Source organism: Hyla sarda, chromosome 2 (assembly GCF_029499605.1).
Source record: "Hyla sarda isolate aHylSar1 chromosome 2, aHylSar1.hap1, whole genome shotgun sequence".
Classification (NCBI taxonomy): domain Eukaryota; kingdom Metazoa; phylum Chordata; class Amphibia; order Anura; family Hylidae; genus Hyla; species Hyla sarda.
Genome location: NC_079190.1, coordinates 111,153,652 through 111,292,651, shown reverse-complemented (window position 1 = coordinate 111,292,651; position 139,000 = coordinate 111,153,652). Strand labels below are relative to the sequence as shown.

The window sequence follows — 139,000 nt, the reverse complement described above, 5'->3', positions numbered from 1 at the left end:
CATAAGTACCATAGCGAGAAGGGGTCTGTTTGAGGATGCTTAACAGATGCTGAATAGGGTTTAGGTCTGGAGACATGTCCATAACCTTTACTCATAAGTTATTTGGAAAGGCAGTGGTCATCTTGGATCCAGCTGCATCCACCATCCACAGCCCCGGCTTCTCTGCGTGAGCCCCGGACTTAACTGCTAAAGGCCGGACGCCTGCCGTGCCAGTTTGGGACCCACGGACTGCCGCAGTGCCACTCACCCCCCACCCAGACGGGCACCCGCTACAACCCAGGACGCGGCCACTGACAGCGCAGGACTAAGCCGTGACAGCCGCACTAGCCCCGAACACAAGGGTATCCTGCGGGTGGTGAGTGGTGCTGTGCACCGATAATCATTACAGCGCTCTTCTAATACAGCGCGATATACTAAGACTTATTCATACAAGTTAAAGAACTGTTTTTGCAAGAACTGTTTCTGCAAATAACCTGGAACTAAATGCAATAAGTGCACCTATATCACCTACGGACAATTACAATTCATATATATACGAACTATATCACTAACGGATTAAGTGCAACAAGCATATTTTAGATTTCTTTATATTGTCTTATTTTAATGATACAATTTTACTGCCACAATTTCAAAGTGTTTTATATTGCCGCTCACCTTATGCAAGGGCCCTGCTGAGGTGAAGGCAGATTACATATAATAAACATTATATACTTATATCATCATCTCCTAACCTTTTTCTCTATTTTTCATTATTCTATAATCTACACTTTTAGTACTTTAGAGGACTCGTAATTACATATCTACAATACTACATAGCTTTAGGCCTTTTAGGGTGAAGGTAACACCGTTAACATCGAGTACTATATCTTATATCCTAGGTGAGCTACACAATTTTTTTTTACTTTCTATGCATCTTGGAGGTGTGTTTGTGGTCCTTATGTTGAAATACTGACCTGTGGCCCAGTCTCTGAAGGGAAGGGCTCATGGTCTGCTTCCGTATGTCACAGTACATGTTGGCATTCATGGTTCCCTCAATGCAGGCCCAGACTATGACACTCCCACTACCATGCTTGACTGTAGACAAGACACACGTCTTTGTACTCCTCAACTAGTTGTTGCCACCATCTGAACCAAATAAGTTTATCTTGGTCTAATTGGACAACAGACTTGGTTCTAGTAATCCATATCCTTTGTATGCTTGTCTTTAGAAAACTGGGCTTTGTTATGCATAATCTGTAGAAGAGGCTTCCTTCTGGGATGACATGCAGTCATGCAGCCCAATTTGATTCAGTGTACAGTGGGGATCAAAAGTTTGGGCACCCCAGGTAAAAATGTGTATTAATGTACATAAAGAAGCAAAGGAAAGATGGAAAATTCACCAAAAAGGTATTAAATTACAGATTAGACATTCTTATAATATGTCAACAAAAGTTAGATTTTATTTCCATCATTTACACTTTCAAAATAACAGAAAACAAAAAAATGGCGTCTGCAAAAGTTTGGGCACCCTGCAGAATCTATAGCATGCACTGCCCCCTTTGCAAAGCTGAGACCTGCCAGTGTAATGGATTGTTCTCAATCATCATCTGGGAAGACCAGGTGATGTCAATCTCAAAGGTTTTAAGTGCCCAAACTCCTCTGACCTTGCCCCAACAATCAGCACCATGGGTTCTTCTAAGCAGTTGTCTAGAAATCTGAAACTGAAAATAGCTGACGCTCACAAAGCTGGAGAAGCCTATAAGAAGATAGCAAAATGTTTTCACATGTCAATATCCTCTGTTCGGAATGTAATTAAGAAATGGCAGTCATCAGGAACAGTGGAAGTTAAAGTAAGATCTGGAAGACCAAAAAAATATCAGACAGAACAGCTCGCAGGATTGTCAGAAAAACAATTCAAAACCCACGTTTGACTGCACATTCCCTCCAGAAAGATTTGGCAGACACTGGAGTTGTGGTACACTATTCCACTATAAAGAGATACTTGTACAAATATGGTCTTCATGGAAGAGTCATCAGAAGAAAACCTCTTCTACGTCATCACCACAAAAATCAGCGTTTGAACTTTGCAAATAAACATATAAACAGGCTTTTGGAAACAAGTTCTGTGGACCGATGAGGTTAAAATTGAACTTTTTGGCCGGAATGAGCAAAGGAACGTTTGGAGAAGAAGGGGAACAGAATTTAAAGAAAAGAACCTCTGTCCAACTGTTAAGCATGGGGGTGGATAAATCATGCTTTGGGGTTGTATTGCAGCAAGTGGCACAGGGAACATCTCACGAGTAGAAGGAAAAATTGAGTCAATAAAATGTCAGCAAATTTTGGATGCTAACTTGATGCCATCTATGAAAAAGCTGAAGTTAAAGAGAGGATGGCTTCTACAAATGGATAATGATCCTAAACACACCTCGAAATCCACGGGGGATTACATCAATAGTAAACTGAAGGTTTTGCCATGGCCTTCACAATCTCCTGGCCTCAACATAACTGAAAATTTATGGAGAGACCTTAAAGGGGTAGTCCAGTGGTGAAAAACTTATCCCCTATCCTAAGGATAGGGGATAAGTTTGAGATCGCGGGGGGTCCGACTGCTGGGGCCCCCTGCAATCTCTCTGTACGGGGGCCAGGCTCTCCGGCCAGATAGCGTGTGTTTTAGGCTCTGCCATAGAGTTGTATTGAGGGGGCGTGTCGGCCGCCGCTTCCTGCAGAGGTCGACACGCCCCCTTCCCGCGGGCTGTCGGGGCTCCGTACATGAAATCGCAGGGGGCCCCAGCGGTCGGACCCCTGCAATCTCAAACTTATCCCCTATCCTTAGGATAGGGGATAAGTTGTTCACCACTAGGTTCACCATTGGACTACTCCTTTAAAAGAGCAGTGCGTGACAGATAGCCCAGAAATCTCAAAGAACTGGAAGACTTTTGTAAGGAAGAATGGGCAAAGATACCTTAAACAAGAATTGAAAGACTCTTGGCTGGCTACAAAAAGCATTTACAAGCTGTGATACTTGCCAAAGGGGGCAGTACAAGATATTAACTCTGCAGGGTGCCAAAACTTTTACAGACGCAATTTTTTTCAGTTATTTTGAAAGTGTAAATGATGGAAATAAAATCTAACTTTTGTTGACATATTATAAGAAAGTCTAATCTGTAATTTGATGCCTTTTGGAGATTTTTCCTTGGCTTCTTTATGCACATCAATTCAAATTTTTACCTGGGGTGCCCAAACTTTTGATTCCCACTGTATGGTCTGAGCACTGACATGTTGACCTGTTCAACCTCTGCAGCAAGGCTGGCAGCCCTCATATCTCTATGCCTCAAAGACAATCTTTCTCTTGGACACTGATCACGTGCACTCAACTTCTTTGGTCGACCATGGCAAGGCCTTTTCTGAGTGAAACTACTGTATAGTTTTGTCATGAGGTGCCATGTTGAACTTCCAGTTACCAGTATTTAAGAGTGTAAGAGATTTAAGGTACCTGCTTCCCATTCACACCTACGACCTTGTAACACAAATGAGTCACATGGCACCGGGGAGGGGGCTATTTAGGCCCAATTTCCACTTAGGGTGTCATAACTTTTGTTGCCAAGGTTTAGACATTAATGGCTGTGTTATTTTAAAGGGACATGACATTTAACACTATAATACAGACTGTGCCCTTTTTGTAGCAGCGTCATTTCTTTAGTGTTGTCACATAAAAAGATATAATAAAATATTTACAAATATGGAAGGGTTTACTTCTAGATGTACAGTCATGGCCGTAAATGTTGGCACCCCTGACATTTTTCAAGAAAAAGTATTTCTCACAGAAAAGGATTGCAGTAACACATGTTTTGCAATACACGTTTATTCCCTTTGTGCGTTTTGGAACTAAACTGAAAAAGGGAGGAAAAAAAGCAAATTGGACATAATGTCACACCAAACTTAACAAATGGGCTGGGCAAAATTATTGGCACCCTTAACTTAATATTTGTTTGCACACCCTTTGGAAAAAATAACTGAAATCAGTGGTTTCCAATAACCATTGTGATAAAGGTGGCAAGGAAAGGGTGTATTTCCTTTGCTTACCCTGGATATCCTCTCACCTGCTTCTTAAGTAATGAGGCAGCAGGGAAAGGAGGTGTATATAAGATGGAGACTGTGCTCTCCCTGGGAAACAGCATGTCGCTGTAGGGGGAGACACTCGGACCCTGTTGAGGAAGCACACAGCTGGAATCTGTGAGTGGTCCAAGAAGTGGTGTGAACTGTAACAGGTTGCAGGAGTCACATGTTTAACTGGCTGAGGGTAGCTCACCAGTTGATAGACAGGGCATGCTGATATGTGTAGTCAGTGACCAGACGGTCAAGGATTATATTTTGTTCCTGCGTTGTTTGTTTTTCCCCTGCAACCTGTCTAAATAAAGCTGGCAAGGTGCCAGGCTTGCGTGAATAACCGTTGTCTGCGGGTTTATTGAGTGGAAACGTGTCCCGTGACAGTGTCCAGGACGATCCCGGAGCTATCCCCAAGGAGGAATCCTTACACCATCAATAAGCTTCTTACAATTCTCAGACTGTTGGACCACTCTTTCTTTGCAAACTGCTCCAGGTCTCTTATTGGAAGGGCACCTTTTCCCAACAGCAATTTTAAGATCTCTCCACAGGTGTTCAATGGGATTTAGAACTGGACTCATTGCTGGCCACTTCAGAACTCTCCAGCACTTTGTTGCCATCCATTTCTGGGTGCTTTTTGACATATGTTTGGGGTCATTGTCCTGCTGGAAGACCCAAGATCTCTGACACAAACCCAGCTTTCTGACACTGGGCTGTACAGTGTGATCCAAAATCCATTAGTAATCCTCTGATTTCATGATGCCTTGCACACATTCAAGGCACCAAGTGCCAGAGGCAGCAAAACAACCCCAAAACATCATTGAACCTCCACCATATTTCACTGTAGGTACTGTGTTCTTTTCTTTGTAAGCCTCATTCTGTTTTGGGGTAAACAGTAGAATGATGTGCTTTACCAAAAAGCTCTATCTTGGTCTTATCTGTCCACAAGACATTTTCCCAGAAGGATTTTGTCTTACTTCAGTTCATTTTGGCAAAATGGTAGTCTTGCTTTTTTATGTCTCTGTCAGCAGTGGGGTCCTCCTGCCATAGCGTTTCATTTCATTTAAATATCGACGGATAGTTCGTGCTGACACTGATGATCGCTGAGCCTGCAGGACAGCTTGAATATCTTTGGAACTTGTTTGAGGCTGCTTATCCACCATCCGGACTATCCTGCGTTGACAACTTTCATCAATTTTTCTCTTCTACAGTGCCATGGGTTGCAAACTTCTTGATAATGTTGCGCACTGTGGACAAAGGCAAATCTAGATCTCTGGAGATGGACTTTGTTGATATTTTTCCACAATTTTGGTTCTCAAGTCCTCACACAGTTCTCTTCTTTTTCTGTTGTCCATGCTTAGTGTCGCACACACTGACACACAATGTAAAGACTAAGTGAACTTCTCTCCCATACACACAAAGGGAATAAACATGTATAGCAAAACATGTGTCGCTGCAATCCTTTTCTGTGAGAAATATTTCATTTTCTTGAAAAATTTCAGGGGTGCCAACATTTACGGCCATCACTGTATATTTCTATATAATCTATCTGTCCAACTACACACATACAACCCTCCAGATAAAGATGCATGGTTCCAGCTACACAGGCATGAATAGAGCTTCCTCAAACTTTTCAAGATGGAGTCAATCCGTGTTTTAATTTTTCTTACTATAACTCTTATTTTTCTTATTTAAAATACACACAATGAGGGCTTGTTCTTTGCAGGATCATTATTAGTTTGCAATGCCATTCTTCACTTTACCAGTTATCTCCTTGTGTTGAAGCCATCATCGGAACACCTATGTGACCCATGAACAAAATGTGTTGGTGACCATACACATCACTATAATCAGCCAACAACCAGGTACTTGGTAAGAGTTTATTGTTACATGATTAACAAAATAAAAGGCACATAACAATAATTTGGTGTCAACAATGGTGAAAGGGAAAAGGCCTTGAACTCACCCGTTTCCAGAGTAGTTTGCTCTGCAGTTCTCTGGTAGACGGGTTGAATGGTTGAGCAACACCTGCAGCCCCTGGCTCCAGTGGACCTTGCGGCATTCTAACTGTTCAGGTCTAGAGATTAATGCAATAAATGTACCTGAGTAACTAAACAAGGACAGATCTTAGTCTTCTCAATGTAACATCTGTTGTCAATGGTAGCTCAATGCAGTTCTTGAAGTTATGGCAGTATAGCTGCAATATCAGAAATCACTGAATGCAGACATGGAAGTCAAAATCTTTTTGTATTCAGTAGCTGTTCCGCCTTTTCATGGCACACAACCAAACACTGCAACAATTCACTTTACACTTATATCCAAAGTCATCTGTTTAAAGTAAAAATTGAATCACAATAATATAAACTGTGAGCTTGGCTGGCCTGGAGGACTTCTGGGACAGGAGTATTCTATGGTAATTTACTATCCTATTTTGCATTACACAGAAATAGGCCCATGGCTCATATGTATAATCTGCAGACCATGGAAAGTTGAAATGATTATCTAGGCTTTAAAAATAATTGGTGTATCTGTAGGATTTTAGATCGGTGGAGGTCTGACTCTGCACCCCTGGCTGATCATTTGAATGGCTCTCGAGTGAGAGCTGTAGCCCATTTATTGTTTATATCTGCTCATACTTAATCACTTTTCATAGCGGTTGTACTAGGTATAATGGTTGCACTAGGTCATGCAGCTGTGCCCTGTTCAAGTAAGCCAATGTTTAAATGGGTTTTTCCAGGGAGCAGAAAGCTCCCCAGTGGCTTACTTCTGGCTTTGTCCCATCTTGGCAGTACAGCTTACTCCACATATAAAGGGGGCAGATGGAGAGGATGTCACCAATACTATGTTGCAGTCATAGCATGTGGAAAAAAAAGCACAATTACAAGTGGTGGCACTGGCACATACATTGGCATTATCCCTTCAAACTGATTGGCGAGGGCATCATGACTGACCCCCACCAAATTAATATTGATGGCCTGTATAATCCTCTTTAAATGAACACGGTCACTTTACAAAACTTTTGATATGTTGTAGAAACAGGTCAACATTTCTGATAAGTCAGGTTCTGAGTGCCTGAACCCCAATCGCTAGAACGAGCTGTGCGAAGAGCGCACTACAACTTACAATGTAACCTATTGTAATGTCTCGGTTAGCCATGCTTTTCTTCCAGCTTTATCTAGCTATTGGGTGGGGTCTTAACACCCAGACCCTGTCTGATCAAAACTTTGACATGTTTCTAGGACAAGTTTTTTTTTAGTTTTTTTTTTTTAAGCAACAGGTATACTTTGTGTTCATTTCCCAGCAGATACTGTATTCACACAATACCAAGATAAGAAAACATTCTAAACAGTATTCAGAGGTGACATTTTTGCATTGAATCAAGTTATAGAACAATTAAACTCCAGTCATGACATAATTTTACACTATAAGACACCATTCTTAACCAGATTTATATGAAAACTTAATATAAACATGCCTTATATTTTTTCAATTTCAATCTAAATTCTTCCTACAATGAGTGGTGTGTCGTCTGATGACTGTGTAAACAATGTTAATTTATTAATGGCAGAGACATGGAGAGAAGAGCCATAAGCTGCTATAGTGTAGAACCTGTCCTGATACAGTAAATACAATGCACAGATGGATAGCACATACAAGCACTGAGTGTTATGTTGACTTAAGGCTTCTTCAAAGTAATAAAATAATAAAGTCTAAAATGTTTAAAAGGGATCTTGTGGGACATTACAGATAAGCCTGTGCAATGTAGGTTCTGTTACACTTTAGTATGTGAGAGTAGGGGCCCAAAGATCCAATGGAGTAGGGGAGACCACAGCCCCAAAGTGCACTTCTATCATGTGGTTTGGTCATCAAATGCTTTGGTTTTGTTTACCACAGTGATGCTCTAGCCATAAGGATGTTATGTCCCATGGCAGCTATAGGACAATCATGAGGCCTGACCGACATAACTGCACTGCTTTCATTTCACTACACCAACAAAGAGGAGCAGGGGGGGGGGGGTCTAGTGAGGAATTGAGGGGGTAAAGTCTGAGACAGATTTGAGAGAGACTAGATGACTTTGTATTTTGCAAATATTCATGTCCCTACAAAAGACACGTTACAAATATATTAGAGTGGATCTACAATTACACTCCGGCAGCAGGATATCTGTCACAGCTTCTTAGCCCAGGACTACAACGACCAGGATACGGATGTGCCTAAAGGCCCATAGACTGGCTGCAAAGATGCCTGAGTTTTAAACAGATATTCTGCTGCCAGAGCATTATTGCAGTTCTGACAAAGTTTTTCTTTGCTTGTGTGGCAGGACACCTTTTAACATCCCGGGCAATCTTGTAGCCCGTAAATTGGTCAGAGAGTCACGTGATCCGCCAGATTCCCAGAACTCCGATGCTGGAGGCCCCCCTATGCAAGTCTATGGGGCCTCAGTATAAAACTTTCTGGGCCCAAGAATCGGTCCAAGACAGATTCCAGAAAGCCCAATTGTATCCTGCCACTCAAGCGGAGGAAGACTAGCTCTAACTTCATAAAGTCCCAGACTGTCTCGATCACAATCTATTCTATTGAACATGTTTTACCTTGCTTAGGCTGGGTTCACACCACGTTTTTGCAATACAGTTCCCGTATACGTTTTCAATTTGAAAACCGTATGCCAAAAGATGCATCCGGTTGTGTCCCTTTTGCATCCTGTACGATTTTGTCAGTTTTTTTTTCCGTACCCAAAACCGTAGCCTATAACCCCGTATTTTGGTCCGGGTGAAAAACCATATTGAAACGTATATGTTTTTTTTTTTTTTTTTAACATGGGAGATAATGGGAACCGGCTTTCAATTTTTCTTGGAATTGCAATCAAACAAGTGAAACTTTATTCATAATAGAATGAAAGTTTAAAAACATATACATTTTTTTCTTAAAAAAACGGATGCAACCAGACATCATTTTTCAAACCGTACGCGGTTTTCAACCGTATACGGATTACATTTTTTGAATTAAAATAGAGAAAACAGACATGGTCGCACATCCACAACATGCACAATGATCTAATGCTTCTCAACAACATTTATTAAACTAACAGGTTAAGTGTACTTTATGATCATGAAGTGCAAGCCCACTAGCCACGTCACGGATTAAAATTTGCACACACGTTTTGATACAGTTTAGTACTGTTTTGAGGAATCCGTTTTTTTTTTTGTTTTTTTTAAATCAAAAACCTGACACGGGAACTGTATTGCAAAAATGTGGTGTGAATCCAGCCTTAGTATGATGTGTCTAACAAGGAAATATCTGATGGGGATTTTTGTTACACAGGAAGTTTTCTGATCTATAGACCCTATGAAGTCTTGCAATTCAACCTTTCATGAAAAATATCAAATCTTATCCATGTATTATTATTAGACACCTATTTAGTATTGTAGTGTACAAATAGCTGCAGTTCTCTTTATATTACTCTATTGGAATATCCTGGAGGGACTTACAGAGAAAGCTGTTGACTTATTTCTAGGGCTTTATAGACCCATTGTGCACTGCTCAGAGATCTAAGGCTATGTTCACACCGAAGTGTGTGTGTGTGTGTGTGTGTGGGGGGGGGGGGGGGGGGGGGGGGGGGGGGGGGGGGGGGGGGGTCGGGGGGAATGTCCACACAGAAAAGGTCCTTGTGGATATTTCCCTGACAGCAGAGCCCCGGCAGAACATGCAGGTGCTAGGATCGCTTGGAAACATGCTGATAGACGGCCATGCTTTTCTGTGCGGAGTCCACAGAAAGAATGGATAGGTCTATTTTTTCTGGGGACAATGGAATTTGAATTTCCATGCCAGAAGTTTCTGGTGCGAAAATTCTGCTATGTGAACAGCGCAGCAGAATCCAAGGTACTCTGCTGCTGTTTGGAATTTCTGTGTGGAATTCTGCATGAAAATACCATCATGTAAATATAGCCTTAGGGTATGAACACATGCAGTGTAAGGGTACTTTCACATTTACGGTGTTTGCTGCAGATTTGATGCTGTATTTAATCATTTAGTTACACTCAGCATGAAATCTACAGCAAACAAACAGCGAACGTAATGTGTGAATGTACCCTAAGTGCTGCAGATTTTCTGCAACTAAACATCCACAACATTACTGCACCATTGGTTATGATGGCAGCTAGCAGCCTTCTGAAGGCCCTTGTGGCTGTCATAATAAAACTTCTATTGCATCCACAGACAGGGTATAAGAGATCATACATTTTGCAGTAAACCGCTACAAATAACTGTTGCTGTGAACTGTGTAGATCAGTGGTCTCAAACTGTGGCCCTCCAGATGTAGCAAACCTCCAATTGGCAGCATGCCCGGACAAAGGTTGATCCAGAAACACTGCGTTGGTGTTACTCTGCTCTCTGGGACCCTTTGGTACTTGCTGTCTAAGTATGTATTGGTACAACTTTGTTTACATCTTGTATCTAAACTGAACATAGCATAGTTATATGTACACGTTACATGCTATTTATATAGGTTTGAAATTTATGAGGTGTCATACCAGGGTTCAGTGTGACTTTTGGTGTTTTCTTTCCCCCCACTGTTGTGGAATACCTCCAGGTGTTTTTAAATGTAAACAATAAATATATATTTCTTGTATCTCTATTAAATTACTCCATTGTTTTTTGTAGTACTAGGCCACAGTTTGAGACCAATCCAATTATTATTATTTTTTAACTACGGTATTGACTTAAGCAGAAATTATGAAAAAAATTAAAATGTACTTCTTTTAATAAATTTGAAGCACATTCCTCCAAATTATTTATTTTTACTGACATAAAAAATGTCAGTCACAAAAATGTGACCTCAGTCTCCGTAGCAAGTCACTGAGCAGTGTCAAAGGGGTCTATGCACTGGATCGAGCCCTTTTATCAGTATCAGTGTCTGTTTGCAGCTCATGCTGTAGTCTGACTTACCAGTGTGATTTTCATACATTATCATTTTCTCCACAGTGTCCACAAATTATGGTAAAGAATAGGACTAGAGAATACAACATTGCCTGCATGTTCTTGATATACTGCATGAAAGGACACAGTGACATGTTCGCCTACTCAAATATGGACATGACAGGGCTTTCCACCATCTGCAATGGATACAAGCAGGAGTACGGTAGCTACATAACATTTGGATATTATTTTTTTACACAGAATTTGTTATGTAAACATGACATCCACAGAGCTGAGATGATCTGCAGGAACATCACAAAGGTTATACAGATTAACTAGAAATGTTTTTTTGAAATAATGGTACTCATGCAGAGTACACTCATATAGAGACTGTTTTGGCTTAGGCTCTTTTTGCAGTGTTTTTGCACTGTCTGGTGGAGGTATATGCTGGGGACTCCCTCATGTATGCCTATGATGGATACAACTTAGTGGCATCTGTCAAACATAGACCCCCAGATTAAAACAACATACCGTATATACTCGAGTATAAGCCGACCTGAATATAAGCCGAGGCCCCTAATTTCACCCCAAAAACCCAGGAAAAGTTATTGACTCGACTATAAGCATAGGGTGGGAAATACATCATCCCCCCCATGTCATCATCCAGACCCCCGTCATCATCCCCCCTTCATCATCACCACCTGTCAATCCCTTCATCAGTGGTCTTCAACCTGCGGACCTCCAGAGGTTTCAAAACTACAACTCCGGGGCATGCATGGAGTTGTAGTTTTGAAACCTCTGGAGGTCCGCAGGTTGAAGACCACTGCGGCCTGAGTCATCATCCAGCCCAACCCCCCCCCCCCCCCTTTTGTTTTGTACTCACCTCCCCTCGGCGGGAAGTTAGGGTGAGCTGGTCCGGGCCATCTATGCTGCAGGGACCATCCGGTGGGGAGGATTAGTCATTGCGGGCTGTCCATTTTCACCGGGGGGCCCTCTTCTCCGCACTTCGGGCCTGCCTCGGACTAGTGACGTTGCCTTGACTACGACGCACAGGGACGTTCATGCACAATGTCCCTGTGCGTCGTCGTCAAGGCACTATCACTAGTCCGGGGCGGACTAACCATCCCCACCGGACGGTCCTTACAGCATAGATGGCCCGGACCAGCTCACCCTAACTTCCCGCCAAGGGGAGGTGAGTACAAAACAAAGGGGGGGGGGGGGGCTGGATGAGGACTAAGGCCGCAGTGGTCTTCAACCTGCGGACCTCCAGAGGTTTCAAAACTACAAATCCCAGCATGCAAGGACAGCCGATGCATGCTGAGAGTTGTAGTTTCGCAACATCTGGAGGTCCGCAGGTTGAAGACCACTGAGAAGGGATTGACAGGCAGAAAGTTCACTCGAGTATAAGCCGAGGGGGGCGTTTTCAGCACGAAAAATCGTGCTGAAAAACTCGGCTTATACTCGAGTACATACGGTATACCTTTTCATAAGAAACTGAACACAAGCACAAGGGGGCAGAATCTGACTAGTGGGATGAAGACCAAAAATATTTTACTGTGAGTGTGGTGGATTCTTGGAACAACATCTGGCAGATAAGGTTGGTAAAATCCAAAGTAAGTGAATGTAAATGCCAAAAATAAAAAGGGGCAGACATTTTTTCTTACTGGATCCTGCTGTAAGAATTTGTACAGAGTTCTGCACTATTTCATCCATCACATAAATGAAAGCCAATTGAGGACTATGTCGGACGATCGGGATATGCTTGCCATACGTGTCTGGCAATCTCTCTCCAAACGTAAAGCAAAAATGTGGTTTAAAAAGAGCCTTAGAGGACATTAAAGTGCCATCAAAGAAATATTAAACGTCACTCTTATTCAAGTGCAAGATGCCAAGCTGAAATACAAGACATAACCAGTGGAGCATTTTTTGGGGGGAGATTAGAATCGATCACTTGTTAGGATTCTACAATACTATATAAAGATTCAAAGGCACTAAATCTTACAATAACTGGGTCAATCTGCATGTGATAGAAAATGAAATATTTACTATAAGAATACGGGTTTCATATATGAAAACTAGTGCAAACAAGGCCCGGCGGTGTTGTCCGTATCAATGTTTTCCTTTTTTAGACCTGCTTTAAAAAAATAAATTAAAGCTTAATTCTGATTGGTTGATATGTGCACTAGTATTTATACATGAGGCCTTATATATTGGAAGGCACTAAGTAAGAAAGGGGGTGGGGGGCAGAATTTATATAGTACAGGTGTTTATTCAGAAATCACTGCAAAACACTGAATATTAGGGATCAGGTAAAATAAAGATGTATTTATACGCTGCAGTCAAGACGCTTTTTCTTTTTGCTGTGAATGTTACTAAAATAAAAATGTGAAAAAGCAGAATATAACAGCACCATGTGAATACAACCTTATATTCCTGGGCCTCCATCAAATCAATTTAAGTGCACTTTACTAGTAAACAGCTGGAATCAAAACAGATGCAAAGTACAACAATAAGGGTATTCCAAAAAACCCAGCTCAGCAACATACATTTAACACAATCCCTAGACCCTATAAAATCCGACCGTGTCGATGATGAAATTATGATGAAAATATATATTTTGGTAAAAATGTAAGAGAGGAACACCCTGAAAATAGACTCAACGCTGATGCATTCCCATTTAACTGAATACAGTTTACATATGGATTACTGAAATGTATAGTAAATTGATATACAATATAAAAAGTTTCAAGATTTTGAGCAATTTAAAGTCAATTATATACAATGCACTCGGAAAGTCTTCAGACCCTTTCACCTTTTTCCCATTTTGTTATGTTGCAGCCTTGTGCTATAATAAAAGAAAAATCTATTTTTCCCTATCAATCTGCACTCGTTATCCCCTAATAAGAAAGTGAAAATAGAATTTATTTATTAAAATAAAAAAACAAATTTTGCATGAGGTCGCAACATAACAAAATGGAAAAAGCAAAAGGGTCTAAAGACTTTCCAAATGCATTGTAGGTTAGACACAATAATATTTTCTTACATTTTCTCATATAAAAAGCATTTTTTTGCTATTTAAAACCCTGAAAATTCTAACTAAATGGCTTCTTAATGGACCGTTCGCTCCTTCTGCGTCAACTCTGCATCTGTTGTAGTACAGGCAAAAGTGACATATTCCTTGTGGTACGAACGTGTAAATTATTCAGCATGGTACATTGTGTTCACATAAAAAAATGTGGTAAAACTAGGATACAACTACCAGATTATAACACAGCCTTTTATATTCGCATTTAAGTGAGGTGAGTAAAATCTGCAACCCATGACAAATCATTCTTAGACCGGAATAAAGATGGCTGAGGGGCTCCTATTGTCTTATTGGCTACATATTAAAATCCTTAAAAGGGGTACTCCACTTCCCCAGCGTCCGGATTTTTTTTCCGAATGCTAGGTGCAGGCTGCGGGGATCGAGACATCACTGCCACGCCCCCTCAATGCAAGCCTATGGGAGGCGGCATGGCAGTCACCACACCCCCTCCCATAGACTTGCATTGAGGGGGCATGGCATGACATCACAAGGGGCGTGGCCGTGACATCACGACCCCCCAGAGCCTGCATTTGGAACAAAATGTTCCAGACGCTGGGGAAGTGGAGTACCCCTTTAAGGTATCTCATAATAAAAGTTTCTGAAATACAAAAATTTCTGCACATCTTAAGAAATGCCCATCTATAAACAACAGGATTTCAGGTCCAAAATTCTGTGGCGAGTAAATTCTGCATATTCATTCATCGTGGATAAAACTCCCTTTTACTGATCGAGAGCTTCACATAACATGAAAAGGACTGCTACACTGAACTGCATCTAATTTATTATAAAGGTAAATGTTTCTTAAATGTGTCACATTCTGGACTGCGCCAATGTGAGAAGGGGAGGTCTATGATTGCTCATGTGCAGCAAAATTGGCATAATTTTAGTATTAATAAGTCTGGGTTGAAATTTTAGGCCCTAACCCTTCAGGCCAGCTGTGGCTGCTTTTGCTACTTTTTGCAAAGTATATTTTCACATGCAATGCATCTGCGACTATTTTGCTGCACTTTAGGCCAAAAACTGCCACAAATATATAGATAAAATTCCCCATTATTAAATAAACTTCCTGCTGTAGCCACTAGAGGGAGCCTAGGAGCCACTGCAGGAAGTTTATACAGTATTGTAATGATTGGCAACCTGAGCTTCTCCAGCTGCTGCAACACTGCAATAATCAGCATGCCATGATAGCCTTTAGGTGTCAGAGCATGCTGGGAGTTGTAGTTTTACAACAGTTGGCTGTAGAATAACTGCAGTTATGGAACAATATGCAGTAATTCAAAGTGGCCTCCAGTGGTAGCTATAGGTAGCCAGGAGATTATTTTATATCTGTCTCTGTAATAGATTTGGGAGCTCTGTATCAAGATGCAGCTCCAAGCACTATACAGATGTATACTCAGCATAGACTTTTAGACCTATTTATGTCCAAGGTTCACTGTATGCCACTTTATAATGAAAATATAAAGACTAATTTTCCCATACAAACACTAGAAGGCCCCTGAATGCTACCGATACTGCTTGAAAGCGAAAACAGGCCAATTCTCAGGATTAAATGGGGTTTTCAATATTAGAAAAATGCTGCACCACTCCCATCCACAGGTTCTGTCTGGTATTGCAACCCAGATCCATTAAAGTGAATGGAACTAAGCTACAGGGCTGCAGTACTACGCATGACCTATGAACAAGAGTGGTGCTGTTTTTGCAAAAAAAAAAAAAGAAAATGCGTTTTTCTGAACCTGGACAACCCCTTTAAGTTGGTTCCCAGCCATCCAAGAAACTGGGTCATGAGAAAACATTTAAGTTTAGAGTAGTAGTTCCACATCTTTAAAGGACAAGTATCATGGAAAAAAACGTATCCCCTATCCAAAGGATAGGGGATACGTTTTGGATCGAGGGGGGTCCGAGCGCTGAGGCCCCTCCGCAATCTCCTGTTTGGAGCCCCCGCACTCCTTCAGAGCGGCACATCACGACCCATGCCCGAAGCAGGGGCCGCCACGCCCCTTCTATATAGCTCTATGGAAGAGCTGAAGATTGCTTAATGGCTCTCCCATTGAGCTATATGAAGGCAGTGTGGCGGCCCCTGCTTCGGGCGGGGGTCGTGATGCGCCACTCTGAAGGAGAGCCGGGGCTCCAAACAGGAGATTGGGGGTAGGGGGGTTCCCAGCACTCAGACCCCCCGATCAAAAACTTATCCCCTAGGATTTTCCATGATACTTGTCCTTTAAGGCTCTCTGCTTTACTTACAGGGCAGCTGCCAGCTGGTGGATTCTGCTCTATGATGTCCTATTGCCAGGAGAAGGATGCTTAGTAGGAACAAGAACCTTGGGATTATACTGCAAAAATACTAACATGTTCAGTTCTGCTGAAAAATTATTTGTGAGCTCAATGCACAAATTAAACCAGCATGAGACAAAACAAGTCTCTATATCGCTAGCACCACCTTACCCTCCCTGGAGCATGAAGGATTCACTGTGTAGCTAGCTTGATGTGACTATAGAGCAGTGGTCTCCAAATTGTGGTCCTCTAGATGTTGCAAAACTACAACTCCCTGCATGCCCGGACAGCCATTGGCTGTCCGGGCATGCTGGGAGTTGTAGTTTTGCAACATCTGAATGGCCAGTGTTTGGAGACCACTGCTTTAGAGTCCTGTCACCTCGAAGCCTCACTATATTTTCATTCTGCAACCCGAATGGCTAATATTTCCCAATACATGGAATCTGCATATATGTAACAACCAACACCACCAAGCAATTTGCTGCAATGTCACGTATATGATTCAGCAATGAGCCAACACTTGAAGACTGTAAGAGACAATGTAGTGTATCCCAAGTAAGGAGAATCAATTGTGTGCCTGTTCCAGCAACATCTATATTGACATTAGCCAGGATGATCTGACATCTGCTATCACTAGGTTCACAAAGCCTGGCTGGATGAGGCTGCAGGCAGTGCGGAGTACATGTTACGCTGTAAACTTACGTGATGGATTTGTTAATATCACCTCGTGAAATCTGAAAGTAAAGGTGTAACATTCCAAAGTTTAGCAAGACATCTCTCTGAAAGGCCCATGTGACTGCATAGAACAATACCTGAAAGAGCTATACGTAAAAGCAATCAAAGTACTATATAGTCGGTGCAAAAACTTCACTTAATTCAATAATGGACAACGTAAGAGGCACGTGAAGCCAGCCCTCCAATCGACACCGAGAAGCCTCTGCTTGCCGTTTCACGGGGCAATGAGATTAGTGCCGTACCTACAGTACATGGAGAAAAGTCACTCCTATAGTATCTGACTCAGATTCTCATGGGTGATCATATTTTAAAATCCATCAACCAAGGTGCCTCCTTATTGCATGCTAAATCCCAGAGAGGTCACAAGTCACCCACATTTCAGATAGGGGCTGTTGGAAGACTGTGAAAAGGCTCTGAAGAGGCTGCATCGCTGGTTATATTTAGTGTTGAAGTACACTGCAGAGAGGCCTATCTTCAAGTTTAAGAAAGAAAACAGCAGCAGCCTGTCAAGAGGTGGGGAAGATTTGCAGATTTTTTCCATGAAGCACTACAAATGGACATGACTTTGATCACAAGGCTGTAAAGCATTCCCACTTCTTAGCTATGCAGTAACCACAAAGTGATCGTTCTTGGGGGTCTCCTCCTCGTGTTGTTGGAAGCAGCTGCTTGGACTGCTCATAAGTTTTCCCTCTGTACTGTGTCATGTGTCCATCCAGCACCAGGCTGGTCTCTAGGTTTAGAGCATGTTCCTCTGTGTTCTTCATGTGATGCAGGAGTATCGAAGGCTGGAAGGCAACTGAGCAATAAGGCCTCAACTGTAATGAATTTTAAGCAACACTGAAATGCCATGGACAGGTAAAGTATGGATGGCACTGCCTTTTCCAAATAAGTAAAAATCATAGTAGTAAAATATGGAAAGGGTTTCTCAGTAATAAATTGGTTACACAAATAGAGCAGGACAGGCAAATGCTCAGACAAGGAGCACCAGAGAAAAACCCAATCCTGCTGGCACTGAAATGGTAAACCTCAGAACTGTATTCTATATACAGCACACAGTGAGCAGTAGGGTGTGTGAACATGAACATCTGTTAGTGCTTGAAGCCCTTACACTTTGTGTGTTGAGGTTCTTGATTTGACCTGATGGAAGCTGAAGATTAGTGCTTTAGTCACTTGATGTCTGTGTACTAAATACAAGAAAAATAAAAGTCCCTAAACACCCTTTACCGAACTTTAAAAACAAATATATATACGTATATATATTTTATCCGTATCCGCCCGTTCTGTGCTGGGGCTTAGTTATTCTGCTCAGTCTTTGGGGGCTGAGACATCCCATTGGTTAGTTCTAGGTTTATTGGAGTAGATGCATCATCTGCTGGCTGCTTGAGACTGTGGTGACATGATGACATGTGACTGTAGAAGCTGACTATGGCCGTCTGTCCTTTGGCTAGCCATCTGCGTGAGCACTGAAGTGGCCATGTGTTCGGCTGGTGAGCGTAGCCCATTGGGGGAGGCAGAGGACAACGAACTGTGCTGGGAGGCTGGGACTGGAGAGCCCCTGGTATCACAGCTGTCTTTGAGGTTTTCTGCACAAGAAAAGAAAATTCAAGTCAAGTTATGATCAACAGAAAAAGATGAAAGACAACACACACATGTGATATACCACACCTGAGCTATGCCCAGCACATCCTTTCGTAATTTTATTGTTAAAAGTATTGTAAGTCCAACATGTGTTTTGCAGGCACAAAGATAAAAGGGTTTAAATTTAAAAAATGGCCAAACGTTGGTTTAAAACAAACTCTAAAAGTAAGATGTGAGAGAGTGTCTAACATCCAGACTCACTGGCCACAATTGAGGAGTGGTCTGCATGCTGCTTCTGTCTACCAGGTGAATTCTTAATGTGAAAGGAATGTCACTGTCTATCTTCAGGCTCTTGTCTTTCCTTGACACCTGGTGGACAGATATTACCTACGCTGACACATTGTCACAAGTCTAACAGACAGCTGTGTGAGCATGACATAGTGAAGCCTCTGAATATAGTGTTTTTCATGCAGAGATATTGGTGACAAGTTCCATATCGTTTTTATATACAGTGGTCCCTCAACATACGATGATAATCCGTTCCAAACGGACCATCGTTTGTTGAAACCATCGAATGTTGAGGGATCCGTGCAATGTAAAGTATCGGACAGTGGTCTACAACCTGCGGACCTCCAGATTTTGCAAAACAACAACACCCAGCATGCCCGGACAGCCAACGGTGTTGTAGTTTTGCAACATCTGGAGGTCCTCAGGTTGTAGACAACTGTTAGAGGAAGTTGTACTCGCCTGTCCCCGCCGCTCCGGACCGCCACCGCTGCCCGGGATGTCGCTGTCCATCGCTGTCGCCGAGTCCCCGACACTCAGGCAAGGCCTCTGCTTCCCCGTCATCCGCGCTCTCCATCAGCGCCATCACGTCGCTACGCACGCCGCTCCTATTGGATGACGGGACGGCGTGCGCAGCGACGTGATGATGTTGATGGAGAGCGCTGACGATGCAGGGGATCCCGAAGAGGACGCGCCAGAGCCCCGAGGACAGGTAAGTGATCGTCAGCGGACCACAAGGGGCACTGTAAATGGCTATCCGGCAGCAGCTGAAGCAGTCTGCGCTGCCGGATAGCCATTTATGCGATGGCCCCGACATACAAAAGCATGGTATGTTGATGCTGCCTTCAATATGCGATGGCCTCTGAGAGGCCATCGCATGTTGAAATTATTGTATGTCGGGGCCATCGTAGGTCGAGGGGTCACTGTACATTGTTTAAGTTTTTGTTCAACATATAACATTTCCTTTAAAGCAGCAAAAAACACGTAACAGGCCTTGAGGAAGGGTCTCCCGAAACGCGTCGGTGTATGCACAATTTTTAACCTCTTTTTTTGTATGATCATTTTATTATGGATTAAATATAGCATGATTTTTTTTTTAAATCTTTACCAAGTATGGATCAGAGTGCTGCTTTCCTCCCTTAAGAGAAGGGATCCCTTTCACATTCCTCAAACGTGCTCACACCAGCTACGCCCTTGCACCTGGCCTACTTGGACACTCGGAGCTACAACATGGAGGGCTGAGCGGAACTTTTCTCTCTTTTTTCCATATTAAATGTTTAGCAATGTTAATGGTGGATAGTAAGAAAGTTTTTTCCCTGGAGTGCTACTTAAACATCTCTGCTCATTTTAGGTTTGTGTATTGGTGTATAAAAATAGTAATGTGTGAGCTTAGTCTATAGGTGGCCATACACTTTAGAGGAAGTCTGGCAGAACCTCAGATTTAAAGGGGGTATTCTGACGCTACCCTGACGGCCATAAGCCACTGCAGAGGGGTATGTGTGCTTACGCCCCTATTCCCATTGCAAAAACATGTTAAGCAGAGTATGCAAGTGGTCAGGGGAAAACAGCTGTAGGCTGACAGCTATTAACCCATTTTCACCTTAAGGACTCCGCCCTTTTTTGCACATCTGACCACTGTCACTTTAAGCATTAATAACTCTGGGATTCTTTTACTTTTAATTCTGATTCAGAGACTGTTTTTTTGTGACATATTCTACTTTAACATAGTGGAAAATTTTCATCATCCTTTTTTGGTGAAAAATCCCAAAATTTCATGAAAATTTAGCATTATTCTAACTTAGAAACTTTCTGCTTGTAAGGAAAATGGACATTTCAAATAAATAATATATTGATTCACAAATACAATGGGGGGAGATTGATCACAACCTGTCCAGAGGAAAAGTTGCCCAGTTGCCCATAGCAACCAGATTGCTTCTTTCATTTTTAACAATGCCTCTGAAAAATGAAAGAAGTGATCTGATTGGTTGCTAGGGGCAACTGGTCAACTTTTCCTCTGGACAGGTTGTGATAAATCTCCCCCAATATGTCTACTTTATGTTTGCATCATAAAGTTGACATGTTTTTACTTTTTGAAGACATTAGAGGGCTTCAAAGTATAGCAGCAATTTTCACGAAAAATTGTTGGGGGTTGATTGTTCTGGCACTATGGGGGGCTTTTGTAAACACAATTCAATACCGGACAAATTTTCTCTACAAAAGCCCAATGAAGCTCCTTCTCTTCTGAGCACTGTAGTTCACCCACAGAGCACTTTACATCCTCAAATGGGGTAAGTTCTTAGAAGAAATGGGGCTACACAACAAAAATTTAGGGTAACACCAGCATTTTAGTGAAAAAAATGTTTTCTTCATTTTCCCATCCAACTTTAACGAAAATACGTCAAACACATGTGGGGTGATAAGGCTCACTATACCCCTTGTTACTTTCTGTGAGGGGTGCAGTTTCCAAAATAAGGTCACATGTGGGTATTTATTTTTTTGCATTCATGTCAGAACCGCTGTAAAATCAGCCACCCCTGTGCAAATCACCAATTTAGGCCTGAAATGTACATGGCGCTCTCACTTCTGAGCTATGTTGTGCGCACGCAGAGCATTTAACCCCCACATATGGGTTATTTCCGTAATTTAGGGGGGTCTTTTTTTCCTTTTACCTCTTGTGAAAATGAAAAGTATGGGGCAGCATGTTAGTGTAAACATTTTTTTTTTTTTTTACGCTAACCTGCTGGTGTAGACCCCAACTTTTCCTTTTCATACGGGGTAAACGCCCACCAAAATTTGTAATGCAATTGTTCCCGAGTACAGAAATACCCCATATGCGGCCCTAAACTGTTTCCTGGAAATACAACAGGGCTCCGAAGTGAGAGAGCGCCATGCGCATTTGAGGCCTAAATAAGGGATCTGAATAGGAGCGGACCCGGATGCAAGCGTAAGGCCCTATTCAAATGGCAGAATTTCCTCAAGCAGAATTCCTCCTCAATTGAAAGCTTAATACCCTTCTATGGGAGTCCACACTCCCATTCACACTTATGCAGAATTTCTGCTTGGATTCCGCAACAATGCAGCACAAAATCCTCAAAAGCAGAAGCATGTAATGATGCCAAAGGGCATGCTGGGAGTTGTAGTTATGCAACAGCTAGAGGCACGCAACTACAAATCCCAACATGCCGACACAGCTGTTCATGTATGCTGGAAGCTGTAGTTTGGCAAGATCTTGAGGGCCACAGTTTAGAGACCACTGCACCGTGATCTCCAAACTGTACCCCTCGTAATCTTGCAAAACTACAAATCCCAGCATGCCCAAACAGCAAATGGCTGTCTGGGCATGTTGGGGGTTGTAGTTTTGCAACATCTGGAAGACTACAGTTTAGAGACTGTACCAGGGACCTCCTGCCGTCGATCGTCCCGCTGTTAAGGACCTCAGCCACATGCAGGACAGTTCTCCAGCTCTGCCCACCCACAGTACCGAACTTGAACCCCCCGCCCCCGATCTGCTATTGGTCAGTTCCTTCTGACTGACCAATAGCAGGGATAAGAGTGCTGGCACCCCTGCCACCTCAATCCAATCCCTTCAGGGGGATCAGGGCTGTCAGAGGGGTCTGAATTAACCGGCGATTTGCGGCGATCGTTGGGGGGGGGGGGGGGGGGGGGAGTTGGGGGGGGGGGGGGGGGGGGGGAGTTGTCGTTGACACGGGATGCCTGCTGAATGATTTCAGCAGGCATCCTGTTCCGGTCCCCACCCTGCTAGCGGCAGAGACCGGAATTCCCACGGGTGTACAGGTACACCCTGGGTCCTTAAGGATCTGGGATGCAGGGTGTATGCATGCGCCATGCGTCCCCAAGAGGTTAAAAGGTGCATGTGCATGGGCATCTTAATTTTAATTCATCTGCCAACATTCTTTATTTAGATTTGAAGAGTTAACATACTTGACAACAGCCACCCAGTGCACGTTACTGTCTCCGCTCCCATCTGAATAAGATTTTTGGATTACATTGAAATAAAGATCTTCTATCAAGCTTACCTGGTGAGTGCTCCGTATTTGTTTCCCTACACATTACTGGAATCTATGTTTCATGTGTAGCACCGCCACAGCTGATGTACTACTCTCTCCATACACTATCTGTCTGAACGGCATTTTGGGACCAGTGCCAGGTACTTGTTCACTTGTATTTCTGATACTTGACAACTGCACTACTGAATGTATCAAATGTAACAGACTTTGCCCAGTGGTTTCACTTGACAAACAAATCTTTGGTATCAAAAGCTTAGTCAATGGGACAGGCCACATAAATAGCATCTAATGAATAATACCCATGAGTATTCTACAAGGTATAAGTAACTAATATCCCCCTTAGAGTTAGCACTACTTACCTAGATAGACCTGGTTTTTCTTTTGCAGGGCAGTTACAGGACAGTCTTTGTGCGCCAGCAGCAACTGCTTTAACTGTGCGACTTCATTCCTCAGAAGAGTAACCTCATTCTACAGGTTGAAATTCAAACACAAGTATTTTGAGCCAACTCTACCATATACATATGATAATTCAATTCCAACGCACGTGTAACTTACGCTAAGCTGCACATTATGAGTGGTCAGTTCCTCTGCCTTTTTCTCCAGAGATGAAACCCAAACCTTACGCTTCTGACGACAACGCGAGGCAGCAGCTCTGTTTCTCTCAAGGAATCGCTGGCGACGCTCGTCTGGATCCTCATCAGTTGCTCTCCGTCGTCTACCTCCAGTGCTTGGGGTAGGTTGAGCGGGAGATACCTAAAAATAAAATTGAAATAAACTATTTATTCTACTAATACATTTCTAAAGACGACATTAACCCCTTTAGGACTGGGCCATTTTACATTTTTTAACTTTTCCTCCTTCTAAAAATCATAACACCTACAGACCCATATGAGGGCTTGTTTTTAGCGCCACCAATTTTACTTTGTAATGACATCAATCATTTCACCACAAAATCTACGGCAAAAGAAAAAAAAATTGTGAGGTAAAATTGAAAAACAAATGCCATTTTGTAACTTTTGGGGGCTTTCAATCCCACGCAATGCATTCTTCGATAAAAATGACACCTTAACTTTATTCTGTAGGCTGTATGATTAAAATAATACCCAATTTATATAGATTTGATGTGTGTTGTCTTTTAAAATTTTTTTTTACTTTTTTTAATGAAAACTAGCATGTCTAAAATTTTCCTCTCCTTACCACTATAACTTTTTAAGTTTTTCGTATACAGGGCTATTCTTTGCGCTGTGATCTGTAGTTTTTATTGGTACCATTTTTGTTTTGATGGGACATTTTGATTATAAAGTGACTAAAATACGCAATCTGAAATTTTTTTTCTCCGTAAATGCCATTGACCGCGTGGTTAAAGTAACGTTACATTTCTATAATTTAGACATTTACGTACACAGCCATACCACATATGTTTATTTTTGTATACATACATATATATATATATTTATTTTATTTTTTTATAGGAAAAGGGGGTGATCCTAACTTTTTTTTATTAGGGAAGGGCTTAAATCACTTTTATTAACTTTTTTTTTTACAAAATTTTATAGTCCCCATAGGGGACTATAATATGCAATCATTTGATTGTATACACTGTCCAATGCAATGCCATAGCATAGCATTGATCAGTGTTATCTGTGCTCGACTGCTCCAGCCTGGCATGCCTGACTGGAGCATCGAGGCACAGATCGGATGGCGAGGAGGCAGGTAAGGGCCCTCCCAACATCCTCTCAGCTGTGGTCTTGATCAGCACCGCTGAGCAGCCGGGACGTGGTTTTTTAAAACATTTTAGACGCCGCAATCAACTTTGATCGCGGCGTCTAAGGGGGTTAATGCCGGGCATGTCCGGCATTAGTAACGGCTCCCGGCAGCAGATAGCTGAAGGTACCATCCCACTATGGCCCGCACCCAAGAGGTTAAACCAAAATGACAAATCAATGTACAGTGATCCCTCAACTTACAATGGCCTCAACATACAATAGTTTCAACATACAATGGTCTTTTCTGAACTATTGTAAGTTGAAACCAGACTCAACATACAATGTACAGACAGTCCAGATCTGTGAAACGTGTCAATGGCCGGAAGAACCGACCAATCACAATGGGCATTTTACTGGTAAAACCCCTGTATTACTGAAGTGCATGCACTGACTGGTGTCTGGTAGCACCCCCTACAGTACAGGGAGGTATGCCATGTTCTGTACACTTTACCTGTACCAGGGTTAGCTGCTCCTTTGGACACAAGGTGAGGGCAACTCCATGTTACTTTTTTAGGACACTGTGTGTACTGTACAGGACCCCAAAGAAGCTCCTGTCCTCTACATAGACCAGTGTTTCCCAAGCAGGGTGCCCCCAGCTGTTGCAGAAATACAACTCCCATCATGCCCGGACAGAATTTGGCTGTCCGGGCATGCTGGGAGTTGTAGTTTTGCAAAAGCTGGAGGCTCCCTGCTTGGGAAACACTGACATAGACAGTAATTTACAGCTCCCAGCAGATATTTCTTACTTTTATATGTAAGGATTTGCTTTATCTGTATTAGTTATCTACTTATTTTTCTTTAATCCTCATTTTTTCCTATTTTTGGATGACATTTTGGTGCCTTTAGAACCGATTACCAGGTTTCCATAGAGTTATGGTCTCAACGTACAATGGTTTCAACATACAATGGTCGTCCTGGAACCAATTAATATTGCAACTTGAGGGACCACTGTAACTATGATTTTTGTCACACTGTACTCACGGCCACAGTCTTCGGGTTTTTAAAGGGGGTTTTCCCACCAACAGCACTCCTCATACTAACCGCAGGATATATCATGAGTGAGTATCTGATCACAGAGTGCCCCACCAATCAAACAAAGATCCTGTGCCCCAAGTTTGAATGGAGCAGTGGACCAGCATGCACGCAGCTGCTAAATTTAACTCTATGGAACTCGTGGAAAAAAAGTACAGCACTCGGCTATCTCCACCTGGTTCATAAAGTTGAATGGAGTGGCAGCATGCATTCCCGCTTTCAATAACAACAGGTAGCTCCTCAGGTAGCTCCTCCGTTTAAGCTATATCCCTATTGTTTCCCCACTGTGCTAATCCAAAGAAAGGCACAAAAATCCTTATAAGGCTGATGACAATCGTCCCATACAAAGGGGAAAATTCCCTTTCGATCCATGAGTGATATTACTTCTCAGTAGCCAACAGTCATGTATTCTAGTCAGACAAGATATTTTATTGTAAAAATACAGATGTTTTCTAAAATAAACTTGTATTATTCCTGGCTGCTAACCTGAGGCTGCGCAGGTGAAGGTGCATCTGGGTGTTGAACCAATATCTGGCTCTGTTCTGGTCGTGATGCTACCATAGCCATTCCTCCATTCAGCGAGGATGGAACTTGTTGAGTAAGGGAGGCTTTAAGTCTCTAGGAACAAAAATGAAAGAAAGAAAGAAACATGAATTACAAGCAACATCAGACTATTTCACTTAATAGCTCCAGAAAACATGAGGATTTATTACATAAAAAAAAAAAAAAAAAGTATCTTCAGTCTGCAATATAGTAATTTTACTAAATAAATAAATTTACATTAAGGATTTTGCTTTTTAACCATAAAATAGACCAGCCAAGGTCCATGCCGCAGTTCGCATAACTACCTAGTAGGAGTCTCCTTTTCTGCTTCCTCAGCTATGGTCTTCAGTGCAGGAGTCAGTTCTGCATAATTCTATGGTACTGGATCTCTCATTGAAGATGCCAGCAAGAAGGCAGAGCTGTCTCCTAAAAGCCAGCTAAAAGAGGTTATCCAGCAATTATTTGTGCCCAGACTGTCTGATTTATATAAAAAAAAAAAAAAAAAAAAAAAAAGCCTCTACTTACTTTCCCTATCCTGCAGATAAGGGATAAATGTCTGATCGCTGGGGGTCCGACCACTGGGACCCCCTGCGATCTCCCGTTTGGGGCCCCGACTTAGCAATACTAGAGTGCATTTCGTACCCAGCCGGTCAGCTGGTACAATGCCCCCCCCCCCTCCCCCTTAATTAATCTCTATGAGAGAGGCAGAAAAACAGTGTTCCTGTGTCTCTGCCTTTCCCAGAGAGATGAATGAAGGGGGCCTGTTTGTAGGAGCTGACCTGCTGTGTTTGAAACGTCACACACAGCAGCTCAGCCGGACCCCGTACCAGAGATGACGGGGGGTCCCAGTGGTTGGACCCCAGCCCCCTCGATCAGACATTTACTTGGATAGGGGATAAATGTCTGATCCCAGGAGGTCTGACCAATGGGACCCCCCTCCGATCAGACATTTATACTTTATCCTGCAGATAGGGTATAAATTTGTTACCACTAGACTACGTCTTCATCAGAGTTACAGAAAGAACTAAACAACTAGCTCCCTATAAATTAAACAGTAAAATGCGCACACACAGTGCCTCCTATGGGTTTAGTCTGTAGCTGAAGGGTCCACCTCATCCAACGGAATTAATTTCCTCATGCCCTGACTTAAAATGTACTTTACACAATAAAACAAAATTGGACTACAGCACAAATAACAGAAAGTAAATACTCCGCCAAGTTACACTAGAGTAGTTTCTGGGAACTCACCAATTTAGCTTCTGTATGAGCTGAAAGACCAGAAGGAGAAATATGTCCTCCACCGCCGATAACTGGGGGCCCAGGAATCCCTGGAATATTGGGCACCATGTTCATAGGTCTTGCCAACTAAGTCAAGTAATACAAAGGCAAAAAATTGTCAGTGGTACCCAGGGTGTTTTCAATTACTATAACACAACAATCCAAATAGTTCTCCTTACCGATATAACTGATGGCATCTGTACATGAGGACCTGGAAGGAAAGGAACAGTGTGGCCATTGCCTAAGTGCATCATAAGAGAAACCGAGCTGCCTGGGGAACTGAAATGCAGAGAAAAAATTATCTAGAGGGAAAAAAGTATATCTTACTGTAAGGCTGGGTTCAGACTACGTTTCGTCCATACGGGGACCGGATCCGGCTGAGGGATGGAAAAACCAGGCGCTCCCGTATCCCAGCCGGCCCCGGCCCCCATCTCATTAATTTGAATGAGCTGACCCAAGTCAGATAGTGACTCCGGTCAGCTCATTTTTGTCCCGTATCTGGTTTTCTGGCCAGACTGAAAACCGCAGCATACCACAATTTTCAGTCTGGCCAGAAAATCGGATACCGGGCAAAAATGAGCCAACCAGAGTCACTACTTGACTCAGGTCGGCTCATCCAAATGAATGAGATGGGGTCCGGGTACGGTTGGGATATGGGAGCATCTGGTTTTTTTCATCCCCCACCCGGATCCGGTCCCCGTATAGACAAAATGTAGTGTGAACCAAGCCTCTATGAGAGGTTTGGACTATTTTCACACTTACATTGCGGAGTCCATTTATAACAACATCTACCAGGGTTCACTCACATTGTTGTTTAAGTAGGAAAAATATCACTCCTACGACACTCCTGTCATATCTAACAGAATTTGTGATCAATGCTTTGAACAAAGCATTTGATGCAAATGTGAATATACACACATATAGAAATGGAACATGCTGGCCCCCCACAAGGTTTTCATTTAGATGCTAGAAAAAGTCATCTGTCTACAAAACCATTATGGAAATACTGCCACTGAACAGTAATTCAATAGGGCATGGTGTTCAACCACAAACACTACATATAAATGACAAGGAAAGAGATTGAGGATACCACTGATGCTGATTGCAAGAACAGCCAGTTCTCACTCATAAAACCATGGCTTGATCTAGCATTAATGTCATGATAGGTCACGTGACATGACAGAATAAATAATCATATGATCATTTAAGAAACTAGAAAAGTTAATGAATATGAAGTTAGTACATACTACACAAGGTGGAATACAGAGCAAAGATCTGCAAATTAATATGAGAAAAAAATATATGACAAGGTGGACAGAGAGATTAGATAGAAGTTAGGGTATTTTATGCCAACACTAAGAACAGACCTAAAACTACTGCTTTCTTACCCTAGCTGTCTGTTGGACGGAGGGGCCTGAGTGATGACAGATGTAGGTGAAGGCAATGTAGGGTGTAAAGGATCGTATCCCATATGGAGGGGTAGTGAACCAGGCCGTACTATTGTTGGAGTGGGTGTTGAGCTGACCTGCGGCTTCGGTGGAACCTTAACCAGAGTGACAAAGTTAAACATCATCACTTAAAGTACTGAACAATATGCAAAGTAATCCTGCATAAAATGGACACAAATTACAGTCAACCTAACAAAGGTTTAATACATTTTCTTATTACAATACCTAAAAAGTGCACATACATATTATATAAAAGTTGACTGCCGGACAAGTTTGATTTGTTCCATGGGCTTGTCAACAATAACAAATGATGGTTCACAAAATACACACACAGGCCCAGATTTATCAAACTGTGTGAGAGAAAAAAATAGAGTGGCTTTCCCACAGCAGCCAATCACAGCTCAACTTTCACTTTACCAGAGCTCGTTTGCTGAGCTGTGATTGGTTGCTGTGAGAAAATAACTCTATTTTTCTCTCAGTTTGATAAATCAGGGCCACTATTGGTAGTAGAATGCCCACATGGGGTGGAAGTTGGCAGGGTAGAAATAAATGGAGGGTCTAGTAAAATCTTTTCCAAGCCATGTTACTTCTATGGCAGCTTTCAAACTATATAGTTTGAGATGTTTTTGCTGGTGTCATTACATAATTTGCTGTCCATATGACCACTTGCCAGGGAAGACGTCATCTTTTATCCAATCTCTATGGCACAGCCTATTACTTTTTCATATAGTATACTAAGAACCCTGATATCTGTCTAATTTATAATGCTGAGTTTTATTATTTTATCTTCGATATACACAGAAGTGTGTTCTACCATTGTACATTTATATATCTAGTTTGGAAAAATAACCTAATAAACCAATATCACTTAGGATAGGACAAATTACTGTTTAACTCCTACAACAACAGTTAGCAAAGCCATAACATGGCACCTGTAGAATTATATACGGCCCTATTTTATCTCCATATGACTGCAATATGGAGATTTACAGAGAAAAAATAACTAGAAAAAAATATGAATCAGATGGCATATTAGGTACCATACAGATGCACAAGGAGTGCCTACATCTTTGTATTAGGGAGCCACAAGGACTCCAAATATGTGGAAAAGGTTCTTAGTGATAACCACTACCTTTTCCTCATCGAATGAATTGGGACTGTCTGGAGGGGAGGAGTCCACTTCTACTGGTTCTTCCTCTTTTATTTTAATATCAGGTGTTGAAGGTAGAGACATATCCAGTGGCCCAGCACTCTGCAAAAGACAAGGATAGGGAATGAGTATGCTATGCTATGAGTACTATCTGTACCATCTGTAACCAGTTTTTTGTACAAAAACCTGGAAATAATATTTCTTTTTATAAAACCTTAAAGCTGAAAGCCAGAGAATTAACTCATATTAAAAATGTGCAATACATAACCCATATTTAAAGGTTTATTTTCTTGACATATCCACAGCGCATGCCATAAATGTTAGTTGTGGATCCTATCTCTAAGACCTAACATCTAGCTCCAAAAGGGGGTTTGTTAAAGAGGTATTCCTTTTTACGGCACTGTTGACAACTTCTCTAAAACAAGGAAGCGTTATAATAGGTAATTTTACGCTAACATGCATTGCACTACAATGGCTGCTCTCTCGTAAGCTTGAGAATGATTTAATTATTTACCTTTTTGTCATCTTCTTCTTCAGTGCCTTTCTTGAACTCATGCTCAAAGGAACTGGCTAACTCATTGAATAGACCAACTTCCTCACAATTCTTCAGAAACCGTGTGGGTGTGGGAGTCTGATCTAAAAACAAAAAAGGAAAGTCTTTATGAAAGACAGAGCATGTCTAAGTATATTAACAAGTACTAAACAACATCAATGACCTTTAAAACTAAATCAAGGCTCCTCATGTTTGTCTTATGCTAGAATATATTAGGAAACAGGTTTTGAATTAAGATTAAACATTAGGCTCTGTTCACACTGCTAATGAAATGCAGTTGCACAGCCTTTCTGTGTTACCCAGGGCCTAAAAGGAATACCAAGATGGCCGACTTTGGGGACTTCAATAGAAGTCTAGGTGCTATGTCATCACCCAATCGTATTGCAGGGGATCCAAACAGATGAAAGTGGAAGCTCCTTCCAAAGTGTAACTGACACACACTGTGAATGGTGTGGACCCCTCTAGGAATGTATGACAGATAGCTCAAAGAAGTTAAACTGCTCGGGAAAAAGGTTGAACTGTCCAAGATTGCTATGGACAACAAGGCCAGTTTTTCTGTAACCAATATCTGTAAGGCTAAGTTTACATTGCTGACAGGCTCGGCAATATGGAGCTTTGTCAAGAGTTCTGTCAATTTTAGAATGCACTATTCTTTTTCTCTGGTAAGCTACTGGCTCTCCGATGGACCCCATTCAAGTCAATGGAATCAGTCTGGACCCAGCGGTGACCAGGTAGAGTCTGTTGTGTCCCGACCCGCTTTTGGGGGAATTCAGTGGCAAAAAAGAGCCGTATGGACCCAGAACAGGATGAAGCACAACGCCAACGTAATCTTACACAAGACTGTGCATGGCATTACCTTGAATAATCACAGAGTCAGTCCTCGCAGGCCCAAACTTCAGAGTCATCTCATGCTTATGTTTGTGTACGGCCAAATGATCTTCATTTGTGAAACGCTATTATAAAGAAAATGCATGTTAAACAGTGGAAATCTATACATAGCATAAAATGCATAGACCTCAGTAAAACTGTGCAAAAAAATTAAATAAATACAAGAGTAGGGAGGAATGCATATAAAATGCTTTGCAATCCAAATTTCCAAAAAGTACCTTCTCTTATTTGCCTTATGACATATAAGGTCACATTTACCTTCTGTAACCAATTCTACGTTTTCAGGTGTACACACTATGCACACTACAGTCACATTTTCCTTCATAATTCCTGGACTCCTGAATAGATCGATGAATTTTACATATGACAGATGATACCTCTGCTAAGAAAAGGACTTATGGTTCTCCTGCCTCATTCTGAACTTGATCAAGTGATCAACTGAGGCTTTGTGGCTTAAAAAAACAAAACAAAAAAAAAACAACATGGTAACCGCCAACATTGTAGTACCATTCTACCGATAAGAGAGGAGAAAAGTCAGTGGTATGAATGGTGGTGAAGACAACAGTTGGCTGAAGCAGTGCAACACTGTGGCACTGGGAAGAAGTCTGTATCATGGGTTGGCACAAGAGAACAACTCTAGGAGTGGTGAGAGCACTCTGCAGACTGTATACACCTTAAAAGCTATAACTGAATAAAAGTTACATGTTATTTCATATGTTACCAGGCAAATAAGAGAAGGTACTCTTTGGAATATGCATAGCATTGTGTGATATATAAAATTCCAGTTAGGCAAATCTTTTATGTAACAAGAGATGTGATCAGTCAGCTAGACTAGTGCTGTGATGGGGAATTGTCTTTATATTTTTTAGGTATAAAAGTAGAAAATGAAAGGCCGCACTCACCGATTCTTCATATAGTGCTTTATTCCATCCTAGAACAGTGGGGGACACTGCATGCGGGTGCTGTACAGGAGTGACACGTGTTTCGCGCTAAGCGTGAAACACGTGTCGCTCCTGTACAGCACCCGCATGTAGTGTCCCCCACTGTTCTAGGATGGAATAAAGCACTTTATTCGGTGAGTGCGGCCTTTCATTTTCTACTTTTATACATTGGATGTCTAGGGACTTTTAGGCCTTGCACCTCCACACAGTGCACTTGATCAGCATCTCACCTGTGTTCACCATAAAATAACTGGATAGGAGCCTATTTAAGTTGTGCCAGTTCACTCCTTTTCTTTTCTACTTTATATTTTTTAATTTAAGCGTTATACACACACTCGCTCAGTTAGAGACCATAGAACACTAAAAACACACATACAAAAAGCAGCTATACCACAGCGTCATATTGATAAATTAGGAGGGGGAATTGAAAGCACAGCTGAGAAATGCATTCCAGCCGCCAGGAAAAGTGAATAAAGGGCACCGCACCCCCTCAAGTCCCGTGTTTTTAGTGCCAAAACAACCTCAGGAAAAACAGGCCCCTGGAAGCTGTGTCCAGGCCTGGCACGCACAGCCTGCGGAAACATGAGAGCTATGGGATTACTGCACACATACAATCACACAACCATGTTCCTCCACTTCCTCTCGACTGAAGGAGAGCATATGTGAATGTGAGGGGAGGGGGGGGGAGGCAGCTGGAGAAGGGATGAAAAGTGCTGGATATTATTTTATATGTGATCGTCATTCATTATTCAACACGTAATAAGAGATATGACCAGGCACAGGAGTGGACTACATTAATGATATACATTCATACAGTGGGTTGTTTCTCTCTATGAGGACACTAAATACAGATTAGTCCTGGGCGGTATACCGGTTCATACCGAATACTGGTGTGTTTTTTCTGTACAATATGAATTTTTCCCTATACCGCAATACCGGTCGGGCCCCTCTCCCCCCTTCAAATGCATAAACTATCAGCTGCAGCGCTGTTCCCACATCAGGGGGACTAATCACGTTACCTGCATGCGCTGCTCTCCTTCTCCTTCTGTGAGCCGCGGCGCTGGAAATGAATGAGTTTTGAGCCATGGGCGCAGGACTTCTGTTCGGAGAACGGAAGCTGTCACTTCCCCCTACATGCGCAGAAAGCCAGTGGGCCATGGGCGCTGCAGAACTTCTGATAAGAAGCTCTGCAGCGCCCGCGGCCCACAGGTTTTCTGCGCTTGCAGGGGGAGGTGACAGCTTCCGTTCTCCGAACAGAAGGTCTGTGCCCGCTGCTCACAACTCATTCATTCCCAGCGCCGCGGCTCACAACTCATTCATTTTCAGCGCCGGGACAACGCTGCAGCTGATAGCTCATTCGGTGGGAGGGGTTGGGGGCTGAGGAAAAGCAGAGCAGAGCAGCGCTCGCAGGTCATATATGATTAGATCCCTAGTGCACTGCGGCCGATAATTCATTCGGGGGGGAGGGAAATGCGTGGAAAAAAAAAATTGCCATCATATACCGTGGAACCGTCATAAGTTTAAAAAATACCGTGATACACATTTTTGGTCATACCGCCCAGCACTAATACAGATATGTTATTTTTAAATTATTCGGTGCATATAGGGCTGTCTTTAATTTTGATTGGACCCTGGCCAAGCAATTTTTTTGTGCCCCCCCCCCCCACAGCAGTGTTCCCCCCCCCCACAGCAGTGTTCCCCCACATTAGGTAGACAGCATAGTTCCCCCACATTAGGTAGACAGCATAGTTCCCCCACATTAGGTAGGCAGTATAGTTCCCCCACATTAGGTAGGCAGCATAGTTCCCCCACATTAGGTAGGCAGCATAGTTCCCCCACATTAGGTAGACAGCATAGTTCCCCCACATTAGGTAGACAGCATAGTTCCCCCACATTAGGTAGACAGCATAGTTCCCCCACATTAGGTAGGCAGCATAGTTCCCCCACATTAAGTAGACAGCATAGTTCCCGCCACATTAGGTAGACAGCATAGTTCCCCCACATTAGGTAGACAGCATAGTTCCCCCACATTAGGTAGACAGCATAGTTCCCCCACATTAGGTAGACAGCATAGTTCCCCCACATTAGGTAGACAGCATAGTTCCCCCACATTAGGTAGGCAGCATAGTTCCCCCACATTAGGTAGGCAGCATAGTTCCCCCACATTAGGTAGGCAGCATAGTTCCCCCACATTAGGTAGGCAGCATAGTTCCCCCACATTAGGTAGGCAGCATAGTTCCCCCACATTAGGTAGGCAGCATAGTTCCCCCACATTAGGTAGGCAGCATAGTTCCCCCACATTAGGTAGGCAGCATAGTACCGCCACATTAGGTAGACAGCATAGTACCATCACATTAGGTAGACAGCATAGTACCCCCACATTAGGTAGCCAGCATAGTTCCCCCACATTAGGTAGCCAGCATAGTTCCCCCACATTAGGTAGACAGCATAGTTCCCCCACATAAGGTTAGACAGCACACTACCCCCTCCCCCCCACCCGACCGACACACACTAACAGACATACACTTACAGACACCCACACACACTTTAGAACAGTGAGCCATAGCGCAGCCCCAGTGGCATTGCTAGGGTTGGCATTACCTGGTGTGGTAGAAAATGGTGTCAACACCCCCCCCCCCCAAGTTAAAAGGGGTACTCCGGTGAAAAACATTTTTTTTTTTTAATCAACTTGTGCCAGAAAGTTGAACAGATTTGTAAATTACTTACCGTATATATATATATATATATATATATATATATATATAAAAAAAAAATCTTAATCCTTCCAATACTTATTAGCTGCTGAATAATACAGAAGAAATTATTTTCTTTTAGGAGCACAGTGCTCTCTGCTGACATCTCTGTCTATTTTAGGAACTGTCCAGAGTAGGAGAAAATCCCCATAGCAAACATATGCTGCTCTGGCCAGTTCCTAAAATGGATAGAGATGTCAGCAGAGAGCACTGTGCTCTTGATTCAGCAGAGAGCACTGTGTTCCAAAAAGAAAAGAATTTCTTCAGCAGCTAATAAGTACTGGAAGGATTAACATTTTTTAATGGAAGTAATTTACAAACCTGTTTAACTTTCTGGCACAAGTTGATTTAAAAAAAAAAATAAAATAAAAAAAAATAAGTTTTCCACCGGAGTACCCCTTTAAAAAGATTTGTTAATTACGTCAACTTAAAAATATTAATTCTTCCAGTACTTATAAACGACTGTATGCTCCACAGGAAGTTCTTTTCTTTTTGAATTTCCTTTCTGTCTGACCACAGTGCTCTCTGCTGACACCTCTGTCTGTCTCAGGAACTGTCCAGAGCAGGAAAGGTTTGCTATATGGATTTGCTTCTACTATGGACAGTTCATAAAATGGACAGAGGTGTCAGCACAGAGCATTGTGGTCAGACAGAAAAGAAATTCAAAAGAAAATAACTTCATGTGGAGCAGCTGATAACTACAGGAAAGATTAAGTAATTTACAAATCTGTTTAACTTTCTGGGCCCAGTTGAGTAAAAACAAAAAAAAATTAAAGAAAAAAATTCCAGTGACGTACCCCTTAAGTACCAAGGAGCCAGGGCGTACCTGGATCCTAAAGGACCCAGGGCATACCTGTACGCCCATGGGAATTCCAGTCCCCGCTGCGCACCGGGCGGGGACCGGGGTTCCTGCTGAAATCATTCAGCAGGCATCCCGTGCAAACCCCTGGGTACTGACTGAGACCCCCCCATGTGAACTGACGGCGATCTGCGGCGATTCCAGGTCATACGGGTCTCCGGTGACCAGGAAAATAAGAGGGATCGGTGGTGACACCCCCGATCCCCCTGGAGGGATAGGAGTGAGGTGGCAAGGGTGCTACCCCTCCTATTGGATTGCAGATCGGGGCGGGAGGGTTAAGGTTCGGTTGTCTGGGGAACCGGTGGTGACCGGCGCTGGAGGTCACTTACCATCGGCGACGGGTGGTGATGAGATGCGGCTCCCTGGTGCGCGATCCTACGGAAGCCAGTAAGTTGTTGCCTAGCAACATCTGGAGGGCTACAGTTTGGAGACCACTATACAGTGGTCTCTAAACTGTAGCCCTCCAGATGTTGCAAAACTACAACTATTTGTAGTTTTTCAAGATTTAGAGGGGTACAATTTGGAGATCACTGTGCAGTGGTCTATAAACTGTGGCCCACTAGATCTTGCAAAACTACAACTCCCAGCATGCCCACACAGCAGTTTGCTGTCTTGGCATGCTGGGATTTGTAGTTTTGCAACATCTGCAGGGCCACAGTTTGGAAACCACTGTACAGTGGTTTCTAAACAGTGGCCTTTTAAATCTTGCAAAACTACAACTCCCAGCATACACGAACGATAAACGGCTGTCTCGCCATGCTGGGAGCTGTAGTTGCGTACCTCCAGCTCTTGCATAACTACATCTCCCAGCATGCCCTTCGGCGATCAGCACATGCAGGGAGTTGTAGTTTTGCAACATCTGGAGGCACACTGGTTGGTAAATATTGAGTTAGGTAACAGAACCTAACTGAAAGTTTTCAAACCAGTGGGCCTCCAGCTGTTGCAAAAGTACAACTCCCAGCATGCACGGTTTGTTAGTGCATGCTGGGAGTTTTAGTTTTGCAACAGCTGGAGGTTTACAGAGTAAAATTCACACGGGCGGGTTTACAGTGAGTTTCCTGCCTGTGTGAATGTACCCTAAAAACACTACACTACACTACACGAACACATAATAAAGGGTAAAACACTACATATACACACCCTTACACTGTCTTCCCCCCAATAAAAATGAAAAACTTATAATATGGCAGTGTTTCCAAATCGGAGCCTCCAGCTGTTGCAAAACAACAACTCACAGCATTTCTGTACAGCCACCGACTGTCCAGGCATGCTCGGAGTTTATCAACAGCTGGAAGCACCCTGTTTGTGAATCACTGGCATAGAATACCTCTATGTCCACCCCTATGCAATCCCTTATTTAATCCTCAAATGGACATGGCGCACTCTCACTTCAAGGCCTTTTGTATTTCAAGGAAACAGTTTAAAGGCCAGATATGGGGTATTTCCGTACTCAGGAGCAATTGCATTACTAATTTTGGGGGGGCTTTTTTGCCCTTTACTCCTCATGAAAAGGAAAAGTTGGGACTACACCAGCATGATAGTGTAAAAAAAAATACCAAAGTTTACACTAACATGCTGGTGTTGCCCCATACTTTTTATTTTCCCAATAGGTAAAAGGGTGCACAACAAGCCTTAGGAGTGAAAGCGCACCATGTACATTTGAGGCCTAAATAAGTGATTTGCACAGGGTTGGCTGATTTTACAGCGGTTCTGACAAACGCAAATAAAAAATAAAAAATCTTCTGAGTAAGAACATACCCCATATGTGGATGTAAAGTGCTCAACGGGCGAACTACAATGCTCAGAAGAGAAGGAGCACCATTGGGCTTTTGGAGAGAAAATTTGTCAGGAATTGAAGGCCACGTGTGTATACAAAGCCCCCATAGTGCCAGAACAATGGACCACTGTCAATTTATGCATTAATAACTCAGATGCTTTTACCTTTTATTATGATTACGAGATTGTTTTTTCATGATATATTCTGCTTAAATATAGTGATAAATTTTCATCGCGACTTACATCGTTTCTTCGTGAAAAATCTCAAAATTTCATGAAGATTTTGAAAATTTTGAATTTTTATTAAACTGTATTTTTATTAAAGAATTTCCAGTAATATAAATCCAAACACAAAAAAAGAACAGATACAGCATAAGGGCCGTAGCCCAATAATGATCAGAGTAGTAAATGAACAACAGGTAAATAAAAGGGCTACAATAGGTTAATAAGGCCATGGAGTGCCACAGAACGGCCCCCCACATCGAAATGCAGGCCCACAACAGTAGTTACAAGTAACAAGTCAATCAAGCAAATATCGATATAATAGCAGGTACAGGTGAAAGACCTTAAGGGCCTATAAACAAGAAGGGGAGGGGGGGAGAGAACAAAGATCAACACAAAACAACCACACATGGGAGGAAACGGAGAAAAAAGAAAAGAGAAAAGGAGAAGGAACAAGGGAGCAAGCAATCAGAGAATCGATCCCAGGGTTCCCAGATCAAAAGGAAAGAATTATTCAAGGTGGCCGTCAAGAACTCTAAAAAGCGAATCTCACCTATACGGAGGAAGCGGTCGGATTCGGAAGGAGGGAGGGCCCTCTTCCAACATTTGGAAAAATTTAGCATTTTTTTTAAACTTTGAAACTTTCTGCTTGTAAGGAAAATGGACATTCCAAATAACATATATTGATTCACAAATACAATCTGTCTACTTTATGTTGGCATCATAAAGTGGGCATGTTTTAACTTTTTGAAGACATTAGAGGGCTTCAAAGTATAGCAGCAATTTTCTAAATGTTCATGAAAAATTCAAAAATCTGAATTTTTCAGGGACCAGTTAAGTTTGAAATGGATTTGAGGGGCCTTTCTATGAGAAATACCCCATAAATGACTCCATTATAGAAACTGCACCCCTCAAAGTATTCAAAATGACTTTTAGAAAGTATGCTAACCCTTTAGGTGTTTCACAGGAATAGCAGCAAAGTGAACACTCGCATGTTCTTGTAGAGCCATTTTTTTTTTACAAGGGGTAAAAGGAGAGAAATCCCCTCAAAATTTGCAACCCAATTTCTCTCGAGTAAGGAAATACCTCAAATGTTCATGTAAAGTGCTCTGTAGGGCTCAGAAGGGAAGGAGCATCAATGGAGAGCAAATTTAGCTGAAATGGTTTTTGGGGGGGCATGTCGTTAGGAAGCCCCTATGATGCCAGAACAGCAAAAAAAAAAAAAAAACACATGGCATACTGTTTTGGAAACTACACCCCTCAAGGAATATAACAAGGGGTACAGTGAGCCTTAACACCCCACTGGTGAAAATTTTAATTTTATTTACTAAAATGCAGGTTTTCCCCAAAATTTTACATTTCTACAAGTGGTAATAGAAAATGCCCCACAAAATTTGTAACCCCATTTCTTCTGAGTATGGAAATACCCCATGTGTGGATGTAAAGTGCTCTGCTGGCACACTACAATGCTCAGAAGAGAGGGAGCGCCATTGAGCTTCTGGAGAGAGATTTTGTTTGGAATAGTCGGGGGCCATGCATTTACAAGGCCCCTATGGTGCCAGAATAATGGACCGGGGGGGTCCATTATTCTGGCACCATAGGGGGGCTACATGTGACCCCATTTTGCAAACTACACCCCCCCACAGAATTTAATAAGGGGTGCAGTGAGCATTTACACCCCACTGGCGTTTGATAGATCTTTGTAACAGTAGGCTGTGCAAATGAAAAATAAAATTTTTCATTTTCGCACACCACTGTTCCAAATATCTGTCTAACACCTGTGAGGCTTAAATGCTCACTGCACCCATTATTACATTATGTGAGGGGTGTAGTTTCCAAAATGGGGTCACATGTGGGGGGGTCCATTATTCTGGCACCATTGGGGCCTTGTAAACACACATGGCCTACAATTCCGGACAAATTTTATCTCTAAAAGCCCAATGGTTCTCCTTTTCTGAGCATTGTAGTGCGCCCACAGAGCACTTTACATCCACATATGTGGTATGTTCTTACTCAGAAGAAATGGGGTTACAAATTTAGGGGGACTTTTTCCCATTTTCCCTTGTGAAAATCAAAAATTTGGGGTAACACCAGCATTTTAGTGAGAACATTTTTTTCTTCTTCTTATTTTCCCACCCAACTTTAACGAAAAATCTGAACCGCTGTAGAATCAGCCACCCCTGTGCAAATCACCAATTTAGGCCTCAAATGTACATAGTGCGCTCTCACTCCTGAGCCTTGTTGTGCGCCTGCAGAGCATTTTACGTCCACATATGGGATATTTCCGTTCTCAGGAGAAATTGCGTTACAAATTATGGGGGTCTTTTTTTTTTTCCCTTTACCTCTTCTGAAAATGAAAAAATTAATTTTTTTTACACTAACATGCTGGTATAGACCCCCACTTTTCCTTTTCATATGAGGTAAAAGGAGAAAAAGACCCCCAAAATTTGTAACGCAATTGCTCCCGAGTACGGAAATACCCAATATATGGCCCTTAACTGTTTCCTTGAAATACGACAGGGTTCCGAAATGAGAGGGCACCATGCGCATTTGAGGCCTAAATTAGGGATTTGCATAGGGGCGGAGCCGGATGCAAGCGTTAGGCCCTATTCATACAGCAGAATTTCCTCAAGTGGAATTCAGCTTGAGGAATTCCTCCTCAAATTAAAGCATAATACACTTCTTTGGGAGTCCACACTCACATTCACACTTCTGCAGAATTTCTGCTTGAATTCCGCACTAATTCAGCACAAAATCCTCAAAAGCGGAAGCGAAATTGGGGCGGATGAGCGGAAATACTGCCGTGTGAGTTGGGCCTTACAATTGCCTCCGCTACCAAAAATATTCTACGCCAGTTGAGGTGGGATGGTGCTAGTGAACGTGCTGCACAGATGAGGAGGTGATACTAGTGAAGAAGTGCGGTGCCAGGCCGGTTCTGCTAATGAACATGCCGGGGCGGCTACCCATTTTGCCCCGCGTTAAAGAAGGCCCTGGGTGCATACTTAAAAAATGTACTATACTTTATTATGTACTAGCATGTCTCTGTGGGCTAGTACACTATGCCTGTTCTGTGTAGTTCTATGCACAGGCATCTTTTACAGCATACATAATCCTAAAGTTGGCTAAACACTGTTTTGCTGATGGCCACCTTAAACATGCAAGCTTAGCCATGTGTGCATATATATTTCAGTGAGGTCAGGGGAATAGTTATCTGACAACTCTGACATCAGCTTATCTTCCAAGGGAAACAAGGATCAGGCATATAGGAAATACAAAGTATGAATAGAAGGCCCAAACAGACAAGGGACTACCAGCTGATCCACGGACTTATCTCAAATGTAAGTTAAGTATTCCTCAGTGGCACCCTCTAGTTAGTGATCCCAAAAGCTCATGTGGTCACTCTGAAAATACTGAGTGGCAGTATCCACAGGATAGGGGATGTGTCTCATCATGGGGGTCCAACTGCTGGGAGCCCCCGCAATCTCATGTCTGGCACCCGCCAAAAAACATAATAGTATGTCCTGGGAGCCCAACCATGATATCTCTCTGCCTTTAGCGAACTAGGAAAGACCACTGCAAATCACCCATTGCCATACAGATATTTCTTGAAGCACAATAAGGAGCTAACAACAAGGGGTTATCTAGCATTACCATATACGACCTAAAGACAGGTCTTTGGGAAAAAGGCATCTATGTTATTTTAATCCTGGACAACTTCCACCACCATGTTCTCAGCTGATCTGTAAGTAAAAGTATTTTCAGGAATGCTTTTTCAAAAGAGAGTAAATCAGGCACTGCAGCATTGCCGACAATTGCAGGTGTGGGCTAGATGCACATAGGCTATGTATGACAGCCGCATATAGTCTCTATTGGGGGTGCACACTTAAATATGGCAAAGTCCAGGAAATCCAAATGAGAGAGAAAATGAAATAAGCAGCACTCACCCCACGAAGACTGGTGCAAACAGGAACAGTTCTTTTTATTCCAAGTAGCGGCAATACAGGGAAAAGGATAGGTTATGGCGGGGAGGAAAAGACCGTGTCCACGGTCCGACGCGGGGGGCACACAACGGGGCAGCAGCTAGTTTCACGTCACACTGACGCTGCTTCCGGCTGCAGCCGGAAGAAGCGTCAGTGTGATGTGAAACTAGTTGCTGCCCCGTGGTGTGCTCCGGTGAAATTTACTCCGGTAGTCCGGTGAATTTTTTTTTTTTTTTTTAATCAACTGGTGCAAGAAAGTTAAACAGATTTGTAAATTACTTCTATTAAAAATTCTTAATCCTTCCTGTACTTATTAGCTGCTGAATACTACGGCGGAAATTATTTTCTTTTTGAAACACAGAACTGTCTGCTGACATCACGAGCACAGTGCCCTCTGCTGACATCTCAGTCCATTTTATGAACTGTCCAGAGCAGCATATGTTTGCTATGGGGATTTCCTTTTACCCTGGACAGTTCCTAAAAACGGACAGAGATGTCAGCAGAGAGCACTGTGCTCATGATGTCAGCAGACAGCTCTGTGTTTCAAACGGAAAATAATTTCCACTGTAGTATTCAGCAGGTAATAAGTACAGGAAGGATTAAGATTTTTTAATAGAAGTAACTTACAAATCTGTTTAACTTTCTGGCACCAGTTGATTTAAAAACAAACAAACAACTTTTTCATTGGAGTACCCCTTTAAGTATGTGAGAGGATTATTTCTAAAGATCTTGACACAGCTTTCAGGTTATAAGGTTTTCCAAGGAGATCTCAGGACAGCTTTAGCTTCCGTCCTCTTCTTCATGAGTCACTGATGAGTAGTTTGATTACATTTATTTTACGACAGCAGGGGGCACTTTCTAAAAAGGAAAGGCTATGTGCATCACTGTGTATGAATCAACCATCGGTGTAACCTAGACTGTGCATTATATGGCCACCAAAAGGATGACTATGACTCACCCTGTCTGAGAAAAGTAACCCCATCACTGCCAGTCTTGTGAATGCTAAATATCTCTCGCTGCCTCACTGTCTTTATATTGCACATGATAGAAAATGCATTACATTTTAACAGAACATTTCATAGCGGTAGATGTATCAATCGCCTAGATAACATGCACAGTACACAATCTCTTCTACAAAGATTAGATATAATCTGGGTCATGCCATGCACACATTACTCATAAAGGAGAACACTAAAGTGGAGTGCCGCACAGCTATGACTTACATAACACTATGTATTCATCACATCATGCCACAACAAATCACATCATTAACTAATACGCAGATCATCATTGTGTTAGATAAACATCTTGGCAACATATCTATAGGTTAACTTGAAACAAATGCAAAAAATAAATTGGTATTACAAAAGAACAGTATGTCTAGGATTGGGCTGACATGACGGATCTTGCAAGTCTGATGAGTCATTACACATGTAGGACTGCTGGTGCATGCACCCAAGATGTTTAAAGGGAAAGTTATATTTTCAGTCAATCCTAAGTGCTTGCCATTTTAGTAAAAAAAATAATCAGAAAAAAGTCCTCAAGAAGATAAAAATAAATAAATAAAAAGGTCAAGATGCAATCGTCCTCGGCATAACAGGGGGAAATCAGGGGCAGAGAAGCAGGGAGGGGAGGGGGAAGGGATAGGTAGATAAAGACAACACACAGCAGACTCACCAACTAGGGGCAGCAACAAATAAGACACCAAACAGGAGGTGGGAGGTCCCCAACAACCCAGGAACGGAGAAGGTTCAAGCGCACAGCAGGGATCGATAATCAGAAGTTTCTTGAAAAGCCACCCAGTACAACCAGGTTTTAGAATAACGCTCCGTAAGGTGATGGGTGTGCAGTAAGTTCCTCCAACCGTTGAATATCCAGGACCTTTAAGATCCACTGACGGACTGAGGGGGGTTCCGGACGCTTCCACAGGGCCGGGATACATGTTCTTTTTTTCTAATCAGTCTCCATCTTTTGATTGCAATTTTATTTACTTTCATTTTTTATAAATAATTTTTTTTATAAATTATTATTGGGGCAGCAATCTTGCCATAGCTGTTTTTAATAGCATTTAGAGAACTGCTTTACTGCAAGCCCCATTGACATAAGCAACAATAAACAGGACCTGTCTTATTCATATAGATGGGAAAGGCTACTGGGTGTGTTCTGTGACCTTTACAGAGGTCATTCACAAGGCGAGGGTGGCTGGGCTCTAAGTCTTATCTATATACTGATATTAACTTTCACCTTAATGCTAAAAGACATCACTTTCCAGCAGCCTTCTTATCACAGAAAGGACAGAAAGTCTCAGCTTAGTTTTAGGCCCAGTGACAGAAACTGCATGATTATTTTAAAAACTAGATAGCAAAGTAAAAAAAAAATAAATTGAAAGAAATTAGAGCTGGACGGTATGACCAAAAATGTGGATCACAGTTTTTTGTAAGTTATGGCGGTTCAACAGTATTTCCCCCCCCCATCATGTGACCTGTGGGCGCTGCTTCTCTAACCCCCCCCCACACCCAGTTTATCAGCCCAGCGCTGTCCCCCACATGGGGGAACTAATCATGTTACTCGCAAACGCCGCTCTCCTCGTCCTCCTGTGAGTTGCAGGCTGCCGGCGCTGGCAATCTGTACTGTCCTACATATTCCTGTGCACTGGCAGCAAAAACAAAATAAACTTTAACTCACCTTACTACGTTCCCCCGTTGCTTCGGTAACAGCCTCACGCTGGGGATGGGAACGTCACAGAGCCGTCAGCCTATCACCGACCGCAGCGATGTCCCGCCTTGGTCGGTGATAGGCTGAGCGCACTGTCATGTAAGGAGCCGGCCGGCTCCTTACATGACAGTGCGCACAGCCTATCACCGACCGAGGAGGGACATCGCTGCGGCCGGTGATAGGCTGACAGCTCTGTGATGTTCCCATCCCCAGCGTGAAGCTGTTACCGGAGTAACGTAGGAAGGGGAGTTAAAATTTATTTTGTTTATTCTTGCAGCCCGGGCACAGGAATATGTAGTACAGTACAGATTTCACTTTTTCACACAGTGCTACTTTTGCTTAAATAAGATACATCTTCACAATGTGTATGCTGTAACACTTACTAGGTCAAACTGGCGAGATACAATCTACACGGATATACAGATAAAGCCCACTGCCATGAGTACAGAATTGTAAGATAGCTTGCTTATGTCGACCTTTTGGTAACTTTGTAATATTCTTGCTGGTGTCTATGGAAAGGGATCAGCATATACCTGGCTTCTTATCAAATGAAAAGTGCCCGGGATTTGCCAAGACTTGTCGAAGAAACATCTTATGTAGCATCTATGAGATCAAGTAAGGATTTCTATTCATCAAAATAATACAAAGACAAACTATGGCTCACAGCTGCAACATGAACGTGCAATCCAAGTACAGTATGTGTCATAAAGAAAAAAATTAAACATTCTACGGTAAATGTTACACGAAAAAAAAAAACCGTTCAATTACAAAACAAGGTATTAATTAACAGATGGCCCTTTAAAATGAGTTGGCTACCTTTTAGCATGTTTATAGCAAACCACAATAACTGTTATGAGTGACTTGGTAATAAATCATACTTTCAGACGACACTCCCCCGTTCATAATTTGGCTTCCAATGGAGGAGCAGGTGACATACAACAGATTCCGCAGCATTCTACACTCAAATTGCCTCCTCTATAGCAGTGCACTGTATGCAAGCAGAAAGTGCAGTAGAATGACATATATAGTGTAATGCTTCTCCATCCGAGGCAATTTTAGGGACAGGAGGAGTCATCTGGGGGGGGGCGAGGCTTATGGTTATGGTTATGCTAACCCTCATAAAAACCTCTTCGAACAAGCTCTTTTCCTAAGAACCTGTATTCCGTATTGGGATCATTGCACTGGGTCACCTGTTCACTGGAACATGTATAGTATTGGGAAGGGTGCTGAAGGGAATCTGTCAAGGAAAAATCAATCTAAGATATGTCATGGAAATAATTGTTGGCTTGAAAAAGGATTAATATCCAAAACATTTTTCACATACTACATCTTAATAAGTCAATAAAGCTCTATAAATGGAAACTATCACAGCACTGTCCCCTTTATGCATGTCTGTAAACATCTCAAAGCCAATCTATTCTTTTCCAGATATTAGATTTTATGTAAGGACTTGGAAGTCCAAAAATTTTTATAGTTGGGATGCACCAATGTTAAATCTTTAAGGAGAGCACCATTTGTATTACATTTAAATGAACAACCTTTTGAAGACAACCTGTTTTCCATATGCCACATACAAAATATGGAGGTCATAGTGGGGCCACTAACAAAGAGAAGCTCTGGCACTGGCAGCCAAATAGGGAATGTATGAATGGATCTTCACCGCTTCAACAGTGGTAACAGCTGTTACCCAGGGTTTTCTAAAGCTTTTGAGACTAGACAAACTGTTTAAAAAGAAATATTCACTACACACCCCATTCTAAATCCATTGGCACTTATATGGAGTCGTTCCTTGACTCTTATTGCAGGTATAACAGCTTCCACTCTTCTGGAAAGACTTTCTAAAAAATGTTGGTGTGTCAATTGGACTTTTTGCCCATTTATCCAGAAAAGCATTGGTTAGATCAGACCCGGATGTTGGATGAGCTGGCTTTCAATCTTCATTCTAATTCATCCCAAAAGTATTTGAATATGGTAGTCAAGTTCGTCCACACCAAACTCATGAACTGAACTCACTTGTTGTAGCGTGGTGTCCTATTACAGTACCACTATATCAAAGGAGATTCACTGGCACTGCATGCTTATGTTCCATGGAAACAATGGTGTAAGGCAAGTCCTGTTAGGCTAATGCACCATCGACTATTGGAGGTCCTTGTTCACATAGGTATAGAAGTAAAATAGTGGCACTCACCATCTGATGCAAAAAAAATGATCCTTTTTTCATTTTAATTCATAAAAACAGGACACAAAAGGATGTGGGGCAAAGGCTGGAGCAACATATAACATAGTTTGTAAAGCTGAAAAAAAACACAAGAGTCCATCAAGTTCGTGTGTCGTCCAGGCTTTTTCTAGCTTGAGAAAGCGCCAGACGGCACAAAATGTATATTGCGCCAGCCTTTGCCTACATCGTTTCGTGTCCTGCTTGTATAAATAAAAATGAATAAAGGATAATACTTTTATACATCAGATGGTGAGTACTACTATTTTACTTCTAAACCTATGTGTAGTGTACTATATTATTATTTTGTTTAAATACACAACCTGAAAGTTTTAGTAATGCATACTGTTGTTGCATCATTTAAATACCCTTTACTGCAAGATAAGGACAATTTATTATAAAGCAAATGCATGAAGAATCACTTCCCTCCAATTGGAATTTTGACAATGACAACACAATCTAATAATTTTTTTTTTATGTAACCTTTGTGCAGATTCAACAAGCAGCCTGCAAAAGAAAAGGTCAGATGCTGCTGTTAAAACATACATCGGATAAAAATACTCTTACCTCTGCCAAATAAAAGAAAGAGCAGGGCAGAACCGTGAAGTCAAACACACCTGGATGTTTCCTCTACAAGAGCCTTCAAATGCACAAGTTACTTGTTTGGGGAGTTTCGGAACATGTACAATGAGAAGCTTGTCATATGCTGTCAGAGAGACTGATGAAAAGCTTATTCTTCATTGTATCTGGTAACATGAGTGTGTTTCCTAGTACCCCCCGAGCTGTGAGCAAAAGTAACATAACGTGTATGTGTGAAAACTGGAATATGACAGACAACATAATAAAAAGTGCAGATGTAACGTTTTCCTAGGAGATGGAATCTGAGATATGTGAAACATGTTCATTATGCAGCTCTTGTGGTTACACATTCTTGACTTGTGAATGAAACACCCTTTCTAAAAAAAATTGGTATCTGAGTACTTGCTAAATATTCCTGGTTTATATAAGTCAACAGAAACTTAAAGAGGATGGGTGACCATTTCCCCCCGTGGCGGCGGCAGCAGCACTTCTGTAGACTTTTGCAGGTGACTATGCTGCCCGCAGCAGCAGGGGGATCGGATATCCCTGCCACTGAATGAAGTGTCTGTTGCTAGACAAACAGTAAGAAAACATTACTGGCGTATATAGTCTGAAATACTGTAAGCACAGTGTTTAAAGGAAAACACCAGGTAATAGTGCAGGTGAACAGGAGACCGATGCAGGGTCTCGGACTGCTATACCTACCTGCAGTCCGGAACCCCGATCCTCCATAGGTCCCCCTCTTCCAGCACGGACTTGCGCTTTGAGGCGGAACCGCCGGCTGGATTTAAATATTCATAAGCGCTTGTCATGTGAGCGCTCGTGCCTACTGATCGCTCAGTGACCGGCACTTCTGAATATTTCAATCTAGCTGGCGGGCCCACCTCCAGAGGGCAAGTCAGCTCTGGACTGTAGGTAGGTATAGCAGTCCGAGACCCTGCATCGGTCTCCTGTTCACCCTCACTGTAACCTGGTGTATGGGGTTATAGTGCGGGTTAACGGGTGACCGTTTTCCTTTAATGGTCTAAAGGAGTGTTTTCTAATCAGGGTGCCTCCAGCTGTTGCAAAACTATAACTCCCAGCATGCCCGGATAGCCGAAGGCTATCCGGGCATGCTGGGAGTTGTAGTTTTGCAACAGCTGGAGGCCCCCTGGTTGGGAAACACTGATTTAAAGAGATAAAGGAAAGAGGTAGTGAGGGGTGATAAGAAATTCCTGCAGAAAAAGCCATCCAGCCAATCAATGCTCTTAGCAGCATTTAAAGTGGATTTGCATGTAAACTCCTCTACCTTCCATGTCTACTCGAGAAGCGACATCCTGCTAAGAGTCAGAGTCATAGTGAAGTTACACACACACAACTGTCCTGCTTATCAAGGCTACAGCTACTCATGTTTAAAGGGGTACTCCAGTGGAAAATATATATTTATTTTAATTTTTCAAATCAACTGGTGCCAAAAAGTTAAACAGATTTGTAAATTACGTCTATCATCAGCTGCTGTATGTTCCAGAGTAAGTTAAGTTGTCCTTTACTGCCTGACCACAGTGCTCTCTGCTGCCACCCCTGTCCAAGTCAGGAACTGTCCAGAGCAGGAGAGGTTTGCTATGGGGATTTGCTCCTGCTCTGGACAGTTCCTGACAAGGACAGAGGTGTCAACAGAGAGCACTGTGGTCAGACTGAAAGGAACAACTCAACTTCCTCTGGAGCATACAGCAGCTGATAAGTACTGGAGGGATTACAATTTTTTTTAATAGAAGTAATTTACAAGTCTGTTTTACTTTCTGGAACCAGTTGATTTGAAGAAAAAAAAAGTCCAAAATTTATGCTTTTTTTAATAACATTTTATTCCCAAAGAAATTGATAAAAAATGTATTAAAAGTTTAATATAAGCAAATATGGCATCAATAAAAAGTACAGATCATGGCACAAAAAATGAGCCCTCATACCGCCGCTTATACCGAAAAATGAAAAAGTTATAGGTCTTCAAAATAGGGGGATTTTAAACGTACTAACTTGATTAAAAAGTTTGCGATTTTTTTAAAGCGCAATAGTAATAGAAAAGTGTATAATCATGGGTATCATTTTAATTGTATCGCGGTTTTTAATTTCCCCACACAAATAGTATTTTTTGGTTTGCGCCATATATTTTATGGTAAAGCGAGTGATGGCATTACAACGGACAACTGGTCGAGCAAAAAACAAGCCCTCATACTAGTCTGTGGATGAAAATATAAGAGTTATGATTTTTTGAAGGCGAGGAGGAAAAAACGAAAACGTAAAAATAAAATTGTCCTTAAGGCCCAAATGGGCTGAGTCCTTAAGGGGTTAAGACCCATTGAGTATGTGATGTGTAAAATGCAACAGAGTAGTGCAACAACCACAAAAGTAAATGGAGACTAAGGCCATGTTCACACGCCCGAATCCATGCAGAACGTCTGCCTGGAAAATACAGGCAGGCGCTAGGATCGCTCGGAAATATCCAAGCGGAATCCGTAGAAAAACAAGACATGACTATGGGACTGTGCTGCAGCAGTATTTCTGGATTTTGTGTGAACATAGCTAGCCTAAGGGGGACTAGTCCTCTCCTATTAAAAAGGTATTGCAGGATTTTTTATTTTACTGTGCTACAGGGGCTGTAAAGTTAGTGTAGTTCATAATATAGTGTCTGTTCCTGTGTTTGATGGCTGTTCCCGCAATTCTTATGTGATCTTTGCCCCAATGTTTATTTTTTACAGCATACAAAAGTAGGTTTTAACAGGTTGCAGTGCAGCCAGAGACATTGTACTGAAAAGGAAGCCTGTCTGCTTCAATGGGTGGAGCAATCGCTGGGTTGGAAGAAGATCATTCTACACACGACTGCAGGGAATTGTAGTTTCATGAACAGCATAGCTCTGCTGTGCTGCAAAGGGTGGGGTGACTGATATGTGGGAGGGAGAAAAGTGACCTCACACTTATAAGGGATCCTGGAACTTGTAGTTGGAAGAGGGAACTGCAGCAAGAAATAGCCATTTCACAAAAAGAAAACAGCAGAGTTATGGTGGACTCACAACACAGCCATTCATCCCCAAGACAAGCACAGATTCTTCATAAGCAAGTCCATTACTGTCTGGCAGGTAAGTGCTAAAGTCACCTTATGGTGGAACACCCCTTTAACCCGTCCAGGACACAGGGCATACAGGTATGCCCTGACTTCTTGTACTTAAGGACCCAGGGCGTACCTGTACACCCTGAGTCCCGTTAACGGGGTTTAAACCGTTCTCACAAGCAGAGAGTGGGTTAAACCCGGTGAGTCCCGGTTGCTACGGGCAGCCAGGACCCACTACTAATGCTGGGCACCGCTGATCGGGCCAATGCCCGGAATTAACCCTTTAGATGCTGCAATCAAAGTTGACCGCGGTGTCTAAAATTTTACTAAAACTATCCCGGCAGCTCAGTGGAGCTGATCAGGACTATTGCTGCAAAATTGTGATGTCCCGATCAGCTTACTGGACGACAAGAGGGTCCTCACCTACTTCTTAGTCGTCAGTTCGGTGATCTGCTGCTCCAAGCCTGCTCAGCAGGTTAGAGCAGCAGAGCGCCGAGAACACTAGATCAGTGTATGCAATCAAAAGATTGCATGTTATAGCCCCCTGTGGCAGCTAAAAAAAATAAAAAATAAAGTGTAAAAATAAAAGTTAATAAAAGTGAATTAACCCCTTCCCTATTAAAAAGTTTAAATCACCCCCATTTTCCCATTTTTAAAAATAAAATAATAAAAAATAAAAATAATCATCGGCGTGTGCGTAAATGTCCAAACTATTAAAATATAAGGTTAGCTATACTGCATGGTCGATGGCATACCGGTAAAAAAGTCCAAAATTGTGCATTTTTTGGTCACTTCATATACCATTAAAAAAAACTAATAAAAAGTGATCAAAAAGTCCCATCAAAACAAAAATGGTACCAATAAAAACTACAGACCACGGTGCAAACATTAGCCCTCATATAGCCCCGTATGCGGAAAAATAAAGTTATAGGGGTCAGAAGATGACAATTTTAACCCCTTAAGGACCAAGGGCGTACAGGTACGCCCGTGGGAATTTCGGTCCCCGCCGCGCGCTGGGCGGGGATCGCACCGGGGTGACTGCTGATATCTATCAGCAGGCACCCCGCGCAAATGCCCAGGGGGGTCATTAGACCCCCCCCATGTCGGCGATCGGCGCAAATCGCAAGTGAATTCACACTTGCGATTTGCGCCGATTCCGGGTCATACGGGTCTATGGTGACCCGGAATAGAAGGGGGATCGCGGGTGTCCTAGACACCTACGAACCCCCTGTAGCGATAGGAGTGAGGTGGCAGGGTTGCCACCCCTCCTATCTCTGCTATTGGTGGTCTAGACGCGACCACCAATAGCAGATCGGGGGCGGAGGGGTTTACTTTCGGTTTCCCCGTCCTGCCCACCCACAATAGGCGGGGCAGGACGGGGAAACCGACAGGGACCGGCGCCGAAGATCCACTTACCCATCGGCGATGGCACCGGAGCGACGATCAGCGGCGGCAGCGGGCGACGATCGGCGGAAGAAGAGGACGGCGACGCAGCTCCCTGGATCCGACGGAAGCCGGTGAGTTACTTAGCAACATCTGGAGGGCTACAGTCTGAGACCACTATAGTGGTCTCTAAACTGTAACCCTCCAGATGTTGCAAAACTACAACTCCCAGCATGCCCAGAGAGCTGTTTAGGCTTGCTGGGAGTTGCAGTTTTGCAACAGCTGGAGGTCTACAGTTTGAGACCACTATAGTGATCTCTATACTGTGCACCTCCAGATCTTGCAAAACTACATATCCCAGCATGCCCAGACAGCAGTTTGCTGTCTGGGCATGCTAGGAGTTGCAGTTTTGCAACATCTGGAGGTCCACAGTTTGGAGACCACTGTGCAGTGGTCTCTAAACTATAGCTCTCCAGATGTTGCAAAACTGCAAATCCCAGCAAGCCTAAACAGCTGTCTCTGCATGCTGGGAGTTGTAGTTGCGATCCCTCCAGCTGTTGCATAACTACATCTCCCAGCATGCCTTTCGGCGATCAGTACATGCTGGGAGTTGAAGTTTTGCAACAGCTGAAGGCACACTGGTTGGAAAATACTGAGTTAGGTAACCTAACTGAATGTTTTCCAACCAGTGTGTCTCCAGCTGTTGCAAAAGTACAACTCCCAGCATGCACGGTCTGTCAGTACATGCTGGGAGTTGTAGTTTTGAAACAGCTGGAGGTTTGCCCCCCCCCCCCCCCCCCATGTGAACGTACAGGGTACATTCACACAGGCGGGTTTACAGTAAGTTTTCTGCTTCAAGTTTGGGCTGTGGCAAATTTTTCACCGCAGCGCAAACTCCTAGCGGTAAATTCACTGTAAACCCGCCAGTGTGACTGTACCCTAAAAACACACTTACACATAATAAAGAGTAAAACACAACATATACACCCCCTTACACTGTCCCCCTAATAAAAAATAAAAAACGTATTGTACGGCAGTGTTTCCAAAACAGAGCCTCCAGCTGTTGCAAAGCAACAACTCCCAGCATTTCCGGACAGCCACTAACTGTCCAGGCATGCTGGGAGTTTAGCAACAGCTGGAGGCACCCTGTTTGGGAATCACTGGCGTAGAATACCCCTATGTCCACCCCTGTGCAATCCCTAATTTAGTCCTCAAATGCGCATGGCGCTCTCTCACTTCAGAGCCCTGTCGTATTTCAAGGAAACAGTTTAGTGCCACATATGGGGTATTTCCGTACTCAGGAGAAATTGCACTACTAATTTTGGGGGCTTTCTTTTCTTTTACCCCTTATGAAAAAGAAAAGTTGGGGTCTACACCAGCCTGTTAGTGTAAAAAAAAAAAAATTTTTTACACTAACATGCTGGTGTTGTCCTTTACTTTTTATTTTCACGGGAGGTAAAAGGAAAAAAAGACCCCCAAAATTTGTAACGCAATTTCTCCTGAGTACAGAAATACCCCAGATGTGAGCGTAAAATGCTCTGCGGACGCACAACAAGGCTCAGGAGTGAGAGCGCACCATGTACATTTGAGGCCTAAATTGGTGATTTGCACAGGGGTGGCTGATTTTACAGCGGTTCTGACATAAACACAAAACAATAAATACCCACATGTGACCCCATTTTGGAAACTACACCCCTCACGGAACGTAAAAAGGGGTATAGTGAGCCTGAACACCCCACAGGTGTTTGACAAATTTTCATTAAAGTTGGATGGGAAAATGAAAAAAAAAATTTTTTTCACAAAAATGCTGGTGTCACCCTAAATTTTTCATTTTCACAAGGGAAAATAAAAAAAATCCCCCCAAAATTTGTAACCCAATTTCTTCTGAGTAAGAGCATACCCCATATGTGGATGTAAAGTGCTCTATGGGTGCACTACAATGCTCAGAAGAGAAGGAGCGCCATTGGGATTTTGAAGAGAAAATTTGTCCGGAATTGAAGGCCACTTGTGTTTACAAAGCCCCCATGGTACCAGAACAATGGACCCCCCCATATGTGACCCCATTTTGGAAACTACACCCCTCATGTAATGTAATAAGGGGTACAGTGAGCATTTATGCCCCACAGGTGTCTGACAGATTTTTGGAACAGTGATCCGTGAAAATGAAAAATTTAATTTTCCATTTGCACAGCCCACTGTTCCAAAGATCTGTCAAACGCCAGTGGGGTGTAAATGCTCACTGCACCACTTATTAAATTCTGTAAGGGGTGTAGTTTCCAAAATGGGGTCACATGTGGGGGGGGTCCACTGTTCTGGCACCACGGGGGGCTTTGTAAATGCACATGGCCCCTGACTACCATTCCAAACAAATTCTCTTTCCAAAAGCTCAATGGTGCTCCTCCTCTTATGAGCATTGTAATTCGCCCGTAGTGCACTTCAGGTCCACTTATGGGGTACCTCCATACTCAGAAGAGATGGGGTTACAAATTTTGGGGGGTATTTTCTGCTATTAACCCTTGCAAAAATGTGAAATTTGGGGGGAAACACATTTTAGTGAATTTTTTTTAAATTTTTTTTACATATGCAAAAGTCGTGAAACACCTGTGGGGTATTAAGGCTCACTTTATTCCTTGTTACGTTCCCCAAGGGGTCTAGTTTCCAAAATGGTATGCCATGTGGGTTATTTTTGCTGTTCTGGCACCATAGGGGCTTCCTAAATGCAACATGCCCCCCAAAAACCATTTCTGAAAAACGTACTCTCCAAAATCCCCTTGTCGCGCCTTCGCTTCTGAGCCCTCTACTGCGCCCGCCGAACACTTTACATAGACATATGAGGTATGTGCTTACTCGAGAGAAATTGGGCTACAAATATAAGTATACATTTTCTCTTTTTACCCCTTGTAAAAATTCAAAAATTGGGTTTACAAGAACATGCGAGTGTAAAAAATAAAGATTTTGAATTTTCTCCTTTACTTTGCTGCTATTCCTGTGAAACAAAAGGGTTAAAACACTTACTGATTGTCATTTTGAATACTTTGGGTGGTGTAGTTTTTATAATGGGGTCATTTGTGGGGTATTTCTAATGGGAAGACCCTTCAAATCCACTTCAGACCTGAACTGGTCTCTGAAAAAAAGCGAGGTTCAAAATTTTGTGAAAAATTGGAAAAGTGCTGCTGAACTTTGAAGCCCTCTGATGTCTTCCAAAAGTAAAAACACGTCAATTTTATGATGCAAACATAAAGTAGACATATTGGAAATGTGAATTAAAAAAATATATATTTTGAATATCCATTTTCCTTACAAGCAGAAAGCTTCAAAGTTAGAAAAATGCTAAATTTTCAAATTTTTCATAAAATTTTGGGATTTTTCACCAAGAAAGGATGCAAGTTACCACAAACTTTTACCACTATGTTAAAGTAGAATATGTCACGAAAAAACAATCTCGGAATCAGATTGATAACTAAAAGCATTCCAGAGTTATTAATGTTTAAAGTGACAGTGGTCAGATGTGCAAAAAATGCTCTGGTCCTAAGGTGTAAAATGGCCTGGTCCTTAAGGGGTTAAACATACTAATTCTGGTGCATGTTTAGTTATTTTTAAGTATAAAATAAAACCTACATAAAATTGGGTATGCTTGTGACCGTATGGACCTACAAAATAAAGATCAGGTGTCATTTTTAACAAAAATTGCACTGTGTAGAAATGGAAGCCCCCAAAAGTTACAAAATTGTGTTTTTTTTTTTCAATTTCACCCCACAAATATATATTTTTTGGTTTTTATGTAGATTTTGTTATTAAATAAGTGATGTCAATACAAAGTACAATTGGTGGCGCAAAAAACATTCCCAGTGGTCTCCCTCTTAGTGGCTGTCTGCAGCCTGTCAATCAGACAGGCGGGAGCAAGCGCTGTGAATGCCTGGGCTACGCTCATTGGCTCCCTGGCCTCTCTTCTGCCTGCGCTCATTGGTTTCCCACCCCGGCATGTACAGTCTGGAGGCAGCGTGGCACTGAATCTCAAGTGAGGTCTTATTCCACTTACCTGAATTTCTTTCGGTCCCGGGTCTCGGCGGTGAGCACGGCAGGTGGGCGATGCTCCTATACGAGTCCTCCCTGGATAACACTACACTGCTAAACAGGGAGGAGGAGACCCCGGAGAAGCCTGCCGTGCTATTGGCCGCTCATCTATGCATGCCCCCGACGGGAGCCCAGCATAGATGAGCTAAGGGCGGAAGTCGCGCCCCCCCCCCCCCCCCAGCAGGCATCAGTGATGTAGCGCCTGCTGGGGAAGTCTGCCTGGTAAGTGAGCACACTACCAGGCAGACAAAAATATATTTCTAAGGGGGTAAAAACATTTTTAAAAGGCAGGGATGGGGTTAGGGATAGATGGGCAATAGGCAGGGACAGAAACAATTTTATTACATGGTGGGAGCTACTCTTTAAGGTCAAAATAGGCTTGGTCCTTAAGGGGTTAAAACAGTAGTTGGCTTCTATACAGCTCCAGTTGACCTCAATGGATACAAATTATGGAAGTTTATCTGTAACCACCAGATTTTAACATGGGTAAAACAGAATGTCGACAAGATGCTAGGATCCAGATTTTGCTAAAATGTTGTTTATTCTATCATATTTAAAAACTAGGGATGAAAAAAAGAAATTACATGAAACTTTTCAAACCCTTCAGGCTTCCTAAGTGTAAGATTTATGGTTCAAGAAGAATAAAAGTTAACTTTTATTATAACCTGGAGCTGGGGTATTCCTCCTACCTACATGCAATTTGTATTTCTCTGTGAAGTAGTCAAAGCAAAACTCCACGCACAAATGTTGTGATGAAACGGGCTCAGATTACCTTCCAGGTGGTGATCTGAGAATGGCCCATGTGTGGGGTTTCTTTTATAAGTTACTTGAGTATACACAAAAAACATGGGGGAAGATTTATTAAGCTGTCTTATAGTAAAATTATCTTTGTTGCCCATAACAACCAGTTTTTTTTTTTAGCAGAACGATATGAGAAATGAAGGTGGAGTTGCTACTAGTTGCCGTGTTTAACAATAATAAACTATAAAAGACAGCTTCCTTCATTTATTAAATGGGAAAAAGTTAAAAGGGAAACTGACAGCTGGTCCAACCGCACTAAACACAATACACAGAGTTAATTTACTGTAAATTGATTTAAACGGGATTCTGCAGTCACATTCAAAAAGCAGAATTCTGCTTTCCCCAATCCCTCCAATTTTAAGACTTCTTAAATTTTGCGGAATTCCACGACAGAATCCTATTGAAATCATTGAAGCTTGAAGTTCAGCGGAATTCTGTGTATAGATAAACTTTTGGCGGCATTCTGGTGGAATTACGCAATTCCGTTCACAAGCTTTGCTGAACGTAATTTCTGCAGAATCTGGAAAATTCTGCAGTGTTAACATAGTCTTAAAGTGTGGGTAAATCAGATTAAAGGAGTACTCCAGAGCTGCTTTTCTTTAACCTATTGTGCCTGGGCTGCAAAAAAATAAAAATAAAAAAGACAAAACAAACCTTAACTCACCTTCCTCCGTTCTGCCGCTATCTGTCTTCGGTCCTCTGGTCTGGTCTTCTTCTAGCTTCTGTGTGCACGGAGAGTCACACTGCGGTCATCGTATCGTCTGCCGCAGCGATGTCTTGCCTCGGCCGGTGACAGGCTGAGCGCAGTGTCATGTAAGGAGCCTGGGCTCCGCCTTCTCCCTGCTGCCTTACATGACACTACGCTCAGCCTATCACCGGCCGAGGCGAGACATCGCTGCGGCAGACGATACGATGACTGCAGTGTGACGATTCGTGCACACAGAAGCTCAAAGACAACTGGACCAGAGGACCAAAGACCGGGGCAATGGAGGAAGGTGAATTAAGGTTTTTTTTTTTTTGCAGCCTGGGCACAATAGGATAAAGAAAAGCAACGCTGGAGTACTCCTTTAAAACTATATATCATTACCCAAATCAGTGCCGCCATTCTTGAGATACATGCTGTATTAGCCTCTAATGCAAATAGGTAAATGGACACCTTTGTGCAACAGAGGTGGTAACCGGCATACCCAGCATTCCTGCCTCCTTCCCCTTTGCGATGAGGTGGGCAGGCATATGGGAGCAGAGGTGGTGGAAGCAGGGATGCTGGGTATGACCTGCCTCTATTGCACAAAGTTGGCTATGTACATATTAGCAACAGAGGATAATACCGGGCACCGATCTGAGTGATAAATCATTTTAATCCTGTTCACCCGCATTACCCTATGTATAAGGTTTAGTGCGAATGAACCAGTTGTCAGTTTCCCTTTAAACAGGACAAGGCATGCAGGTTTTCTCACTCCCTGTACAGGGTTTAGTTCTGCAGAACAGGGTGGGGGCATGAATCCTGCAGCTTAGCACGGCCTCTGACTTTTGAGCTTATAAAGGAAAACTATTTTATAACTTAGCCAGCAGCTAAGAGACAGGTATTATTTGTTTTATCTTCCTAAAGTTTTTTTTTTTTTTTTTGCAAAATAGTAAAATGCCCCAAAAAACGCTAAAAAAAATGCTGTATAAAACAAAAAAGCTTGATAATTATTGGCTTATTTTGCTTTCAAGTAGAAGTGTATTGTTGAGCCTTAGAATACAATGTGTGAACATAGCCCAAAAATACTACATAAAGAGCCTGTCCAGGCATGCTGGGAGTTGTAGTTTTGCAACAGCTGGAGATACACTGTTTGAAAAACACTGCACTACAGAGTATACCACAATAAGTGTATCTTGGATGACAAGAACACACCAACGTCATTGATGATGGAGGCGAGGATCCTGGCAATTGCCTGAAGGTGTCTAGTCATTATGGTGCCAGAGTCCATTAACATGTGGTCATGCAGAGAAAAAAAGAATCCATAGGAAAAAGTAAATAAAATGAGTCCTGTATATTGTGCTGCCCAAAAGCTGGTTATATCAGGTTACTTCATAGTGCGCAAATGGATTACCAAGAAACAATTTTGATGTGCAGAAGAACGTCACATTCTGATCTTTGTTTCATTAACACTTCCATGACTGGGGAAGGTCAAAACCCTTTTTGTATTTTTTACTAAAAAAACATTATTGTTTGTCACTTTCTTGTCACATGAAATGCATTACATACTGAAAAGACCAGGTATCCAAACAGAAAAAATATAGGTGGCTTTAAAATACCCTAAAAAATGTTATGTTCTATGTTTAAATATGCTTAAGGTCAAATTATAGGATAATGCTAAATAGCAAACACACAAAAGGGGCCTAAGAATTGTTGGAGAAAAAGGGCCCCTTCTAACCTCGAGGGTTGACAGAGGTAGGATTGCTTTTGAGTTCTCAGCTGCGAGTTTTGCTGGTGATCGGAGAGCCAAGTCCAAAAATAACAGCAAGAAGAGACCTAGCAACCATAAGATGTTTATCTCTCTATTTAACACTGCCCTCCTCAAGGGACAAATGATCAGAATGTTCTGGGATGAACCAGGCTGGAGATACTGCTGTTAAATACCAAAACTTTCACCCGTCTTCAAAGCGGCTCTAGAAGTGCTGACTGTAGGGGTGTAAAGGTTTAGGGGTATGGTGACACGTACAACATTCACAGCGTATTTTGCAGCTGATTTTCCTACCCATTGACTTCAATAGGTAGGAAAATCAGCAGCAGAAAATATGCAGCAAAATACGGCACGTGTGACCATACTCTAAAAAGTATTCCAACTAAAACACTTATCCCTAAAATAGTATAATAAGTGTCAGATCTTAGGGCGTGTCTGACTGCTGGGAGCTCGAATCATGCACGTGCACCACTGCTTCATTCATTTTCTATTAAGCATTGGAGAGATTTATCAAAACCTGTGTAGAGAAAAAGTTAACCAGTTGCCTGCCTGTAGCAAGCAATCAGATTACTTCTTTAATTTTTAAAAAGACCTCTGAGAAATAAAAGAGGATCTGACTGATTGGTTGCTATGGACAACTGGTCAACTTTTCCTCTACACAGAATTCGATACTCCCCAGAATACACCTTTATGGTCTATTCACACGTACAGTATCCTGTGCAGATTTAATGCGTAGGATTTTCTGCTGCGGATCTCAATGTAAACTAAATGACTGAACACAGCTTCAAATCCTGCGCATCAAATCTGTGAAGAATACTGTACATGTGAATAGACCCTAAAGGGGTATGTTGTATGATTTGTATTTATTTAGGGGCTCTGGTGTGTAGTCTGTATCCAATTTGGGTCTTCTAATTGGGGTTGTAAGTACCATTTTAATTGAAACATTTTGCTTTGACAACTAAGCACAAACTTTACGTTCTCACTTTACAGGTCTCTGTGATGTCTATTCTTAAAAATTGGTAAATTGTAGCAAGAGGAACAATATAACGCAATGTGAACATTGCCATTGTGCTCCATTCGGCTATTTAAAAATTTTTTTTTTGCACAGAACATCTCAAAAATGTATCAGACCACAACCGACTACACCGGGTCCCACTAACTTGACTAGGGTCTGTCGGGAATCTGGTAGTTTAGCGGAGGGGGGAAAAATTGTGCATGCATTTTTTCCTTCACTAAACTCCCATTGTTTTGACGGAATTGCTGAAGGAGCGCCATATGGCAGAGGCCAACGGCAATGTGAAAAAAGCCTAACAATAAAAATATGTTTCTAGTGGATACAAATAGCACTTATAAGGGATAGTAGATTGTTATAGTGAGAATGTAAGAGTCTAAGTTGTACAGTCAAGCTCAGACTTTACATGGAGTCACATATGCTTGACTGCCAACCCATTTAACCAGGGACATTGGTGGGGGTTCCAGTGGTTAGACACTTATCACTTACATTGTGGATCTGGGAGAACCTTTTTCAGCATTTTTCCAGGGATATAAAAATACTAAGAGCCAGGTAATCAATAGAGACACAAAATGGACCAAGACACCTAAAAGGGTATTCCCACCTTAGAATCTAAACGCATATTGCTAGTATAAGCCACAACATATTTATTGTGGGGGTCCAACCCATCCCACATACTAAGGGACAGAGATCCTTTAACTCACCTGCACTGTGCCGCTATGGGCCACTGTGTACGGAATTGTAATACAGCTCAATTTATGGGAAATGTTATAATTCCATTGTTATTCCCAAGAGATTTAGTACCCAGAGATGGCATCACTGATGCAATAGAAAGAAATTTCCTGTTGCTGTATTACTGCTCATCTTGACACAACATGTTGGAGCCATCAATACATCGATTGGGCAGTCAATGTAAAAGCCTCCCGTTAAAGGCATATGTATCTGGTCTCCGATTCTTCTCAATCTACAGCTTCTCTGTTTAGAGCAGAAGTCAATGCTTTCCAGGGCCGGACTGGCCTACCAAGACACCAGGATAATTGCCGGTAGGCTGCTAGCCCGCCCACACAATGTTTGGCAAGTAGGAGCTACCTTACATTGTTAAATTGACAATGTCAGGCAGCCACCAGTGATACACGCAAGGTCCTTCTACTCACACAATAATATATTGCATTATCTTACTCTGAGCAGGAGACAGTAGGTAAACTTTGAGTGCGGCACTGCGTCAGCCTTGTTGTGCTGAAAGTCCCCAGCTGGGATGCATAGCCTGCATTCTATCTTCCACCGCTCTCAGGAGGGGTGGTGGCTCCGCCCCTGACCCAAAGTATCCCTGCCCCTAGACATCTTTGCCGCTTTTATGATGAGTATCCAAATCTCTTCCTATGAGCCATCCCAGGAGTTGCCCTTAGGCTGGTAGGGCAGTGTACACTATTATCATGTGGGGGACTGGAGTGAGGTTACAAGCATAGGGGATGATGTGACCAACCAGGGTAATTATGAAATTCAGCCCAAGGAATCCATATAGCTCCATAATCCTGAGGGTGGATTCATCTAAAAATACCAGGGGCTGCGACAGAGGTCATAGCACTGGAGGATGGTATACTTATTACTCTCTTTATGCATCCTGCAGAGGCTGACTGTATGATGAATGAATGACTATTGCACCCTGTTATCAACCACGTCAGTCTCTGGGTTGAAGTCTAACTTACTAGGGTCTAAATTTATTTGGGTTCCTGTAAGGCTGTATTCACACGGTTCCGTTTTTCACCATGATTTTGGTATAATTCTGATGAAACTACAGCAATAACTGCACTATTTTTACCATGCTTTGCATAATAGAAAACTCTTGTGGCAATTTCACCAACATTGTAGCAACTTTGCAGGAAAAATGTAGAAAAACTGCACTGCCTGAACACAGCCTAAAGCCTGGGGATGGCTGCAGTAGCTGAGGGAAGAAATATCAGTCTGGGACAGATAGAAAAGAAAAGGGAACGTCTACAATCAGAGAAGACATCACCTGTAAGTCAATGGGTGTATAGATGACATGCCACCTTTATTGACATAGTACAGCCTTGTGTTACCTTGTATCAGATGTAATTCTAGAGCATTTTAGAGCTGTGTGTTGTAATGTTTCTCTGTTATTCATCCTGGATAGGTATGAATAAAGCCTGGATAACAATGTGACTTTTGTAGCACAGCTTATTACTTATAACTATAGAGCAACACATACTGTACAATTGAGTGTAGTCTTGTGGATGGCAGCTGTTGCTCAACAGTTAAAATCCAGTGTCTTTAGAAAGTCCCAGTGTAGCCCAGGACTAATAGAAAATGCTGTTACCAGTGACCCTATACAAACTGACACTGTCTTTATTGTCATGACATTGCTAAAGTGAGATGTTTTTTGTAACCAATAGCATCCAGTATCCACATACATTTTGCTTCCTTGAGCTGCAGACATGATACCTACACCACCCATTACTGGCTGCAGCGGTGTCTCACCCCAGTAAGTGATTGGTGGAGCAGTAATATAGTTCAGTGGAGCCCTGATGCAGACACCGGAGGCTATGAGGGAGCGAGGGAGGCAAGCAGAAGCTTTTTTCTGTGGGCATGGGCACATTAGTTAACAAAAAAAAATTTCACTTGATACCCCTTTTAATGTGTAGGGCTCAGATGTTGAGAAGATGAAAAATAGCTGTTAGACTGACCGCAGTCAACTGGAACTCGGGAGGTAGTAGATCCGCTGGACAGCAGTAGTCTGGCACACAAGAGGTAGGAAATCCGCTAGACCTGTGTGGCTGATGACGCGGGCTGTGCCAGGGAACAGAGTCCAAGGTGCCGCTGGTTTTTACCAGAGCCCATCGCAAAGCGGGATGGTCTTGCTGTAGCAGGCGGCACCCAGGTCGCTACCCTGGCAAGACTCAACCACACAAGTAACTAAGGTGAAGCGAGGCACAGAAGGGATGAGACAGGACGTAGTCAGGATAGCAGGAGGTCAGGGCAGGCGGCAACGGAGCATAGTCAGGAACATAGCAGTAGGTCAATAGGCAGGCGGCAAGGAACATGGTTAGGTCACGGAATGCAAAGGTCAGGAACACGACAAGACAACACAGGAAACACTTTATCTTAGGCACAGTGACAAACAAAGATCCGGCAGAGGTATGTGTAGAAACTTATAACAATGAGACAGGTGAAACCCATGATTATGGGCGTACTGGCCCTTTAAATTTTTTGAGCTCCGCCGCGCGCGCCCTAGGAGGTGGGGGCACGCGTGCCGTTGCTCAGAGATTGAGGTGACTAGGGCTGGAACTCGCATGTGGGCGCGTCCCGCAATGCGAATCCCAGCCCCGCTGGCAGGAGACATGAGAAGGAAGATGCGTTCAAGGCCGGCGTGTCCGGCTGGAGCGCAGTGTGTAACAATAGTTTTTTTTTAATTTATTCATTCATAAGTTTCCAAGAGGAATAACAGGACTGACACAATGCGTTCTATGAAAAGCTGATTTAGAATTTTTATTTCATAGGGGATATAAGCATGTTATTCAGCAGACATGTTAGGAGAGGTGACATATCCTCTAACATATTTTGTCTTTGCTTGCATCAGATCAGTACTATATCCTCTTTTATTGTCTGCAGAGTGCCGTTGTATACCAGGTATATAATCACTATTTGGTTACTATATGGTGGAAATACTGGTGCCTATGAAGTGGTAGTGCCCATTTTTCCCTGACTAAAAAGTGAGTGTACACCTGTCCATAACTATGTGATGTGGGTATTCCACTTTATTTTCCTTTGTATGTTGATAGCGGGGTTCACATATTAAGCTATTCTTCATCTTCTCAACATCTGAGTCCCTACACATTGAAAGGGGTATCAAGTGAATTTTTCATTAGCTGTATATTCAAAGTGCTGCTATTCTAAGAGACTGACCTGGAGTTTTCAACTGCAACATCTGTATTTTTGCTGACCACTGCTTGAGAACAGGTAAGGAATTTGTTCAGGTGTTTGCTATTGTGTGTTTGCTAAAGAGCATAGCTCATTAAGGTGTTATATTTGTTGTTGCAGGAGGAGCTTGTGAGGGAATGTGTGTATATATAGGCACAGACTCATTTGCTGGCCTAATTCATTAGCTGCATATTCAAAGTGCTGCTATTCGAAGTGCATTGGAGAGATATTGCAAGAGATAATCAGGAAGTAGTGTGTTATTAATAGAGGGGGTGGGGTAATCCACTACCAGACAGATCCCCAAAAACAAAAGGCTAAGGCAGTTGGAATCCAACATGCCTTTTCTCCACCAACATCATCTGTCAGGAGGCCCCCAAAGACAATGAATGATTAGCTGATCCATCTGGGATCAGTGAGTTTGCTGACTTTTTACTAATGTGTATGGGGGTTTTAAGTTTATTCACAAACAACCTACTAGACCTTACCGATGAGGAGTCCTGTGTGTACTCTCTCTGGTGGACTCACAGCACCTCAGTTCAATAGTATTGGTCACTTCTGAGCCTGCTTCAGTGCTCAAAACTATTCAACTGTATAACTCCATGTGTGGTCTGCCTAGTTATTTATGCAGAAGGTATACTTTACTCAAGAGCATGTAGTGTCTTTTGATTCATCACATCAAATTATTACCTTGCAATGGTGACGGCACTTTACAATAAGTCTTCACGTTCAGGATTTGCCCTTGGCGAAACCAACAAGTATTTACAAGTGGATCTGCAGCTGAAATTTTAGGATAACACTCTGATTTTTGCTATGGACGTGCTTGATGTATGCACTAAAGGATTAGTCCTATTGCCAATAAAGGGAACAGACCAATCATTCAAATGTGCTTTTCTATAACATGGACAACTGCAAAGTTTATTCCAGAGCACATGTCACTGGTATGGAATATGTCTAATCCACAAGCAAGAGCACTCCAGCTCACCCCGGGTATAAGCCCCACTGCAGTACGGACTGGAGCGGACCAACTCCTTGTTTTCAACAATAGAAATAGTAGATGGTCCAGCGCAGAAGCTCTGTAAAATCCTTCTATCTTTATTAGTTTCCGAACACAGGCATTCAGGAATAACAGGTGACTTGTTTCGGCTATCTTACGTAGCCTTAGTCATGCACAGACATCATGTCTAATTATGTCTAATGTATTTACTTAGTATTCACAAACATTTTATAGGTGTAAACTCTGCTTTACAATGTGCCAGTCACTGGTTACCCATTCAGTTCAGAATCCTCACTCTTATCCACAAAGCTCCCCCCAGTGCGGCACCTGCCTACATCTCCTCCTTCATCCCGGTCTACCATCCTACAGGTTCTCTCCACTCTGCTTACGATCTAAACCTAACATTTTCTATAATCCAAACCTCCCACTGCAGTCTCCAAGACTTTATTTGCGCTGCACCAGTTTTCTGAAATGCCCTGCCCCAAATCATCAGACTTATACCAAACATCCACAGTTTTAAACAGGCCCTAAAAATCTCTTCAAGCAGGCCTATAACATCCCCTAAATGCTCTCGCCACACTATCATTCAGCACTGTCTAATGCAGTGTTTCCCAACCAGTATGCCTCCAGCTGTTGCAAAACTACAACTCCCAGCATGCCCGGACAGCCAAAGGCTGTCCGGGCATGCTGGGAGTTGTAATTTTGCAACAGCTGGAGGCACACTGGTTGGAAAACACTGACTAGTGACCGGTTTACCTTCCTTTATGCAATTTATCTTATTTATGAAACATGGCTGGATCATTGAATATACAAAGCACTTTCTGCTTTTGTCTCAACTCTATGCCTCATAATCTGTAAACTCTCATGAGCAGGGCCCTCCCGGTATAATTTTTTGGCGCTATATAAATATTTACTAATCAACATGACAGACCATCATGGCACCAATAAAGGACATGGAGATACAGTATTTACCAATTTAAAATACTAATTTCTTTGTCTAATTTTTTTTATAAAATAAAAAACTTTACATTCTGTTGTATGAACATTTGCTGTTTACAATAGCTTTTACCAATAGATTGCCTGTAATCTGTTGGGTCTGATCTAACGGAATATATTTAAGTGTAACTCATAGTTTGCTGTATCACCTTTTCAAACATTTACTTTCCTTGGACATAAGTGCCCTTGGCAGCCAGTTGTTCCCCTATTACTAGGTATAGGCATATTTATAGTCAGGAAGATTTATGTGCTTTTCTTACTAAAACAGAGTACGTGATAATCTGGCAGCTAATACCACAAGCCTCACTAATACCCGATTAAAGGAATTTAGTCTTTCATCTGCAGCCAAAATAGTGACTAATAGTTGAACTTGATGCACTTGATTTTTACAATACTGATAAGTGTCTATTACAAGCATATGGTAAAGTCCAAACAAGATTCTCTCTGCGCACGCAGAGCACTGTGGATATTACAGGGGCTTCCTACAGCTACTATAAAGCCGGGTTCACATTACTGAATTTCTGTCCATAATTCCGCTCAAGAACTTCAGTCACAATGCTGAATTTTCTGGCTGGAATTTACGACAGGTAATGCAGATCAAAAATGCCACCATAACACTGAACTTGCTCAATGTTCTGGCAGAATCTGCTACGCAGACACTGCTGTCTATGGGAACTGCAATATCTGTGTAGTCATATCAGACTGATTCAGGATTTTGTCTGGCCGAAAATTCCAAAGTGTGAACCCAACTGGGGATAGACTTCCAAAGAGTGGCAGTTCTCCACGGCACTGACCAGGAACGGACACATCAGGTAAGTAGAAAGGTGATTTTTTGGCATAATGCAACGCGTTTGTTGCGCGGCTTCATCAGGCCTGATGAAGTTGCACAAGCGGGGTGAAACGCGTTGCATTATCCCAATAAAATCACCTTTCTACTTACCTGACGTGTCCGTTCCTGGTCAGCGCCGTGGAGACCCGCCACTCTTTGGAAGTCTATCCCCAGTTGGTGTCGACTTGGTTGGGAGGCTGCAGACCGGACCCTAATGCTCACTGACACTTACCATTGTTGTGTGTGAGTCCACACAACCACCTGGGGTAAGAGGCTTGCCTAATCATTCCTTTTGCCATATCCACCCGGGTGGTTTACGCTATGGAACGCTCTTTTTGTTTTTATATAAAGTGTGAACCCAGCCTTTCTAGTTTATTACAGCATTCTTTAATTGTCCTGTTATCTGTAGTTTCAGCGATACACTTAAAACTACATTTCCCAGCATGCCCAGCTCCTCCTCAGAGTGTATCCACTGCCCCTCTATTGTATTTTCTGTGTAGCCCACCCAACCTTACACACCCTATTATGGCCAGCTGAGCCTTCACTCTTCTGTACCACTTTAAACTAGTGATATGGAGTTTAACCCACCAGTTACCCCCTTACTTCCTCCAAATAAGATTTACCCATGCATGGCATCAATTGCAGTTCTGTCATACATGGCAAACTGAGTTCATGCTCACTAAGCCATACTCCATTGGAAGAGAGGCTGTGCTGAGCATAAGCACACAAGACAGTGTCATGGAAAAAGATCCCTGGTATAGCCACATGATCGGAATCGAGAAATCGAGGGCAATAATAAAAAAGTAAAAAAAAATAATTTTAATATAACATATCTTTGCAGCAATCTCCCAATAACCAATGGGAATGCTCATAAAGCCTAAGAAATGAACAATGACAAACCATCAATAGTGAACAGCTCTAGATGTCCCTTACCTGTCCGCAGCCAAGAGCGCTGCACACGAAAGGACGATCGTCTCCCATTACTTTACCTGCCGACCAAACAAAAGAAGAAATTGTTAGCTACAGTAGTCTTTAAAATAAATTATCACTTTCAGTGAAGACACCACTGTGGCGTATTGAGAAAGAGCAACACAGCTTAATTCACGCCGGTGGTGTGCAGGGAAAAATGATAAAAGAGAATTCCTAGTAATTGCCATGTAAAGCAGGGTTTTCAAAACAACGTGTCTTCAGCTGTTGCAAAACTACAACTTCCAGCATGCTCAGACAGCCAAAGGCAGCCCGGTCATGCTAGGAGGTGTAGTTTTGCAACAGCTGAAGACACAGGGTTTGGAAAACACTGCAGCACAAGTCCGTCTGTCCTGGTTTATTGCAATGTATTAGTCAACTGAAGGAAACCCTCAGCTGTGATAAGTATAAGGTCTGTGGGGTTTTAACATGTTACCCAAAAAAATAAAAAATAAAGAATGTTTCCATTCATTGACAATGAACAGATGTTAAGAATGGTGAGGAACTGAAACAAACAACTGGTTGGAGAGCTATAGAATTTGTAGGTAACACAACAATTGAGCTATTTTATACATACATTTTATACATAAATACCTAAAAGTCTATTCACAGCATACAGTTTACATTCACAGCTTACAGCATAAAATCCTGTGCATCAAATATGCGCAGGATACTGTACATGTGAATGCACCCTAAAGAAGGACACTCAGGGGCTAGAGGCAGGAAGCACATAAATGGCTGCAGTGTGTACGCTTCTTCCAGCGTCTGCTATCTGGTGTCTGATTAAATATAGGGGCATGTGGGTTCAATCTCCAACTAGGCCGAGTTCCAAGGGCTAACCATGATAAGCACTGTACAGCGACCCAGAATATCTGCCCAGTCAACCCTGTGCGGGGTTAAACAGGTGGAAGAGCTGGAAGGCGCTCATCACTCATAAGGAAATCACTGATCATTTCACCACCTCACCGCTGCCACAATCCAAACAACACCACATTTATTTATCCTGTCAACCCATCTGCTTGTTTTCTCTAGAAAATAAATAAAATTTACTACATCACTAAGAAATTATACACAGCAAAACTTCATCCAACATCTGACATAAAGACACCTTGATCATCTGCTGTTTGGGGCACAGAATTGAGGACAATCCAAAATCTCCGAAGACTAGGGGTAGCCAGTCAGGAGACTTCACTAAGGACCCCAGATAACCCCAGTGTACAGTCAAAGGGGTATTTCAGCACTAAGTAAAATTGCAGGGGGTCCTAGGGGTTGGAACCCTGTGATCAGAGACTGTTGATAGAAAATACATTTTTACGGGCTGGAATACCTCTTTAATGGTGCGTTCACACGGCCGTCTGTCCCCGTTTTTTTTAATCCCCATTTTGTTTCTTTTTTTGCAGGCTGTAAACGGATTCGAAATGGTAAAAAAAAAAAATCCCATTCATGTCAATGGGATTTTTTTTTTTTTTTTTTTACAATCCGTTTGCACCCGTCTGCACTAATTTCCGTTTTTTTGACGGCAGAAAAACGGCACATGCAGTATTTTTTCTTCCGTCCGAAGAACAGAAGAAAAAACAGATACAGTAAATTTAATATTGAAGCCTATGGAATATGGATGAGCCTTTAACCCCTTAAAGACCCGGGGTTTTTCCATTTTCGTTTTTTCCTCCTTAGCTTCAAAAAATCATTACTCTTTCAATTTTGCCCCTAAAAATCCATATTATGGCTTATTTTTTACGCCACCAATTCTACTTTGTTATTACGTCAATCATTTTACCCAAAAATTTACTGCGAAACGGGAAAAAAAAATCATTGTGAGAAAAGATTGGAAGAAAACACTATTTTGTAACTTTTGGGGGGTTCTGTTTCTAGAAAAAACTCATAACTACATGCAGGAAAATGTATACGCTTAAAACTGTCATCTTCTGACCCCTATAACTTTTTTATTTTTCCATGTATGGGGCAGTATGAGGGCTAATTTTTAGTTCTGTGATCTGAAGTTTTTATCGGTACCATTTTTGTATTGATTGCTTTTTAATTTTTTCATGATGTAAAAAGTGACCAAAAATGCACTATTTTGGACTTTGGAATTTTTTGGCGCATACGCCATTGACTGTGCGGTTTAATTAATGATTTATTTTTATAATTCGGATATTTCCGCACGCGGTGATACCACATATGTTTATTTTTATTTACACAGTTTTTTTTTATGGGAGAAGGGGGAATAGGAAACCATTGATCAATGATTCTGCTTCTTGACTGCTCATGCCTGGATGCCTGGATCTCATCATTCAGCGATCGGACAGCGGGGGGGCAGGTAGGGACCCTCTGGCTGTCCTGTAAGCTGTTCGGGATGCCACGATTTCGCCGCAGCGATCCCGAACAGCTCCCTGAGCTAACCGGCAATGATTTACTTTAACTTTAGATGCAGCGTTCTGAACGACACATCTAAAGAGTTAAATAGCGCTCGGCACCTTGATCAGTTAGAGGCCGTGGCCCCGCGTTATAGAACGGGAGCGGACTCAGGGCGTACAGGTACGCCCTGGGTCCTTAACAGGTTAATGTCATCCGTTTGCATCCTTTTTTTGGTTTATTAACGACACGGATCCAAATTGATAGAAACGGATAACATCCGTTTGTATCCGTTATTTTTAAGTCAGTTTTTAATTTTGACAGGAGAAGAACGGAACAGGTCTAGACGGCCGTGTGAACGCAGCCTAAAGGAGAACAGCTTACTTTTTTTGTTTTTTGTGCCTGGGCTGCAAAGACATAAAAAACAAACTTTTAAGGGGTACTCTACTGGAAAACATTTATTTTAATCAAATGGTGACAAAAAGTTAAACAGATGTGTAAATTACTTCTACTAAAAAATATTAATCCTTCCAGTACACGGGAAGTTCTTTTCTTTTTGAATTTCCTTTCTGCCTGACCACAGTGCTCTCTGCTGACACCTCTGTCCATTTTGTGAACTGTCCAGAGCAGGAGGTTTTCTATGGGGATTTGCTCCTACTCTGGACAGTTCCTAAAATGGACAGGCGTGTCATCAGAGAGCACTGTGGTGAGGCAGAAAGGAAATTAAAAAAGAAAAGAACTTCCTGTGGATCAGAACAGCAGCTGATAAGTACTGGAAGGATTAAAGGACAACTGCAGCGCAATATACACTTATCCCCTATCTACAAGATAGGGAATAAGTGTTTGATCGTGGGGGGTCCGACCGCTGGGACCCTCACGATCTCCTGTACGGGGCCGCGGCTGTGCCGTGGCTCTCCCGTGCAGGGGGGGTGCCTGCCACAGCATGACGTTGCGGCCGGCACGCCTCCTCCATGCATCACTATGGGAGAGGCGGGGAGGCAGTGTTCGTGCCTCCCCGGCTCCCCCATAGAACTGTATGGGGACGTGGAGGAGACGGGGCGTCACCGTCGACCTCTAGGTCGACGCTACGCGCCCTTAGCACTCACTATGAGCGCTTATGGCGGCACCCCGTTAAGGAGATCTCGGGGGGTCCCAGCGGTCGGACCCCCCGCGATCAAACACTTATCCCCTATCTTGTAGATAGGGGATAAGTGTATATTGCGCTGCAGTTGTCCTTTAAGATATCTAGCCCCCCCCCAGCGCATTTATCATGATATGCCGCCACAGTGCAATTATAATTTACCAACTGCAGCGCATTTATCATGATATGCTGCCGCAGCGCATTTATAATGTACCCCCACAGCACATTTATCATAATATTCCACCGAAGACTTATGTGTGAAAAGTATTCTATCAGCAGCGCATCTGCCAGCCCGATGCGCTGCTGATAGAATACCTTTCACACATAGCGCTGCATAGGCATATGTATATAAAAGCGCATCTATATACATATGCCTCTGCAACGCTATGTGTGAAAAGTATTCCATCCGCAGCGCATTGGGGTGACCGGCGCTGTGGAGGGGTACATTATAAATGCGCTGCGGTGGCATATCATGACAAATACTCTGCGGAGGGGTACATTATAAATGGGCTGCGGTGGCATATCATGACAAATGCTCTGCGGGGGGTACATTATAAATGCGCTGCGGGGGGGCACATTATAAATGCACTGTGCGGGGGCACATTATAAATGCGCAAACGGATGATATTAAAGGGGTTATCCACCATAAATTGATTTTAGTACATACCTGGCAGACAGTAATGGACATGCTTGGGAAGGATCTGTGCTTGTCTCGGGGCTAAATGGCTATGTTGTGAGACTACCATAATACTGTGGCTAGCTTTTTGTGAACTGGTATTTCCTTTTTGATTCCTCTTTTTTGCCAACAAATCCCATAATTCCATTTTCCTCCCTCCCACACATCAGCCACCCCACCCATTGAAACATAAATGAGCTGCATCCATCAAAAGACCTGTGGTTTTTAATCAGGGTGCCTACAGCTGTTGCATTAGTTTAAGATTGATCTCTCTCCCATCAAGCGATGGCTCCACCCATTGAAGCAGACAGGCTCCCTGTCATCAGCTGACTAGTGAGTCAGGTCTCGGCCACATTGCAAGCTGGGAAAAATCTGAGACAACAGTCATTTTGTATGCTGGTAAAAATAAATATTGGGGTGAAAATCACAAGAATTGTGAGAAAACCGTCACACACAGGTACAGACACTATATTATGAACTACACTAACTTTACAGCCCCTGTAGCATAGTCAAATAAAAAAAAAAGAATCCTGGAATAGCCTTTAAAGGCTCATCCATCTGTCATAGATTTCAATGTTCAATTTTAATTTTATAATATCCGTTTATATTCAGTTATTTTTGACGGAAGAAAAAATACTGCATGCACCATCTTTTTCCCGTAAAAATAAATAAATAAAATAAAAACGGAACAGGAAGCAAATGGGTGATAAAGGATTGTAAAAAAAAAATCCTATTGACATCAATGGGATTATTTTACAGCAGTTTGCAACCAGTTTGAAAAATTATCAAACGGATTGATAATGGGCATTGATTAACAGATGCAGTCGGCCATGTGAACGAGCCCTAATACCCTATCCACAGGATAGGGGATAAGTAGCTGATCGAGGGGGGGGGGGGGGGGGTCCAAACTCTGGGACCCCTGTGATCTCCGGAACACAGGACTGCGGCCATCAGTGAAGGAGGGAGCGTGACGTCTACTGGTAGACGGCACGCGGTCCATTAATTTCTATAGAAGCTTCGGTGATGTCCAAGTACTGCACTCGGGTCTTTTTGGCGCTCCCATAGAAATGAATGGAACACGTGCCATCGGCAGCATGCGCTCCTCACCGAGAGCCGGATCATGTTCTGGAGGTCACGGCACATTTTTTTAGAAAAACAATAGACATATTGTACAAAACAAAGAAACATAATTAGTACATACCATTATGAAATCCTAAAAAAGCGATATCTTAGTCTGAAGAAAAAACACTTATATCGTTCCTCTTATTCAGACCTAATGCACCCAATTAAAGCCATTTAAGCATTTTTCCTTCAGACAGCACTTGTAAGGATTTCATAATGGTATGTACTAATTATCTTTCTTTGTTTTGTACAATATGTGTAATTTTTCTAAAAATATGTGCTCCATATGATCCTCATCTACAGTAATGGCCATAAATGTTGGCACCCCTGAATTTTTTTTTTTACAGTATTTCTCACAGAAAAGGATTGCAGTAACACAAAATAATTATTGGCACCCTTTCAAAATTGTGGAAAAATAAGATTGTTTCAAGCCTGTGATGCTCCTTTAAACTCACCTGGGGCAAGTAACAGGTGTGGACAACATAAAAATCACACCTGAAAGCAGATAAAAAGGAGAGAAGTTCACTTAGTCTTTGTATTGTGTGTGTGCGCCACACTAAGCATGGACAACAGAAAGAGGAGAAGAGAACTGCGAGGACTTGAGAACCAAAATTGTGGAAAAATATCAACAATCTCAAGGTTACAAGTCCATCTCCAGAGATCTAGATTTGCCTTTGTCCACAGTGCACAACATTATCAAGAAATTTGCAACCCATGGCACTGTAGCTAATCTCCCTGGGCATGGACGGAAGAGAAAACTTGATGAAAAGGTGTCAACGCAGGATAGCCCGGATGGTGAATAAGCAGCCCCAAACAAGTGCCAAAGATATTCAAGCTGTCCTGCAGGCTCAGGGAGCATCAGTGTGAACTATCCATCGATATTTAAATTAAATGAAACGCTATGGCAGGAAGCCCAGGAGGACCCGACTGCTGACACAGAGACATAAAAAAGCCAGACTACATTTTGCCAAAATGAACTTGAGTAAGCCAAAATCCTTCTGGGAAAACGTCTTGGTGACAGATGAGACCAAGATAGAGCTTTTTGGTAAAGCACATCATTCTACTGTTTACTGAAAATGGAATAAGGCCTACAAAGAAAAGAACACAGTACCTACAGTGAAATATGGTGGAGGTTCAATGATGTTTTGAGGTTGTTTTGCTGCCTCTGGCACTGGGTGCCTTGAATGTGTGCAAGGCATCATGAAATCTGAGGATTAACAATGGATTTTGGGTAGCACTGTACAGCCCAGTGTCACAAAGCTGGGTTTGCGTCCGAGATCTTGGGTCTTCCAGCAGGACAATGACCCCAAACATACGTCTAAAAGCACCCAGAAATGGATCGCAACAAAGTGCTGGAGAGTTCTGAAGTGGCAGCAATGAGTCCAGATCTAAATCCCATTGAACACCAATAAGAGAGATCTGGAGCAGTTTGCAAAGAAAGAGTGATCCAACATTCCGGCTGAGAGGTGTAAGAAGCTTATGGATGGTTATAGGAAGCGACTGATTTCAGTTATTTTTTCCAAAGGGTGTGCAACCAAATATTAAGTTAAGGGTGCCAATAATTTTGTCCAGCCCATTTGTGGAGTTTGGTGTGACATTATGTCCAATTTGCTTTTTTCCTCCCTTTTTTGGTTTAGTTCCAATACACACAAAGGGAATCAACATGTGTATAGCAAAACATGTGTTACTGCAATCCTTTTCTGTGAGAAATACTTCACTTTCTAGAAAAATTTCAAGGGGTGCCAACATTTACGGCTATGACGATATAGTTTAATGTATATTAATATTATATCTTATACAGTGGGTTAATAAAGTTATTTGTATATAAGTGTGGGGATCTAGACAAAGGTTAGAGGTCAAGAGGAAGCGCTGAGGATAGCGTGAAATGGCCCGTTGGTCATAATCTGTATCGGCGACCTGACTGGTTTAATATATTCTTCATAAGATGGGCTCTACTATAAGTCAATAGTACCCAATTGTTGCAACAGGACAGAAAGACATTGGGGAGCAAAAATGCTCAGCTACACCCTTCTCCCAGCTCTATCCAACAATGGTGGAGCTTTGAACACCCAGATATCCACCAATCAAAACTTTTGCCACTATTGAAGTGAATGGGAGCTGAGCTGCAGTAACCCAGTGCCACTAATACACAATGAATAGTAGGGGGCTTTTAGCCCTGTTCACTGTGTAGTGCAGGGTGCCAAATAGCTGATTGGCTATTAATTATACAGTCCTAGAAAACTTCTTAAAATTCTGAAATAACTTTAAAAAAAATGCTTTTTAGGGGACAATCATATGGTACACATATTACTGTACAGTGTATCACATGAATACTTTCAAATCATAGTTAAAAAATGCCATGTATACCGGGGTAAGTAATCCCCATGTGGTGGTCCTGCAGCTGCTTCCCACCCGCCTGTCTGTCTATGTATAGGGAGACATTTCTCTGAAATGCTGTGTCTTGGGCAGCATAAAACAGGTGATGGTTTCCCTTCAACTATATGTCTATGCAAAGGGTCTGGAGGAGCTGTGAATAAAAGCTTCAACCACTATAAACATCTTTAAAAAAAAAAAAAAAAAACTTAACTGTAATGAAGGGTGGCTATCACTTTAAAGGAGAACTCCAGACCATAAAAATTGTCCCCCATAGTGCCGGCAGTAAAGAAAAAATAAAGATGTACATACCTTCCTCCGGTAACCGTCTACGGTCTCCGCCACAATCCACTTCCTGGTTGCCGGTGGTCGGATGACTCAGCCAATCACCAGCCACAGCGCAGTCCGACTTGGCCGGCGATAAGCGTGACGTTTTCGGCCCTGGCCGCAGATGCCGGTGTAGTGAAGAATTTTGTGTCGGACTGCGCTGCGGCTGGTGATTGGCTGATTCATCCGACCACCGGCAACCAGGAAGTGGATTGCTCTGGAGACCGGAGCGGGTTACCGGAGGCCCCGAGGGAGCGGAGGAAGGTATGTACATCTTTCTTTTTTTACTGCCGGCACTATGGGGGACAATTTTTATGGTCTGGAGTTCTCCTTTAAGATGTAAAGGCTATCACCTTAAAAAGGGACCAACGATAAGTTACGGCTATAGTAATAAAATCTTTTTTATACAGAAACATTAGGTACACAGACATTATTTCATTTAACTGATGGGGAGGAGGACTTTTTCTTGATAAACCCCAATGCAGCATGGGACATTTTCCATCTAATATGCCATGACACAGATTCTTTGCCCATTTTTCTGAAGACAGAAACACAAGAAACATTGTTAGATGAAAAGAAAAGATTCTTTAGAGTCCACAAATGATGTGTGTGCAGTTTACTGTTACTTATTGGTCAAAGAGAAACCTTTTACATTTAAACAGGGCTTCCTACTTCCTATCTCTGCTGTCTGCTTACTGTGCTCACTATCCTACTCACCCAGATACCTGGGAAGGTTCGGTGACCAGCTTCTTTTTTAGGTAAATGGCTGTAAATCTGTCCTCCTACACAGCTACAATACACAGAAACTGGAATGGAAAGATTTCCACCATTTTCTGTGTTTTTAACACACTCCTGGATTTGGCAAAAATTCTGACCAACTACTCTAAAAGGCCGTTCACATGGAGGAAATTCTTCTACTCCACTCAAGTTCCGTTCCGAAAAGCAGACTGCAGATTTTTCGCAGTTTTTGGAGATTTCCAGCAAAATGATGTGCTTTCTAAACACAGATTCCGCTCGAATTCTTAACTTAACGGGGCTCTGAAGGGAATGCCACAAAATTTAAAGACATTTTTTATAATTTTGCGGAATCCAGAATTTCTCTGTGCGGCATTGGACAGTGTAATCCCCAATAAAGGAAAACGGTCATCTGTTCACCCACACTAAACCCAATATACTAAGTTAGGAGACCGATGAGGGTTTTTTTTATAAATCAACTGATGCCAGAAAGTTAAACAGATTTTTAAATTACTTCTATTTAAAAATCTTAATCCTTCCAGTACTTATCAGCTGTTGTTATGTTCCACAGGAAGTTCATTTCTTTTTGAATTTCCTTTCTGCCTGACCACAGTGCTCTCTGCTGACACCTATTTACATTTTAGGAACTGTCCGGAGCAGGATAGGTTTGCTATAGGGACAGTTCCTAAAATGGACAGAGGTGTCAGCAGAGAGCACTGTGGTCAGGCAGAAAGGAAATTCAAAGAGAATAGAACTTCCTGTGGAACATAACGTTAAAGGCTGATAAGTACTGGAAGGATTATGTTCCACAGGAAGTTCTTTTCTTTATGAATTTCCTTTCTGCCTGACCACAGTGCTCTCTGTGGACACCTCTGTCCATTTTAGGAACTATCCCTATAGCAAACCTATCCTGCTCCGGACAGTTCCTAAAATGGACAGAGGTGTCAGCAGAGAGCACTGTGGTCAGGCAGAAAAGGAATTAAAAAAGAAATAAACTTCCTGTGGAACATCCAGCAGCTGATAAGTACTGGAAGGATCAAGATTTTTAAATAGAAGTCATTTACAAATCTGTTTAACTTTCTGGCACCAGTTGATTTGAAAGAAAATGTTTTCCAGTGGAGTACCCCTTTAAAAAATACCTGACGGCAGGGTCTCCTGCAAGCTCGGTCAAATCCATATACCACTGCTTGCATTTCCAAGCAGAGCCAAAAGCAGCCAAATGAGAATGCATCTTCTTAATAACTAAAGGGGGTCTCACCACTCAAAACTTTAGACCTGTCAGTAGTTTTCAGAACCTGAGGGTAGTACATAGAGAAAGCTAGCCAAGTAAGTGTACCAGTAAGGAATTATGTCATGTCCGCTATGAACACCAATATATTTGGAAACCTCCTGCTGACAAGCATGGAGTTGATCTTGTTGTGCTATAATGTATGCATATTAATGGTAGCATGCAGTTATCCAATTTCATACAACAAGAACAGCAGGAAAGAGACATATGCACAGCAGCAAACATGAGTTCTGCACATTTTCATGACAGAATTAAGTAAGTGGCTTGTCTTACAAGCTTCAGTCCTCAAGCATTTCCTGGGAAAGTCCGGTGGACACAGTATTAATTTGGAGCCCATAAGCCGTGCATGTGTATCATTTTATTACTATTATTTATAAATGAAGCGTGAAGGAAAAAAAAAGCAGTTCCTCCCTCCAGCAGCTCAGGGCCTGGGACATGCTCCAAGTCGGCAGCACTCCACTCGCTGGTTCTGTAGGAAAGCTATGTGATAGACTATGAAAAGTCGTCGTGTCAGCAATGAGCCTTAGGCAGGAGGTTTTCCTCTGTGAGACGCTTTTTAGCCATGGTGCAGTGCGACCAGACTGGAAACCACAATGTTATGCTTTTAAACTATAGTTTAATGCAGTGTTTCCCAACCTTACTCAGAAGAAATGGGGTTACAAATTTTGGGGGGCTTTTTTTCTTATTTTTCCTTGTGAAAATGAAGTTAGGCTAAAACCAGCAATTTAGTGAAAAATTTTTTTCCCATCCAACTTTAACAAAAATTTGTCAAAAACCTGTGGGGTGTTCAGGCTCACTATACCCCATGTTACATTCCGTGAGGGGGTGTAGTTTCCAAAATGGGGTCACATGTGGGTATTTATTTTTTTGCGTTTATGTCCGAACCGCTGTAAAATCAGCCACCCCTGTGCAAATCACCAATTTAGGCCTCAAATGTACATGGTGCGCTCTCACTCCTGAGCCTTGTTGTGCGCCCCCCGAGCATTTTACGCCCACATATGGGGTATTTCCGTACTCAGGAGAAATCGCTTTAAAAATGTTGGGGGCCTTTTTTTCCTTTCACTGCTTGCGAAAATAAAAAGTATGGGGCAACACTTAGTGTAAAAAAATTAAAAAAGTTTGCACTAACAAGCTGGTGTATCCCGCAACTTTTCCTTTTCATAAGGGCTAAAAGGAAAAAAGCCCCCCAAAATTTGTAGCGCAATTTCTCCCGAGTACGGAAATACCCCATGTGTGGCCCTAAACTTTTTCCTTGAAATATGACAGGGCTCCCAAGTGAGAGAGCGCATGTGCATTTGAGGACTAAATTAGGGATTGCATAGGGGTGGACATAGGGGTTTTCTACACCAGTGATTCCCAAACAGGGTGCCTCCAGCTGTTGTTAAACTCCCAGCATGCCTGTACAGTCAGTGGCTGTCCGGAAATGCTGGGAGTTGTTGTTTTGCAACAGCTGGATGCTCCGTTTTGGAAACACTGCCTTACAATACGTTTTTCATTTTTATTGGGGACAGTGTAAGGGGGTGTATATGTAGTGTTTTACCCTTTCTTATGTGTTCGTGTAGTGTTTTTAGGGTACATTCACACTGGTGGGTTTACAGCGAGTTTCCCGCTAGGAGTTTGCGCTGCGGCGAAAAATTTGCCGCAGCTCAAACTTCAAGCAGGAAACTTACTGTAAACCTGCCCGTGTGAATGTACCCTGTACATTCACATGGGGGGCAAACCTCCAGCTGTTTCAAAACTACAACTCCCAGCATGTACTGACAGACCTTGCATGCTGGGAGTTGTAGTTTTGCAACAGCAGGAGGCCCCCAAACGCTGGTTTAATGTAACAGCCGTTTCATTCTACACCGACGGCCTAGTGCAGCGCTAACTCCACTACTAAGGCCACTTTCACACTATAGAAATGTCCGTTTTAAAGATCCTTTATGATGACCTGTTAACAAAACCATTAAAAACGGATATTAAAAACGTATGTTACAAAATCCCATTATAGTCTATGGGATTTTTACATTACCCGTTTTAACCCGTCATAGCCCATTATTAATAACGGACGTTAATTTGTGACGGGAAAGATAGCATGCACTATTTCTCCCGTCACAAAATAACGGGCTATGATGGGTTAAAACAGGTAAAGGTAAAAATCCCATAGACTATAATAGGATTTTGTCACATCCGTTTTTAAATGTTTTGTTAACAGTCATTATAATGGATCTTTAAAACGGACATTTCTATAGTGTGAAAGCGGCCTAACTCTCCATCCCAAACCTGCACACTCTGAAGCAGTGTTTTCCTAACAGTGTGTCTCCAGCTGTTGCAAGGCTGTGCAGCATGCTAGAAGTTCTAGTTTTTTAACAGCTGGAGACACACTGTTTGGAAAACACTGCTCTGGAGGCAATATTCTGGGCCGAAATCATCTCCTTCCCATACATGTAAATAGGGATTCTGCAACTCTATTAAAAAAAATTAAATAAAATAAAAATAAAAACAGCATGCTACTGTCAGCAGACTAGAGTCAATGCAGGGAGACAGCCCTCATGTAGACCCATACCAGAAATGTAAACCTTCGATTTCTGCTGCAGATCAAATACTAAAAATATGTCTCAGATTAGAAATACGCACATCCGACACGTGTGATCATATTCTGACACGCCAGCATACGGTCTCCATTTGCCAAACAATTAATGAGGCTGGGTCAGAATGTTATATTTTAGTCAGAATTTGGCCAACATTTTGGTCAGTATTTTTTAGCCAAAACCAGAAGTGAGATCAAAACACAGAAAATGGAGCTAAACTTTTTATGAGCTTTTCTGGATCTGTTCCACTTCTAGTTTTGGGTAAAATGCTGACCAAAATGGGCTCCAAAATAAAGACAAAACACTGACCAAAATACTATGGAGAGATTTATGATTGCCTTCCTGACATTTATTTTTTCCTGAAATTTGGCACAAACATTTTTGTGCAGTTAGATTTTGTGCAAAAATTTTGCACCATTTCAAAATAGACAACTTTGGCAAAAGGGGCTGAGAAATGGATGGCTTCTTTATTGACTATGCAGCGGACGAGATTTATTAAGTGAGCCTTATTAAAAGTCAGTGAAGTGGCTGCACACAGATACATATTGAGAAATCTTCCCCATTGTGTGAGCCTGTTTTTGCGGTGCACAGGATATCTAACTGATCAGCGAGGGTCTGACACCTGGGAACCTCACTGATCATGAGAGCAGAGGTCATATGTAACGCAGCATAGCATATACTTGGCCAAAGCTTCATTTACTAGCTTTTGCCAACATTTGGAAGCCTTGTATGCAATATAGTGGCCAAACACAAATGCTGACACTCCATTCACTTTGGAGACAATTGACCTTTGATCTCTTGACTGGTGGGGGTCCCTAGCAGCTGGATCACCCCCAACCAACAAGTTATCCCTTATCCTGTAAATAGAGGTTCACTTTTATCTAACTCTTAAAAAAAAATATATATATGACGTAATCTCTTTTCTAAGATCTTTTTGAAAACTGCTGGAAATCCCCAAATCTAAGCAGTTTATTAAGAAGCCTTAGTCACTTCCCAGACTTTTCTCTAAATGTATGATAAAGAGATCATAAGAGTAGGGTAAGGAGTATGGAGTTCTACAAATACAGCCATTCTAGCCTTGTCCCACCATTCTGAATAAGCTTAACTTGCATCCCAAAGAGCTATATCCCTCATAGACATTTATGTAATTTCCACAGAATAGGCCATAACATGTCTTATAAATACAGGTCCCACCACATGTGGAGTTGGATTAAGACTGGCTGCTTATCTTCAGGACAGGACATAGATAATTAGGAAGGGGGGGTACCATCTCACACCACCACCACCACCAATCATTTGTTTAGAGAGGCCGCAGTGTTTTAAAGGGGTACTTCGTTGGAAATTTATTTTTTTTTTTTTAATCAGTCTGTGCCAGAGAGTTAAACAGATTTGTAAATGATATAGAAGCGCAGAAGCCAGCGATAAAAGTAACTTCACCTTTATTTTCATCCAGATTAAAACATCGACATGGATTCGTCTCAAACACAATGGCAATGACAAAACTCAGGAAACGTCCAGTACAACGCGTTTCAGGTCACGTGATCTTTCATCAGATGCATCTGATGAAAGATCACATGACCTGAAATGCACCATGCTGGATGTTTCCTGAATTTTATGTTATTGTCATTCTGTTTGAGACAAATCCATGTCGATCTTTTATCGCTGGCTTCTGCTGTTCTATATCATCGTTGGAGGTTTCTTTGCCGTGCGAAAGCCTTAGGTGGGCTGACGTTCTCCGCTACATATAAGATTTGTAAATTACTTCTATTTAAAAATCTTAATCCTTCCAGTCCTTATCAGCTGCTGTATACTACAGAGGAAGTTCTTTCTGTCTGACCACAGTGCTCTTTGCTGACACCTCTGTCCATGTCAGGAACTATCCAGAGCAGGAGAGGTTTTCTATGGGGATTTGCTCCTGCTCTGGACAGTTCCAGACATGGACAGAGGTGTCAGAGAGCACCCTGGACAGACTGAAAATAAATTCAAAAAGAAAATAACTTCCTATGGAGCATACAGCAGCTGATTAGAACTGGAAGGATTAAGATTTTTAAGTAGAAGTCATTTACAAATCTGTTTTAACGTTCTGGCACCAGTTGATAAGAAAAAAATTGTTTCCCACTGGAGTATCCCTTTAACCCCTTCCCGCTATAGGACGTATGCATACGTCCCAGCACCAGACACGTTCGCACACTGGGATGTATCTCTTGCACTGCCGCGGGAAGCGCAGGAGATCGGAGGCGGGACCCAGCTGTCAATCACAGCCAGGGACCAGCCACAGCTGCCGGGGCTGTGATCACACCAGTCCCGGCAGCATTAACCCCATAGATGCCATGATCAATCCTGATCACGGCATCTATGGTGTTGACAGGGGGAGTGTGCTCCCCCTGTTCACCAATGGTGCCGCCGCGATACGATGATGACCTCCTGTCTGCCTGCTACGGAAGCCTGTGAGATCCAGCCAGGGGCTGGATCGCACAGGCTGTAGTGTGTGCAGCTCATCAGGTCATACTGTGCTGCAGTACAAATGTATTGCAGCATAGAATAACCTGTAAAAGTAGAAAAAAATAGATACATAATAAAAAGGTTGTTCAATACATGTATAAAGTGTATAACAAAAAAAAAATGCTCCTTTCTCAATAAAACCTTGTATTGTCATCAAAAAAGATTAAAAAAATAAAAAATAAAAATCATATACATACATAATAGGTATTGCCACATACGTAATGACGTGTACTATAAAGCTATAATGTAAATTATCCCGCACGGTGAACACCATTTAAAAAAAAAAAAAATATGAAAGATTGGGCAATTTTGGTACAAATAGCGGAATAAAAAAAAGATCAAAAAGTAGCAGGTATCACAAAAATGATACAAATAAAAAGTACAGCTCATCCTGCAAAAAATAAGCCCTCATTCAATGGCGTCAGAAGTTACGGCTGTTGAAAAATGAATGGCAGGAAAAGAATTTTGCTCAGAAAATGAAAAAGAACATAGAAAGCTATATAAAATGGGGGTCGCCATAATCGTACCGACCCACAGAATTTAACATCACAGTAGACACCATAAAAAAAAATTTAAACGACAGAAATTTTCCAATTTTTCACAAAAAATGCTGCATATGTCGTCAAAATTGCACCACTTATAAAGTACAATATGTCACGAAAAAAACAAAAAACTATCTCAGAATCGCTCCACCAAGAAAAAGCATTCTAATGTTATTACCATTTAAAGAGACCCAGTCAAAAAAAAGCCTGGTCATTAACCTCTTTAGGACCCAGCCAATTTTCAGTGTAGGATCCGGCTATTTTTTGCACATCTGACCACTGTCACTTTAAACATTAATAACTCTGGGATGCTTTTACCTTTCATTCTGATTCAGAGATTGTTTTTTGTGACATATTCTACTTTTAGTGGTAAATTTTCGTCGATACTTGCACAATTTCTTGGTGAAAAATTCCAAAATTTGATGAAAAAAATTGAACATGTTGCATTTTGTTTTTACTTTGAAGCTCTCTGCTTGTAAGGAAAATAGACATTCCAAATAAATTATATATTGATTCCCATATACAATATGTCTTCTTTATGTTTGCATCATAAAGTCGACATGTTTTTACTTTTGGAAGACATCAGAGGGCTTCAAAGTTCAGACGCAATTTTCCACTTTTTCACAAAATTTTCAAAATCCGAATATTTCAGGGACCAGTTCAGTTTTGAAGTGGATTTGAAGGGCCTTTATATTAGAAATACCCCATAAAAGACCCTATTATAAAAACTGCACCTCTCAAAGTATACAAAATGACATTCAGTAAGTGTGTTAACCCTTTAGGTGTTTCACAGGAATAGCAGCAAAGTGAAGGAGAAAATTCTAAATCTTCATTTTTCTCTCGAGTAAGGAAATACCTCATATGTGTATGTCATGTGTTCGGCGGGCGCAGTAGAGGGCTGAGAAGGGAAGGAGGAACAATGGGATTTGAGAGTGAATTTTGATGAAATGGTTTTTGGGGGCATGTCACATTTAGGAAGCCCCTATGGTGCCAGAAAAGCACCCCCCCCACATGGCATACCGTATATACTCGAGTATAAGCCGACCCGAGTATAAGCCGAGGCCCCTAATTTAAACCGAAAATCCCAGGAAAAGTTATTGACTCGAGTATAAGACTAGGGTGGGAAATACATCATCCCCCCCTGTCATCATCCAGACCCGTCATTAACATCCTCATCATCATCACCGCCTGTCATCATCCAGACCCTCATCGTCATCACCTGTCATCATCCCCTTGTCATCATCCCACCCCCCCCCCTTCATCATCCCCTTGTCATTATCCCCACCCCCCTTCATCATCCCCTTGTCATCATCCCCACCCCCCTTCATCATCCCCTTGTCATCATCCCCACCCCCCTTCATCATCCCCATGTAATCATCCCACCCCCCCCTTCATCATCCCCTTGTAATCATCCCACACCCCCCCTTCATTATCCCCTTGTCATCATCCCACACCCCCCCTTCATTATCCCCTTGTCATCATCCCCACCCCCCTTCATCATCCCACACCCCCCCTTCATCATCCTCTTGTCATCATCCGCCCTCAGTGGTCTTCAACCTGCGGACCTCCAGAGGTTTCAAAACTACAACTCCCAGCAAGCCCGGGCAGCCATCGGCTGTCCGGGCTTGCTGGGAGTTGTAGTTTTGAAACCTCCGGAGGTCCGCAGGTTGAAGACCACTGCGGGCTTCGACATCATACAGCCCCCTCTCACCCCCTTTAGTTCTGTACAGTACTCGCCTCCGCTCGGTGCTGGTCCGGTGCTGCAGGGCTGTCCGGAGAGGAGGTCGTCCGGTGGGATAGTGGTTCCGGGCTGCTATCTTCACTGGGGGCGCCTCTTCTCCGCGCTGCGGGCCCGGAATAGAGGCGTTGCCTTGACAATGACGCAGAAGTACGTTGGTAATGAACGTACCTCTGCGTCGTCGTCAAGGCAACGTGACTATGCTGGGGCCGGGCCCGAAGCGCTTAGAAGAGGCCTCCCCGGTGAAGATAGCAGCGCGGAACCGCTATCCCACCGGACGACCTCCTCTCCGGACAGTCCTGCAGCACCGGACCAGCGCCGAGCGGAGGCGAGTACTGTACAGAACTAATGGGGGTGAGAGGGGGCTGGATGATGTCGAAGGCCGCAGTGGTCTTCAACCTGCAGACCTCCGGAGGTTTCAAAACTACAACTCCCAGCAAGCCCGGACCGCCGATGGCTGCCCGGGCTTGCTGGGAGTTGTAGTTTTGAAACCTCTGGAGGTCCGCAGGTTGAAGACCACTGCGGGTGGAGAGTTCACTCGAGTATAAGCCGAGGGGGGTGTTTTCAGCACGAAAAATCGTGCTGAAAAACTCGGCTTATACTCGAGTATATACGGTACCATTTTAGAAACTACACCCCTCAAGGCACGTTACAAGGGGTCCAGTGAGCCTTAACACCCCACAGGTGATTGACGACTTTTTGTTAAAATCGGATGTGTAAATGAAAAAACTAAATTTCACTAAAGTGCAGTTTTTTACCCAAATTTACAATTTTTACGAAAGGTAATGGGAGAAAATGCCCCCAAAATTTGTAACCACATCTTTTCCGAGTATGGAAATACCCCATGTTAGGATGTAAAATGCTCTGTGGGCGAACTACAATGCTCAGAAGAGAAGGAGTCACATTTGGCTTTTGGAAAGCAAATTTTGCTGAAATAGTTTTTGGGGGGCGTGTCGCATTTAGGACAGCAAAGCAAAAAACAACCCACATGGCATACTATTTTGGAAACTACACCCCTCAAGGAACGTAACAAGGGGTACAGTGAGCCTTAAAACCTCACAGGTGTTTTACGACTTTTTGTTAAATGAAAAAAAACATTTTCACTAAAATGCTGGTTTTTCCCCAAATTTTACATTTTTTACAAGGGTAATAGGAGAAAATGACCCCCAAAATTTGTAACCCCATTTCTTCTGAGTATGGAAATACCCCATTTGTGGACGTCAAGTGCTCTGCTGGCGAACTACAATGCTCAGAAGAGAAGGAGTGCCATTGAGCTTTTGGAGAGTGAATTTGTTTGGAATGGAAGTCAGGGGCCATGTGCATTTACAAAGCCCCCCGTGGTGCCATAACAGTGGACCCCCCACATGTGACCCCATTTTGAAAACTACACCTATCACAGAATTTAATAAGGGGAGCAGTGAGTATTTACTTTGGAACAGTGGGCTGTGCAAATGAAAAATTACATTTTTCCTTTTCACGGACCACTGTTCCAAAATCTGTCAGACACCTGTGGAGCGTAAATGCTCACTGAACCCCTTATTACATTCCATGAGGGGTGTAGTTTCCAAAATGGGGTCACATGTGGGGGGTCCATTGTTCTGGCACTATGCGGGGCGGCTTTGTAAACACACATGGCCTTCAATTCCAAACAAATTCTCTCTTCAAAAGCCCAATGGAGCTCCTTCGCTTCTGAGCATTGTAGTTTGCCAGCAGAGCACTTTACATCCACATATGGGGTATGTTCTTATTCAGAAGAAATGGGGTTACAAATTTTGAGGGGCTTTTTCCTATTTTCCCTTGTGAAAATGAAAAAGTTGGGGTAACACCAGCATTTTAGTGAAAAAACATTTTCCCATCCAACTTTAACAAAAATTCGTCAAACACCTGTGGGGTGCTAAGGCTTACTATACCCCTTGTTACATTCCGTGAGGGGTGTAGTTTCCAAAATGGGGTCACATGTGGGTATTTATTTTTTTGCGTTTATGTTCGAACCGCTGTAAAATCAGCCACCCCTGTGCAAATCACCAATTTAGGCCTCAAATGCACATGGTGCGCTCTCACTCCTGAGCCTTGTTGTGCACCCACAAAGCATTTTACGTCCACATATAGTGTATTTCCGTACTCAGGAGAAATTGCGTTACAAACTTATTTTCCTTTCACCGCTTGCGAAAATAAAAAGTATGGGGCAACAACAGCATGTTAGTGCAAATTTTTTTATACTAACAGGCTGGTGTAGCCCCCAACTTTTCCTTTTCATAAGGGGTAAAAGGAGAAAAAGCCCCCCAAAATATGTAGTCCAATTTCTCCCGAGTACGGAAATACCCCATATGTGGCCCTAAACTGTTTCCTTGAAATATGACAGGGCTCCGAAGTGAGAGAGCGCCATGCGCATTTGAGGACTAAATTAGGGATTGCATAGGGGTGGACACCAGTGATTCCCAAACAGGGTGTCTCCAGCTGTTGTTAAACTCCCAGCATGCCTGGACAGTCAGTGGCTGTCCGGAAATGCTGGGAGTTGTTGTTTTGCAACAGCTAGAGGCTCCGTTTTGGAAACCCTGACGTACAATACATTTTTCCTTTTTATTGGGGACAGTGTAAGGGGGTGTATATGTAGAGTTTTACCCTTTATTGTGTGTTAGTGTAGTGTTTTTAGGGTACATTCACACTGGCGGGTTTCCAGTGATTTTCCCGCTAGGAGTTTGCGCTGCGGCAAAAAATTTGCCGCAGCTCAAACTTCAAGCAGGAAACTTACTGTAAACCCACCCGTGTAAACCCACCCATGTGAATTTACCCTGTACATTCACATGGTGGGGCAAACCTCCAGCTGTTTCAAAACTACAACTCCCAGCATGTACTGACAGACCTTGCATGCTGGGAGTTGTACTTTTGCAACAGCTGGAGGCACACTGGTTGGAAAACCTTCAGTTAGGTTCTGTTACCTAACTCAGTATTTTCCGACCAGTGTGCCTCCAGCTGTTGCAAAACTACAACTCCCAGCATGTACTGGGAGATGTAGTTATGCAACAGCTGGAGGTACGCAACTACAACTCCCAGCATGGCGCAGCTGGAGGTACGCAACTACAACTCCCAGCATGGCGAGACAGCTGTTTGCTGTGTGGGCATGCTGGGATTTGTAGTTTTGCAAGATCTGGAGGGCTACAGTTTAGAGACCACTGTATAGTGGTCTCAAACTGTAGCCCTCCAGATGTTGCTAGGCAACTCATTGGCTTCCATAGGATCCAGAGAGCCGCATTGCCGTCCTCTGCTGCCGCCAATCTCCACCGTCGATCGTCGCCTCTGCCGGTGGGTAAGTGGACCTCGGCGCTGGTCCCCGGTTGGTTTCCCCGTTCTGCCCCGCCTATTGTGGGTGGGCAGAACGGGGAAACCGAAAGTTAACCCTCCAGACCACGATCTGCTATTGGTGGTCGCTTCTTTACGAACAATAGCAGGGATAGGAGGGGTGGCACCCCTGCCACCTCACTCCTATCCCTTCAGGGGGATCGTGGGTGTCTTGGACAACCCCGATCCCCCTTATTTTCCAGGTCACCATAGACCCATATGACCCGGAATGGCGCAAATCGCCGTTGTGAATTCACCGGCGATTTGTGGCGATCGCCGACGTGGGGGGGGGTCTGATGATCCCCCTGGGCATTTGCTCGGGGTGCCTCCTGATCGATATCAGCAGTCACCCCAGTCGGGTCCCCGCCGGGGACCGAAATTCCCACGGACGTACTGGTACGTCATGGGTCCTTAAGACCCAGGGTGTCATAACCTAGCGGTATGTCATGGCTCCTGTAGGGGTACCCCGGTGGTAAACTTTTTTTTTTTACATCAACTGGTGCCAGAAAGGTAAACAGATTTGTAAATTACTTCTATTAAAAAAAACTTAATCCTTCCAGTACTTATTTGCTGCTGAATATAACAGGGGAAATTCTTTTCTTTTTGGAATACCGAACTCTCTGCTGACATCACGAGCACAGTGCTCTCTGCTGACATCTCTGTCCATTTTAAGAACTATCCAGAATAGGAAAAAATCCCCATAGCAAACATATGCTGCTCTGGACAGTTCCTAAAATGGACAGAGATGTCAGCAGAGAGCACTGTGCTCGTGATTCAGCAGAGAGCTCTGTGTTCAAAAAAGAAAATAATTTCCCCGGTAGTATTCAGCAGCTTATAAGTATTGGAAGGATTAAGATTTTTCAATAGAAGTCATTTACAAATCTGTTTAACTTTCTGGCACCAGCTGACTTAAAAAAAATAAAAATATTATATATATATATATTTTCTACCTGAGTACCCCTTTAAAGGTAAAAAATTGGTCCGTCCTTAAGGGGTTAAATAAATGTGTCATTGGAAATGACCGATTTTTAAAATCAAATTTGTATGTTTAACAATGTTTTAACTTTGTGATATTTTTCATGTTACTATTAAAAAAAATATATATTGGAATCTTACAATTTTCCCACTAGCCAGTATGTGTCATAAAGCAAGGTAAAAGATTACATTTTACCAGCCAATTTTTTGTCACTTTAAGATTCTGGAGGGACATAGCACAGGATCCACCACTGACAATAGTTGATGGTCATAGCCCTTCCTTGTACAGAGACATCTGCTCAGGTCACAGAACATACCCACAACACTCTTCTACAGAAGTTAAAGGGGTTATCCAGTTATTAAAAACGTATACCCTATCCACAGGCTAGAGAATAAGTGTCTTATTGCGGGGGGACCAACTGCTAGGACCCCATGCTATCTCCAGAATGACCCTGGCTTTCCCTGAAAATCTCTATAGCATCCACCTTCCTAATACTGGTCTTAGCAGTGAAGGCCAGCAAAGCAAATCACCGGCTGAGGCAGGACACCACTGCGGTATATTTGGCTGAGCAAACCATCGCTGTCAAGGTAAGTATGTCTCGGAAGGTAGGGGTTGGGAAATGGGGAGAGCCGTGCCGTGTTCAGGAGTTGCGGGGGTCCCAGCGGTCGGATCCCCCACAATGAAGCACTTATCCCCTATCCTGTGGATAAGGTATATGTTTTCAATAACTGGATAACTGTCATTAAAAAAAGTAACATTTTGACGTATCAAAAGATTCGATTGGGAGGGATCTGGGTGCTACGACCACCACCGATTGCTATAAAGAGAAGGGCGAAGTCAGCACCAAAGCACTTCTCTCCCCATCTTTCTCTTTGTTGCAGGCGTAGAGGCTCCATAGACATACCTTTGTGACATGTCATATATTTATTTATTTAAATGACAATGTGACTTTAAGGAGTCAACTCCCGACTACATGATCTTATGGTCTTTCCTAATTGGTTAAATGAATATAAGCGATATGTTCCCTCCAGAATTCTACTAAAAATAAAAAATTATTCTGAAAAAAGCATTAAGGTGCCCTTTACAGAAGGCTTCCTATTAAAAAACTGCAAGTAGATATCCTGAAATTGGTGAGGAACTGATCTAGAAAGAACACTGGAAAACTGTATAGGCTTATACTTGTGAGGCCTGCGTGAAAGGCTAAAGCTGGGAATGCAGTAATATGGTTCTCCCTAAAATAGAACTCTACTATTTGGACACCAACATACAAAATAAACATATAAACCTGTTCCAGCTTGTACAGCGGCCAGAATTCCACCCCAGAGGTGACTGCACAGACCTCACTATAAAGACACAAAGGTGATGCTTGCAGATCCACACAAAGCTGAAGTGCTGGCACAAACCAATCATTCTTTTTCAGGTTTCCTATTTTGAGGCTGCTGTTAAAACAACAGAGTCCCACCGGCTTGGCTTGCTGCCTGCTTGGGAGAGGCAAAGTCAACTGTGGAATGCGAGAGGGAAAAAACCACCACAGACTTCTGAGGCCGCGTTTGGATTTCCTTGATTTAAAATTCTAGAAGTTAGGTCTTGCAAAACGGGAAAAAAATTAATAAATAAATGCACGGATGGTAAGAAACAAACCAAAGCCCCTCATTCTTATTGCAATCTGCAAATCCTGACTCTCTTGATTTTTTAATCAACTGGAGACAAAAAGTTAAACAGATTGGTAAATTACTTCTATTTAAAAATCTTAATCCTTCCAGTACTTATCAGCTTCTGTATAGAGGAAGTTGTATATGTGATAGCCTGGGGGAGTAGGGTATGGGGAGTGTAGCTGTGCGGTGACTAAAGGGTGCTTGTTAACCCTTGCTATACATGACGCCAGGGTGAGGGCTCCTCAGTAATGCTTGTCCTACCGACACCCTTCCCAAGAGCGATAGGGAGGTAGATAATAATGGAATGTCCACAACCGGAGAGTTTGCTGAAACAGTTGTAACTTTTACTGAAGATTTCATGCAAGCTTCATAACCGGACAAGTCTCTATACATACAACTGCTTTTTTGGAGATTGACAAAGGTTGGGACTTTAGTAATTTAGAGTCTTTAGGATAATATGCGCTGTTCCACTGGATTTAGGGGATTTAGTTGCGGTCCAGTAGTCACGCTAGCTTTAGCGGGGAGAAGTTTAAAACTCATGGTTTAGTTCCGCTGAGGCCGGTAGGTTTTCAGGCCTAGCGTGTCTTTGCAAGTTGCGCAGATCCGTCCTGCTAGTCCAGCATCCACGAGAGCAGCTACCCAAGAGAGTGATAATTGGCTACAGCTCCCTTATATGGGCAGGGGCTGGACTTGTGCTAATTGGTCCATACTTGTGTCAATCACCATTACAAAGGATTATGGGTAACATGTGACCCAAGGACCTCCAAAAGGTCCTCCAACATACCATAGAGGATATTAACATGGTCACATGACCGAAGGTCCTGCGACGCTATACAAGGTAAGTACTATACATTATATTAAATATATATTATTACTAAATAGGTACATGTATCAAAATTGTAGAATTAGAGTAGAGAAGAGGTGACTAGGGGCTGTCCCACCTGGGGGACCCTGCCTGAGCGTAGTTACTCTGACTTTGGGGACCACCACACAAGGTACCGTATGCAATACGGTACCAGGACACCACATATAGTTCTTTCCAGTCTGACCACAGTATTCTCTGCTGACACCTCTGTCCATGTAAGGAACTGTCCAGAGCAGGAACAAATCCCCATAGCAAACCTATCCTGCTGGACAGTTTGTGATATGGACAGAGGTGTCAGTAGAGAGCAAAGTGGTCAGACAGAAAAGAACAACTCAACTTCCTCTGTAGTATACAGCAGCTGATAAGTCCTGGAAGGATTAGGATTTTTAAATAGAAGTAATTAACAAATGTGTTTAACTTTCTGGCACCAGTTGATTTAAAAAAAAAATAATTGTTTTCCACCGGAGTACCCCTTTAAGGTTGTGCAACTGCAACCCCTAAGACACCAAGCCAGTAGCTTCTTGGCTCCTAGAGGGGCACCTACTGCAGAATAAGCTCTAATGCACAGAAGTTATTGTGGGATACATTATACTCACTCCTTAGGTAATGTTGCAGGTTCTTCCTCTTCCTGTGCAGATGTTTAAGTACGAAACAAAGTTTTCATAGGTTTACGTTCAAGGTAAAAGACCAGAAAGCATGAAATGTTTTTCTAGAGGCCTCCTGCACCTATCTGCATCTATCAGATATAGTTTTCGCTTCCATCCTAAGCCTCGTCAAGGACAGGACAGATAGTAAGAATCAGTCATGCTGCGATCCTTTCTTCACTTCTGTCAATGGACAGGCTTCTACAGCTTGTGTTATTTTCTGCTCTTCCCCCCATATGTGCGGAGGAGAGATTTGTAAGGCTGCTGCCCACTCACTTGTGCTCGGCTTTGGCTCGACTATGCATGTGTGTGGGAGGGAGGGCAGAATCACAACTGTACTGTCTATCTTTATGTTCCTAAATGTGCACAGAATCTGACTAGATGGGTATTCCTCTGCACGCTGTACAGCAGCTGTTATGTGACTCCACGTCATATTTACCCATACTGTAAGGTAGTGGTCTCAAACTGAGGCCCTCCAGATGTTGCAAAACTTCAACTCCCAGCATGCCCGGACAGCCGTTGGCTGTCCGGGCATGCTGGGAGTTGAAGTTTTGCAACATCTGGATGGCCACAGTTTGAGACCACTGCAGTAAGTTTAGGGATGTGGAAATCCTATCGCCCAACACCTGGGACTAGCAGGGCCGGACGACTTCTCCCCCTCTGATTTTATAGCGTTGGCGCTCTGGGTGTATGGAGCAGGCTCCTTACTGGGGCCCCCTCCATACCAAGTGGCCACAAGCCGATTCAAGTAGCTGGGTGCCGCCGCTAATAGCCAGCATGGGTCAAACGCCGTGGCCGGCTATTAAAGGGGTTATCCAGGCAAAAACTTTTTTTTTTTATATATCAACTGGCTCCAGAAAGTTAAACAGATTTGTAAATTACTTCTATTAAAGAATCTTAATCCTTTCAGTACTTATGAGCTTCTGAAGTTAAGGTTGTTCTTTTCTGTCTAAGTGCTCTCTGATGACACGTGTCTTGGGAACCGCCCAGTTTAGAAGCAAATCCCCATAGCAAACCTCTTCTAAACTGGGCGGTTCCCGAGACACGTGTCATCAGAGAGCACTTAGACAGAAAAGAACAACCTTAACATCATATCGCATCGGTCTCGGCGCTCTTGAACGGCCGGGACCCGCGGCTAATACCACACATCGCCGATCGCGGCGATGTGCGGTATTAACCCTTTAGAAGCGGCGGTCAAAGCTGACCGCCGCTTCTAAAGTGAAAGTGACCCGGCTGCTCAGTCGGGCTGTTCGGGACCGCCGCGGTGAAATCGCGGCGTCCCGAACAGCTGGCCGGACACCGGGAGGGCCCTTACCTGCCTCCTCGGTGTCCGATCGGCGAATGACTGCTCCGTGCCTGAGATCCAGGCAGGAGCAGTCAAGCGCCGATAACACTGATCACAGGCGTATTAATACACGCCTGTGATCTGTGTAGAAGATCAGTGTGTGCAGTGTTATAGGTCCCTATGGGACCTATAACACTGCAAAAAAAAGTAAAAAAAAAGTGTTAATAAAGGTCATTTAACCCCTTCCCTAATAAAAGTTTGAATCACCCCCCTTTTCCCATAAAAAAAATAAAACAGTGTAAAAAAATAAATAAATAAACATATGTGGTATCGCCGCGTGCGTACATGTCCGAACTATAAAAATATATCATTAATTAAACCGCACGGTCAATGGCGTACGCGCAAAAAAATTCCAAAGTCCAAAAGAGCGCATTTTTGGTCACTTTTTATACCATTAAAAAATGAATAAAAAGTGTTCAAAAAGTCCGATCAAAACAAAAATCATACCAATAAAAACTTCAGATCACGGCGCAAAAAATGAGTCCTCATACCGCCCTGTACGTGGAAAAATAAAAAAGTTATAGGGGTCAGAAGATGACATTTTTAAACGTATAAATTTTCCTGCATGTAGTTATGATTTTTTCCAGAAGTGCGACAAAATCAAACCTATATAAGTAGGGGATCATTTTAACCGTATGGACCTACAGAATAATGATAAGGTGTAATTTTTACCGAAATATGCACTGCGTAGAAACGGAAGCCCCCAAAAGTTACAAAATGGCGTTTTTTCTTCGATTTTGTCGCACAATGATTTTTTTTCCCCATTTGTCACTGCAAAGTAGAATTGGTGACGCAAAAAATAAGCCATAATATGGATTTTTAGGTGGAAAATTGAAAGGGTTATGATTTTAAAAGGTAAGGAGGAAAAAACGAAAGTGCAAAAACTGAAAAACCCTGAGTCCTTAAGGGGTTAAAAAGAAAAACCCCCACATTTGTAAAACTGTATTTCTTTTTTTTTTTTTTTTAAATATACCTCACAAATAATAAATTTTTGTTTCGGAGCATAAGTTATGGAAAAACGAAAGGTGTCATTACAAAGTACAATTAGTCCAGCAAAAAAACCAAGCCCTTATGGGTCTGTAGATGGAAATATAAGAGTTATGGCTATGATAGGGCGAGGAGGGGGGAAAAAAAAAAAAAAGAGCAAAAACTAAATAAATAAACAAAGGCCTTATTTACGTACTATTTTGGTTGAAATTATTTTGTGTACCAGGATAAGTGGATTTTCACGAGGGACATGTAGATTGTGTTCTGTTTTAGCCCCTTGGACAAGTATTTGTAATTTATACCTGTCCACACTCCTGTGTAAGGCATGATTGCTGCATCACACAAGGAGAAAGAAGACTAAGACATGGAAAATATTCACCTTTCTAGATACTAAGATTATGAAAAAGCTTTTGAGAAAAATTATTATTCAAAATGGTGCAATAAAACCTAGGACCAGCTATATGAATACTGTAAAGGATTATATAAAGCTGCTATTAAATGATGAAAAACAGTCACTTTACTTTCACTTTCCAGGCTCACACACTTTAGAGTCACTCACCCAGAGTCACTGTCATAACCACTGTCAAGGTGCAACATGTGCAGTCACAAGACTCCGCTATTACTGTCACAGCCAAATTACATACAGGGAATTGTTATCCAGGGAACACTAGGGATACACACTAAACAGAGTCCCTGTGTGGAAAGTCCACAGCAGATTACGGTACCAGCAAAGAAAATGGGATCTTTGAAATCTAATCCTGACAAACTGAATGGCGGTGCACATCCATATATGTAGCAGATTTGTCGTGGATTTCCCCGCTGAAATAGCAGCAACTCTGCAACATTTTGTGTGGATTTCTTTCACAAGTAATTTGTCTAGTGAACTTATCCTGCACAGAAAAGGAAAACAGCGGGTGTCATGTGGATGAAGCGGGGCAGAATATTAAAGGAATAGTTCAGTACGGACTATTCTTATTCTATCCTGCCCGGGCTGCAAAAAAGTGAAAATAATCTTTCACTTACCTTCCTACGTTCCCCCGGAGCTCCGCTACAGCTGATCAATCGGCCAGGCTGTCTTATTCTTACTCCCCTTAGCCCGGAACATCACACGGCACTTCAGCCTAGCGATGTCACGCTTCCGCCGATGATAGGCTGAAGCGCCGTGTGACATTCTGGGCTAAGGGGAGTAGGAATAAGACAGCCAGGCCGACTGATCACCTATAGCGGAGCTCCAGGGGAACGTAGGAAGGTAAATGAAAGTTTATTTTCACTTTTTTTTGCAGCCTGGGCAGGATAGACTTACCGGACCGTACCGGACAATTCCTTTGACATCGCACCTCAAATCTCCCCTTGATCTAAAACCCTTAAAGGGGTAATCCGGTGGGAAACATTTTTTTTTAAATGAGCCAGAAAGGTGCCAGAAAGTTAAACAGATTTGTAAATTACTTATAGACAGCAGCCCCCACCTCCTCCTCCTCTTGTAGACAGCTCACTGCGGCTGTCCTCGGGTGTTGCCGCTCCGCTTTCCCGTTCTCCCAATCGCATCATGGCGTCCTATGGAGGAGCATGTGACATACACGTCACTCTGCTTCCTCCATAGCGTTACGCTGAGCTGAGGGGAGGAGGAGTGACGAGTGTGTCACATGCTCATCCATAGGATGCCATGATGCGATCGTGAGAACGGGACATTGAAGCGGGGCCGCACAGCAGCAGGTATCGTGGGGTGCACGCGCTGGACACATTATCGGCAAGATTAGATGCCGATACCGATAACTTAAATTGTGAATATCGGCCGATAATATCAGCCAATCCGACAATCGGTCAATCCCTAATGTCAGCTCACCCAATCCTTTCACACATCAAAGAAACCTCCAATGGTGATACAGAAAAGCAGAAGCCAGCGATAAAAGTAAATTAAGTTACTTTTATCGCTGGCTTCTACTGTTCTAATTTACAATCTGTTTAACTTTCTGGCACCGGATGATTTAAAAAAAAATTTAAAAAAATAAAATAAAAAATAAAAATATTTTCCACCGGAGTACCCCTTTAACTAAGTCCTTAGTATTTTTTGTTTTTCTGACTTCTAAAAGGGGTGCTCCGCCCATAGACATCTTATCCCCTATCCGAAGGATAGGGGATAAGATGTCTGATCGCGGAGGTTCCGCCGCTGGGGACCCCCACATTCTACCATTCTACCTGTAACGGCTTCCGGAACCGCTGGAGGCCCTCAGGCCAATTCCATCCCGACCACGCGGACGTCAGATCGTGACGTCAAGACTCCGCCCCCGTGTGACGTCACACCGCGGCTGGCTATTAACACTTTTAGATCGCCGTTGTCAAAGCTGACAGCGGGAATGTGAATGCTCCCTGGTAAGCTAGTGATGTGGATCGGCCACCCACCCTCCCCCGCAGTGTGATCACGAACATAATAAAAATAAATATATTTGGTATTGCTGCATGCGCAATTGTACAAAATATTAACATATAACATTATGTATCCCGTACGGAAAATTACATACACGTAACAAAAAAATAATTAAAAAATATTAAAAATACCAAACCACAGAATTGCAATTTTTATAATATCCCAGAAAAAAAAGTTAAAAGCGATTAAAAAGTCAGATCAATACCAAAAGGGTACCAATACAAAAAACAGATTATGGCACAAACAAATTGGCCTCATACAGCCTTGTATGCAAAAAATAATAATAAGCTACGGGGGTCAGAAAATGGCAATTAAAAAAATTATCGAAAAAGTTCATAATTTTTATTTTTAAATTAGTAAAACATGATGGAAACTATACAAATCTGGTATTGCTGTAATCAGGCGGCCTAAAGTACCAAAATAACATGTTAGCTTAACCACAAGGTAAATGGCGTAGAAAAGAAAGCCACCAAATTTGTAAAATTATCTTTTACCATTTCAATTTCACTTCCATTTTTTTTTGTTTCGGAGCATATGTTATGAAATAATTAAAAAGATATCATTATAGTAGTTAGTTATGACTATTACAGGGCGAGGAGGAAAAAACGAGAGTGTAAAAGCAAAAGTTGCCCAGGACAAGTGGGTCGTCATGAGGGACAAGTAGATTTTGCTCCATTTTAGTCCCATGGACAAGTAGTTTTTTATTAAGTTTCCACACCCCTGTACCGACAGGTTAGTGTATGTGACACTGATGACAGATTTCCTTTAAAAAGTACCAGTAACCAAATAAAACTCTAAATATAGAGTTTCTTGTGTAATTAGCATACACTTTCCCTTTCACTTGCTTTTAAAATCATCAACATAAATATGTTTAAAATGTAATAGAAAAAACAGCCACTAGGTGGCTCAGTTCTGTTCCCTGCAACAAATAATACAAGAGTTTGGTCTCCTGCCGCCCTGTCAGGAGACCAAACTCAGGAAGTGTGTCTCTGCACTGAGCTTGATTGACAGCTGCACAGAAAGTGAAAGCTACGCAGATTCTCACAGAAAGCTGCACAGACAGAAAGTTGCAGAGACTGAAAGCCTCACTGATAGCAACACAGACAGAAACATGCACAGAGCCTGAGGTCTTCTATTCATCACAGCACTGCAACCATGTGAGAGCGGAAGTGGTCCCCCAGCAGGCTTCAGTAATGTCATGCCTGTTGGGAAACGCCCATTTTCTCCTGCTGGGAAATTGCACTATGTGAGCAGGAAGAAAGGTAAGATACACAGCTTTTTAAAGCTCTGAAAGGGTGGGAGGGGTGTTAGGAGTAGTTCGGGAACATAGCCTGAGTTAGTTTAGAACATTTTATTTGGTGACAGGTGCTTTAAAGGACCTACTCACCAATGCCAGTTCCCACTGCTGAGTGCTTCCTGCATCCATCTTAACAAACAGAAAATGTCTAGTCGGGAAAACACTAGCGGTGGTGGTAGTTGAGTATAAGCACATTTAATTCATTACTGTCATGTAAACAAACTTTTGACATGCCACATGAAAAAAAAAAAGAATAGATAACTTTGCTAATATTTTTTTCCCCTTTTTTCATGAATCTTCCGCATTGGTTTAGGCTCTATTCAAAGCATTCGCCACAGATTCCAACAGACCGGAAATGACAGACACCCCAAAAGAAGAGCCTATTGTCATTGGAGTCAGTCGGGCACTACCTCATGTTGAACAAAGCCTTACTATAGTCTAGACCAGTGGTCTTCAACCTGCGGACCTCCAGATGTTGCAAAACTACAACTCCCAGCATGCCCGGACAGCCGTTGGCTGTCCGGGCATGCTGGGAGTTGTAGTTTTGCAACATCTGGAGGTTCGCAGGTTGAAGACCACTGGTCTAGATCATTATACATTATTCTGCTAGTTGCTATTAGAATTTTTTTTAAATCAGAAATTTTTATTAAAGAGTTTGCAGCTTACAAACAAACAACAAAACCAAACCACATATCCCGCCCCCACCCCTAAGTCCTGTGTCATACCCTCCCAAAAGGATTAAGGCAAAACTTCAAAAATAGAAAAATAGTGCAAGACATAGCAGAAATATTGTACACTCACAAGTTAACAAGAATAGGTTACCTACAGAAGTAAAGCATGTACGTCCACCACTCTAAGGAGTCCGCAGCAGGTACGGGTGAGCATACCCATAAGGGATGACAAAAAAGTACACAGGTAGGGCCCTACTCAGAAGCCATGAAAAAGTCTCATAACTGCAAAACAAACAACAGCACCGGATGAACACAGGACCACAAGACAAATAGGACAAAAGCAACATCGGGAAGACAGCAGACAACACAGGCCGACAGATTATCTTAGAAAAATTTAAAGGGGTACTCTGGTGGAAAATCAAGTGGTACCAGAAAGTAAAAGAGATTTGTAAATTACTTCTATTAAAAAATCTTAAACCTTTCAGTACTTATCAGCTACTGTATGATCCACAGAATTTTCTTTCTGTCTGACCACAGTGCTCTCTGCTGACACCTCTACCCATGTCAGGAACTGTCCAGTGAAGAATAGATTTTTTATGGGGAAATAGACAGAGGTGTCAGCAGAGAGCACTGTGGTCAGGCAGAAAGGTAATTCCAAAAGAAAAGAACTTCCTGTGGAGAAGGGATCAACCGATTATCGGTTTGGCCGATAATCACGATTTTCGGCCCCGCACCGTGACCGCCCCCCCGCACCTTCCCATTGCCTCCCCCATCCCCGGTTTTATTATTACCTGTTCCCGGGGCCCACGCTACTTCTGGCTCCTGCTGCGTCCTGCGTTACGCTGTGCGCAATGACGAGTGACGTGCGTGACGTCACCGTCAGTGCGCACAGTGACAGCTCAGGAGGACGCCACCAGAGCCAGATGTAGAGTGGGGGGGGGGGGTACGATGCCGCACGGCGGTAGGGGGCGCGGAGCGGTGTGGGGGTGGCGGTGATAGGACTCAGGACCCCCGGACAGGCAGGGGGAGAGAAGTGGTGGCGGCAGCGGTTTATTGCGCCCGCTTTAAATCAATGATCTGCAGCGGTGTCGCGGGGGGGATAAATAGCCGATAACTTATACCGGAATATCGGTATAAGTAATCGGCTATCGGCCCTAACCTCCACCGATTATCGATATCGGCCCTAAAAAAACGATATCAGTCGATCCCTACTGTGGAGTATACAGCAGCTGAAAAGTACTGGAAAGATTAAGATTTTTTTTTATAGAAGTAATTTACAAATCTCTTTAAACTTTCTGGCACCAGTTGATTTAAAAATAAATAAATAAATAAATAAAAAAGGTTTTCCAGTGGAGTACCCCTTTAAACTTAGAGTTTGTAGCCTCTCTCTTTTCCGATTCCAGCTCTAAAGCTAAGCTGTAATAGCATGTTTCCATGGAAGTAGGGGACGGTGCCCCATATTTTGGGGGGGGAAAAAATGGATTGGACAAGATAACATCTAACTTGCTCTCAGAGAGCACTGTCCTCACAGACATGTAAACAAATCTTATGTATCTCAAGTCGACCAGAAATATGTATATACTGTTCCAAAATAAGTACTGGTTCAACTGTGTAATTTAGCAGACATGACCAGAGTATTTCCTCTAGGGTGAGCTAACAATATACGGTTACCAGGTTATGAAAGAAAACAGAGGTTGTTAGACAGAGTCAATAACAATATGTAACCGATACATATGCTAACATAACCAGGCACTACATCCTCCAAAATTAGTACAATTCCCTGCTATTTCCAGGGTGGCAAATTTTCAATAGACCTGTTTTTCCCCCTCTGCCGGCTATTCAGAGTTCACATTGATGGCTCTGGACACATGGTAAATCCCAGCAGCTTTGTTCCCTCCTCCACACTTTCATATCCAGACCGGTGCACTCAAAATAGAATTCCCACAACTGTTCCTACAGCTCAGCTATTTTCTGTCAGCATTAAACACATCCTCAGGAAAACCTCTTTTCTTAGCTAGAACACAATACAACATTGATAGTTGTGTCTCTGCCAGCTTTTCTGCTGATAAGATAGTCCCCATGAATGTCTGTAGAGGAGAGGGTCAGAGACAGACCTCTGTCTGCTACACTGAAAAAGTCGCCAAACTGTAAACAGGTCAATTTCATAAAAGTATTTTGCAACAATTTTACTTTTACTTGCAAACCCAATAATGTTATTCTTAACCCCTTAAGGACCCGGGACATTTTTACAGGCTGGAATACCTCTTTAAGGGTGCGTTCACACGGCCGTCTGTCTCCATTTTTTTTATCCCCGTTTTGTTTCTTTTTTTTTGCAGGCTTTAAACGGATTCTAAACGGCTTTAAAAAAAATCCCATTCATGTCAATGGGATTTTTTTTTCAATCCGTTTGCACCCATCTGCACTAATTTCCGTTTTTTTTTTTTTTACGGCAGAAAAAACGGCACATGCAGTATTTTTTCTTACGTCCAAAAAATAGAAGAAAAAAAACGTACACCTTTTATTTATTCTGCAGGTCCATACGATTAAAATGATACCCTACTTATATAGGTTTGATTTTGTCGTACTTCTGGAAAAAATCATAACTACATGCAGGAAAGTTAATACGTTTAAAAATGTCATCTTCTGACCCCTATAACTTTTTTTATTTTTCTGCATATGGGGCGGTATGAGGGCTCATTTTTTGCGCCGTTATCTGAAGTTTTTAGCGTTTTTTGATTTTTTTTTAATTTTTGTATTCATCGGACTTATTGATCGCTTTTTATTCATTTTTTCATGATCTAAAAAGTGACCAAAAATACGCAATTTTGAACTTTGGAATTTTTTTTGCACGTACACCATTACTTACGGTTAAATTAATAATATTTTTATAATTTGGACATTTCCGCACTCGGCAATACCCCATATGTTTAATTTTATTTTTATTTACACAGGTTTTTTTTTTTTTTTTTTTTATGGGAAAAGGGGGGTGATTCAAACTTTTATTAGGGAAGGGGTTAAATGATCTTTATTAACTTTTTTTTTTTTTGCAATGTTATAGCTCCCATAGGGACCTATAACACTGCACACACTGATCTTCATCATTGTTCAATGGTTTCTCATAGGAAACCATTAATCAATGATTCTGCCGCTTGACTGCTCATGCCTGGATCTCAGGCACTGAGCAGTCATTCAGCAATCGGACACCAGGAGGCAGGTAAGGGACCCTCGTGTCCTATAGCTGTTCGGGATGTCGCGATTTCACCATGGCTATCGCAAACAGCCCCCTGAGCTAACCGGCATTAGTTTAGTTTCACTTTAGACGCGATGATCAACTTTGAACACCGTGTCTAAAGGGTTAATAGCGTGCAGCACCTCGATCAGTGCCACGCGCTATTAGCCACGGGTCCCAGCCGTTGTTAGAGGCTGGAGAAGAACAGGAGAAGACTCATGATGTACCGGTATGTCCTTGGTCCTTAACCCCTTAAGGACTCATGACGTATCGGTATGTCACGAGTCTGCGTCATAGCGGGTCAGGCCTAGCCTCTAACAACGGCCAGGACCCGTGGCTAATAGCGCGCGGCATTGATCGCGCTGCCGATCGCTATTAACCCTTTAGACGCGGCGTTAAAAGTTGAACGCCGCGTCTAAAGTGAAAGCATGCCGGTTAGCTCAGTGGGCTGTTCGGGATAGCCACGGTGAAATCGCGGCGTCCCGAACAGCAGGAGGGTCCCTACCTGCCTCCTCGCTGTCCGATCGCTGAATGACTGCTCAGTGCCTGAGATCCAGGCATGAGCAGTCAAGCAGCAGAATCATCGATCACTGGTTTCCTATGAGAAACCAGTGATCAACGTGAAAGATCAGTGTGTGCAGTGTTATAGGTCCCTATCGGAGCTATAACACTGCAAAAAAAAAGTGGAAAAAAAAGTTAATGAATACCATTTAACCCCTCCCCTATTAAAAGTTTGAATCACCCCCCTTTTCCCATAAAAAAAAACAAAAAAAAAAAAACGTGTAAATAAAAATATAAATAGACATATGTGGTATCGCCGCGTGTGGAAATGTCCGAATTATAAAAATATATTGTTAATTAAACTGCACGATCAATGGCGTGCGCGCAAAAAAATTCCAAAGTCCAAAATAGTGAATTTTTGGTCACTTTTTATTTCAAGAAAAAATGAATAAAAAGCGATCAAGTCCTATCAATGCAAAAATGGTAGCGCTAAAAACTTCAGATCACGGCGCAAAAAATTAGCCCTCATACCGCCCCATATGCAGAAAAAAAAAAAGTTCTAGGGGTTGGAAGATGACAATTTTAAACGTATACATTTTCCTGCATGTAGTCATGATTTTTTCCGGAACTACGACAAAATCAAACCTATATAAGTAGGGTATCATTTTAACCGTATGGACCTACAGAATAAAGATAAGTTGTCAATTTTACCGAAAAATTTACTGCGTAGAAATGGAAGCCCCCCAAAGTTACAATTTTTTTTTCCAATTTTTCGCAATAGATTTTTGGGTAAAATGACTGATGTAATTACAAAGTAGAATTAGTGGCGCAAAAAAATAAGCCAGCATATGGATTTTTAGGTGCAAAATTTAAAGAGTTATGATTTTTTAAAGGTAAGGAGGAAAAAACGAAAATGCAAAAACGCTGAGTCCTTAAGGGGTTAAGAGGTTAAAGGGGCTGTCTATTCACTGACAATTAGCTGATTCTACACTGTCCTGTTACGGTGACCTCCTCTCTGTGGGGTAATCCAGAACAAGTGGTCAATTTCCACACAGTACCATCCAATGGGCAAACAGAGCAGGACATGGTTGTCATTGATTGATGGGTTGTCTATGACACACACACACACACACACACACACGAAATTTTTCCACAACCCACGTTTTACATGCTGGGGTCATGTAAAGCTCCACTGGCTTCCGCATTGCTTAATTTATTGACAGATGCACTCTTCTTAGTACATCAGGCACTGCATCGGCGGAGCCACATTTAATACAGACACAATGGGACATAGAGATGGGCCACACACATTGAAAGGGGGCCCCCTGTGCTCAAATGTTGTCTCGAGCCGAACAGGATCGCAGGAAAGGCTCGAAACATCATCCATAGGGCACAAGAAAGCACAAACATATTTAAAAAAATAAATCACATGATCTTTCCAGTGCAGGTAATACAATCAATCAAATTGACACCATATAAATCTTGGCATTAGGGAAACATAGGTAAAATTTTCAAAATTCCTGGATAATCCCTTTAACCCTTTACTGACCACCAATATGTCATTAGAGTAGTCATTAAAAAGAATCTGTTAGCTGCAGTTCGTGTTCCAAACTGCTGGCACTGTTAGATAGCTGTTAGGGCAAGAAGACAAATGGTACCTTTCATATATCCGTCTGTGCTTCTATTACATAGAAAAATGCTTTTATTTTCTGGTGCCAAGTGTCAAAGAGGCGTTACCAAGCCTCTGAAGTGCTGAGCGCTGGAATACCTCCTCACTCTCCCTCCCATTCCTGTCCCTGCTTGATTGACAGTCAGCTGGAAGCAGAGCCTTGTCTCTAAATCTCACACCTGCGCACAATTAGTAAAAACAGTCCAGGAATGAGATGTGGAAACAGGGCTTGGCTTTCAGCTGACTGTCAATCAGACAGGGATAGGGATGGGAGTTCTCAGCTGGGAATGCCTCTGACACATGGCACCAGAGAATAAAAACATTTTTCTACATTATGGAAGCCCAGACAGATATATAATACGTACCATATGTCTTCTTTATCTCAAATCTATTTAACAGTGTCAGCCAAGCCCACTGTTTTTAGCAGGACTGACCATCTAAAGTGTATAGAGGCCTCCCAACTGATAAGATTAGGGAAGAGAAGGATCAGAAGAGATTATGAATATGCAAGAGGAGAAATTACACTTCGTGTCTTCTGGCGAGTAGTGCACAGAGGAGGCAGTAAGCGAAATCTCTATTGCGAATGGAAATGGTTATACATATTCAAAAGGCAGGCGTCAGCGTGCACTTGGGGCCTGGGAACACCCAGTGCACCAAGCCAGCTTTTTTGCATATCCAAAAAAATGGACGAACTGACCCACAGATCTTTAAACAGTAAACACCCTTGTGATGCTGTGTCACAGTCATTAAAAATCATTGTTGCTTAGATATTGCTGAGATATAACCCAGGCAAGAGGGTGGCATGCGCTTCACTAACTGGCAGGATAGTAGATCCAACCTTTTCTCTGCCTAGATTTTTACGCTGCCCGTTTTAGATCTTACTATTGCAGAGGGTCTCAGGAGAGAGACCTGGTGCGATCAACAACTTTTGAAAGTCATCTGAGCTATATGTCAAAAGTTGTTTATAGTTACAGTTACACTTCAATACAACAGGACTAAGACAGTCTAACCTTATTTTTGGAAATAAACCATCAAGATGTTCTACAAAAGTAAAATTTGGTAAGTAACTTCAGCTGCCAACAAGTGGCTTGTTGCACAGTGAAAAAGATCTACCCCTTTAATATAAACGGGTATAATGGATGAAAACAGTAACATGTGGTATTGCATAAATCCCTAAGAATGAGCTGGTAAAATTAAAGGGGTATTCTGGTGGGAAACAATTTTTTTAAATCAACGGGTGCCAGAAAGTTAAACAGATTTGTAAATGACTTCTATTAAAAAAAATCTTAATCCTTCCAGTACTTATTAGCTGCTGAATACTACAGAGGAATTTTTTTTATTTTTGGAACACAGAGCTCTCTGCTGACATCTCTGTCCATTTTAGGAACTATCCAGAGCAGCATGTGTTTGCTATGGGGATTTTCTCCTACTCTGGACAGTTCCTAAAATGGACAGAGATGTCAGCAGAGAGCACTGTGCTTATAATGTCAACAGAGAGCTCTGTGTTCCAAAAAGAAAATAATTTCCTCTGTAGTATTCAGGAGCTAATAAATACTGGAAGGATTAAGATTTTTTTTATAGAAGTAATTTACAAATCTGTTTAACTTTCTGGCACCAGTTGATTTAAAAAAATAAAATAAAGTTTCCACCGGAGTACCCCTTTAACCCCTTCACGACGAAGGACGTAAATGTACGTCCTGGTGAGCTGGTACTTAACGCACCAGGATGTATATTTACGTCCTATGCATATCCGCGAGCATCGGAGCCAGGGACCTGCCCGTAATGGCGGACATCCGCGATCGAGCGGATGTCCGCCATTAACCCCTCAGATGCCGTGATCAATACAGATCACGGCATCTGCAGCATCGCGGTACTTTGAATGGATGATCGGATCACCCGCAGCGCTGCCAAAATAGCTGCTTTTTTTTTTATAACATTTTATTCCAAAAATAATTAATAAAAAAATAGTATTAAAAGTTTTATATAAGCAAATATGGTATCAATAAAAAGTACAGATCACAGGGCAAAAAATGAGCCCTCATACCGCCGCTTATACAGAAAAATGAAAAAGTTATAGGTCTTCAAAATAGGGGGATTTTAAACGTACTAATTTGGTTAAACAGTTTGCGATTTTTTTTAAGCGCAACAGTAATAGAAAAGTGTATAATCATGGGTATCATTTTAATCATATTGACCCAAAGAATAAAGAACACGTCATTTTTACCGTAAATTGTACGGTCTGAAAAAGAAACCTTCCAAAATTTGCAAAATTGCGGTTTTCTTTTTCATTTCCCCACACAAATAGTATTTTTTTGGTTGCGCCATACATTTTATGGTAAAGTGATCAATGGCATTACAACGGACAACTGGTCGCACAAAAAACAAGCCCTCATACTAGTCTGTGGATGAAAATATAAAAGAGTTATGATTTTTTGAAGGCGAGGAGGAAAAAACGAAAATGTAAAAATAAAATGGTCTGCGTCCTTAAAGGGGTATTCCAGGAAAAAACTTTTTTATATATGAGGGCTAATTTTTTGTGCCGTCATAGGTACTTTTTATTTATACTCTATTTGCATATATAAAACTTTTAGATAATTTTTTTGGGAGTAAAAGGTGACAAAAAAAAAAACAGCATTTTGGGACTTTTATTTTTTACGTTCATGCCGTTCACTGTACGGGATAATTAACATTATATTTTGATAGATCAGACATTCACGCACACGGCGATACCAAATATATTTATAAATAAAAAATTTACTCTTTTTGGGGTAAAATTAGAATAATGGACAACTTTAATTTTTATTGGGGGAGGGGATTATTTTTACATTTTTCAACTTTTTTTTTTTTTTTATTAATTTTTTTTATACAATTTTTATGTCCCCATAGGGCAGTAGTTCTCAACCTGGGGTACAAGTACCCCAAGGGGTACTTAGCAGTTCTCCAGGGGGTACTTGAAAAAAAAAATCAGTAATCAGGAGGTCTGGACCACTTTGAAAAAAAATGGTAGGCTGACGTCACTGCACTGAGGAGCGGAGCAGGAGGACAGTAAAGGGGAAGCGCGGGCACTGGGTTGCATTAGGTAGTAACTACCATCAGCTTTGTTGCTCCACTGCCTGTGCAGACCAGGAACCTACTGCTATGAGCCATAACAATAGGTCCCCAGACCAGAGGAGCAGTGGAGCAACAAAGCAGGACAGTATGGTGGCCTGCAACTATATATGGGGGCAGTTTGGGGGCCTACATCTATAGTTGGGGGCACAGAGGGGGCTAACAACTTTATGGGGACGCAAAGTGGGTACTATTACTATGTGTGACAAAAAAAAGAAAGAAGCCTAAAATGTTTGTCTGGCTGGTTCTGTAGAGAAGTCTTGTATGGGAGAAATCTTAATGGCGGTCTAGGCCAGATAGAGAAGAAAAGAAAAGTAAACAACTCCGGTTAGAGAAGACATCACCTGTAAATCATGGGGATATAGGGAAAGGAACACGGGGCCTGTTATAGAGGAAAGTAAAGCATATGAATTATACTATAATCATTACAAAATGTCTCTAATATGGGGGGTACAATTTTTGGGGAATGAACTGTCAAGGGGTACTCAGGCAAAAAAGGTTGAAAACCACTGCCATAGGGGACTCTCTATAGAAATCATTTGATTGCTAATGCTGTTCAGTGCTATGCATAGGACATAGCACTGATCAGTATTATCGGCTATCTCCTGCTCTGGTCTGTTCGATCTCAGACCAGAGCAGGAGACGCGGAGAGACGGACGGAGGCAGGTGAGGGGACCTCTGTCCGCCATTACAGATGATCGGATCGCCGCGGCAGCGCAGCGGGCGATCCGATCACCTATTTTAACGTGCGCATTGCCGCAGTTGCCGTGATCTGTACTGATGTCGGCCATTAACGGCGGGTCCCCGGCTGCTGATTGCAGCCGGAACCTGCCGTGTGTGACACGAGCACCGCTCCAATGCTCGCGGTCATACACAGGACGTAAATGTACGTCCTGTTGAATGAAGTACCGCCAAGCCAGGATGTACATTAACATTCGTGGTCGTTATGGGGTTAAACATATGGAAGTCAACATTATGCTCCCAAAATGCCAAATACCCTCAAGGGAATAATCGAAAACTTACATGAGGAAAGCTTTCGTGACTGGTATGTGCTAGTGTAAACTGTTCAAGGATTGGTGGACAATGTCATATACAAAGACACAAAAGTACAGCATTTCAGCAGATTCTTTACTGAGGAAATAGCAATTTCTTATCAAAATAAATGCCACAGCTGAAATGTAAAAATCTGTGCCTGAGATCATTAAAAAGTTATAACTCTACAGCGATACACCTCTAGATCCTGGCTCGGCAACTACTATAATTTTCACTTTAGGTGAATCTGTCACCACTGCTGACCCCCCCCCCCCCTTTCCAAAACTGCTGATACTGCTAGATAGGTGACAAGGAAACACATCTGTTGATGTTCACAGTAGGAGCATAAAAAGTTTCAAGCAGAAACGCATGGTGATGGCAAGTATCCACTACCAGTGAAGAGTCCCAAGAGTAATGGCTCTAAAATATCCTGTTACTCTTTGTAGTGCACATGTTGGAAAAACATTAATCTTTCAAATATACTTCATAAAAATGTTTTTATCTCCTTTACATAGAAATTGTGGCACATAAAAAAGACAACTTGGGGTCCCCCCCCATACCATCCAAAAACATAATCCTGTACGGCTCAAACATCATCTTTGTCCAAGCTCATTCCCGTCCTAAAAAACTGCAGCATGAAAACAGAGAGGAGGGGGTTACAGAGCAGCCTGTAGTGATTAGCACAGCAGACTCAGGGAGGAAGTAAATGTATAATGAGTGTGGGCAGGCTCAGTGCTTGCCTGGAACAAGCCCCTTCCCAAGCAGTGATTCACAGCATTATCTTACAGCAGAACCACCTTAAAGAATTTTCAAGCAGAATTCCACGGAAATATTCAGCGTGGAAAATCCGCTCCAGCAGAGTCAGACAGTGGAATTCCATTATTACAGCGTCTGCAGAAACAATTAACTGGTTCAACTGGTTTCTGCTCCGAAATGCATTGCAATCTTTAAAGCGTGGCTAAATCAAGAAAACAAGCAGAATGACTACCCGTGTTTTCCAGACAAACATTCCACACACTTTTGACTGTGTGAACATAGCCTAAGCTTTAAAGCGTACCCATCAGATCAAACAATATTTTTTTTTTAATATATCACTCTGTACCTAATCCTGACCATGTACACTTAATTTTTATGTGTCTAGCACCTTTATGTTTTTATTAAACTTTTAATTTAGCTCACTAGTCTGAATTCCTCTCAAAGGGAGGGGGTGTGGCCTCACTGTGCAGGTCTCCGCCCCCTCCCTCAGTATGCTGTCTGCTCACATCTCCCCTAGCATTAGCAAAACTACAACTCCCAGCTTGTCCTCACTGACAGTAGCGGGACACAAGCTGACAGTGGGAGGATTTTTCCTCCAGGTGAGCCCTGCGCTCACAGCTGTCAATCAAGGAAGTGTGTCCATGACGTAGGTGATGACGCATGGACACAGCAGGACTAGTATGTGTCCAAGCAGGCGGGGGGGGGGGGGGGGGAATAGTTTCACTGCCTTTTTCAGCATGGAATACTGAAAATTTTCTACTGAAAGCAATTGCAAAACCTAATATATCGTTTTCGTATCTGACAGTGCCCATTTACGTTTGTTTTTTTGCCATTTTTTTAAATCTTAATAAAAATAAAAAATAAATTGCCACATTTTTTGCACTCCAAGATGCAGTTTTTGTAGCGTTTTTTTCAATAAATAGTGGGTTTTAGTCTTGGCATTCCCCCCCTGTGTTTTTATTATAAAAAGTAATGTAATTTTTTCATCATGTGACTCAAGGATTTCTATTGAAAAAAAAAAAAACGCCAGAAAAAAATGTCACTGCTAAATTCACAAGTGGAAATCCAGCCTAAAGCAAGTAATCATCAGGGCCCACTCACACAGGGAAATTCCGATATAGCAGCCTCATATTGTTTTCGGGTAGGGGATCTGAAGTGTTTTTAATGCTGCGGATGCGCTACTGACCAGCCCTAGAGTGTGTCTCTTGCAGTGCTGGTGAGCCCTGCTTTGTCTGCTTGTAGCTGCAATCCGCCACTATGAGCAGACCCATTGATCTGCGAGGCGTCCTGCACATGCGCAGTGTACTCAAGTTAGGCCGAGAGTGACCGCGATGTCTGTGAGTACGCTGCGCATACGTGCGGTGACTCGCCGATCACTGTGTCTGCTTGTAGCGGCAGATTACTTCTACGAGCAGACGAAATGAAAAGCACGGGTACAGTAGAAGGCACACTCTAGGGACTGTCAGTAATGCATCTGCAGTGTCAAATACACTGTGGATGCCCTACGTGTGACCCTACCCTTCAACATGATTCTGCTGCACCATGCACACAGCAGAATTTTTGCAATGGAAAATTCTGCTGCAGAAATTTTAATTCCAGATGTATGTTTGCAAGTGAATCAGGGGAAATAGCTGTTGCCAACAGGAACTTCACAGGTATGGTCCTGCTTAAAGGAGAAATGCGGCAACATTTTTAATTTGTTTATTTTTTTAAAGTTTTTGCAGCCTGGGCACAGGGCAAAAAAAAAAAATACTAACTTTAACTCACCTTCCTACATTCCCCCGTTGCGCCGATCTCTGCGTCCTGGGCCTCCGGTGCTGGTCTTCTTCCTGGTTCCTGGGCTCGGTGACTCATACTGTGCTCATCGTATCGCCGGCCGCAGCGATGTCCCGCCTTGTCCCGTGATAGGCTGAGCACACTGTCATGTAAGGAGCCCCAGCATCAGCTAGAAGGCGGGGGAGCAGAACGGTCTACCATGGAGAAATGTCATTCATGCAGTACACAAAGTATAGATATCTGGCTCTGTCAGGCAGTTTACAATTACATGGTTTTATTTTTTCTCGTACAACACAAAAGGGCCAATATTGAAAACCTCCTCAGAAAAGTAACTATAGTTAAGTCTACACTAACCTATTTCAGAACAGAAGAGATTGTCCCATCACCACCCAACAAATCAAACAGGGTGAATGTTTAACCTGGATTCTTCTATAGACCTTATTTAACGTCTGTTCTGGGAACCAATGAGGACATATGTCAGGCAAACAATTTGGCACACAGTTATCTATGTTTAAAGCCAGTTATGTTTATTGTTTATTATGAAGCTCAAAATAGGTTTTTATTTACAAGAAAAAGGAGCCTTTATTTCTTATTGGAACATTTTCTGCACATTTTTTTATTTTTTGCATATTTTATGCAAATCAGGTCTTTGTTGGAATATTTAGGGAAAATAAATAAATAAAACCACATAAAATAAATAAATAAAACCACATCAAAAATGCCCCACACAATGCATAAAAATAAAAAAAAGTGAAGGAGACATATTTTATCTAAAATAAGGTTACTTTATTTTATTGCTACCATAATAGTTAAAAATAAAAATGGGGAGGCTTCATCCAGGAGAAGGGGATACCAAGAGGAAGAAAAAGGGAAGGCAGGAACACTTGGGCAGAAGAAAAGGCCAGGACCTCCAGGGATGTGAAGGGGGACCCGAGAGTTACAATGCAGCGGTACAACACTGAGAGCCAAGGCTTCCTTATCCCAGGGAAGAATGACTGAGGCCTCAGGACTGTACATGTGACTGATGGGGAGCTCAGCACGTGTGGGGTCAGGAGAGCAAGGGCTACAAGGCAGGTGTCAGCTCTGTGGGAGAGGATGGAGCAGACACGTCGGAGAACTTATGTACACATACATGTGACAGATTTACCTGTTACATAGACATTACACAAACCATATAGGTGTCAGACTTTGTTGCATGTAACTAGTCACAGGTGAACAAGGAACATCAAATGTATAAGACTATCATGTATGTTACATACGACAACATGTGAAATCACATGCATCACAATATTACATGTAACATCACACATGTATTAGGTATCCCTACATCTATATGCGTACATAAGTCGCATATGTATCTCAATGACTTTATGTATATTCTTGTGTGTAACATATTTGGCATAAATCAGGCTGTATTACACATAACATGTGAACTAGGGATCGACCGATATTGATTTTTTAGGGCCGATACCGATAATCTGTGACCTTTCAGGCAGATAGCCGATAACTTATACAGATATTCCAGTATAAGTTATCGGCTATTTCTTCCCTCCCCCCCCCCCCAGAAGCCGCTGCAGATCAATGATTTAAAGCGGGCGCTTTAAATCAATGAACTGCAGCGGCTTTTGCAAGGCCAGAGACCGCCGCCCGCTTCTCTCCCCCTGCCTGTCCTGAGTCCAACCACCATCGCTGCCCCATTGCCTCCCACATTCCCGGTTTTATAATTACCTGTTTCCGGGGTCTGCGATACTTCTGGCTCCGGTGGCGTCCTGCGCTGTCACTGTGTGCACTCACGGCGACGTCGCGTTGAGGACGTCACTCGTCATTGCGCAGTGCAGCTCACAGCAACAGCGCAGGACGCCACCGGAGCCAGAAGTATCGCGGACCCTGGGAACAGGTAATTATAAGACCGGGGATGGGGGAGGCGATGGGGCTGGCGTGGGGTGCACATTATCGGCAAGGTAATTGCCAATACAGATAATGTCCAAAATCGTGAATATCGGCCAAACCGATAATCGGTCAATCCCTAATGTGAACGCAGTACATGGCGAGAGCTGGCTACTCTGGTTTTTCATTTAAATGTCCTGGAGGCGAGGAATACAACCTAATTTCCTCTGTACTTCATATACTGATTGTGAGGTACAGGAAGTGACTTAAAAAAATCCCTTCCCAAAAAATATAGGTTACAATACAATCAAAAATAATGCAAGGGCATGCAGGGGTTAACAGTAGTTTAATATATTTTTAAAAACCCTGGTCTTTTTGCTAGCTCCTACATTTAAAGGAGTACTGCAGAGCGCTGGTACTTAAAAAAAAGTTTACCTCATCTGATAGCTCTTCCAAAGACCTTTCCAATGTAACCTCATATGTCAAATTTGGCCCAGCCATTCTCTTGTAATTGCCACCTGTAGCAGTAAGCAGCCATGTCATAAAGACTACATTTCCCATGACTCCCTGCGCCAGCTTCCTGTTAGCTGCTGCTCTCTTCCCCCTCCTCTCTCCCCCCCCCCCCCAGGAAATTATAATAAATTATAATAAAGTGACGCCCACAGCTCCTTCCCTTGTGGTTATCTCCTCCCATTATCCCCCTCCCAGCTCATCAGCCCTCTCCATGTGCCCACTAGCCCACTGATCCACCCATCCATGTGCCCACTAGCCCACTGATCCACCCATCCATGTGCCCACTAGCCCACTGATCCATGTGCCTCTATGTATATCATTGTTTCCCAACCAGGGTGCCTCCAGCTGTTGCAAAACTACAATTCCCAGCATGGCCATGCTGTCCGGGCATGCTGGGAGTTGTAGTTTCGCAACAGCTGGAGGCACCCTGGTTGGGAAACACTGCACTAGCGGTGTCACAAGAATGCCGCAGCACTACGCAAATAGCGTAGGGCTAACGTAGGCAGCGATAGGAGCCTAGCGTTAGCCCTACGCTATTTGCGTAGTACTGCGCATGCGCAGAATAAATTAACTTTGGGGGGGAGTATCCGACTTCGGGCGGGGAGGCCGGCGCAGCCCGCAGTGACTCATGGGGTCTGTGAATTAAAGGGGTACTCCGGTGGAAAACAATTTTTTTTCATATCAACTGGCTCCAGAAAGTTAAACAGATTTGTAAATGACTTCTCTTAAAAAATCTTAATCCTTTCAGTACTTATCAGCTGCTGTATACTACAGAGGTAGTCTAGTTGTTCTTTTCTGTCTGACACCTCTGTCCATGTCAGGAACTGTCCAGAGCAGGAGCAAATCCCCATAGCAAACCTATCCTGCTCTGAACAGTTCCTGACACAGACAGAGGTGGCAGCAGAGAGCACTGTGGTCACATTAAAAAAAGAACTATTCAACTTCCTCTGTAGTATACAGCAGCTGTACTGGAAGAATTAAGATTTTTTATTTACAAATCTGTTTAACCTTTCAGCACCTGTTGAATAGAAAAAAAAATAATTTCACCGGAGTACCCCTTTAAATCGTGACTGCTTTCTCTCCTGGTCCCCCATATACACGAAAGCTCGGCTTGGCATTAAAGGGTATGTTCACACACGCAGATGTTTGGCTGCTTATTTCAGGTCAATGATAAAATAAGCAGCAGAAAGTCAGCTGCAAAATAAATGTGTGAACAGATTTAAAGAGCCCCTCCATACTGCTAAATCCCTGTCCAGAGATATTCTGGGTGGAAATTTTGTCTGCAGCAAAATCCATCGGCGTTAGGACCACGCAGGCATGTGCCTTCTTCATAGGCGGAAATGCAGTCAGGCAAATTCTGCCAAAAGAATGAACATGTTTATTCTTTTGACCGATTCTGAATCTTTAATTTCCGCTGCAGAATTTTTTGTCACGGAAATTTTGCAGTGTGAATTGGGCAGCAGAATTGAAAACAAAGGGAGTCTGCTGCTAGCGGAATTCAATGGCGGAAATTCAACAGTGTGGATGGACCCCAATACTTATCCACCGAGTGCTTGAGTGGTAGGTCTTCTTAATGCAGATGCCAAAGATGCATTATGCCCTTGTGCTCAAGGTGGGGGTCCATAGGCCCCTCTTCCAAAGAAACAACACCAGAATTATAAAAAGGCACATAGTAGCTCATCAGTCCACAAATGTAGTTTTCATGCACTTGTTTTTAACTCAAAGCAGGAGTGGAAATAAAACAGAGGAAAGAAAAAACATAGAGTCAAGTCTTCTACTAAAAGTCACATGGTCTGCACTGGAGATGTACCTACGCATTGCAGCACACATTCCTCATTTCCATTATAGTAGATCAAAAGCTAGCAAGAAAAACCTTAAAAAGGGGTACTCCGGTGGAAAACTTTTTTTTCTTTTTTAAAGGGGTTGTGCGCTGCCCTACCTTTCGGAGCTCCGCACGCAGCGTCCTGAAGTTCATTACTCCGAACGCTGTGTGCGGGCTTCCGTGTTCGCGGCTGCCCCCTCGTGACGTCACGACGAGCGGTCGCGCCCCCTTCCCATAGACTTTCGTTGAGGGGGCGGGCGGGCGTGACGTCACGAGGGGGCGGCCGCGAACACGGAAGCCCGCACACAGCATTCGGAGTAATGAACTTCAGGACGCTGCGTGCGGAGCTCCGAAAGGTAGGGCAGCGCACAACCCCTTTAAATCAACTGGTGCCAAAAAGTTAACACACATTTGTAAATAACTTCTATAAAAAAAAAAATCTTAATCCTTCCAGTACTTCTAAGCTGCTGAATACTACCGGGGAAATTCTTTTCTTTTTGGAACACAGAGCTCTCTGCTGACATCTCTGTCCATTTTAAGTAGGAGAAAATCCCCATAGCAAACATATGCTGCTCTGGACAGTTCCTAAAATGGACAGAGATGTCAGCAGACAGTTCTGTGTTCCAAAAAGAAAAGAATTTGCTCTGTAGTATTCAGCAGCTAATAAGTACTGGAAGGATTAAGATTTTTTTAATAGAAGTAATTTACAACTTTATGGCACCAGTTGATAAAAAAAATAAGTTGTGCACTGGAGTACCCCTTTAAAGGGGTACTCTAGTTAAGTAAAACTTATCCTCTACCCATCATAGGATAAGGGATAAGTGGCAGGACCCCTATCGATCTCCAGAATGGGACCCACCTTCCCAAACAAAATAGTCTCTGAAGTGATGGCACGCTCAATTGCCAATCATCGGCTGAGGTGGAACATAAGGGATAAGGTGATAAGTTTTATTTAACTGGAGTACCACTTTCAAACATACCTTCAGTACTAATAAAATATTTTTAAATGTCATGATTTGTTACATTAACCCTTCAAAGTTGTGACAAGGTGATTTCAGTGCTCTAGCTGCTGTTATTGAGCTCTTGTGAATACCCTCCATAGCACACAGCTATTTCTCTCTTTAAGGAGACAAGCCCAGAGTTGAGGTTTGCCAGCAATGCTCACACAAGCACTTCCTGTCTCTTACTTGTCTAGCCAATCACAGGACACCACCTACTCCTCGCTGTCATGACATAGAGCTGGATAAAGTGAATGGAATTGGACAGTCTGGCACTGTGCTGGGGGATGATTTACAGTATAATACTGTGTCACGTGTCAGTAGAAGGGTGTTACTCATGTAATGTGTTTGTTAGGTGATCAGAAACTGACAGCTAGTTCACCCACACTGAACCCAATACACTGGGTGATAGTGCTGGTGAACTGGGTTACAATGAGGTATCACTTACCCCATTTCATGGTCCCGTTCCAGAGATACCCGTTGTATTAGCCTCCATTACTAACAGCCGACTTTGCACAAAAGAGGTGGAACCTGGCATACCCAGCACGCTGAGGCCCGCCTTCATTGCGCAAAGTCGGCTATTAGTAATAGAGGCTAATACAACAGGTAACTCCATAATCGGATCTGGGTGATACAGATTTTTCACAAAATTTTCAAACTCGCTATTTTTCATGGACCAGTTCAGGTTTGAAGTGGATTTGAAGGGTCTTCATATTAGAAATACCCCATAAAAGACCCCATTATAAAAACTACACCCCCGAAAGTATTCAAAAGGACATTCAGTAAGTGTATTAACCCTTTAGGTGTTTCACAGGAATAGCAGCAAAGTGAAGGAGATAATTCAACATCTTAATTTTTTACACTCGCATGTTCGCTTGTAGACCCAATTTTTGAATTTTTGCAAGGGATAAAAAGGAGAACATTTTTACTTGTATTTGAAACCCAATTTCTCTTGAGTAAGCACATACCTCATATGTATGTTAATTGTTCAGCGGGCGCAGTAGAGGGCTCAGAAGGGAAGGAGCGACAAATTGTTTTTGGGGGGCATGTCACCTTTAGGAAGCCCCTATGGTGCCAGGACAGCAAAAAAACAAACACATGGCATACCATTTTGGAAACTAGACCCCTCGGGGAACGTAACAAGGGGTAAAGTGAACCTTAATATCCCACAGGTGATTCACGACTTTTGCATATGTAAAATATGTAAAATTTTGATTTCCCAAAATGTTTACATTTTTAAAAAGGGTAATAGCAGAAAATACCCCCCCCAAAATGTGAAGCCCAATTTCTCCCGATTCAGAAAACACCCCATATGGGTGTGAAAAGTGCTCTGCTGGCGCACTACAGGTCTCAGAAGAGAAGGAGTCACTTTTGGCTTTTTGAAAGCAAATTTTGCTCTGGGGGCATGCCACATTTAGGAAGCCCCTATGGTGCCAGAACAGCAAAAAAAAAAAAAAAAAAAGCCACATGGCATACCATTTTGGAAGCTAGATACCCTCGGGGAACGTAACAAGGGGTAATGTGAACCTTAATACCCCACAGGTGATTCACGACTTTTGCATATGTAAAAAAAATAAAAAAATAAAAAATGTTTTACCTAAAATGCTTGGTTTCCCAAAAATTTTCCATTTTTAATAAGGGTAATAGCAGAAAATACCCCCCAAAATTTTTAACACAATTTCTCCCGAGTACGGCGATACCCCATATGTGGCCCTAAACTGTTGCCTTGAAAGACGACAGGGCTCCAAAGTGAGAGCGCCATGCGCATTTGAGGCCTGAATTAGGGACTTGCATAGGGGTGGACATAGGGGGATTCTACGCCAGTGATTCCCAAACAGGGTGCCTCCAGCTGTTGTAAAACTCCCAGCATGCCTGGACAGTCAGTGGCTATCTGGCAATATTGGGAGTAGTTTTGCAACAGCTGGAGGCTCCGTTTTGGAAACAGTGGCGTACCAGATGTTTTTCATTTTTATTGGGGAGGGGAGGGGGCTGTGTAGGGGTAAAATTTTCTGCCGCAGCTCAAACTTGCAGCCGGATACTTACTGTAAACCTCCGTCCCATGTGAGTGTACCCTGTACGTTCACATTGGGGAGGGGGGAACATCCAGCTGTTGCAAAACTACAACTCCCAGCATGTACGGTCTATTAGTGCATGCTGGGAGTTGTAGTTTTGCAACAGCTGGAGGCTCCGTTATGGAAACAGTGGCGTACCAGACGTTTTTCATTTTTATTGGGGAGGGGGGGGGGGCTGTGTAGGGGTATGTGTATATGTAGTGTTTTTTACTTTTTCTGTTATTGTGTGTTAGTGTAGTGTAGTGTTTTTATGGTACAGTCACACGGGCGGGGGTTCATAGTAGTTTCTCGCTGGCAGTTTGAGCTGCGGCAGAAAATTTGCCGCAGCTCAAACTTGCAGCCGGATACTTACTGTAAACCTCCGTCCCATGTGAGTGTACCCTGTACGTTCACATTGGGGAGGGGGGAACATCCAGCTGTTGCAAAACTACAACTCCCAGCACGTACGGTCTATTAGTGCATGCTGGGAGTTGTAGTTTTGCAACAGCTGGAGGCTCCGTTTTGGAAACAGTGGCGTACCAGACGTTTTTCATTTTTATTGGGGAGGGGGGCTGTGTAGGGGTATGTGTATATGTAGTGTTTTTTTACTTTTTATTTTATTTTTTGGTAGTGTAGTGTTTTTAAGGTACAGTCGCACGGGCGGGGGTTCACAGTAGTTTCTCGCTGGCAGTTTGAGCTGCGGCAGAAAATTTGCCGCAGCTCAAACTTGCACCCGGATACTTACTGTAAACCTCCGCCCATGTGAGTGTACCCTGTACATTCACATTGGGGGGGGGGGGGGAGAAACATCCAGCTGTTGCAAAACTACAACTCCCAGCATGTACGGTCTATCAGTGCATGCTGGGAGTTGTAGTTTTGCAACAGCTGGAGGCACACTGGTTGTGAAACACCGAGTTTGGTAACAAACTCAGTGTTTTGCAACCAGTGTGCCTTCAGCTGTTGCAAAAGCTACAACCCTGAGCATGTACGGACAGCGGAAGGGCATGCTGGGTCTTGTAGTTATTCAACAGCTGGAGGCATACTACTTTGGCTGGGGATGCTGGGGATTGTAGTTATGCAACAGCTGGAGACACACTGGTTTGCTGCTTAACTCCGTGTGCCTTCAGCTGTTGCAAAACTACAACTCTCAGCAGTCACCGACAGCCAACAGGCATGCTGGAAGTTGTAGTTATGCAACCAGCAGATACACCACTACAACTCCCAGCATGCACTTTAGCTGATTGTGCAAGCTGGGAGTTGTAGTTATACAACAGCTGAAGGTACACTTTTCCATAGAAAAAAATGTGCTTCCAGCTGTTGCAAAACTACTGGTCTGCCTCCTGCTGTTGCATAACTACAGCTCCCAGCATGCCCTTTTTGCATGCTGGGAGCTGTTGCTAAGCAACAGCAGGAGGCTGTCACTCACCTCCTGCTGCTGCTCCACGCCGCATCAGGTAATTCCCTCGCCGCCGCTGCTCCTGGGGCCCCGATCCCAACATTGATGCCGGAGATCGGGGTCCCCAGCTCCCGGGGTCTTCTTCCCACACCCGCTCACGTCCTCCGGAAGAGGGGCGGAGCAGGTTGCGGGAGTGACACCCGCAGCAGGCGCCCTGATTGGTCGGCCGGTAAACCACCTCACCCCTGCTGGCTATGGCTGTTCGGGGCCATCTCTGACGGCCCCGATCAGCCAGTAATTCCGGGTCACTGGAGACCCGATAGACCCGGAATCGCCGCAGATCGCTGGACTGAATTGTCCAGCGATCTGCGGCCATCGCCGACATGGGGGGCATAATGACCCCCCTGGGCGATATGCCGCGATGCCTGCTGAACGATTTCAGCAGGCATCGGGCACCGGCTCCCCTCCGGCTAGCGGCGGGGGGGGCCAGGAATGGACAGGACATACTCCTACGTCCTCGGTCCTTAAGGACTCTGAAACGGGGGCGTAGGAGTACGTCCATTTTCCTTAAGGGGTTAAAGAAACTGCAGCAGGATGATGTAAAGAAAGTGGTTACATTACAAAAGGCCCTGGTCTATGCAGTGGACTGCTGATGATAAGCTAAAGGGAGGTGTAAAGATTACATTCAGGAGGCAGTACTGTGTACATAGTAAGAACAAAAGAATTTACACAAGTGACAGCTGCCCCAAACTTTATGAGGGGTAAGAGACAAGAGGAAAGCTTTGATTTACCTGTTAGGCACAGTTTGGACTCTCTATAGGAAACAGACAAGCTCTGAATGTATGCACATATTGTCCCTTGCTTTGTCTAACCTGTGTAGCAGTAGCAAAGCCCCACCAACACTGACTGTTCCATCCTTGTCTCTCTGCTACTAGAGCTGGACTGAGCCTAATAACAGGCAGTGAACAGCAGATTCCACTGAAGGGAGACACTTCGTGGACAAGACTTTAGGGCTTTTTTCTAGAGTTAGGATTAATGTTTGGTAAAAATGTATAAATAAGTTAAGAATCATATAGTTAATCACACAGAGGGAAATTGTCAGAAACAACAGTGATCATTTTAGTAAAACCTATCACTGAAACTGATGGTTGCATAGAATTGTTATGTTTGAGCAACAATCATTTACGGCTGGATCGCTAATGATAATAGTTACAGCTATGGCCAGTTTTACCCATAATCAAAAATGAACCTGACTACTGGGAAGAAAGTTAGGTTCCATGGTATACAAAAAGAAGGGATTAACAGTCTCGGCCCTGAATACCCTACTATTGAAGTTGGCTTCAAAGCATCTTTATCAGAGCTGAATGCTCTTGAAGAACAGCAGAGTTTTTGTAACCAGTAGAGCAGGCTTGTTCTTCACTATCACAATGCAACAATAGAGAACCTCATAACTGATATGCTGTAGGGACAGGATACAGGGAAGGTAAAGATGAAAGCCCACTACAACTATAGGAAACCTTGTGAGACTAGTCATAAGAAATCAGGATCTACAGAAATGTGACCAGATCTACACAGAAAACAGTAACTCCACAGGGGTGAGAATATATTGTAGATCTTATTAACTAGTTACACCACATGGAAGGAAATAGTAGAGGCAAGAATGTCAAATGTGTATTATCAGCTTTGCAAAAGTATAGAGAAAAAATGTGAATCAATCATGTTTGATATAGCTGACAGATTGTAACACAAATTAAAAGGGTACTCTAGCTCTTAAACACTTCGAATAGGGGATGAGTGTCTGATCATGTAGGGGCCAAGCTCTAGGGCTCCCTGCAATGCCAGAACTGGGTGGAGGGAAGGCATGAACTCCATGTATAGTCTATGGGAGCCCTGGAGACATCAGAGCAATATACTCCCATAGACATTGCCAAAACTACCGCACCATGCAGTGGAACTCGCCGATTACATGCCGTAGATTTCCTTGCGTGAAATCTGCAGTGTTCATGCCAAGTGTGAACATACCCATAAAGGGAAATTCAAGGTGAGCAATTCTTAATATATTGCCCCAGAGTACAGGACCTTCTCTTTAACTTTACTTCATCCAACAGCTGCAATTGCCACTGTCTTCAATGGGAAGTGTGCAAAACAGCATGAAAACAGCTGTGTAAAAACCATGTTGATTTGCAAGCCGTTTTGCAGGCTGTTTTTTCAAGCGATCTTTTCTTATCCCTGGACAACCCCCTTTAAACAAGCATACCTTCATTTTATTAAACTCAAATAAGCACCAGGATCCCACAGGGCAGGGAAAGAATTTCTATCCCTACAGCACAGAGGCTCTGTGGGCTCATGCTGCTCATTTGCATTTTTGGAAAATTGCTAATTGCTTATCTCACAACCAGAAGATCACAGATCTAAAAAGGTAGGGCTGTAATGGTGCTTTTAAAGTGAGCCTGTCACCAAGGGGCGACCAAAAAAAAAAAATCAAAAACCAGAATGTTACTCACACTGTAATTAGGATCATGTTCCTATCACTTATCTGTGTGTTTTCTCCTGTTTTGGTCAGATAACAGCCCTGTTGTGCTGATCTACTCAGGTGCCCTGCATTCCTCTCCCTAGTGTCCCTGAGCAAGCTGTGTCAGCTTTCACTTCCTTTCTCTATCTCACTGCTCGCTGCAGGGACCCAGATGACATGCTGTGGGTACAGGGATGACTTGGCCAAAGACTGAATATCAAATTCACTGTATGGAGACATCTATTGGCTGGAACAGCCTAAGGCCCATTTCACACTACAAAATAACTCCATTTTAAAGATCCGTACGAAGTTCCATCTGAAAATCAGCTGTAAAACAGCAGTAACAAAATCCTATACGGCCGTTAGAAAATCCCATTACAGTGGTCCCTCAACATACGATGGTAATCCGTTCCAAATGGACCATCGTTTGTTGAAACCATCGTATGTTGAGGGATCCGTGCAGTGTAAAATATAGCACAGTGGTCTACAACCTGCGGACCTCCAGATGTTGCAAAACTACAACACCCAGCATGCCCGGACAGCCGTTGCATGCTGGGAGTTGTAGTTCTGCAACATCTGGAGGTCCGCAGGTTGAAGACCACTGGTATAGGAAGTTGTACTCACCTGTCCCCGCTGCCCTGATGTCGCCTTCCATGACTGTCGCCGCATCTCCGGGGTGTCCCCGACGCTCCGATAAGGCCTCTGCTTCCCTGGCATCATCGCTCTCCGTCGCCGCCATCATGTTGCTACACACGCTGCTCCTATTGGATGATGGGACGGCGCGCGCAACGACGTGATGGCGACAATGGAGAGCGCCGACGATGCAGGGGATCCCAAAGAGGACGCGCCGGAGCCCCGAGGACAAGTAAGTGTACGTCAGCGGACCACACGGGGCACCGTAAACGGCTATCCGGTGGCCGCTGAAGCAGTCTGCGCTGCCGGATAGCCGTTTATGCAATGGCCCCGACATACAAAAGCATCGTATGTTGATGCTGCCTTCAACATGCGATGGCCTCTGAGGCCATCGTATGTTGAAATGATCGCATGTCGAGGCAATCGTAGGTTGGGGGGGGGTCACTGTATTGTATATGGGATTTTTTCTAACAGCCGTTTTAACACGTTATAGCCCGCTATTAATAATGCCCGTTATTTGTGACGGAAGATGGTAACGGTAGTAATAGTGCATGCACTAATTTTTGGTCCGGCAAAAAAAAAAAAAGTGAAAAAACAGACATTAAAATTTTACATTTAATTCTATGGGAACCGGATGTTCAAAAAACCCTCCGTTATCAGTTATTGTCAGGTTTTTTAACATCCATTTTTTGTATTGAGAATGCACAGTACAGCTTTACAAAAAAGGGTTAAAAACATGATAAAAAAAACCTGATGTTCATCTGTTATCATCCGTTCTTACTTATCCGTTTTTTTCATCGGTTATTGTAAAATAACAGCAGTAAAAAGCAGGATGATACCTGTAGTGTGAAAGGGGCTTAAAAGGGTACTCCGGTGGAAAACTTTTTTTTTTAACCCCTTAACCTGTTGGGGACGAAGGGCGTATGCATACACCCTTGCGTCCTGGTACTTAAGGACAAAGGGCGTATCCATACGCCCGTGGGAATTTCGGTCCACGCCGCGCGCCGGCAAATGCCCAGGGGGGTCATTAGACCCCCCCCCATGTCGGCGATCGGCGCAAATCGCAAGTTAATTCACACTTGCGATTTGCGCTGATTCCGGGTCATTACGGGTCTATGGTGACCCTGAATAGAAGGGGGATCGCGGGTGTCTAAAAACACCCACGATCCCCCTGTAGCGATAGGAGTGAGGTGGCAGGGGTGCCACCCCTCCTATCCCTGCTATTGGTGGTCTATACGCGACCACCAATAGCAGATCTGGGGCGGAGAGGTTTACTTTCATTTTCCCCGTCCTGCCCACCCACAATGGGCGGGGCAGAACGGGGAAAACGAAGAGGAGCGGCGCCGACGTCCACTTACCCCTCCGGAGGCAGCGGAGCGACGGCGATCGGCGACGGAAATCTGCGGCGGCGTGCAGCAGAAGAGGACGGCTCCCGGATGCGACGGAAGCCAGTGAGTAGTTGCCTAGCAACATCTAGAGGGCTTCAGTCTGAGACCACTATAGTGGTCTCTAGACTGTAGCCCTCCAGATGTTGCAAAACTACAACTCCCAGCATGCCCAGACAGCTGTTTGCTGTGTGGGCATGCTGGAATTTGTAGTTTTGCAACATCTGGGAGGTCCACAGTTTGGAGATCACTGTTCAGTGGTCTCTAAATTGTAGCACTCCAGATGTTGCAAAACTACAAATTCCAGCATGCCCACACAGAAAACAGCTGTCTTGGCATGCTGGGAGTTGTAGTTGCGTACCTCCAGCTGTTGCATAACTACATCTCCCAGCATGCCCTTCTGTGATCAGTACATGCTGGGAATTGTAGTTTTGCAACAGCTGGAGGCACACTGGTTGGAAGATACTGAGTTAGGTAACAGAACCTAACTGAAGGTTTTCCAACCAGTGTGCCTCCAGCTGTTGCAAAACTACAACTCCCAGCATGCACGGTCTGTCAGTACATGCTGGGAGTTGTAGTTTTGAAACAGCTGGAGGTTTGCGCCCCCCCCCCCCCCATGTGAACATACAGGGTACATTCACACGGGCGAGTTTACAGCAAGTTTCCTGCTTCAAGTATGAGCTGCGGCAAATTTTTCGCCGCAGTGCAAATTCCTAGCAAGAAACTCGCCAGTGTGCATGTACCCTAAAAACACTACACTACCACATAATAAAGAGTAAAACACTACATATACACCCCTTACACTGTCCCCCCCCCCCCCCCAATAAAAATGAAAAACGTATTGTACGGCAGTGTTTCCAAAACGGAGCCTCCAGCTGTTGCAAAAAAACAACTCCCAGCATTTCCGGACAGCCACTGACTGTCCAGGCATGCTGGGAGTTTAGAAACAGCTGGAGGCACCCTGTTTGGGAATAACTGGCATAGAATACCCCTATGCAATCCCTAATTTAGTCCTCAAATGCGCATGGCGCTCTCTCACTTCGGAGCCCTGTCGTATTTCAAGGAAACCGTTTAGGGCCACATATGAGGTATCGCTGTACTCGGGAGAAATTGCACTACAAATTTTGGGGGCTTTTTCTCCTTTTACCCCTTATGAAAAGGAAAAGTTGGGGTCTACACCAGCCTGTTAGTGTAAAAAAAAAATTATTTTACACTAACATGCTGGTGTTGCCCTTTACCTTTTATTTTCACAAGAGGTAAAAGGAAAAAAAGACCCCCAAAATTTGTAACGCAATTTCTCCTGAGTACGGAAATACCCCATATGTGGGTGTAAAATGCTCTGCGGGCGCACAACAAGGCTCAGGAGTGAGAGCGCACTATGTACATTTGAGGCCGAAATTGGTGATTTGCACAGGGGTGGCTGATTTTACAGCGGTTCTGCCATAAACGCCAAAAAATAAATACCCACATGTGACCCCATTTTGGAAACTACACCCATCACGGAATGTAACAAGAGGTACAGTGAGCATTTACGCCCCACAAGTGTCTGACAGATTTTTGGAACAGTGATCCGTGAAAATGAAAAATGTAATTTTTTTGTTTGCACAGCCCACTGTTCCAAAGATCTGTCAAACGCCAGTAGGGTGTAAATGCTCACTGTACCCCTTATTACATTCCGTGAGGGGTGTAGTTTCCAAAATGGGGTCACATGTGGGGGAGTCCACTGTTCTGGCACCACGGGGGGGGGGGGGGGCTTTGTAAATGCACATGGCCCCCGACTTCCATTCCAAACAAATGATCTGTCTAAAAGCTCAATGGCGCTCCTTCTCTTCTGAGCATTGTAGTTCGCTCGCAGTGCACTCGACGTCCAAACATGGGGTATTTCCATACTCAGAAGAAATGGGGTTACAAATTTTGGGGGTCATTTTCTCCTATTACCCTTTGTAAAAAGTAAAATTTGGGGAAAAACCAGCATTTTAGTGGAAATTTTTTTTTTCATTTACACATCAGACTTTAACAAAACGTTGTCAAACACCTGTGGGGTGTTAAGGCTCACCGTACCCCTTGTTACGTTCCTTGAGGGGTGTCGTTTCCATAATAGTGTTCTATGTGGGGGGTTTTGCTGTCCTGGCACCATAGGGGCTTCCTAAATAGGACATGCCCCCCAAAAACCATTTCAGAAAAACTCACTCTACTAAATCCCATTGTTGCTCCTTCGCTTCTGAGCCCTCTAGTGCACCTGCCAAACACTTGACATACACATATGAGGTATTTTCTTACTCGAGAGAAATTGGGTTACAAATTTTGAGAGGATTTTTTTCCTTTTACCCCTTGAAAAAATTCAAAAACTGGGTCTACAAGAACATGCCAGTGTAAAAAATGAAGATTTAGAATTTTCTCCTTCACTTTGCTGCTATTCCTGTGAAACACCTAAAGGGTTAACACACATACTGAATGTCATTTTGAATACTTTGAGGGGTGCAGTTTTTATAATGGGGTCATTTATGGGGTATTTCTAACCAGAAGACCCTTCAAATCCACTTCAAACCTGAACTGGTCCCTGAAAAATTCAGATTTTGAAAATTTTGCGAAAAATTGGAAAATTGCTGCTGAACTTTGAAGCCCTCTGATGTCTTCCAAAAGTAAAAACATGTCAACTTTATGATGCAAACATAAAGAAGACATATTGTATATGGGAATCAATATATAATTTATTTGGAATATCCATATTCCTTATAAGCAGAGAGCTTCAAAGTTAGAAAAATGCAACATTTTCAAATTTTTCATGACATTTTTGAATTTTTCACCAAGAAAGGATGCAAGTGTCGACGAAAATTTACCACTAACAAAGTAGAATATGTCACGAAAAAACAATCTCGGAATCAAATTTATTTGTAAAAGCATCCCAGAGTTATTAATGCTTAAAGTGACAGTGGTCAGATTTGCAAAAAATGCTCCCGTCCTTAGGGTCATAATGGGCTCCGTCCCCAAGGGGTTAAGGACCCAGGAGAGTACGTATGGGTATGTCCTGGGTCCCGGTCCTGCGATAGAACGCGGGGGTCACACGGTGACCCCGCATCATATCACGGCGGGCCCGGCGTCATAGTGAAGCCGGGACCTGCCTCTAATAGAGCGTGGCACTGATCGCTGTGCCGTGCGGTATTAACCCTTTAGCCGCGCGCTCAAAGCTGAGGCTAAAAACGAAAATAAAAGTGCCCGGCTAGCTCAGAGAGCTGTTCGGGATCACCGCGGTATAATCGCGGCATCCCTAACAGCTGTAGCACAGGAGTAGGTCTTCTTACCTTCTCCTGCGCTGTCTGATCGCCGAATGAATGCTTCAAGCCTGAGATCCAGCCTTGAGCATTCAATCGCCGAAAACACTGATTGATCCATTCCTATGGAGATGGATCAGTGTAAAAGATCAGTTAATGCAATGTTATAGCCCCCTATAGGAGCTATAATATTGCATAAGAAAAGTGTAAAAAAAATCATTAACCCTTTCAATTATCCCTTCCCCAAATAAAAGTTTGAATCACCCGGCATTTCCAAAAATAAAAAAAACACAGTGTAAATAAAAATAAACATATGTGGTATCGCCACGTGCAGAAATGTCCGAATTATAAAAATATACCGTTTTTTAAACCGCACGTTCAATGGCGTATGCGCAAAAAAATTCCAAAGTAGCGTATTTTTGATCACTTTTTATACCACAAAAAAGTGAATAAAAAGTGATCAAAAACTTCAGATCACGGCGCAAAAAATGAGCCCTCATAGGGGTCAGAAGATGACCATTTTAAACGTATACATTTTCCTGCATGTATTTATGATTTTTTTCAGAAGTAATACAAAATCAAACCTATACAAGTAGGGTATCATTTTAACCGTATGGACCTACAGAATAATGATAAGGTATAATTTTGCCAAAAAATTTACTGCGTAGAAACGGAAGCCCCCAAAACTTACAAAATAGTGTTTTTTTTCATCAATTTTGTTGCACATTGATTTTTTTTTCCCGTTTCACCGTAGATTTTTGGGTAGAATGACTAATGTCATTACAAAGTAGAATTAGTGACGCAAAAAATAAGCCATCATATAGAATTTTAGGTGAAAATTTTAAAGAGTTATGATTTTTTAAAGTTAAGGAGGAAAAATTGAAAATGAAAAAACGGAAAAAGCCTGGGTCCTTAAGGGGTTAAGGACGTACCTGTACGTCCTAAGCCCGCTCCCGGTGTTAAAAACGGGGTCACGCCGTGACCCCGCATCACACCGGGTTGGTCCCGGCTGCTAATCATAGCCGGGACCCTGGGCTAACAGCGCACGGCATCGATCCTTGTGCTGCGCGCTGTTAACCCTTCAGACGCGGCGATCAAAGTTGACCGCCACGTCTGAAAGTGAAGGTAAATGCTTCCCAGCAGCTCAGTCGGGCTGATCGGGACATCTCGATAAAATCTCAATGTTCAGTTCAGCTGGGACGCAGGCGGAGGTCTCCTTACCTGTGTCCGCGGCGTCCGATCGAGGTTTGATTGCTCCAAGCCTGAGCTACAGGCTTGAGCAATCGAGCCCCTATCTCGCTGATCCGTGCAAAGCTATGGCTCTGCAGGGATCAGCATAGGAGATCAGTGTGTGCAGTGCTATAGGTCCCTATGGGAGCTATAGCACTGCAAAAAAAAAAAAAAGTGGAAAAAAAAAAAGTTCAAATCACCCCCCTTTTCCCATAAAAAAAAACAAAAAAAACTGTAAATAAAAATTTACATATGCGGTATCGCCGTGTGAGTAAATTTCCGAACTATAAAAATATGTCATTAATTAAACCGCACGGTCAATGGGGTACGCGCAAAAAAATCCATATCCCAAAAAGTCAAAAATAGCATATTTTTGGTCACTTTTTATATCATGAAATAATGAATAAAAAGCGATGAAAAAGTCCGATCAATACAAAAATTGTACCGCTAAAAACGTCAGATCACGGCGCAAGAAATGAGCCCTCATACCGACCCATACGCAGAAAAATAAAAAAGTTATAGGGGTCAGAAGATGGGAATTTTAAACGTATAGATTTCTGTGCATGTAGTTATGATTTTTTCCAGAACTACGAAAAAAATCAAACCGATATGAGTAGGATATCATTTTAACCGTATGGAACTACAGAATAATGATAAGGTGTCATTTTTACCCAAAAATGTACTACGTAGAAACGGAAGCCCCCAAAATTTACAAAATGGCGTTTTTTCTTCAATTTCGTTACACAATGATTTTTTTTTCAGTTTCGCTGTAGATTTTTGGGTAAAATGACTGTTGTCACAGCAAAGTAGAATTGGTGGTGCAAAAAATAAGCCATAATATGGATTTTTAGGTGCAAAATTTAAAGGGTTACGATTTTTAAAAGGTGAGGAGGAAAAAACGAAAGTGCAAAAGCCGAAAACCCCTCAGTCCTTAAGGGGTTAAATAAACTGGTGCCAGAAAGTTACAGATTTGTAAATTACTTGTATTAAAGAAATCTTAATCCTTTTAGTACTTTTTAGCAGCTGTATGCTACAGAGGAAATTCTTTACTTTTTGAATTTCTTTTTTGTCTTGTCCACAGTGCTCTCTGCTGACACTTCTGTCCGTGTCAGGAACTGTGCAGAGCAGCATAGGTTTGCTATGGGGATTTCTCCTGCTCTGGACAGTTCCTCATACGGTCATCAGGTGTCAGTAGAGAGCACTGTGGACAACAAAAAAAAGAAATTTAAAAAATAAAGATTTTCCTCTGTAACATACAGCTGCTAAAAAGTACTGAAAGGATTAAGTTTTTTTAAAAGAAGCCATTTACATATCTGTTTAACTTTCTGACACCAGTTAATTTAAAAAAGTTTTCCACCGGAGTACCCCTACTACCTGGTGACATGATTAGTTATACTATTGGAAGTCATGTGACCTATGGGAAGAAAAATTAATGTGTGAAATCACCTTAAAGAGGCACAGTCATTGTTAAAAACTTTTCATATATTGAAGGACTCATTATAATATGACATTTCACAATATAGGCATATGAAAGAAAAGAAAACACGGAGCGCCTCATAGGGTATTAACCTTCATTAAATTAGAGATAAAAATGTATATATTCACAGGTTGCTCCCCTGCATGGGTTATGGGTTAGCCACAACACTAGTGTATGCCAATCAATCCCTCTCCGGGGAGAATACCAGGGATATGCAGCAAGGAGAAGATGATCAGGTAAGGAACCACATGTGACCACCCGTCGTATATAGGCAAGAATTCAATAAAAAAAACATACTCCAATTGAGCAAAAAAATCCCTTAAGTGCTATAAATGCACCAGTCAGCCAAATGTACTAAAGAGCTGAATTTGTCCATAACAAGCGCTTTCGGAATCAAAGTGACTCCTTCATCAGGTTCAAGGACTAATTTAGTCCTTGAAACTGATGAAGGCGTCACTTCGATTCCGAAAGCGCTTGTTATGGACAAATAAATTCAGCTCTTTAGTACATTTGGCTGACTGGTGCATTTATAGCACTTAAGGGATTTTTTGCGCAATTGGAGTATGTTTTTTTTATTGAATTCTTGCCTATTTCACGATATAAACCTGTTAAATTTTTTCATTTTCACCTGAAACTCAAGCTCAAAATAGCCACCACTAGGGGTCGCCTGTCTTTTAGCCAGACAGACTAGTCTAGATTTTACAGCATACTGGATACCGGCCGTAAAGGATACCGGTATCCAGTATAGGAGATTTCTATTGTGTATGCAAAACTACAGATAAAGGATGTGTGGACATGCTGGGAGCTGTAGTTTTACAACAGCTGGAGGCAACACTGCTCTAACACAGTTATTTACAAACGCTGCAGCTTCAGTTGTTACTAAACTACAACTCCCAGCATGCTGAAATAGTCAAAGCTTTCTCGGACTCCTGAATGACAAAGAAGTTGATCAGAATTAGCATCCAGCTTTACTAGGAGAAGATAAAACAGATAGAACATGTATTCATAAAAATGCTGTACTTTTATCTAAAAAATCCTTGCACTAATTTTATAAAGATCTATTCTTATATTTATACATTTTATCATGTTATGAATTCACCATAATGTCTTCTGATTACTGCAGGCAAGCTCCAAGTATCTTCCTCTGACACATGACACAGCATAAAACCAGAGAGGAAAGGGTTACAGAGTAGAGAGTACTGATTGGCTGACTGCACAGGCTTGCTCCTGTGAGGGAGACAGACTGACACGCCCCCTCCAGCCTGCACAATGAAAAAGTAACTAACCAGCAGATAAATGTTTATATCTCTGGATATATAGGTCCGAGACACATAAAAATTATATGCACATGATCAGGATTGGGTCCTGAGGAACATATCACTTTTTTCTTTTGCACTATGACAGGTACGCTTTAAGGGTCTTGATCAGACTACAGAAATTCAAGGCAGAAGCCACCAGGAATGTCTGCATGGAATTCCACCTTGCATCACACTCCCATAGCCTTCAATAAGTCTTTCCTCACACATTTCCACAATGGAACTTGCAATGAACATTTGAATTCCAGCAGAAGATTGAATATGTCAAATCTTCCGCCAGGATCCCATAAGTCAATGGGACTTTGATTTTTGACACTTATTTCAGCACCAAAGTTCACAAATAATAAGCGCTGATTCAGGATAATTACTTAAAAAAAAAAAAAAAATAGGTTACCTTTCTCAAGTTACACAAAGAAAAGGAAAATAAAATAACTTATAAGAATAGTAATACCTGCATTGTACATGATGTGCTTTATAAAACCTTAGGAACACACAAGTGATCTACATCTATAATATCCACAGAACAGCAGATGCATGGCATGAACAATCATTGGACAGACAGAAGACAACAAAGACTTAAGACTGACGGGCAACTCCGGGTCAGCGGCGCCAGGATTGTCAGGCAACACCATGGAGACTGGGCAGAAATAACGACATGACATTGGCATTACTACATGGAGACTGGGCAGAAATAACGACATGACATTGGCATTACTACATGGAGACTGGGCAGAAATAACGACATGACATTGGCATAGTATACTACATGGAGACTGGGCAGAAATAAAGACATGACATTGGCATTACTACATGGAGACTGGGCAGAAATAACGACATGACATTGGCATTACTACACCGTGTATCTGTAGGGCTGACAGGACAACTGAAAGAGACAACTATCAAAACTAACCATCGCTTATAGGAATTACTACAGAACTGGGCAAGCACAAGACAGCATTGGGCACATCTGCTAACAGACAATCAGAACTGGGTAGTGCAGACAACACTGGGCAGACATAAGTAGGAACAGACACTGAGGACTGGACAGCACTGTGTGGAAGCAGACACTCAAAAGTGGGCAGAACTTTGAGCGTACACTCATAGCTGAAAGTAAGCAGACACTCAGCAATGGGCAGAAGTTAGAGTGAGCATACACTCAACATCAGGCTGCACTGGGTGCAAGCAGACACTTGGAGCTGGTGGTAGAGTAACACACAGCACTGGGCAGTGATGGATGAGAGTGGGCACTAAGGATTAGAGAGCACTGTGTGAAAGCAGACACTCAGCACTGGGCAGTGGTCGGTGTGAGCAGACACTCAGCACTGGGCAGTGGTCGGTGTGAGCATACACTCAGCACTGGGCAGTGGTCGGTGTGAGCAGACACTCAGCACTGGGCAGTGGTCGGTGTGAGCAGACACTCAGCACTGGGCAGTGGTCGGTGTGAGCAGACACTCAGCACTGGGCAGTGGTCGGTGTGAGCAGACACTCAGCACTGGGCAGTGGTCGGTGTGAGCAGACACTCAGCACTGGGCAGTGGTCGGTGTGAGCAGACACTCAGCACTGGGCAGTGATGGTTGACAGCAGACACAAAGGACTAGATAGCACTGTATGGAAGCAGACACTGAACATTGAGGAGCACTCGAAGCAGACACTCAGAGCTAGGAGTAAACAGACTCAACATTGCAGTCACCCAGGACTGGGTAGTAGATAAAGTGAGCAGACACTCGGCACTAGGCAGTGGTTGGAGTGAGCAAACACTAAGCACTGGGCAGTGATGGTTGAGACTAGAGAGCACTGTGTGGAAGCAGACACTGAACATTGAGCAGCACTTGTAGCAGACACTCAAAGCTGGGAGTAAGCAGACAACATCAGGCAACACTGGGTGCAAACAGACACTCAGGATTGGGTAGTGGTGGGTGAGAGCAGACACTCAAGCAGTGGTTGGAGTGAGCAGACACTCAAGCAGTGGTTGGAGTGAGCAGACACTCAAGCAGTGGTTGGAGTGAGCAGACACTCAAGCAGTGGTTGGAGTGAGCAGACACTCAAGCAGTGGTTGGAGTGAGCAGACACTCAAGCAGTGGTTGGAGTGAGCAGACACTCAAGCAGTGGTTGGAGTGAGCAGACACTCAAGCAGTGGTTGGAGTGAGCAGACACTCAAGCAGTGGGCAGTGGTTGGAGTGAGCAGACACTCAGCAGTGGTTGGAGTGAGCAGACACTCAGCAGTGGTAGGAGTGAGCAGACACTCAAGCAGTGGGCAGTGGTTGGAGTATAGCAGTGGTAGGAGTGAGCAGACACTGGGTAGAAGCAGACGGCACACCGGACTGGGCAGAGCTGGGAGGGAGCAGACAGTGTTGGCTGAAAGCTCAGACAGCAAGTCTGTGAGCGTACAATCTGTCCCAGGCCTGTTTAACCCGCCCCCCATGCAAGTTCTTATTGGACGCGCTACCTGTCAATTGCTTATACGCCGCCTCTCATTGGCTGCTTAAAACAGCCCTGAGGAAAGGGGGCGTCGACAAGCTTTGGGCCCTCTCTAAACCTCTAGGGTATTTGGGGCGTTGTGTCGGTAAAGCCGCGAGTGACACGCAGTGTGTGCGCTACAGACGAGTATGCGCTCGGCCGCGGTTTCTCACCGTGTCGACTTTCCGTTTCCTCTGAGTCCCGGCCCCGCTCTCCTCCGCCAGCAACGTACAGCAGCGCGGGCGCCCCGATACTCAACTCTCGCGAGAACAACATGGGCGGGGCAGGCCCCTGCCTCGTGACGTGCAGCGCTTCCAGCTGATTGTCAGGGGGTTGGGGCGGGGCTAAAGCTCTAACAACTTAATGGGCGGGGTCAGAATGACTGACAAGAATGCGACGGGGCGGAGCTGAGAGGGCTGACTGACAGGTGAGAGCGTGGTATGCGGTGACTGGCTGTCTACAGGAATTTCTGGTGCGAATAGGTGAACAGCGGCCTCTTTCGGCCTTGCAGTGTTACTCTTTATCTGTTTTATGTAAGGGTGCTTTCACACCACGTTTTTGCAATACAGTTCCTGTATACGTTTTCTATGTGAAAACCTTATGGAACCGTATTGGAAACCGTATGCATTGACTCTCCATTAAAACCGCATCCCAAAAGATGCATCCTGTAAGGTTTTGTCAATTTTTTACCCGTACCCAAAACCGTAGCCTACCACAGTTTTTGGTCCGGCTGTATTAAACCGTATACGTTTTTTTAAAACATGGGAGTCAATGGGAACCATACAGAACTGTATGTGTGTACGGTTCCATCCTATTTTCACCATACGGCTTTTGACTTGGAATTTCAATCAAATAAGTGAAACTTTATTCATAATGGCGTGAAAAGTTAAAAACGTATACGTTTTTTTTTTAAACGGATGCAACCGGACATAATTTTTTAAACCGTATACAGTTTTTAACCGTATACAGGTTAAAATTTGTACACACGTTTTGATACAGTTTAGTACAGTGTGGAGGAATCCATTTTTCATCAAAAACCTGATATGGGAACCGTATTGCAAAAAAGTGGTGTGAATGCACCTTTAGTTGAGTTCCCGCATGTGATGCTGCTGGAACTCATAGGTTATTTTATATATATATATATATATATATATATATATATATATATATATATATATATTTGGCCATGGTGGCAGTTGTAGTTATGCTAGAACCAAGGCCCACGTTACTATTTATACCTTGAATATTTTGTGTGGTAATAACTTTATAATACATTTATTTAAAGGAGTACTATCGTGCAGGAACATTTATACCCAATCCAAAGGGGCTGCTGATCGTGGGGGTCCGATCGCTGGGAACTCCCACCATCTGCACCATCCCCCCAGGAATGAGGCTTATCAACCCCCACAAGAATCGGTGACTGCCATGCTATGTATCTCTATGGGAGAGGTGGACATACTCAAAGGCATTATCTCTGGCTCTTCTGTGTTCCGCAATACACACGTGCATGGGAGGTTGGCATTTATGCTGCAATGGCACTGCTCATGTACACATGCTTATGTACGCAATTTGGGTCATCCAGCACCGCCCCTTGTAAGTAACAGTTCCCACTAGTAAAAACCCAACATGAGGGCCAGTATCTAACACCAGGGGGATGCAAGATCCACTACCTTTCTTCTAAAGGTGGGACCGATCTTTACTTGGGCACTGACCTTCCTTCAAGAGCTGTTAACTGTACACATCGAAGGATGTTGGACTTACTTGGCAAACAGTATCTTACTCCAAGAAGGTTCACAATCCACTACTCTTCTTATAAAGTGGGACTGATTTTACTTAGGCTGAGACCTTCCTTCCGCAGGAGAACTGCAGTGCAATACAGTAGAATCTCCCAATGGCGGATACTCACAGGGAATAAAAAAGTGTCTGCTATTGAGAGATGTCCCTTACTGGGAAAAAGGCTCAAAAATCTTTCTAAATGTCTGAATACTGTACTGTACTCACTCCAGAGTATAATTACCTATAAAACATGATACAAAGCAATAATACAGTATAATCTCCTAGTGAAGTTTAATCATCCTTTACCCCCCCCCCATCATTTCATCCACCCATTATACCCTGTGCCACCTTGTGCCAAATGATCCCCCCCTCCCTTACCCCCTGTACCACACAATTTCCCCTTGATCCCCCCCCCCCCGTGCCATTTCATTCCCCTATTATTACCCTCTGTGTAAATTCATCACCCCCTCTTTATGAAGTGGCAAATGGGGGTAAAAGGGGAATTAAATAGCATGGAGGGAGGGGGGATCAAGAGGAAATGATGGGGCACAGGAGGTAAAAAACAGGGGGGGGGTGGATGATGTGACAAAAGGGGGAAATAAAGTGGCATGAGGGTATCAGGGAAGGAGGGGGGTGAATTATGTGGCCAGCGGATGTACAGAAGCATGAGACCACTGAGGTCTTTTTCTTCTGTGCTGGGACTGCTGCAGGGGAGGCCTGGGCCCCTTACTGGGGTATTGGCTGTACCTCCTGACAGTAACCCTGTGTACAAGGAAGGGCTGGCACATTAGCCTGGTTGTCCCCTATTGGGAGTGTTTTGTCTCCTAATGTTCCCTATGGGAAGTGTTTTGTTCTCTATTGGGAGTGTTTTCTCCTCTATTGGGAGTGTTTTCTCCTCTATTGGGAGTCTTTTGTCCCTTACTGGGTGTGTCCTCATCCACTATTGGGAATGTCCCCTAATCAGAGGGTGCAAATACATTAAGTCTTATGGGACTCTGCCAGGGAATAAAAAACTGTAAACTATTGGGAGGTGTCCACTAAGGGAGATTTCACTGTATAACTTATCCCCCCGCTCGATCTCCTGTACGGGGCCACGGCAGGAAGCTGGAAGGGGGCTGACGCGGTGGCCAACACGTCCCATCCATGTATCCGATAGATATTCATGGAGGGGGCGTGACTGTTGCGGCCCGTACAGGAGATCGCAGGGGGCCCAGCGGTCGGAACCCCGCAATCTATAACTTATCCCTTATCCTTTGGATAGGGGATAAGTTATATTGCACTACAGTTCTCCTTTATTGTCCTACTATTTGCAGACTAGGCCATGATCTGGCCCTCTAAGGGAATAGCATCTGGATCAGATGATCCTTCAACAGATCGCAGACCTCTGGGGTCTGCCACAAGTGGGCCTAATGGACACACACAAAAAAGCCAAGGTAGCACTTTTGTGTCCCCTGCTCAGGAAAGATAGGCCAAGGCCTTTGGATGTAATCTTCATTCAATGAAACTTACAATGTGCTAATGTTTTTCTCCGTATACCAATGATCCCAAAGGTCTTACAAGAAGACTAAACGAGATCCGGCCTTAGTCTTAATGCCATCTGTCCCTGTTGGCCCAACAGGACTTGGATCACACTGCTAATGTATATGTCCAGAGGCTTTCACAAATTATACATCTGGTGACTCAGGATGGCCAATGTTGTCCTAACCTACAGGGTGGGCCATTTATATGGATACACCTTAATAAAATGGGAATGGTTGGTGATATTAACTTCCTGTTTGTGGCACATTAGTATATGTGAGGGGGGGGGGGGGGGGGAACTTTCAATATGGTGGCCATTTTGAAGTCTGCCATTTGGAATCCAACTTTTGTTTTTTCAATAGGAAGAGGGTCATGTGACACATCAAACTTATTGGGAATTTCACAAGAAAAACAATGATGTGCTCGGTTTTAACGTAACTTTATTCTTTCATTAGTTATTTACAAGTTTCTGACCACTTATAAAATGTGTTCAATGTGCTGCCCATTGTGTTGGATTGTCAATGCAACCCTCTTCTCCCACTCTTCACACACTGATAGCAACACCGCAGGAGACATGCTAGCACAGGCTTCCAGTATCCGTAGTTTCAGGTGCTGCAGAATGGGCAAAACAAAAATTGGAACAGGACCCTCAGTTTACACAGAAGATTTTGTTCAGTGATGAGGCAAACTTTTATGTGAATGGTGAAGTTAACAAACAAAACCACCGCTATTGGTCTGACACTAACCCACATTGGATAGATCCCTCCAAGACTGTTGGAAAACAAAAATTGATGGTATGGTGTGGTATATGGGGTACAAAGATAGTGGGGCCATTCTTCATCAATGGAAACCTCAAGGCCATTGGATATGAGAAATTGCTACATGATGATGTGCTTCCCTCTTTATGCACTG

At 42.9% G+C, this 139,000-nt stretch overlaps 1 protein-coding gene across 9 annotated transcripts; it reads right to left on the bottom strand.

The window, feature by feature from the left end:
* Positions 1-18,421: 18,421 nt before the first annotated feature.
* On the bottom strand, positions 18,422-135,167 carry LOC130355280 (cyclic AMP-dependent transcription factor ATF-7-like). 9 transcript variants are annotated; one of them, XM_056555204.1, is made up of 13 exons: positions 134,968-135,044; positions 132,925-132,974; positions 68,169-68,224; positions 31,607-31,703; positions 30,712-30,833; positions 30,180-30,299; positions 28,988-29,142; positions 27,779-27,878; positions 27,570-27,686; positions 26,265-26,396; positions 23,536-23,733; positions 23,340-23,448; positions 18,422-18,672 (listed from the first exon to the last, which is right to left on the bottom strand). In XM_056555204.1, the coding sequence occupies exons 3-13, from the start codon at positions 68,214-68,216 to the stop codon at positions 18,455-18,457; spliced, it is 1,416 nt and encodes a 471-aa protein (XP_056411179.1). In that variant the 5' UTR covers positions 68,217-68,224; positions 132,925-132,974; positions 134,968-135,044; the 3' UTR covers positions 18,422-18,454. The 9 variants fall into 9 exon arrangements, with proteins under 9 accessions (XP_056411179.1, XP_056411185.1, XP_056411186.1 ...); XM_056555210.1 differs by lacking the exon at positions 132,925-132,974 and adding an exon at positions 65,104-65,193 and having other exon boundaries at positions 134,968-135,003; XM_056555211.1 differs by lacking the exon at positions 132,925-132,974 and adding an exon at positions 45,418-45,509 and having other exon boundaries at positions 134,968-134,985.
* Positions 135,168-139,000: the final 3,833 nt, after the last annotated feature.

Bases quoted from the DNA above. Each gene is read 5' to 3' on its own strand.
- LOC130355280 (XM_056555202.1), bottom strand. From the start codon at position 135,070: ATGTTGTTCTCGCGAGAGTTGAGTATCGGGGCGCCCGCGCTGCTGTAC. The intron at 31,704-68,168 runs GTAAGGGACATC...TCTTTATAATAG, and splicing joins GCGCTCTTGGCTGCGGACAG to CGTTTCACAAATGAAGATCA. The intron at 30,300-30,711 runs GTAAATAATTAA...TGTCTTTTGCAG, and splicing joins AAGAAGAAGATGACAAAAAG to AGTGCTGGGCCACTGGATAT.